We start from the raw sequence: 144179 nt of genomic DNA, 5'->3' as shown, positions 1-144179 counted from the left end.
ACGCAAGTCTACGTCTCACGTGAAGGATGTGTGCACTAAAAGATGGAGTGTCTTCAACATGTCACAGAATCGTGTCTTCCATTTTACGAGTTCGTGCAGTCCGATTCTGATCTGTATCCTGCATACTTCCACAGAAAGTACCAGTTTCATGTAGCAAGCGATACAAACTCCCAATGTTTGGTGTCGAGGAACCCTTTAGTTGGGAAAGCACCGTCAATACTTTGTCACTGCGGCTCGTTCATTTTCATTCGCAGACCTGTATACCAGATGCCTGCCAGTCATTTTAGCATATGTAAACTGCTCCACGTTCAATATTCTTATCGCAAGATGGTAATGATTACAACTGAAGTGGTGTATTTACGAGGTGGTGATGCTTGCGAATGAATCAGTGTGTTTCCAAGCAGATCACAGATCCAACCATCTGTGCACAGAGCAGTTTTGAATGGCAGTACACATTCCCAGTCAGCGACACCAACGCATTATCTTACGTAAACACCACTTAGAAAATGTTCCCTAACATTACAAGCTGACTTTAGAGACCATATGCTCCTTATCGAAAGATATTTGTTTTGATTTTGCCTGCCTCCTTCATTAATTGGAACGAATATGTTCGAAAGACCCTGTATAGGTGGTAATGCATGTATCATTACAAGCTTTATCCCTAATTCAATAATGCGCCAGTTTATGAAAAATTAACACGTGTTCCACACACCACAGAGTGGTCTGTAGAGTATGTATCCACATGACTGTATGTCTAGTCAAAAGATTACTTACTTTTTCTATTTTCATTCACTAATCTGTTATGGCACCATAGTCTGTGGTACTTCACCACTGAGAAAATAGGTACTTGTTTCACAGAAGTGAGTAATTATGATAATATGTTGTGTTCACTGTAGAACCTCCTGAAGACATCTGTTAAAACAGTTACATATAGTGATAAGAACCTTCCAGTACGTTTGCTCCCATCTGAAGTCCGTTGTCAACAGTATATCAAAGTGTGAAAATTTGAGTAAGATTCACCATGTAATAGTGGTAGCAGAAATGCCTTACACTGTCCCGGCCGGAGTGGTCGAGCGGTTCTAGGTGCTACAGTCTGGAACCGCGCGACCGCTACGGTCGCAGGTTCGAATCCTGCCTCGGGCATGGATGTGTGTGATGTCCTTAGGTTAGTTAGGTTTAAGTGGTTCTAAGTTCTAGGAGCCTGATGACCTCAGCAGTTAAGCCCCATAGTAGTGATCGGTTAACTGCGATTTTCCGATATCAGTGATTTCTGTGAATGCTACTTTTCAGTATCTGTTATTCTTAACTGTGATTTGTTGCAGTTAAGAGTCGCAGTTAAGGAACCTAGGTCGTGTATCCCTCCGCCACTGCGATTTCTGCTACTTCTGCGACTTACCACCGTATGAAAAAGTCACATCTGTCCACACAGAAAATTGCATCTCAACAAACCTGTCCTTGGTAAGTATGTTTTACGGTTGTTCTTCCGTTGGCTTTAATTTTGTATTAAAGAAACAACTGTGAAAATATTAATAGTGTAAGTAATATGTAAGTAGCCATACAGTACCGTAATAGTTCGTGTTTAGAAAATGAATTCTAACATATTGTTATGTTCACAGGTACCCGAACTACATTTCAGTCACTCAGTAAAGTGATAACTCAAAATATCATAGTCAACAGATCGGGAGAAATTGCCACTGCGTCTGTAGACCGTTTTCGTCAGACGAGAGGTTAGTTTCTAAGTGTTTCGATGGACTTAATTACTTCAGTGAGATCGTTCTTGCAAATGTGAAATATACCCCATCGAGTGGCTTTCATTACATCAAATATTAGCAATCTACTCTGTCAATTATATTGCTTGTAATTAGTGACAGCAAAAATTGTTTAATAATCCTTGTGATTTTGCAGACAGTTCTGACTCTGATTACTGGTTGCTGTACGTATCTATCCACATCAAGGCTGTTGAGAGAGACTCGTGATGATTCAAGACAGCTCTTAGAGGATTTGCAGTTTAAAAGTGACATAATTGTGAAATAAGTGTGCAGATGAGTGATTAAACTGTGTTTTATTGAAGTTGTTGTACGATTTTAAAGAAATAATAAATGTTAAATACAGTGAGTGAATAATGAAAATCTCATTTTCCACATGTTAAGCCATCCTATACCTGTAATTTTCTGCCACTTATTTATTAGTAAACACTTGGAGAGCGACATGCCCCCCCTCCCCCCGCTTTCTCCACAATTTTGGTGTGACACTGACCTGTAACATATCCCGAAGTCTACAATATGCATTTTGAGGCTGTTTATATGAAAGTGGGAAGTACAGATCTTCCAGTTAAATCAGGAATAGCTTAAGTGCATTACTTGAAAGTAACGTAACACAGGAAAAGCTTACTTATGTATGTGGTAGTAGTGTCGGCAAAAAGGTCGTGTGTGTGAAGTTTCCATGTAGAACACCAGGTGTAAAATTTTTCTCAGAGTCTTGAACTGTGTCGCAACAAAAATGAGGCATTCATATGACTCAATAATACTGTTTTCATTTCACTACACTTATACAGATGTCTGAGTTCTGCTACGTTAACATTGCAAAGTCCTGTAGGCATGTGGAGTATTAACCAAAACTGTCATATTGGAAGCAGAATCAAACACATTTGTTACGTTACTTGATATTTTAAGGAAAAAAAGGCAATGTTGCTTCTTATGAATACAATACATTCAGAGTCACAGCTGTGTTTGACCAACCATAACTGATGCTGAATGTGCATGTCGTCATATAATATGAAGGGCTTATTTCAATAGTGGTACAAGTCCATTACCTCCACTTCTGAAATTAATAATCCAAACAAACATAAATAAAGGTTCATCTCTAGCAAGAATCCATATGCTTGAATATTCCTCGTACCTCAACTGCAGATTTTTCGGCGCTCATTTAACTTTACGACTTTATCTCAAAATGAACAAAAATGGACTTGTACTACTATTGAAATGAGCCCTTCATATGCACACATATGACATAGCACATCGTCTCGTGAGGCACAAGGCTCTCACAACGAAGTACGTACGTCGGTCAACAGATGGCACTAGGAAAAGAATGTTAACTGCCCTTTTTAGTTGCTACTTGCGACTCTTAGTTGCGATTTGTCACAGAAATCGCAGTTTGACTCGGTAGCGAATAGCGTAGTATGAACTTTGATCAACAGATGGCACTGCTAACTGCGCTATTTAGTTGCTACTTGCGACTCTTAGTTGCGACTTGTCACGGAAATCGCAGAAAGCAGTATGGAATTCGGCCAACAGATGGCTCACGGCGTTGAATGTGAAATGCTACTTCCGACTGCTAACTGTGACTGAAATTGCAGTTAGATTTTGTAAAATTGTTATTGTGATGTCCGTGACTTCTCAATCACTGCGATTTCTAACAGATACACGATTTCCTGCCCACCATTACCCCATAGTGCTCAGAGCCATTTTTGACTTGGTGTGGCTCAGAACGGAATGGGGTATTCAATTATAAAACTTTTGGTAACATACCCATTTATGTAAGGAATTAAATAGAGAATTAGATGAACTTCAAAGACAAAATGAAATTATATCTGCTTGACAGCTCGCAACTGTGCAGGTCACCTCGCCAGTCTAGCGGTATTGTGAATTTTTCATTAGTAATTTAAAAAGAAATTCTACCTAAATTTCCACTCTCAGTACTCACATTCCAGCTGTTATAACCTAAGTACCAACTAGAAGCATCACATCAGTAGAGGATGTTTGTCTCCATAAATATACTGACTGCTAAATCTCTACGCACCATGTCTGAGTGACCAAAGGGGAGCTTGGACAGAAAATCACATGTTGACTGTGGGATGTGATAAGACACTCCAGAGGGAGAGAAGAGAAAAGCTGTCACACCGAGCTGAGAGCCAGAGCCAGACGCTCCCTATTGCTCAGTCTTTCAGCTCGGGTCCGCCACTCGTGGTCTCGCGGTAGCGTTCTCGCTTCCCGAGCACGGGGTCCCGGGTTCGATTCCCGGCGGGGTCAGGGATTATCACCTGCCTCGAGATGACTGGGTGTTTGTGTTGTCTTCATCATTTCATCATCATCCAGGAAAGTGGCGACATTGGACTGAGCAAAGATTGGGTAATTGTACGGGCGTTGATAACCACGCAGTTGAGCGCCCCACAAACCAGACATCATCATCATCATCACTTTCAGCTCGGCATGACGTCTGTTCTCTCCTCTCCCTTTTCATTGTTCTGACACTTGGTTCTGTTATCGAACTCCACCTGTCATGACCACCCTGTCTGGCTGATGGCCAGTTCTACAAATGCAGGGCGCGCCAATTTGTACACCATATATCTGAATACCTTTAACTTTACCTCACTTCGTTGTTGTGCACAGGGGACGTGCCTTGGTACAGAAGTCCTTTATGAAACATCGGTAACACAAGAACTTTCTGAGAAAAGTTCTCACTTCACGAATGCGCCAAGGAATTGAAAAATCTGTGATTGCTTTTATTTTCCAAGATTGGGAAGGATTCCGCCGCCATGAGCTAGGTGCCCTAAGATTTTTATTTCATGGTTGAAGAAGAAGCAATTTTTCGGAGTCAAGTGGAGAATTTCACACTGAACACACTTCAAGATAGTCGTCAGATGGCTTAGATGTTCTTCAAATGTATTCGAAAAAACGACACTGTCATCCAGACTGCAAAGGTACATCGTCCATTTAAGGTGTCGAAACACGTTACCCATCATACAATCAAATGTGACTTGAACGTTACACAGTCCAAACGGCATAAATTTGAACTCATAGAAGCTGTAAGGTGTTATGAGGGCAGTCTCTCTCCGATCACCCTCGTGAGCCTCGATTTGCTGGTGGCCTGTCTACATGTCCACGGTTGAGAAATACTTTGCTCGTTTCAAGCAGACTAGCGTGTCACCAATGTGCGCAATGGTTGGCCACCATTCTTTGTGGTTTTGTTCTGTCATCGGTATTCGATGCAGAAATGCCATGTTCCACCCTTCTTCGCAAGGACCGCAGGAGAGGACCAAGGACTCACTGAAGATTCATTGATGTCATCCTGCAGCGTCTTCTCCACTTCCTCGGCTCTATACGGGCGCTGGCTGATTCGTTGATGATCCCCAGTATTGATACAGTGCTTTCCCATGGACCACTTGGTCTGTCTTTTCTCAACTCGGGCACTGAAAGCATCCGAAAATTGTTGCAGAATATCTAACACTCGCTGACATTGTTTATCAGTCATGTCAGATGCTTCTGGCAATTCGATAGTAGCATCCTCCACTGCCTTTTCAGTAATCATAGTGGAGCACAATTCTTTGGGGATGGAACTGAGCTGTACATCCTGGATTGGCTCGGCTGTCCCTATGCACCTTCCTTTATGGATAATTTGCGGCTGCTCGTGATAGTGATCTGATGTTCTCCTTGACTACCTGTAAGGCTTATGATCGTATCTGGTATTTATATTTCTCTTATGAGCCAAAGTAGTGTTTTTCAGTCAACAAAAGCTTCCCAGTACAACTGTACATCTCGATTGACTACGTCTTCAGTGGCAAACAACAGTCCAGAGCAATCTTTGTTATGTGTACTTATTGAAATAGCTTCCTCAATCTGGATCTCTAATCTTCCACAGTTTATGATTGCTTGTGATGCTTGCAAGAAGTCCCATCCTAGAATAACATAGTGATTGCATGCAGTACATGTTTCTGTCGACTGGATGTATATCCCATTTTCGATCTTCATCACAATCGCTTTTGTGTGACAGAACACAGTCTGCTTTAGTTTGCAATGATACGCATCCGATGTTACAGAAAAGGAATCCCCTGAGTCGACTAGTGCCTGACAGGTTGGCCATCTATGATGACATCACTGAAATTTCATACCATGTTGGTGACTGTCGTCCATGGAGGATTCGCATCTTTGGTGGTCTCACTGCAATACTTGGTCGTCTCACTCAAATTTCCTGAAGTTGGCGGCTAGGCGAACGACTGGTACCTCTGTGAGGCGACAGGGAACAGCTACAGCGTGTTGGGGTGACCTCGTTTAGGGTACAGCGATGTTCATCGTACCACAGGTCGACTACAATCGTCCGCAGCTGACTGGCGTGAAGAGAACTGTTGTGAGACTTGATGTTCGGTGGCACAGTAATCGTCGAAAACTCATCTTCTTCTTTTGCAGTAGGGCACAACTTGTCCAGGGCATCCACAGTGGAAACACGGACATGTTGTCTTCCGTCCTCTACATGTCTATTCCTCTGCAGGGCATTCTACTTGACGTGGGAATAGATTGTATCAGCGTTGGACGTGTGTTGGGTTGTCGAGTGATGGCTGCGGCGTAAGTGTGAATTGGCAGAGTCCATTCTTACTGGTGTGTTGTGCTGGAGGTGGAGATTGGTTCTGATGACCGATACATCTCTTCTTAAGCATTCTCTGATACCTTCTCACATAGATGGTCGACGTTCAAAGCTGCCATCTCTTGTCTACTCGATACAAAATTTCTGACTGCCACACTCTGCTGTCTCTTCCTTTACAGTCTGGTGTATGAGAGAGGTGAGATGGTGGTGACCTTTCACAACTGCTATAGGAACCACATTCGGCAGTCAGTCACACCTCTTTCGCCCAACTCTTTTCTGTTGTATTCCTCCAATCTGCTGGCACCACTTGATGAATTCTCCATCATTGTGGAGTCCTTTACCGGAAGAGGTTGGCAATGTTTCTTGCATCTCCTTTTATGGAGTGGGGCATTTTGTTACCTTCTGCCATGCTAGGCTCCATGGTGTGGTGTAGGGCTACAACATTTTGTGTGTACGACTGCATCATTTCTCCACTACGTTCAGCCCTGTACTTCAATTGTTCTTCTGCCAAGGAGATTTGCTGCTAATCGTCAACGAACGTCTTCTTAAGTTCAGTCTGGAATTTATGCTGGCTACTGAGCTTCTCCACCTTGTTCTTCAATCATTATTGGTCTCTGCCATCCATGTCAAAGTACACAATTACTAAACACATCATGACATCCCACCTGTGACGACTCTGCCGATCCTTTCTGTTCTTTTCATGGAGTCCTAACCAATGTCTCCAGAAAATATGGATGTATGCAGCTGACTTACTACTGTTTTGGTATCGATCCATCCCCTGGACGTACGGGTTTTACGAATGATGTACTGCTTGTATTCCAGCTCCTGTCCATGTAGGTAACGGTTTCTATCTTGCCCCATTGGAGGCATAGTGTTGTAAATGTTTTGAAGTACCCGACATCTTCGCCAGGCAATGAAACACCTAAACCACAATCAAGTCCTAATCCGAAGGCAGGGTCCTCAGTGAAGTTCTACATTTAATGCTGACAGCATGTTTATTACTGATATCAACGTACAGCCAGAAGAGAACTGACCCCTTGAACAGATAGTGCAGCTATTTAAACAAATGTCGAATATTCTAGATGCTGTTATTCATACAAACATCGAATATGCCAGAATACACAAACACTGCAAACACAAGTTTCGATGACCTTCCAGAAATGGTAAATACTAAATAACAAATAATTTCTGGTGATCGGGCCTGAACTGGAGAGCCTATAACTGCTGTAACATAATATTTGCGGCAGTTCCCAAAAGATGCTGCTTGACTTCTTTATTGACTTTACTTAGCAGCTATCCCAGAATAATCATATCTTTGCTACCAAAGAATAAACAAAAAAATTTAAAGGTATTACATCATGTTATCAGTAATGAAATATAACTATTAACGGTCTTGACAACTTCATAAAATATAAAAATTCCATTTAGATTTCATCCCTGTTGCCTTTACACTACTCCCCCACCAGTAACATGGTTATGAATTAATACATGGTGATGAAGGAATTTTCTTAAAAAAAAATCAGCACAACATTAACATAAAACAATAAAAAAACATATTGGAATGACAAAAGATATGATACAAAATAATTATAAAAACTTTTTACAATGTCTGGTATGATATTTGATTAATTCTCCACAGAGGCAACTGCTCTAAGAATCGAGGTGGGAAACTTATAATCCATCCTGACTTCAATACTCTGATATTTGGAGATTGTTCCTCTGTGGGATGTTGTGGTTCAGTGTCCTTGGAAAAGTTTGGAAGTTCCTTCTCTGATTCCCATTTTTCTTGCAGGAGATAAGCCAGTTTAAGTCTGTCCACTGGCACATTTATGTGTTTGCACTTCCTTTTAATAGTGAAACATTTTTCATGTCTTGAAATGACAGGAAAGGGACCATCATATGTAGGTTCTAATGGTTTTCTAACCCTGTCACATCACAGGAAGACATGGGAACAGGTTTGCAGATCTTTTGAAACAAATACTGATATTGATTTGCTTTCTGTAGGCCTACGGTTTCAGATGAAGTATTTGCTTTTGCAAATTAGATGCAAATGAAATCAAGGTCAATCTTTGTAGTGGGCTCTTCAAAAAATTCACCAGGAAGTCTTACAGTTTTTCCATATACTATCTGTGCAATGGAATGGTTCGATGTTTCTTGCACTGCAGTGTGCAACCCCAATAGAACAGTAGGCAGAATTTCTGTCCAATTAGAACTGTTATGGGCCTTGATTACAGACTTCAGAATTCTATGTAGTCGCTCAATTTTGCCATTGCATTGAGGATGATATGGCGTTGTGTGCTGAATTTTCATTCCACGTACTATGCCCAAATTACTAAACAACTGCGATCTAAACTGTGTTCCTTGGTCAGTGATTACTTGTGATGGTACACCAAATCTTGCAATCCAGTGCTGGTAGAAGGCTGTTGCCACTTTTTCAGCTGACATATCTTCAAGTGGTATGACTTCCATCCAAGATGTGAAACGGTCAATACAAGTTAAACAATAAGTCATGCCATTAGAAGGAGGAAAAGGTCCAATGAGGTCAATGTGTACAACACTGAAAGTTTCATCAGCTTCTTAAAACTTCTCTAGTGGTGATTTTGTGTGGCGAGTGGCCATGGTTTTCTGACAACTGACACAGGATTTAGTCCACTGTTGCACATCACTTTTGATGTTTGACCAAATGGCTCTGCTACTCAACAGTTTCACTGTTGTCTATGTGCCAGGAGGAGCTAAACCATGAAAATGAAGAAATATTTGATAACGAAAAGGTTGAGGAATATAAGGTCTGATATTTGCAGTGGATGTGTCACACCACAATGTTTTCCCTGATGGAAGTTGATATGACTTGAAGTTTAAGGAGTTGTTCCCTGTTTGGAGTTGTTGTAGTTCTTGATCTTATTGCTGGTTTTTGGCAATTTCATCATAGTCCAGTATTACTACTTCATCAACTCTGGATAATGCATCTGCAACAATATTGTCATGGCCACTGACATGACGAATATCGGTCGAAAATTGTGAAATATACTGCAACTGTCTCATCTCTCCAGGAGATGCCTTATCATTGTTTTGCTTGAAAGCAAATGTGAGTGGCTTATGATCAGTGAAGATTATGAAGTCTCTTCCTTCCAGTAAATGCTTAAACTTTTTTACAGAAAGGTAAATTCCCAATAATTCTCGGTCATATGTACTGTAACCCTTCTGTGATTTACTCAGTTTCTGTGAAAAGAAAGCAACAGGTCTCCAATTTCCATTTTCCAGTTGCTAGAGCACAGAACCAACAGCAATATCTGATGCATCTGTACATAATGCTAGGGGTAACTCCAAGTTAGGAAAAGCCAATAATGCAGCATTTACTATATCTTGTTTAGATTTCTCAAACATTTTTTTTTTGCTTCTTCAGTCCACTGAATTTCTCTGTTATCCTTCTTTCTTGCTACATTAAGGTAGTCATGCAGAACAGCTTGAGTCTGTACCGCATCTTTAAGGTAGCGACGGTAGTAGTTGACAATGCCAAGAAATCTGCGGAGCTCATGCAGTTTGTCAGGTAACTTATACTCTAAAATTGCTTGCCCTTTCTCAGGTAGTGGACAGGATCCCTCTGATGTTACCCAGTACCCCAGGAATTCAATTTCATTTACTCCAAAGGTTGATTTTGATATGTTGATTCGAAGTCCATAATTAGACAATCGCTCCAGGACTAGTTTCAGGTGTGTCTGGAGTTCTTCAATACTGGATGAGGCGATTAAAATGTCATCGAGGTAAGGAAACACAAAATCTACACCAAACATAACTTCATTAATGAATCACTGGAACGTTGAAGGTGCTTTCCGCAGGCCAAAGCTCATGACATTAAATTCATACAGTCCAAATGGTGTGATTACAGCTGTTTTGTGCTTATCTTCGTCAGCAATATGTATTTGATAATAAGCCTTAAAGAGATCGATTTTAGAAAATATGTTTTTGCCTTGAAGAATACAATGGAAATCTTCTATTCTAGGTACAGGATAACAGTCTGGAATCGTTCTTTCATTTAACCGTCTATAATCTCCACACGGACGTATTGAGCGATCCTTCTTAGGTACAATATGGAGAGGACTTGCCCATGCAGATTTAGATGGTCTAATGATGCCATTGCCTAACATGAATTTAAATTCTTGTTTTGCCATCGCCATGGGCTTTGGGTCTAATTGTCTTGCCCTAGAAAACACAGGCAGGCCTTCAGTGGTAATATAGTGTTTGACATCATGTTTAATTTCGCTAGGTACCAAATTAGGTTTAGCTATGTCTGGATACTGTAACAGTAGATCTGTAAATTTTGTGTTTTGGCTCATGGTGCTCAGGACGTTTTCCTCTGAGATTGACGTAACTTCACCGTCAACATTGAGCTTGGTTGCATCAACTATTAATCTTTTATTATGGACATCTAATAATAATTGGAATTTATTCAAAAAATCGGCACCCAATATAGCTTTATTGATCTTCACAACTATAAATGGCCATTGAAATTGACGTCGCAGTCCCAGATCAACAGTACGAAGTTCGATTCCGTATGTAGGAATTTCGGTACCATTTGCAGCATACAATTTATATGGTGACTCACCATTAACATCCGTGCGATCGGGAATTACAGAAACATCCGCCCCACTGTCGACTAAAAATCGCAATCCCGTTTTTTTGTCGGTTACAAATAAGCGGGTTTTGCGGCAACGGACTTCGGCAGCAGAACTTACCGCTAATTCAGCTGCTGGGTCGCGTTTCCCTTTTCAGTCCAGCTACATGGAGGTATGCATTTTTCAGGCTTGCAGTTCTGCCCAAAGCAAAAGTGGTAATAACAGTACTTTCCCTGGGGGTTGTATTTATTTCGAGACTTACTACGACTTCTTTTACATTGACGCTCACAGCTTCTGTTACGAGACCTGCCTCGATAACGAGTTGACAGTGCGGCCATTTGTTGCTCTAGCCCCGAAATTCTTGTCAGCAAGTCACTCATTGTTATCGAAACATACTGTTGGCTACAAGCACCACCTTTTGTGACGAACAATTCGTTATAGGAATTTATTTCTGTTATTCTATCAGCCATTATAACCACCTTTTCGAGTCCCTCGTCACTGACAATTAAAATATTCCTTATAGAATCCGGAAGTTTTTCTAGCCAAAGTGTCCTTAGGACTTTTTCTGGCACATCTACACCTGCCAAGATTGCATTTTGCGTAATAACTGACTAGGTTTTTTGTCTCCCAAATCAATTCCAGTAACTAATCTCTTAATACGCTTATCTTCACTTTCTTTAAAAATATTCAGTAGATGTTCCTTAGTCAACGAATATTTATTCGCATCTGTGGCGGAAATAATGTCCCAAATATTCTCGATGTATTTTGGTTCTAATTGTGACACTAGGTGGTTAAATTTAGTTTCTTCTGTGACAATATCGCAAATGCTGAACTGTGCTTCTACTTGATAGAACCAAATTTCGGGTTTTTCACTCTAAAAAGGCGGAATTTTGATGCTAACCTTGTTTGCATCCAGGCGATCTTCGGAAACGCTCCCGTTTGTCGTCATATCTTCTTATTATCACGTCGGGGTCACCAAATGTAACTGCTGTAACGTAATATTTGTGGCAGTTCCCAAAATATGTTGCTTGACGATATTTAGTCTAATTTTAAATCACCAAGAACACACGCCACTTGGCCTGCTTGAGATTTCTTTATTGACATTACTTAGCAGCTATCCCAGAATCATCACATCTTTGCTACCAAAGAATAAACAAGAAAATTTTTCTTAAAGATACTACATCATGTTATCAGTAATGAACTATAACTATTAACGGTCTTGGCAACTTCGTAAAATATAAAAATTCCATTTAGATTTCATCACTGTTCCCTTTACAAGCCGCAGCCAGTGACACTAACTACTACAGCACAATGCTGACACCACAACTTGCAGCGATATGATGGTTTTTGTCAAAAAATTATATTGATTTGTAATAGTTTTTCGATTGTATCACTACTCAATTCTGCTATATATCATATGTACCAACTTGTTAAGTTTTGCAGGTGTTATGCCTTTGTTTCCACAGGCGGTAAAAACATGTACATGCGTCTCCCTCACCACTGCACCTGTTAGTCAACAGAACTAGGGGAACACCTTACTGGCTGCTTCACAAGGGAGTAAGTTAAAGCTATTTAACTTACTGGTTTCATGCGGTCCTCCTCCCCCCCCCCCCCAATTCCGTCCAAGAGCTTCTGAAGTGCCTCTAGGTGGATTAGCTTTCATTTTGCTTTCGTGCATTCTACAGCACAGGTCTTCAATCGTTTGTTTGTGTATATGAGTAGCTAGTGTCATGGCAAGAAAGAAAGTATTGTCTTCAACAAAGAAAATAAATACCTTTTAAAATGGTAATACTTTCTTAAAGTCTGTGATGGGAATTTCATTCTACCATTCATCAATTGTTTATGACCACTTATTTTTATAAAAAGCAACACAGCATCATTAGCAGTGATGCAGTATATTCCAAAAGCATTGTGACAGCACAGACTAGCCGAATTTCACGTTATTATAGAACAGCAATATTGTAAATGTATATCGTTTCAGTTTAATGATAAGAAATTTTTGTTTCATTCACTGATTGCAGATCTTACACTGAAAGAGAAGCAGAACATTTATTTGTATCTTCACAAGTTTAAAGCTATTTCTAACATAGCAAGTTATTATGACATGACATTCGTTTCAGTAAGGCACGCAGCCGTTTGGTACAGTGGCTGCAGGATGGCAATGTTTTTGACGCTTTGTTCACAGTGCAGCTGACGCTGCCTGTCGTGAGAACTGCATAGCTAACAGTCAATCAATATGAAGATTCATACCCTCTACGAATCTAAATAATCCATATCTGAGTTTGTTCAAATTTGGTAACAGCCTTTTGTTATTAATGGAATGATGCTGTCAAAATTTCAGATTTTTGTTTATTATAGTACCGGAGACAAATAAAATTACCTAAAAGTCCTAAAATGAGTGCTTGTTTTTTAAAAGCATGTTAGAAACAAATACAGATTGACTTGCATTATCATTTCAAGCCATTACAAAGTTACCAGTGCATAAAAATCAAGTAATTAGAATTTTCTTTTTTAACACTTTAGTTACTGTGCATTACATAATATGAAAATGGGCCAAAATTATTCTTTGATTATATTTTGTTGTGTAAGTGCGCGAGAATGATTGAGAGAGTGTATGTGGGACATAAGTTAAAACTTAATATGTCATTTTTCGTAAAGCTTTGTACAACTAGACCGTGGGAAAGTTATGGTGCAACCATAATTCAGATGACATATGTCAGTGTGAGCTTACTTTTGTATAGAAGCAGCCAGAATGAAAGTTAGAGGCGGAATAAGTTTATTTATCAATTTAGAGAATAATTCATACTTCGCTTATTTTGATTAAACAATATACTAGAAATTGAAGTTTTAATGACGTTAATTACTTTCAGATTATTGATTGTATAAGGCAAGTTTTGCTGTGAGAATGATCTGGAAGGAACATTCTAATTGGTCATTTAGATCAACAGCCAATCAGAACTAAACTGTTCCCAAGAGAATATAGTGGAGTGGGCAGTGAGTAGAGTAGTTCGAGATAGTTGCTTGCTAACCGACACATGGATAACACCATGTTAGATAGCACCGTCAAAATCCTCTGGAAAATGAAGAAATAGTGAGTTAATTGCGGTTTGAATACCTTGTGGCTAAAGCGACTGGATTTACGAACATTTTAATGAAAGTTTGGTGTTTCTAAATTAAACAGTTTGAGAGTTATGAGCATGTGAACTTTCTAGTCGCAGTAACTATTCTGCGTTGCTTGTTTCGTGCTCTGTATTGAACACATTTGCGAGCACTTCTTACGAAGAAGACCACTGAAACGACCTAATGTTTAACTCGTGAGTAGTTGTGGGTCGGCACCTGGTAAAACGTGAAAATTAGTCGGGTCGGACTTGCAAAAATTCTGGCTGCTTTTCGAGTGGAACTATATTGTATAGACAGTGAACTTTGAATGATACAGCATTATCATATTTAAAAAGGACTTGATAGCCATTTCACGTGTTTCCACATGAATAAAAATCAGATTCAGTCTAATTTAAATGCTTTCTGCAAGTAGACTGCATCCTCCAAACGCCCGATGTTTTGAATATGAGCTTTGAGGAACTGACTTTCATCTCGAGTTACGCATTCTCTGTGTGGTAGGTATTAGGTAGCGGTTTCATCAACTCTACTTTATGCTGCTTAGCATGTATTTGCTACTACAGGGTGAAGAGGCGAAGGAAAGAAGCATATCGTGGTAGGTGGACTTTCGATAAGTGATAGAGAGAACGGAGACGACCGACCCTGCCCTGCCGCATATTCCTGACTTGATGTAAAATCCTGTGAATATACAGTAGTGTTCTCATAGGCGCAATCACTGAGTGCAATCACTGGCTGCCTAAAGATGCAATGTAAGTCATAAAACTTGCAGACTTCAATCTTTCGTCGTCATTCTCTAGAATTACATCCAGTCATGGAAGGTCATGTATCTCTATTAAAAGTGGCATTGATTGTTGTAACATAAAACCCATTGAACCGTTAGCTGAAGAGAAAGTTTTTGAAGTATCCGCAGTTGAACTCTGCATTAACATTAATAATCATCTGTGTATATAGGAGCCCTGATGGGAACGTATATGATTTCTGTCATCAACTAGAAGCAGCTCTAATAACTACAAAAAACTTCAACAAAACAGTGATCATATGTCGAGATTTTAATATTGATTTTCAAGAAATCTCAAAAGACCAGAAAACCTTAATGGTCCTACTGGAAACATATAACATAAATGTCACCATAGATTCTCCTACAAGTGTTACACCAACAACTAGCTCAACAATTGATCAGATATTAATAAACACAAATGTAAATCACAATTTCTGTGCCGTAAATCTTAATACTGGCTTCAGTGATCACTATGCACAGTTTATTGCTTTGCACGCCCCAAGTGAAACAACTGAGAAAGAGTAACTTGAAAAACAAGCACGAAAATTCAATAACAAAAGAATAAACTTTTTTATACATAGACTAAGTGAAGAAACCTGGTATGAAGTGTATACTTGTGAAAATACTACCAAAAAGTTTGAAAAATTCATGTAAATCTTCATGTCATACTTTGAAGCTGCATTCCCATTAAAAAAACAAAAATGTCAACCTAACTTCAAAAAGAACAAATTGATTATAACAGGTATTAGAATCTCTTGTGCAAAGAAAAGAAGATTACACAATATAGCAAAAACCCAGAACATGCCTCATGAATTTTATTTGTACCTGAAGAATTACAAGAGAATCCTCAAAAATGTTGTAAGGCTAAAACAATTGCAAATGACAAATACATTGAAAATTCAAAAAAAATCTAAAGCTGTATGGGAAGTTATAAAAAATCATACAACAAGTAAAGCTAAACAATATAAAAATATAAACTTATATTATGAAGGACAAAGGATTTCTTTCTCAACAAAAATTGCAGATACCTTGAACAATTATTTTGCAAAAGGAAGTGATTGTGAGAAATGAGTCTGCATCATTGTTCCTTTCACCCACAAATGCTGAAGAAATTTTATTAGTTATAAAAATCTTGAAAACAGGGTACTCATGTGGATTTGATGGAATACCAGATGCAATTATTAAAAAATGTTGTCTTGCCTTTGCTGAACCCTTGACACACTTGTGCAACAGCTCACTGGGATCTGGAACCTTCTCTTCATGCTTAAAAACAGCAAAACTGAAACCACTGTTCAAAAAAAATGTGTTTCAAATTATAGACAAATATCCCTACTGCCTGTATTTTCAAAAATTTTAGAAATTTTTTTTGTAAGAGATTGATTTCCTAAATAAAAATAAAATTCTCTCTCCCTCACAGCATGGTTTCAGGAAAGGCTACTCAACAGAAAGTGCAATATTTGAATTTCTTAATGAAATCTATGCTAAACTGGATGCAAGTGAGTTTGTAACAGGCATATGTCTTGATTTATCTAAAGCTTTTGACGTCATTGACCATAATGCCCTACTGCAGAAGCTTGACCAATTAGGAATTAGATATATATCCAATGAGTGGCTCAGGACATACCTATGTGGTCGCAAACAGGTAGTTGAAGTGCAATATACTGATGATAACAAAATCAGCTACTTCTATTCAGGATATGAAAATGTGAAATATGGCGTCCCTCAAGGATCAGTGTTAGGACCCATCCTGTTTCTCCTCTATGTCAATGATCTTATGTACAACAAGTATTGCCAAACTACCCTCCAATTTGCACATGATACAAGCTTCCTTATTAGTGGTAAAACAAAAGAAAAACTAAAAGACTCCGCTTTCCAAACAACGAACAGTGTAGAACAGTGGTTCAGCATAAAAAGCTAATTATAAACAAAGGAAAGACAGTAGCACTGAACTTCTATAATGTAAAAGGAAGACACCACCCAAACATACAAATAGAACTTAGGGACAGAGTTCTTGAAAGTGTCAACAGCACAAAATATCTGGGACTCTGGCTTCAGAACAACACAAAATGGGAGGTACACATTGAATATTTGCAAAGAAAACTAAGCAAAACCTGTTACATGATAAGGATCTTAAAAACTTGTTGTAGCAAAGCCAGCCTGTTAAATGTATACTACTCCCATGTGCATTCTGGAATTAAATATGGCATAATCTTCTGGGGCAATGCAACAACAAATATTAAACTTTTCAGGATGCAAAAGAGAATATTAAGAATTATTGAAGGGGTAAACAATACGAAATCATGCAGACCCATATTCAAAAAACTGTCACTTCTTCTTCTTCCTTCCATTTTTATCTATGAAACATCAGTTTTCATCAAACAAATCTGACCTTCATATGAAGCAGGTGAGAACATCATTGTGCAAAAAATGCACACTACATTTTGGGATAAAGATTTTCAATAATCTGCCTAACCATATTCAATCAGCAGGTAAACTCTGTAGTTTTAAGGCTGAAGTAAAGGCATATTTAATTGATCATTGCTTTTACAGTCTGACAGAGTACATAGAAGCCAAACAACAAAAATAAAGATGCACTATCAATATTCTACTTTGTATGTTGCCTCTAATGTTCGTTGTATGTATCATTCTTTGCTAAATTACTTCAATATCTAGTCCTTAGGTTTGCAATACAAACTGTATTTTATCTTGTAAATACCTAACCATGTCCAATATCCTTGTATATATTCTATACATGTAGGATTTGAAGGACTAAATAAATAAATAAACATTACTAGTTGTGGATAGTTGAGCATAGCAGCACCAAGTTTGATTAAAAAGTCATGTAAAGGAAAAGTTATATTTGCAACACCAGTGACCTCTTAGAAGCGTAACAATTCTAAAAATAAAAACAAAGCATAAAAATTGAGCCAACATCTCAACAGAAATGTGAAAGGGAAATTATCTGGGTGGACAGTGAAATCTTTGGGGGGGGGGGGGGGGGGGGGGCAGCACTGACACTCATGTACATGTATTAAGTGTTTCTGAATATCATTTGAACATTGATATTAGAATGCTGAACATGGGTGGATGTAATTTAGAATCGAGGTACGGCAGGTCAAGTATGGCCACAGGAGAAGTTGCCACTTAAATTAAGAAGGAATACAGATTGACACTATCTGATCAAAATTATCCAGACAGCCCTATGTAAGTGGAAACGAGCACTAGATGTTACTACAGGCGGGGCAGCCAGTATAAAGGGCGACAGGGAGTATTGTGTTGTCAGTAGAAAAGCAATAACAGCAGAATGTGTCAGTCACGTGAGCCCTGTGTCTTTGAACGTTGACCAGTCACCTCAGTAACAGATCCATCAGGGACATTTCAATCCTTCTAATGTTGCCCTAGTCTATTGTTTGTGACGTGATTTTAAAGTGGAAATGCAAAGCAACAACCACAGCTAAACCAAGACTAGACAGACGTCATGGACTGAGGCACAGGGACCATCGAGCATTACATAGGTTGGTTGTAAAAAATGGCATGTAATCAGCATAAGGAATCATGAGTTCCAAAGTGACACCAGCAGTCCAAACAGTACAATGTCTGTGCATAGGATGTTAAAAAGAATGAGGTACAATTCAAGGAGCTTCTCATAAGCCACAAATATCTGTAGTCAGTGTTAAGCGCTGCTTGAGGTGGTGTAACGAACGACACTACTGGACAGTGAATGACTGGGAATGAGTGATTTGAAACGACGAATCATGCTATACCAAGTGCCAACAGTGAAGTAAGGATGAGGTGGTGGCGTGCAAGTGTTTTCTCTAATTAGGGTGTAGTCACATTATTGCACTTAAGAAAACGCTAAATGGAGAAGGATATGGATACATTTTACAGCATTGTGTACTGTGTACAGAAAAGGAACAGTTTAGATATATGGACCGTTTGTATCAGCATGACAATGCACCCTGTCCTAAAGCAGCATCTGTGAGGCTATGGTTTGTGGCTAATAATATTCTCGAAATGGACTGGACTGCCCAGAGTGCCAATCTGAACCCAATAGAACACCTTTGGGATGAGTTAGAAATTAACTTCTCAACCGATCCCATTATCCAATGTTACTACCAGCACTGGTTTCGGTTCTTGAAGAAGACTGGGCTGTCACTCGTCTATAGACATTCAGAAGCCTCATTGAAAATGTCCTCAGGTGAGTTCAACCTGTCATAAACGCAAAACATGGATGCACCTCATATTATTGTCCGCTTATAGGCCTCCAGATGCTTTTGATCAACTAGATACCCATAGATTTTGAAGGGATCGACTTTCTGAAGCTTAAGCTACAGAAGTAGATTTCTATGTAAAATTTATAATGATAGTCACAATATACTGGGCTTCAACTGATAATTTTTATCTATTTATAAAACACCTTAATGCCGTATTAAAGTTCTTAACTTCCATGCAGAATATGGTAATATTAAGTGGAGATTTTAATTTTAATTGTTAGAACATACCTATCCTAGAGCAATACTTGGGTCCATTTTCATTTCAGGTAATGTCTCTCTCTCTCTCTCTCTCTCTCTCTCTCTCTCTCTCTCTCTCTCTCTCTCTCCCTTTGTTCAATTTGCAAGAAGAGCTATTGGAACAAACACCACTGCTAATAATGACATTTTAATAGAGGGATAGAGACTGCAATGTCCTAGTATAGTTCCCACAGTTAATGGGCTCTCAAACCAAGATAGTCAACTGCTAACATTTAACATAAGATAAATAACAATAATTGAAAAATAAGAGTGCTAAATGAAAATGGTAATTTTTTCAATATATACACTGGAAACATGAGCACAAGATACTTGGTATTATTGAAAAATATAGTATGCTCTGTAGCACAGTCATGGGCTGTTTCAGGAACTGTTCTCCTAAGAAATTAACTGGTAGATGCAGTGCATTACATGCATCTAAACCTTGGGTTACAAATCGAATCAGAATATCATGCAAAACCAGGAGAAGACTACTTGGCATCAAGAGACACAGATGATGACAAGGTGAAATTACATGAAAAATTTTTCTACAAAAGTCTAAACAACATCATCAGAGCATCAGTATGAATATACTTTCAAGGAAAAGAAGACGTTCCTCCTATAACAAGATAAGAACTATTTGGAACAGGGTAAAAAAGAGACTGGAAAGTCACATCAACAAAATGATGACATTTCTTTAAAGATGGAGCATGAAGGATAAAAGATAATTAAACAATTGCAGTAACTTTTGATAACTGTTTCCTGTTAGTTTCAGATAATTTAGGTTTAAATTCTTCCTTAGTAGATAGAAAAGTCTTCCAAAAAAAGTTCGATAACATTCAGTTTCATCCACATCTCCAAAGAAAGTTTTCACTGTAAGTAACTGTTCAAGTTGTTATGATGAAATTAGTAGTAAAATTACAACATGTTGTTCATCTGACCTTAGTAACACATTGATTTACTTACAGAAAGACTCTTTTCACAATGGTGCTTCCCCAGAGAGATTTAAACAATTTGTTGTCAAGCCACTTCACAAAATAGGAGGCAAAATATTACAAATAGTTAATGACCACCTCATTACTGTCAGTATTTTCTAAACATTTCAAGAATCTTATGTACAATAAACTTTAGAAGTGCTTAGTACAGAAAAACATAATTAGTAGCAAACGGTTTAGATTTTAAATATGACTGCCAGCTGAGGAGCCTGAATGTACCTACATAAATGATATACTAGAATAAATAAATCAGAAAGTACTAACATTCAGAATTTTTGTGACTTGGCGAAACTTTTGATTTTGAGAATCATGATATTCAAATGCAAAAATTGAAATATTATGGAATAGTAGACACAGCAGGTTTATAGTCTTTATCTTAGCTGAATGACAGAAAGTATTATTCATTAGTTCCAGGTCAATCACATAACAATAAACACACAGAATTTTATGGTCTATCATTTGCAGTTTCAGAAGATGAAAATTTGATCTTTTTGCAGATGATTCAAGTACAGTAATAGAAAATAGTACCAATCCCCTACCTGAGAAGATAGCTATAGAAATATTCGAAATCATCAACTGATGGTTCAAGGCTGATGGAACATCATTGAATTTTGACAAGACTCGTTGCAAACTGTCCAGTATGTTTCATAGAAGTCTGTAAGACATAATAATAGTCTTTTAAAACAATGAAATACATGAAGTAGACAGACTCAAGTTTCTGAAACTATGGATACATCAAACTCTTAGTTGGAAACCCCTCTGACAATACCAATTAATCTTTGTCTTGATATGTTTGCAGTATGCATAATAACTGCTGTAGATGATAAAAATTTAGAAAATAATTAATTTTACTCATTTTCACTCACTAATAAGTTTGTAATAGTTTTCTGGGAAACCCAACATACAGCATATATAAACATGTTGTAATAATAGCACCTCGTGTTAATTCTAGAATATACTGCAGAGCCCTTAGAAAACTGGGTATTTTGATATCCCCTTCACAATATGTATAAACTTCCTAGCAAAAAAAATGAAGCTCCCAGAGAATATGGTTGGATGTCTATATAGCTTTGTACTTGCTCACACCATCAGTGGGTATGCAAATTATTAGAGTTATGACAGGTAGAATAGCCACCAGTGTGCATTAGTATTGTTTGTGTTTAGTATTAATACCAGCTCTGTTAGGGAATATAAGGGAAGTGAACAGTATCAGATGTTGAGTGATCACTATTCAGGACACAGACATGTGATGTAATTCTGTGAAACAATGCTATTGGCACCTGATAGAGTTTGAAAGAGGCATCATTGTGGGTCTCCATTTGGGCAGCTGATGAAATTTCAGTATCCAGATTTGTGGGTATTCGGATGTGACAATGGACACATGTCAGTTCCAATTAGGTCATCATGCAGTTAGAACGTGTTACACGTCAGCTCCACTATAGCATTTTCAAGCTGTGAAAAGTAACTGTTTAAACTGTGTTCTGTGTTATTGTTTACTCGTTCTCTTTCTGTTGTAGTATAATGAAAAAACGTATATATTTGCATAAACTTTTACTGAATTTTGAAAGTTATTTGTCCATTTACTAATTTTGATTATTACAACAAATATGCTTATACCTGTTGACAAGGAAACAGCCATATTCATAAAGTTCTCCTGCAGATGTATGCCTGTCAAGATTTGAAAAAAAATCCTTCATGCCTGCAATTGGCTAAGGTAACTAGAACTACTTTGCACCTGGACGTCTTTATATTTATTTTATTGGTATTTGCAGGAAAACTTTATACATTTGGTTGTTTAGTTTCTGATAGTTGTAAATATATTTGTTGTAATAATTAAAATTAGTTAACAGCCATCGCTTTGGGAATGCAGTAAAAGTTCATGCAAATACATTAGTTTTTGATTATATTACCTTTCAAATGTGGTATATAATATGACCAGTGTTGGTAAAAATATCAATTTAAAAAATAGAAGAAATAGCTAGAGACTAGATCTAGCTAATCACTTGACTGATAACATCTCATACTCAGAGTGGAAATGCATGGTATATAAACGCCACGCAAAGCTTCCCTTATGATTGTCTAGAAATCATCTAGGTAGTACGCCTTAATACTTGCACATTATGTTGTCATAAAGGACTATGAAGAGTGTGCAACATTTGAAGTAAATCCGTGGTCTCCCATTGTCAGTTTTGAATACGACAAGGCAACAATAAATGTTCAACCAAGTTCATTAGAAACGCACCTTTGGATTGTGGAAGTAATCGGAATCATATCAGATCAAATTCATGCCGCATACTATGACATGAAGTGCTTCTGCTTTTTTTGTGAAGCTTTTAAACCCTGTGTTGCTGGAAAGGATTCTGCTCAAACATCGAGGGAAATCCAAAATCCGTCAATGTGACGTCTCAGTAAGTACTGTCATAATTTCAAATGTTCACATAGAGTACAAAAATGTATGCATATTTAACCTGCTGCCGGCCAGTGTGGTCAAGCTATTCTAGGCGCTTCAGTCTCGAACCGCGCGACCGCTACTGTCGCAGGTTCGAATCCTGCCTCAGGGATGGATGTGTGTGATGTCCTTAGCTTAGGTAGGGTTAAGTAGTTCTAATTTCTAGGGGACTGATGACCTCAGATGTAAAGTCCCGTAGTGCTCAGAGCCATTTAACCTGCCTCCTAAAGTTCAGAACTGTTATTTAAAAAAGGTTTTAGTAAAGTATGGAGAAGTGAAACAAATCCGTAACAAACCTTGGTCTAGCCAACATAAATAATTGCAGTACGGTATTTTAGAGGTGTCGCGCCAGCTGAAAAGCATGTCAGACAGAATAATCCATCTCATTTAACTGTTTGCGGATACAAGGTGCATGTTACTTACAGTGGGAAGATTGTAACATGCTTTATCTGTAACGAAAGTGGCCATCAAGGAACGAATTGCCCGAGACGAGTTTTTGTTTCATAAGATTCGTTAGAACGAGGCACGAAACTGACGTTAGCTTAACTCATGATGGGGAACCATGCGATGAATACGCGGAAGGGTCGAGATCTGGCGTGGTATTACAACAGGAGCCGGAACTACCAGCTGCAGGTTTCCCTCCGTTACCCTCTAAACCGAAAGTAGGAAAGCCACCCCTTATAACTGATCTGGAGCCGCTGAAAAACCAAAAGGCATCGAACATGGGATGGAAGGAGCAATAACGACGACTTACTCGATTTAGAACAAATCGTGCACAAAGAGAGTCCGAAACCGGCACCTGAAACAAAAGTTTCAAAAACTGCAGTAGATGCAGCCGAGACAGCAGCACAAGGCGTCACTTCGACCAATCGGCAGACAACTCTAGAAACACAACAGAGACATTAATTAGACGCCCTACGTGCAGCAGCAAGTCACCAAAACCAAACAAAAAGAACCGCAAGTGCGAACTCTCTATAATCAAAGCAAGGAAAACCAAAATTAAAACCAGTAATGTGCTTTGGATACTCGGAAACTACAATGTAACGTAGTGATGCTGTAATTCATGATGTTCTCTGTATTGTATGTGTAAATTTACATGAAACAAGAACAGGAGATTTTCGTGGATTGTAATATCATAATTTTTTGTCAATAAAGTTATTTTCAGTAAAAAAAAAGTTGTACTACATGGGAAGATAAGGGCACACACACTAATTATCAAGATTCCAGTCGACGACATCTGGTCACCACAAGGGAGGCTGCAATAATTTGCACCAAGCACACTGTAACCATTTCACATCTATGCCTTCCAGCCAAGAACAAGTAATGGACACACTGCAACATTCTGTGTCATCCTGCACCATTGCTCGGAGATTAGCAGGAGCCACACTAAGATATTACCATCCCATGTGTAGGCTATATTTAAGACCACAATACAAACGGCTGCATTTGGAGTCGTGCAGTTACCGGGAAGCATCGACTGCTAATGAAAAGTGTCGCAATGTGTTTAGTAATGAATCGTGGTTCAGCACTACACTGGATGACCATCAATGGCAGGTGTGGTGGCAACCTGGGTAGATATCCATTCATGTTTTGCAGAAGCACGGTGGTGTTACTCCTGGGATCATGGTGTGAAGGGGGGAGGGAGAATCATGGGGTATGACTTCAGATAAGTGCTGGTAGTGATTGAGGGAACTTTGGCGACACAAAAATATGTCACAAGCATCCTGAATGCGACAGTGTTGTGGTCCCATTTTTCAGCAGGATAATGACCGTCCACACATGTAATGTGTGTCTATGAACTGTCTGTGTGATGCTGAGGTACTCCTGTGGCCAGCAAGATCCCCAGAGCTGTCCCTGACAGAAGATATGTGAAACCAGCTCTAACATCAAGTCTGTCCCAAGGCCAGTATACAGGATATCAAGGACCAGTTACAATAATTTAGACCATCTCGCCCCAAGAGAGGATGCAATAAATGTTTGACACCCATCGCAATCGAATCAGTGCGAACCAGAGAGGGTGCAACGTCATACTAATAAGTTGGCTCATACTGCTAACTCTCTTGTAAATTTTATTCGATTATGTAATCCGTGCAATAACATCGCATATGTTCTCAACCTGTGACGTTTAAATGAATTTTCTCATCCCCTTCTGGGGGCTTTACTTTTTTTGTTAGGCAGTGTATCCATTAGTCCACCTCCATAACTGAGTGGTTAACATGGACGGCTGCCATGTGTAGAAGCTGGTGGGAGGACTGACAGGGGAAGCACTCAGCCTCGTGATGTCAATTGAAGAGGTACTCGACTGAATAGTAGCTGCCCCACGGTCTGGAAATTGTGTGAGACGCTGCTGCAAGGGGAGAGGACGACATGGCGGCGGTGAGCATCGCTTGGGCCTTCAAGGTCTTGACGAAACGATCGATTTTAGTGTATTTACTAATGTCCTCTATCGTTACCAGTGGTTTTCTTTTCTCAGTAGGAAAGTGAAAAGCATGACTATATCACTAGGATCAAAAACAACCTTTTAAAAGACTTCAAGCTGCTGACATTAGAATAAGAATGGAGTCAGATACATGGATAAACATGTATTCAACAATGTCAACAATCTACCAGAGAATGTAGATAGTATTCTTCACTTTAAAGCTGAATTAAGGATATTTATGTTGGGCAAAATGTTCCACTTCATTGAAGAATATCTCTATACAAACTCTAAAATTAAATATTTTATGTTATTTTACAATTGGAATTAGCAATCACTGTAATACATCAGAGATACAGAGGAAATATTTCCTTCCCCTGCTCATGCACATTACTGAATATAATATGGCACAATAACGTAAATTAAATTAAAGAATAAATTACTATATATTATGTCTTAAAATGATCTGTTGAATTTTTACAACTAATTGATGTGATTCACATTTAAATCGAACTTATGTTTTGTTTTCTGTTCAGTTTTGAAGAGAGCAGAATTCAAGGGAAATGTGAGGTAGCTATTTCTGCCATTGTTCCAAAAGACAAGAGGACGACTGGCTGAGTGAGCAGTGGGGACATAGCTCACCAGAGTGCTTTGTTCAAAATGGTTCAAATGGCTCTGAGCACTATGGGACTCAACTGCTGAGCTCATTATTCCCCTAGAACTTAGAACTAGTTAAACCTAACTAACATAATGACATCACAAACATCCATGCCCGAGGCAGGATTCGAACCTGCGACCGTTAGCGGTCTTGCGGTTCCAGACTGCAGCGCCTTTAACCGCACAGCCACGTCGGCCGGCTAGAGTGTTTTGTCTTCCACTGGTGTCACGAGTTGCTAGAAACTATGTTGGGGAGCCGATTACTCTGAATTAGTGGCTACCATTGCGTCTCCTTTAATTCTGGTACTGCCCACATATCACTTTGATTATGAGTACGATACTTCAACTTAATTGGAGAACACAGGGCATCAACAATATAATCTGTTTTTGCCCATAAGAGTTTGGTATTTATTTGTTGGCCAACCAGCCTGTTCCCTAGCCTGTCCTTTCGTTCAAAGTGTACGGAACTGCCACTAGAAGGAGGGCAACATCAGAGCTTGTGCATTAAAAATGAAGTAGGTGAGCTTTACAGCCTACAGTGTTGCTGGACTCGCCAAATAGCTGAATCAAATTGATAGGTGCGAGTGGATTGTGTGTGCCTGTGGATTGATTATTCACCACCAGAGAGAGACCTTTTTCAAAGCAACGTTGTGTTTTTACTTTTCACCTAACTGCTAGGAACTGTTGCAAAGTCAGGAAAATGTGATTAATGCTGCAGTAGGAAGCACTGAAGAAAAAGAATTTTCAAAGCATTCTCTGCATAATAGGGAAATTTAAAGAAAGCACTGAGAACTGCGCAGTCAGGTGGTAGATTGGCCCCTTAAGGTAGCACTGAGAGTTTTACAATCCTTCAACACCACATGGAGAAGGCAGATGACAGGGACAGAATGCAGGTAGAAGGCAGTCAGCTGGGACAGAGTGGGGGCTGTCTTTTGTAAGCTATGTGGATGGCCACTGGGGGGGGGGGGGGGCTACACAAAGGGTCACAGGCTAAAAAACTTCACTCCATCACCAGCCACTCATCAAGTCGAATTGCTTCGCATAAGCTTAGTAAAAAGGTGTTTTTGCAATTGTTAGACACTCTTGCGGTTCAATCCCGTCCCCAGCCATCCTGATTAAGGTTTTCCGTGATCTCCCTAAATCGTTTCGTTCCTTTGAAAGGGCACGGACGATTTCCTTCCCCGTCCTTCCCTAACCCGAGCTTGCACTCCATCTCTAATGACCCCATTGTCGATGGGACGTTTAAAACACTAACCACCTACCAACCACTCTTGCAAAGTTCTGGGACCAAAGTGGCTGAGGTTAGGGGACAAGTAATTTCAATGTCACATTGACACACTGAAGATTTTACTCATTATGGTAGAATTAAAGTTGACTTCAGTAACACTGACATTTTCAGTCTTGATGTGTATTCCACACATATCAGGAATGTGAAAAAGCTGCTGAAGAATAGTCAGGTGTGTGATCAGTACATCAATTTAAAACTGTACTGGTTGCACTGAATGTGAGTGATTCATTACCTAATGGTAATGACGACACTTGCATAATGTCTGAATACATATAGGAGAAACTGTATTCGTATGTGAAAACACGTGGGCAAAATGTTTTAATATTTTCTTTATAGAAACACTCAGTTGTTTGAGATCAGAAATCGAAAGTGAGAATGTAAATATAAAAACTGAAATTAATAATGTACAAACATATGTTTCAACAGAAATCTCTAATTTGAAATTGGAAATGAAACAAGACACTGGAAAACACATAATCTGTCAGGAACTTTCATTGGAACACAGTTTGACAATTAGAAAGTACAACTGGATGAACATCCAAATTCCAGATTTAAAGTTAGTATTCCTAATGTCGTTCTGAATTTAATTCAGTGTGCAGGTTTTGTTAAATGTGTGCACAAGAATCCAAGATAAATTCAAGAACAAATGTGGAACCCAATGCAAATGCTTATCACACTTTCACTGAACATACAGAGAGAAAGCATGCAACGCACAAGGAAGCTGTATGTAAAGAGTTATCTAGATTATGTGCTAACATAATAACATGCAAGAGCAGCACACCAATTTGAGTAACCTTGTACTGGAGACAAATCATACACACGATGTTGAGCAGAAAGTGCATCTGTATTTCCAAAGTCTACAGGTAGCATGTAATACAGTTTTGGATGAGAAACTGATTAAGCTAACATGTAATACAGTTTTGGATGAGAAACTGGTCAAAAATGACTTGGAAATTCAACAACAATTGTCACAACAAATGGTACAGCATTCGCCAGTTGCCTCAGCAGAAACTGTATCTATAAGATCTCATAAGTTCAGTTACTTTGATCTGGTAGGGACAAAGCATCCAAATATATTTATACAAGAGTTTACAAGTGTGTTACAGATAGCATGATCAGTGCTGCAGCAGATTTATTTTGTTGTTGGACATCTGAAAGGAGCTGCAGTTTGGGGGGGGGGGGGGGGGGTTAACGAGATTTCGCATGCTTGCACTGATCTTAAACAATTTCATCAAAAATTTCAGCCTGTATATCACTCTGCTGAAGTTCAGTGAAAATTATTCGCTGATTTTTGAAATCGTGAACAATACCAGTCCAAGTGTGACAAAATTTAAAAAAATATTTATACCTGGTGATGGATGCTGCTTAAACAAACTGATTTGGGCATGGACACTGAGGTATTTGCTGCCAGTATTGAAAGAATGTTGTCTTTTTACATATGTCAAGAATTAACTGCATCATCCAAAGATAATTACAACAATTATGTGAGATTCTTGGGATGGATAGAATATTTGCTCACATATTATGATGCAAATAAGAACTTTCAACAAAGGCAAGATGGTAGCCAGCCAGTTAACATAATGTCCATCCAAAGCTGGCTGCCAAACTCAGGTTGAATCCAATGTAATGGCAACATGATGTGACACCTGGGTATGAAGAGAATCATCTCCCCAGGGGCCATCACACTAAACAACGTCTCAGTATGAGATGGACAGGAGACAGTAAATTATGAGATTCCAAGGATTATTTTAAATGTAAAAGATCGGTGGAAATTTTTTAAAGAGAATGAAAGAGAAAGGGCAAAATGATTATGCCATCTTTAACCTTGACATTTGCAGGCAGGTGCAGAGTGATCCCCTGCAGTGCTAACAACAATGACATTTTGATGAAATGAAAGTGGATGATATTTTCCGTATTTCAGCGTTATTTAATGAATGGTAATAAACCACAGGAGGACAAAAATGAGTGGCAGAATGTTTATAATTCAAATATGGGATCTATGCTATCTGAAAAGTAATACAAAACAATATGTTGTCAAGAAAGTGCTAGTGGGGCATAGTTCGGAACTCAAGAAGGCATAACAATTGAAATGCAGAGAAGTGCCTCATAATGAAAGAGAGAGCAAATATAGATTAATATATGAGGGGAAATGCGAATGCAAACTGCCCTTAAGACTTGATGATGATGTGATGATGCTACATTTCCTTTAGATGCATGCAAAGCATGGTGTGAGGCACAGTGCCTGCCTGATCTGTTGCTACACAAAACGCTGCTTAAGCAATTTACCTCTGCTAAGAAGATGATCCTATGCCAACAATAAAAAGTGTCAGTCCTATTATGTGCACTAGTAGATGGTACTGATTCCAAACTCTTAACAGACAGGAATTCAGAGATACCTGTTGTGGTGCAAGTTTATTTTGATGCTTTTAGTAAAAATGAATGGTCAGAATGCTCATGTCTAGTTATAAAATTTTTGGAGCAGCTGGTCAGGTATAAAAAAAATAGCAAAAGGTGCAGGTGCCTTTGAAATCAAATAAAACTGAGATTGACACCAGTCCTCAATTATTCCTTATCTTACTGTTGATATGACTGTGGGTGTTGATTTTCTTAATTATTTTTTCTGTGAATTTTATTTTGATGCCTTCTAGTTCAAGTTAAATGTGGGTAAATTGCATCTTGTAATACCTTTTGTAAGACATAAAGACCAGACTTTGGGAACCTCAGAAGGCCATTACCCTGAAAAACTTGACAAAGAACAAGAGACAAGCATGATTAATTTGCATAGGTTTGGCTGAGAGAACAGCAAATCAAGTAAGTGTAAGTAATCATATGGCTTATCATGGGCTATTTTTAGGGGAAATTTCTCCTCAAAAACCTATTAGTGTACCCAAAGTCAATTAAACATTTTGGATACATTAATTACATGCTATAATGGGCCTCAGTGTTTCAGAAGCTTCACGAAAGGGTGACAGTATCCACCCAACCTGCGTAGAACAATTTTTTGTCTCCTGCTTCTGATGTCTTCCTAGTTCTATATAGTTTGCTGTCTGTCAAGTTATATCTGTACCGTTTGGGTTCACCATAATGTTGTACTTAAGAAGATTTGTTTTGGAGCTGTTTCCGCTAATGTGAGGATTTTCAGTGGTGGATGGTGCTCATTTTCGTTAGTGGGGTCCAGATAAAGAGTCAAGAGACTTTATAACGGAAATAATTTGAATTGTTTCCTATATAATTTTCTTCATTTGTATCATACTGCTTAAAAACACTACAAAAATAGCATATATGGTAGATATAAAGTTATAAATATGTGTCTAATCCACGAAATACTGTAGTTGATAACAGAGTATACACACAAGTGAAATCAACAACTTCTTTTTTATTTTGTATGTGTTATGTATGTAAAACTGTCATTGGTTAATATGCACCTAACTGCTTGATTTATAGCTTCTCTTCCATACTTAATATTTAAAGGGCATTTTTTAGTAAACAGTCTACCTGATTCATTTAAAATCACTAAGAATACTCGAGTTCCAACTACTCATTTCCAGAATATGGGACACTACTAACAGATGGGTTTCACGTTGATGAATGGCAATGCAGGAGGGGGGGGGGATCGGTATGCAGTAAGGCATGTGACAGCAACTACGCATTGATGCGTAAAGTGACACAAGTGAAAATTCGGACTATGGCATATGGACCCAATGTAACTAGCCCCATATATTGTATAGACCAACAGACAGGTGGAAAGGATGCGGGAAAATTGGGGTATGCATGAACTGGTCCATCTGGCAGGCCTGTGCTAGGTGGTTCAAAGCTATACTAAGGCGAGGGACAAGACAGGAAAAAGGAAACAGCCTGGTGACAGAACTATGACTGCAGCCTCCGGATCTGCGAGTGTGGAGAGAGTACAGGCCATCAGATGCTGGCCCTCGGCATTGGATGGGGAAAGGAAAACAGGTTCATCAATGTGGAAGGATACGCTGACTGGTAGAGTGTGAGAGAAGTAACAGCGACACCTGGCCTGGCTACTGACAACTCAGAGTATCATTTCTCTGCAGCAGAACAGTGGAAACTGTACGTGATTATCTCTGGCATCTGTCACTGATACTACACCAAAATCATGTCATGCTCAAACTCTTTGATATAATACTGGAAAAAAAACACAGATAATATTATAACACAAAATTTCTGGTGGGACTGGGCCTTATGGCCTTTAGTAACAAGCTGCCCCTAGGATTTATGAAGAGAAAGGAAATAAAAGTTGGCAGTGTCCTGCAAAATGTGACAAGAAAAGGAAAGGATTTACTGAACTTTTTAAAATAAAATAAATTGGTGCAGAAAAATGAAGGTCTTAAAGATCTGTAATTCACAAAGTCAGAATGGGACATTGTTGTACTAGGTAATAAGAACTTTGCAAATGGGAATAACTTGTACATGAAAGTATGGTAAGTCAGCAATGTATAGGGGTCTGCTATGAATTTGACAAAGAACTATGTGGCTGAAGACACGAATCATGTGTGAAGGTGTGTGATTGTTTCACAATCAACACTTCAGCCAAGCAAGTTTAATAAACTCTTATGCAAATGGCTGAAATTATAGGTAATGTATAGTAACAGAATGAGCAAATAAGTGTTATAGAAAGGACTGCAGAAACCTAACAACAGTGGTATATAGAATACTTAGTCCTTCAAATAAACATTCTCGGTGGAGGACAGCTTTAAGAATCGCACACTGAAGTTACAAGGTGGCCCTAACAAGTGGTCATCAGCCAGTTAAATGTTCTGGAATGCAACTGCAGTGCAGTGGCATTTCTTATGAGGTACAGGTAGAAGTACACTTTGTAATAAAATATTTCTTTAATGTAGTGATGTTATTTTCGTTTAATAACCTTACCAATAGTAAATAGAATAAATTTACATTAAATGAGGGACTCAGCTGCCATGAGTAACGGTGTAGGATAGAAAGAAGCAAATAGCAATAAAGATTAAGGTGATGAGAACAAAGGATTATGGCTTTTGTCAAAGTGAAACTAGAGTACACCTGTTTGAAGGTATGTTTGATTTTTAAAGATCATTGGACATGTATAAAAGAGTTCCTTGGGATATAAATGTATGAAAGAGCTCCCTGAAATTAGAGGTCATTGTTTAGGAATGAGGGGTGTAATTATCTTAAAGTTAAATGTTGTAAACTAGAAGGTGTGATACCCACTGAAACGATGATTGAACCAAAAATTTTAAACGATAACTAAATTAAAATTTATGCATTCTAGAATTCCATAAAATATTGCTAGAATTATGGCAATACTTCCGTGTAAGGAATACCTCTCTTAAAGAGAAAGAAGATTTCACTTAAGAAAGACAAAGTAGAGAGGTGTGTGGACGGGGGCTCAGTAGGCAAAAGGAAAAGAAGCGGCTGGAGGTGGCTAGGTACGAATGGCAGACACTTTCCTTCCACCCATTTTTCTTTCAGTGTGCCTTAAAGCTGAAGGAATGGAAACCTGGTCTTATCAAACTGTCCATACTCCATCGAATATTGACATTGACGATAGAAGAACAGTTAGAGTGCACTTCAAGTGCTGTAGAGTGGGAAAAATACTAGTGTCTGCGAATTGATTTGGGAAGATGGGGAAAATAAAGTAATGGTTTTGAATTTGTCTTGTGTTTCACATTTGTGTAATTGATTTATTTTATGTTAGGTTTCTCTTGCATGACAAATGCTCCTGGATAATTCAGGTTAATTGTAAATAACTTATAGAACAGCTTCTAATGCGATTTGCCTGATATAGTTGAAAAAGCTTCAGTTGGTAAAGGTATAGTGTAAATTGTAAAATTAATGTGAAATATGCTTCTTAGCTTAGGATATCAGAAAAGCAAAATTATAATTCACTAATAGTTTTAATAATTCCTTTGCAGGGAAGGCAGAGTGATATTTCCGAGAACTTACATTTGGGTGGAATGTTGTTCACATCATATTGATTTTCAGAACTATATTACTTTTAAAATCAATGGCGGTGTGGTGAGACATGGCAGTAGTATTTCATTTCATTATCCCTTTTCACAGCGATATTGCGTTCATATTTTTCGCCTAACTAGTAGACACTGTTGCAAACTTAGAAAACAGGTGAATATGATACACAGTAATGTAAAGTTTTTTGTTGCATTGCACTTAAATTAATTTGAATGTACATCTTTGAATTTTTTCTACATCTCAGAGAACACACTCAATTGGATACATGTAATATGACTAACGTAACGTAAATGTAACTTGAGTATTCTTTTCGCTTTCCATTCTGAAGATTGTACACAAAGAGCAGAATTTCAGATACATCTTTAGTACTTGTGCTTTTAGGAATGCAGTTACCACACAACAGTGATAATAAGGAGTATTTACTGTTGTTAGTTGCCCTGGTATTATGTTGCTGTAGCATCCTATTTAAGCCAATTGAAGTGGGAACTGTGCAGATGTGTAGGGTCCAAATTCAGTGACCAATAGCGAAGACAAACTTGTTCCGCCTTGGAAGACGGATGCATCGCACATCAATGATGCACTTGCCTGAACCATCGAGAGAAGTCTGCAATGGCCGACCATTGTCTCAGTACAGGGCAAAATGCTGAAGCAAGTAATTCAGAAACCGAAGCAGCTTTATTATGAGAAAAAGGTAATTATACCAGGCAACAAATAAACTGTATGGGATACAGTGATGACAGAGTCAGGTAGGGCCAAAAAGGAAGAGGGACAGATAGTTTTAAAAATGAATGAGACTCTGGTAACGAGGGTATCTAGTGTTGCAAACCTCTTAAACAAGTACTTCATTACTGTTGCTGACAGCTTCGTTGAACAGCACAATGGTGTATCTGAAACCAGTCTTTAAAAATAACTTCAGTAAAATGGAAATGAGACTCATGCCCCATAAAGAAGTAATATCCATCATAAAATCCTTAAAATATACTGGGTATGATAACATATCAACAAAGTTAATCAAAGAGTGCTCATGCAAATTGAGTTGTATGTTAAGTTATTTGTGTAATCAATCTCTTAGCAGTGGAACATTTCCAGACTGGCGAAAATATGCTGAAGTTAAGCCTCTGTACAAGAAGGGGGATAAAGAGATACCATCAAACTATCGACCAATTTCACTTTTGTTGGCTTTCTCAACAATTTTTGAAAAGATTGTGTTAAAACGTCTTTGACTGCAAATGATGTATTTTCCAATTCACAATTTGGGTTTCTTAAGGGTTCTAATACAGAGAAAGCTATTTACACTTACATTGAGAAAGTACTTAATCCATTAGATTATAAATTAGAGGCTACTGGCATTTTCTGTGACCTGTCAAAAGCGTTTGACTGTATGAATCGCAGAATTCTCTTAAGTAAATTAGAATATTATGGTGTCACTGGCAGTGCTGCAAAATGGCCTGAGTCTTATCTATCTAACAGGGAACAAAGGGTGTTGTTGCGAAGTACCTGTGCAGTAAGCAATCAGTGTTCAGCCGATTGGGAATTAATTACATCTGGTGTTTCTCAAGATTCCATCTTCGGTACATTGCTTTTCCTTGTGTACATTAATGACCTCTCGTATGTTACATGGCCAGATGCTAAATCTGCTTTGTTTGCAAATGGTACAAACATTGCAATAAGTAGCAAGTCATGTACAGATTTAGAAATAGCTGCTAACCAATTTCCACTGGCATTAATAAATAGTTTAAAGCCAATTCGCTGCCATTAAACTTTGAAAAGACCCACTATATGCAGTTCAGAACCTGTAAGAGATTTCCTTCCAGCATGTGTATAACATATGAAGACATGCAGATCAAAGAGGTTGACAGTGTCAAATTTCTGGGATTACAACTCGGTAATAAATTCTGTTTGGAAGAGCATACAATACAATTGCTGAAGTGCCTAAACAAATCTATATTTGCATTGAGAATGATATCAGATGTAGGAGATATAAATATAAAAAACTTGCGTATTTTGCTTACTTTCATTCTATTATGTCATGCAGGATCATCTGAGGTAACTCATCAAGCTGAGTAAAGGTTTTTAGCATGCAAACGCGTGTAATAAAAATCATTTGTGGCATAAATTGAAGAACATCATGTAGAAACCTGTTGAAGGAACTTTGTATTCTAGCCACCGCTTCTCAGTATATTTATTCCTTAATCAAATTTGTTGCAAATAATATATCCCTATTTCCACACCATAGCTCAATGCATAGTATCAATACTAGGAATAAGAACAATCTACCTGAAGATGTAATATCACTTACCTTGGTCCAAAAAGGATTCCAATATTCAGGAACACACATTTTCAATAAATTACCAGCAATAATTAACAACTTGGTTTCAGATAAAGCACAGTTTAAACAGAGTCTGAAAGACTTTTTGAAGGGCAACTCCTTATACTCTATAGATGAATATCTTGACAGGGGCTGTTAGACTAGCTTAACCAAGAATTAATTTTTTTTAAATTAAATTTCAGATCCACCACCCACATGAGTTAATAATCACATTATGAACGTTAATTTACGATGGTAGCCTCAAATTCATAATTTTTTAATGTATGATATATCGTACAATGGGCAGTAAGGGGTAAAGTTATTGCTGTATGATACATCATACGATGGGCAGTAAGGGGTAGAATTCCTCACACAATTTTATCACAAGTGATATGTTGAACTTTTTGTGATTATCATTTATTACACGAATAAATGAAGAAAAGGTACGATAATAATTTACAGGTATTGTAATGTTCATTTTATTTATATTTGAAGGATACATTATTTATTTATACATTAAGTATGCATGGCAAATTCATTTACTATAATCAACAAAATAACTGTACTGCATTTCATGAATAACGTAAAACATTGTAATAATAAAGGACAAATGACAAAAATAATAGTTTATTAGACAACTTAGTCTTATTACCACCAGTGATACAAAATGAAACATCCCTTTGGATGGAGTCTCACATTGCATTTTATACTGGGAAATTTAGTGCATATACCACACTGTCCACGTCTTCTTTGCATGCTCTGCTCATCAGTCATGTGCCAAGCATTATCGAATCTTATGTCTTCTTGCTGCTGCGACAGAAATCTTGGCCTCACAACTCTTGGCTTTTCAGTGTTGGGTGAAGTCAGAACTGAAAGTATAATACGTCTGGTAAATTCCAGTAAGCTTACATTGTTATTTAGCTGCTGGTATAGGATCCACATATTCACAACAGCACCATTTAGGCAGAACCTGATCAGTGACCAGTACCATTTCTTTGATCTTATCCGAATGATTGTTGAAAAGATCTACCCCTCCCATGTGGCCATTATATTCCCATACAAGGGAAGGTTATGGTATAGAAACCTTCTTTCTTGATTCTCTATTCCACTTCAAGAATTTACTTTCACCTAATACACCTTCATCCAATACATTTCTCCCCAGAGTCACTTGACTATTGTTGTTCCATCTCACAAGTGTGATAGAATTCTCTGTACCACATAATGCATAAGTAGTACCTCGTGGTGCCTTCTTTACATCTGGGGCATGGGTGTCTTCTCCAAGTGGTCATTTCTCAGGGTTCCTATGCATTTGCTTCCATTTGAAGTAAGAGATTAAAGAAGGGGAAAAGATTTAAAGTAATTATCAATGTACAGTGTGATGTTCTAAGGGATGTAGTCCACACAGAGCTTCTCAACTACAGAATGTACCAGTGTCTTATGGGGATCTCTTTGACTTGCTCCAACATATGGCTGAAATTTGATGAGATATCCATTGGATGTAGCTAAACACCACCATCTGAAACCATTGTGAATTGGCTTGCCTCTTATAAGCCCTTTCACAAAGTGGCGGCCATCATAAGGCTCCATGGCCTCATCCAAGGAGACGTTTGACCCTAGAGGGGGTATAATGTCTTGAAATTTCTTATTTAGATGTGAAATTAATCGCCGAACCTTATAAGCTTTATCTTATTTTCCAATGCTGTCATTATCATTGACATGGAAGAATCTATGAATTTTGTCAAAAGTATTTCTGGAGAAGGAATTCGAAGAAATGTCATTGTTTGTGTCAGGTCTGGTCTCCTAGTACATATGTCTGTGCATGACCTTATAATATTCAGATAACAGCAAAATAGCGATGTATTTGTAGATATCATCATGACTTGTTTGTATGTTGTGTCCCTTTTGAGCAGCATATTTTACTGTCTTCCTTGTCACAACCTCAACTAAATCAGCATCAAAAATTTTACGAAAAATATCTATTGGGGGTCGAGTTTGATGTGTGGAGATGTTCTATTATATCAGGTGTAGGATCACAAGATACCTCAAATGTTTGTGAAGAGTGTAGTCTTTCCTCTATCCAGTATCTTTTTCTCCTAACTCAGGACCCCGACCATGATTTGGAACAGCAGGGATTTTCCTTTTAAGTGGGTAAAGATGTAACATTTTCAACAAGGCCGTCAGTGCTTACTGATGTTATCCCTGCAGTTTGTCCCAGAGCCTTCTCCTCTAAACCAACAACAGTGGCGGAACAGCCTGCATCATATTTATGGGTGTCCTCACCATCATTTGGTGGAACAAGTACAAATTCAAGATTCTACATGTATGAAATACGTCATACAAAGTTTCATGATCTTTTTCTGTCGAGAAAATGATATTTAGAACCTCTTCCAAGTCCCTCTCCTTTTCCAAATTATATCTGAAATAAATCGGATCAACTGCGAGAAAATGACCCCTTACTGCACACCGTATGATATTTCATACATAAAGATATAAGCCAGTACGACGACAAAGCAAATAAAGTACTATTTTCCGATTTGTGCTTATATATTGCATTTAAGTATTCAGATTAGTCATCTATAATAATATAAATTATGAACCTGCACATCATAATTTTATCGTTACTTACCGCCTGTCCACAACGAGAAGCAGCAGAGTCAATAGCACTAGAACAAATGCTTTCCACCAGGATATAAACGATCCTGATCTCCATTCCTACAGATAGTTTCAACAATGGAATTTCAAACTAACAATGAAACATAAAAGAAATATTTCAGCTGTTGACAAAGAACTTCTGAAAACAAATATGCCTGAGAAGAGCAAGCATATGATAAATCATACGATTGGATATAATAGGCTAGTAAAAATCTCTTTTAGATTTCAATTTTGACAGCACTTGGTCACAACAGTCAGGATTAGGTATTTTGTGTATGATAAATTTGTTAAAAGTGCACATCAATGTTTCATTCTGACAGCATCTTAATTCTATAAATATTAGCAGTTCCATTTACTGTAATGTATTCACATATTTTGACAATCTCTTGACAAATGACCAGGGTAGTAAGTATTATAATCAATTTTTTTAATGTTTTTTTGTGTTATACTTTCTGACATGTTCCACATCCACGAAAATATTGTCATTATTTGCTTCTATGGAAGGAAAAGTTAATCTAATCTAATCTATGGATTACAAAAGTACTAAAATTCTCCCATCGACTTTCCGTACTTAGACAGCGTATTTAAATAATCGGTCGAAATTCGCGTCTCAACAAATCTTGTAAATATAGATAAGGTTCACCAATTTACTACAGCATGGGATCCAGCGCTGACACTACTAGATTCACAACGACCACAAAGTGAAACTACTGGTCACCGAAGAGATGACGCTTTGATGGTCAGTTATTTGGGTAACAGCGACAACGCCAGTGTGGACCCGTATTTCGGCACGCAGCATCCGAAAGACGTCGTTGGGCCTTTTGGCGGCAGTGCGAAGAAGGAACGACAGCCTTTGTGCGTACATGAGTCGAGGTCCTTGACTCGTCGTTCGACAGGTGAGGTAGCTGTCCTACACGCTACCGATCAGGAATTCCTCGCAAGCGGCCACCGAATTTGGTGTCTTAACGGCTGCGAGTTTCACACTTTAATGTTGTAAACGGGAGGCTGCAGACATAGCTCAATAATGTGTTTGTCATACTCGAATATGTCGGTCAGATGCGACGATGAAATATCGTGGGGTTTCAAATTAACATCAGACGTTTCGCCAAAGAACTAGTTTTATATCTCGGTGTTACTCGTAACTTAACGCTAGCTGCCATGTCGTCTCACATATGTGTATATGACTTCTAGAGCAAATAAATGTAGCAAAAAAAGGAATTCAGAAGTAGTTTTACTCAGTCATTTACTTTTCAAACGACACCTGTCCTTTGTCGACAGCACTTATTTAAGCGGTTTTGTCACCCCCAACTGATTTCTGCTAGAAATCTGTTTTCTTACCCAATTTTTGTGGAACAGCCTTTTTTCACCAATATTTCTGTATGTTCTCGAGCTAAAATCTGCATGATTACGCCCGCACAGGTGATGTCCTCTTCAATACCGTACCAGTAGACGATCAAGTACCACATATGGAATCACTTACTAGCCTTCCAACGTAGGGGACTTTACGGGCTATGCCTTCGAATGGGTGGATGGAAAAATTAGTTGCGCGGCGCAACACAATGTAAGGTCTTCGGAACTGGACGCTTAGAAGAACTTTGATGTAAGTGCGGACTACTGTGTATTTGAACACAAATAATAAGATACTAGTTGTTATTGTCAACTTTTGTATTCCATTGGTGTTGTGTTTGTCTCATCACGTGAAGGTAGATGCTTTAAAAGAAAGGAGTACGCAGCGGATGATGTCTTCTAAGGCTCTGAGATACACTATAAAAACAACATTGCGCCCTTCACCGCAGATTTACGAAAACTTGTTTGTGCTCGATTTTGAAGCTACGTGTGATTATCCAGAGCAGATTTCACCGCAGGTAAGAAGTTCGGTAATTTTATTAGTTGATCGTGGAGGGACAGACCGACGGATATTGAAATTGTGCGATTTTTCTACCCGCTATTTTACCGGCTCGAACATATACCGGCAAACAGTTACGTATTACTTAACGTATAGTTTGTCGTTTCAGGACGGAGATAGGAGTAATGTATAATATTCCTGATTAAAAAATTGTATTGTGTTTCACCCTGAGATCCAATAATTTCGAATGTCATTGATTTCAGCTACAAGAGGAAATGAGACTTCTATAGGATTAAGTTGTTATGGAACACCCACATGTAGGATAAACAAACCCATAAAATGGTGTCGGTAATGATTGCGTGAAAGTTAGTCAACAATATCGATGTGTCACTGATAATCAGTATCCTATGGTTCTGAAAACAGACTAATTCTTGATTTCATAATAGTTGTGTAATATTTAATGCACCGAGCATCACTTAAGAACATACTGTAAATACCAATACTAGTCTTGATGAAGGTTAATATTCATCTAACTGATGTACTGTAACTCCAACCCACCACCATAGCCCATACAGGAATGCATCCTATTTTAGTGGGATGCCATTTGATCTGAAAGAACTAATAGTAAGCAGTTACCAAATTTGCCAGTCTTGTTGGTGCTTTCTGAGAGCTGCCAGTCTCCAGTTTCTCCATTTTATTTCTTTAACAATACTGCATAATCAGTAACCAGTCACTGCCTTGATATGTCTACTTCATGTGTTGTTGAGGGAAGAAGAGATGTTCCACTTTGCAATTTTAACATCTCATTACAACATTTAGCCTTGGACCATCTTCTAGAAAATGACAGAAACTACAGAAGTACACTTATTAGAAGATGGATGAAAATGATACCCTCATTAAGTGGCAATAAAGATACAGTACATTACATTACAAATTGTTTTCAGATATTTGCATTTTTAAAAGTATATTACAGTAACACTTACATGAAGTTGTAAAATATTTTAATACTAAGTAGTATAAATTATATTATATCCAAAAACATTAATCTTAAGAATCCCTATCAAGATACTTGAAGCCAAAGTCATTAAATAAGCTCTCGCAATTTATGAATATGAAAAAGACACTGTTTTTCATCCTACTAAATCACATATGGTGACAATCGTGTTGATTACAAGTGCAGCAGAATTTTTTAATCACATACAGTTTTGTCACACTGTGATTTGTTACGAACTAGAAAATTAACAGAACAAGTGTAATTGGAGTGAAGAATAATTTAATTCTTCAACTTGAGCAAAGGTTTATTTAAATATAAGCTTCAAACGCCAACTTATTACGTAGGAATTGTGTGTCCATAGGCTAATATTTCCTTTAGCTCTCTTCTGCATAATGCATCTAATATAACTGTATATTCCTAGGAATATCCTTTTCTACATCTCAGAAAAATGAGAAACGGTAGTCTCTCATTGTACTGGCATTCAGTCATCCCTGATCCCATCTTTACTGTGCTCCGAAGTCTTCTTGTAGCACATACATTGTTTCTGACTAACACATGTCAAGTTTTCAGGAAAAAATGAAGGTAACTGTTCAAAAAGTGAGTCTTGAATTTCCTCAAACAGTCCCTCTTTTAATAGTCTTGACTGCTATGTGCTCCAAATGTTCAAATGTGTGTGAAATCTTATGGGACTTAACTGCTAAGGTCATCAGTCCCTAAGTTTACACACTACTTAACCTAAATCATACTAAGGAGAAACACACACACTCCTGCCCGAGGGAGGACTCGAACCTCCGCCGGGGTCAGCCGCTATGTGCTCCACAGCTTGTAAATGTTTGTTATAGGATGTCTCCTAAACACCATGAACTGGGCTTAAAATGTTTAACAGACAAACTGGTGTTTGGGTGTCTAACTCATTGTCAGTGATATTTGATACAGAAAACAATAAACAGTTGTATGCATAACAGCAGGAATGTAAGTCTACTTACGTAATGTATCTCTATATCAGTGATATGTGTATCAATTATTAATTCTTTGTAATGTTCAAGTTGACGTTCAGCTTCAAAACAAACAACTATGTGGATACCTAGAACCAAATTACATCCATGTCTATGTTAATATGTTAAGGATATAAAATCTATCCACCCTCACAGTACACTGTATGTTACTGCTGTCAGTCTTTTTGAACTTCCCAGCATTTTTGAGTTGAACAGTAATACAATGTTAGTTCTTTTTATGCCTGAGAACTTAGTAATAAACTCCTTAAGTGATATCCCAGCCTCCGTATCAGTCTCAGCTGCACCCACCCTCCCGTCCAAAGTTGGTATCAAACATCACAATTCAAATGCTACATCCAACAATTTCAATTTTGCTTCTACTAGATGAGGAAATGTCTCTTGGATAGACTTGAAACACTCTCAATCTTTGGTTTACATTATCACAAACTATTTCATTAGGCTCAACAATTAAAAATTATTGAGGCTCAACTATATATATATATATATATATATATATATATATATATAGTGTGTGTGTTAATAGAAATCTTTTCTGATCTAAAGATTCTACCACAGAAAGAGCAGACACCAACTATCTTGTCATAATAGTAATGATGTATCGTACACTATGTGATCAAAAGTATCCGCACACCCCCAAAAACATACGTTTTTCATACTAGGTGAATTGTGCTGCCAGCTACTCCATATCTCCATATCAGCGACCTCACTAGTCATCAGACATCTTGAAAGAGCAGAATGGGGTGCACGGAACTCATGGACTTCAAACATGCTCTGGTCATTGGGCGTCACTTGTCTTATACGTCTGTATGTGAGATTTCCACACTCCTAAACATCCCTAGATCCACTGTTTCTGATGTGATAGTGAAGTGGAAACGTGAAGGGACACGTACAGCACAAAAGTGTACAGACTGACCGCATCTGTTGACTGACAAGAGACCACCGACAGTTGAAGAGGGTTGTAATGTGTAATAGGCAGACATCTATCCAGACCATCATGCAGGAATTCCAAACTGCACCATGATACACTGCAAGTACTATGACAGTTAGGCGGGAGGTGAGAAAACGGATTTCGTGGTCGAGCGGTTGCTCATAAGCCACACATCATGCCAGTGAATGCCAAAAGATGCCTTGCTTGGTGTAAGGAGCATAAACATTGGACGATTGAACAGTGGAAAAAGAGTTGTATGGAGTGACAAATCCCAGTACACAATGAGGCAATCCGATGGCAGGGTGCAGGTATGGCGAATGCCCAGTGAACGTCATCTCCCAGCATGTGTAGTGCCAACAGTAAAATTCAGAGGCAGTGGTGTTATGGTGTGGTCGTGTTTTCACGGAGGGGGCTTGCACCCCTTGTTGTTTTGAGTGGCACTATCACAGCACAGGCCTCCATTGATGTTTTATGCACCTTCTTGCTTCACACTGTTGAAGAGCAATTTGGGATGGTGATTGCATCTTTCAACACAATAAAGCACCTGTTCATAATGCATGTCCCGTGGTGAAGTAGTTACTCAACAATAACATCCCTGTAATGGACTGGCCTGCAGTGTCCTAACCTGAATCCTATAGAACAACTTTGAGTTTTTTTGGAATGCCGACTTCATGCCAGACTTCACCGACTGACATCAATACCTCTCCTCAGTGCAGCACTCCATGAAGAATGGGCTGCCATTCCCCAAGAAACCTTCCAGCACTTGATTGAACGTATGCCTGCGAGAGTGGAAGCTGTCATGAAGGCTAAGGGTGAATTCCAGCATTACCGTAGGAGGGCGCCATGAACTTGTAAGTAATTTTCAGCCAGGTGCCTGGATACTTTTGATCACATAGTATAAATAGTTCAGCAACTGCCACCAGAATTTCAACTTCATTGTATTATTAACTGAAATATTCCATTTTGAACTGCTTGCAAGAGAAATCCACTTTCATTAAAATGAGATTTTTTTATCTGTAGTCCGTGACATAATTACAGCTTCTGTGTGATTCTGGGCAAAATTCAGTGAAATTCCATTTTCCTTGAACCAAATATTTTACCAGCTGTCCTTCCAGTACTGATATTATATTCCTATGCTCTTGTCATCTGCAAAATGGGTATAATTTGCTTCTTCTTTAATGGCTTATGAAATTTCGTATGTCTGATTATTTCAAACTCAGAGTGACTATTGCTATGTGATTGGGAATTAATACATTTCTTTACATTTTTATGAGGATTATAATGAGTGTCTCAATCAAAAAGCTTGTGTAGGTCATATAATGTTTCTAGTGATAGTAATTTCTGCTTTAGTTATTGTAACAGAGGCTATTTTGCAATGTTATTGACAAACTTTGGATGAAGATAGTTAACCTATGCAAGCACTTTTTGTTAAGAACGCTCATCGTTTTTACCCATTATGTAGTAGTCATGTGCATTGATCATTTTATACATCACAACATAGTCTATTCAAGAAATACTTGTTCTGCCACTGAGCTCTGAATGTGCTTTACCAGTTGTTTACATGTGAAGTTCATGATACAGCATGGACTAAAAATTAATTGAGCTCACTGACATGAGCGCTGCCACACACCTTTGAGTAACAGAATGGGGTCTCTTTTTTTCGTAGTATGTTGATAGGTGTAGGCATGGTGTGTGAACTCAAGTATGTGACTGCTGCTACATACACAGATCACATAACTCTTTGGGGGACAATTTAGAAATACAGTCTACGCATGTACTACCTCCAGAAGGTGCAGTCACTAGGATCACCTGATTCCTACCCTAATACTGTACTTATTTAGTGGTTCATTGACACTAGACATACATGTTAGTTTCATGTTACACGGAACATTTGCACGATAAACAGTAATGATGTGGAACAACTCATTTTACATTCACACTGCATACTGATTTGTAAATAAAGCTATATACTGAACATTTATAATTTTTTTAAAATCTACAGATATGAGTTAGTGATTCCTATCCACCACCTTTTACACATGGCAATAATAGAAATCCTTCTACGGAATATAAGGAGTTGTCAAGGAGAAACCATTCCAGATTATTGTTAAATTTTACTTTGCTATCTGTCAGACATTTTATGTCACTGGATAATTTATTTATTTTTGTGCGCCCCTTTTTGTGCAAAAGACAATCTTAATGTGACATAATGAATGTCATTTTTCCTTCTGGTATTGTAATTATATACTTCATTGTTCCTTTTGAAGTGCAGTGGATTATTTACAACAAAGTTAATGAGGAAATAAATCTACTGAGAAGCAGCAGTCAGTGTGTCCAACTCCTTAAACAGATGTCTAAAAGTTGAACGTAGGTGAGCAGCACATCTTATTCTTACAGCTTGTTTTTGAGCAATGAATATTTTCTTTCTTAACAATGAGTTACCCAAGTACATTAGTCCATATGACATTACTGAACGAAAATATGTGAACTTATTGATTTGTCTGTCCCCAAGATTTGCAATTATTCTAAGTGCAAATATTGAACTAAGTTGTTTTAGGAGTTCCAATATGTGCTTTGTCCTGTTTAAATTCTCATCAGTGTAGACACAAAAGAATTTTGAAGCTTCCATGCTACTTATTATTTCCTCACCACGTGTTATAGTTATCTTTTATGTAGCAGCCCTAGATGTGCAAAACTGAATATATTTTCTCTTTTTAAAATTGAGGGTGAGACCATCATAGGAAATGACTTGGCGATACTTTCAAGAACATTGTTTACCATTTCTTATTTCACGATACATTTTTAAGGGCATTTGAAAATTGTTTTCCCAAGAAAATAGCTAAACATAATTCCAAGAAAACATATAAAAAACCTTGGCTAACTAAAGGAATAAGAATATCTTGCAACCGTAAAAGAGAACTGTATCTAACAGCAAGAGGGTGTACTGACCCCGAAATTGTTCAATATTATAAAAACTATTGTGCGGTACTAAGAAAAGTTATTAAAAAGTCCAGAAGCATGTGTATCATGTCTGAGATCAGTAACTCTGATAATAAAATTAAAGCAATTTGGAATATTATTGAAAGGGAAACAGGGCAACCAAGAGCACAGGAAGACTTTAGTGCCATAAAACTGAATGACAAGTGTACTAACAAACAATCAGAAATTGAAAATATTTTCAGTAATCATTTTTTAAATGTTGTGGAGAAAATAGGATCTAGACCTTCACTAGAAGAGGCAAGGTTACTAATAGAAGAGACCATACCTGTGCAGTTAAACAACTGTATTTCCACCAACCTCTCCCTCTGAAATCAGTAAAATAATAAACTCACTGAAAAGTAAAAGCTCTTACGGAATTGATGGCATTTCCAGCAAGGTACTTAAAGCTTGTTCCCCACAGATAAGTAGGATTCTCAGCCACGTATGTAATAGCTCTTTAGAGCAGGGTGTTTTCCTCGATAGACTGAAATATGCCATTGTAAAACCATTGCATAAAAAGGGGGATACGTCGGATGTCAACAACTATCGCCCAATCTCTCTTCTGACATCTCTATCAAAAATTTTTGAGAAAGTAATGTATTCCAGAGTAGCCTCCCATATTTGTAAATATAAAGTACTAACAAAATGTCAGTTTGGTTTTCAGAAAGGCTTTTCAACAGAAAATGCTATATACACTTTCACTGATCAAATATTAAATTCTCTGAATAACCGGACATCACCCATTGGTATTTTTTGTGATCTCTCAAAGGCCTTTGTGTAAATCATGGAATTCTTTTAGATAAGCTAAATCATTATGGTTTGAGGGGCGCAGTGCACAAATGGTTTAATTCATACGTAACTGGAAGAATGCAGAAAGTTGAAACAAGTGGTTCATGTAATGTTAAAACAACAGCTGATTCCTCAAACTGGGGGGGGGGGGGGGGGGCATCAAGTATGGGGTCCCACAGGGTTCGGTCTTATGTCCTTTACTGTTCTTGATATACATTAATGACTTACCATTCCACATTGATGAAGATGCAAAGTTAGTTCTTTTTGCTGATGATACAAGTATAGTAATAACATCCAAAAACCAAGAACTAAGTGATGTAATTGTAAATGATGTTTTTCACAAAATTATTAAGTGGTTCTCAGCACACGGACTCTCTTTAAATTTTGATAAAACACAGTATACACAGTTCCGTACAGTAAATGGCACAACTCCAGTAATAAATCTAGACTTTGAACAGAAGTCTGTAGCTAAGGTAGAATTTTCAAAATTTTTAGGTGTGTCCATTGATGAGAGGTTAAACTGGAAGCAACACATTGATGGTCTGTTGAAACGCCTGAGTTCAGCTACGTATGCTATTAGGGTTATTGCAAATTTTGGTGATAAGAATCTCAGTAAATTAGCTTACTATGCCTACTTTCATTAACTGCTTTCGTATGGCATCATATTCTGGGGTAATTCATCGTTGAGTAGAAAAGTATTCATTGCTCAAAAACGTGTAATCAGAATAATTGCTGGAGCCCACCCACGGTCGTCCTGCAGACATCTATTTAAGGATCTAGGGATCCTCACAGTAACCTCACAATATATATATTCACTTATGAAATTTGTTGTTAATAATCCAACTCAGTTCAAAAGTAATAGCAGTGTGTATAGCTATAACACCTGGAGAAAGGATGATCTTCACTATGCAGGGTTAAATCTGATTTTGGCACAGAAAGGGGTTAATTATGCTGCCACAAAAGTCTTTGGTCACCTACCAAACAGCATCAAAAGCCTGACAGTTAGCCACCCAACATTTAAAAATAAATTAAAAGAATTTCTAGACGACAACTACTCCTACTCAGTGGCTGAATTTTTAGATATAAATTAAGGGAGGGGGAAAAAAACCAACTTAAACATTAGTGTCATGCAATATTTTGTGTACTGTAATATATTGTACAGACATCTTTTATTAACCTGACACGTTCCACATCATTACGAAGTGTCATATTCATGATCTATGGAACAAGTATTAATCTAATCTAATGTTTGGTTGCTGTACGTATGCCGAGATTGATTACAATACTAGCATCATCTGCAAAAATAAGTTAATTTTGCTTACTTCATATGTGATGAACAATAGCAGACCTACAATTGAATTGAGCCATGTATGGTTTCTCCCCAGCCATAACAATGTCCCCAGACAACATTTGTTGAATTACCAGGTACAGCTTCCTACATTCTTTTGGTTAGATATGACATTATCCATTGGTTGGCTATACCATCAGCCCTAAAAAACCTCAGTTTATCTCGAAGGATATTGTGATTCTCACAGTCAGGTGCCATGGATAGGTCGCAAAAAATAACAACCAGTGTTGTTTTGTTATTTAATGCTTTGGTGAGTGAACATGTTAATTGCATTCTCAGTAGATCAGCTCTCCTGAAATCCAAACTCTGAATTGCTGAGGATATTGTTGTTGCTCAGGTGAGACACTATTCTAGACTACATCATTTTTTCAAAAATTTTGGAAAATGTTGTTAGTAGTGGAACAGGCCAGTAGGTATTGCCACCTCTCCTATCACCTTTTTTAAAAGAAGGGAGGAGGGGTTAACAACAATCTATTTCATTCTGTCTGAAAAGAAATGCCTTGAGTTAGTGATACATTACGTATTTCAGATAAGACAGGGCATATTATATGGGAACAAATCTTTAGTACCCTATTGGAAACACTGTAAAATCCAGATGAGCTTTAATTTTTGAGAGAATATATAGTTTCCTTAATTTCAATAGAAGTTGGGGAGACATTCATATGGCTGAATTTTATGAGAGCTGCTTTTCAACATACTGCTGTGACTTTTCTCTTGAACTTCTTGTCCATATACTTTCCAATATATTCAAGAACTTATTATTAAATATATTTGTAACTTGTGACTCATCATTTATAGCCCTTACATTCAGTTCAGTAGCAATGATTATGCTCTTCTATGGCTGGTTGTGCTGTCTCTCATTGCACTACATTCCATATAACTTTAAGTCTGTTTAGATAATTACTGATTCCTGACATCATGTGCTTGTTCCTTGATTTTTAGTAACTTCCCTTAGTAATTCCGAGTAGTTTTTGTAGTGTGCTACAACTGCAGGCGTTCTGCTTGTTCTTGCCAACAGATGTATTTCCCTTTTCCTTTCTCAAGATACTTTAATCCCTCTAATGATCCATGGTTTTTTTATGGTTGTTTAATGCCCTTTCTGGTTAACTTATGTGGTAAGCTATTTTTCAAATGATAATATGAATTTGTCATGGAACAGGTTAAATTTTACGTTAGCATTTGGTTCGTTATAAATTTCATCCCAGGCCTTCTCTTGTACACTATTTGTACAAAAATTTGTGGTGGAGTCATTAATTATTCTAAATGATTTTTACTAAGGAGTATCAATACTTAAACACAGTATCTTATTTATCCAAACTGTGTAATATGATCAGAGGGAGCATTTGTGACTGGGTAAACAATTGGTTTCTTGCTTTGACCTTCTCCAAAGAAAACATTATCAGTTAAGATCCTATTGTCTTTACCCACCTGTGTTGGAAAGTTAATTATTGAGATCAAACTGTAGGATCCAAATAAGGTTTCCACATCATTTTTCCTATCAGCATCCTTTACAAAATCTACATTGAAGTCACCACAGGCTGTTAACTGCTTGTATCTGTCTCACAGATAACATAGTAAGGAATCCAGATTCCTCATAAACGTGATAATATGTAGTTATGTTCTTTTAAACAGTTCAAAATAGCCCAGTGATGATCTATCTAATCTAACTGCCTCATTGTTTTTGAAACTGTCTTCTGTCTGAACAGATATAACTACTACTTTTCCCTTATTAGTTCTGCGTAAGTAAGATACTAGAGTGTAATAGCTTACATGTAGCTTATCCATCTTATTACAGATAGTTATCCATGATCCTTATTTACACAGGATTTTAATAATAGTGTATTCTACATACATGTCATTCACAAGTGGGCCATCATTTATGTATTTGGGTTATTCCAACAATTATAGTTAGTCACATCCCCTCATGAATCATGGCTCTTGCCGAGATAGGGTGGCTTCCATGCTTCAACAATACAGATAGCCGTAACATAGATGTGATCACAATAGAGAACTATCTTTGCAGCAGCCAGACAAACTTGTGGTTTGTGAAGAGGGGCAGAAGTATTTACAGTAGTTGCAGGGGCAACCAGTCTGGGAGTATTGACTGATTCAGCTATTTAACCTTAGTCAATGTGGCCATGCTATGTTGGCTGTAGTTTCCCCTTGCATTCAGCCATTCACAATACCATTACATTTCCCCGAGGACATGCAGCTCTACTGTACGTCTCAATGATGTGGCCCCCATTTGGATCTCTTTACAAAGATTTCTCAGGAGGACGTTGTCAGCAGGAAAAACAAAAGTGATGCTCTATGGGTCAGAGCATGGTAGGTTAGATCCTGTTACCAAGTAGTTAGGTTAGATAATTTTAAAAAGGAAATGGATAGGTATAAAATAGGTAGAATGGGAATTTGTGAAGTGTGATGGCAAGAAGAACAGACTTTCTTTCTGATCAGGTGGGGGGGGGGGGGGGGGGGGGAGGGGACTGTTTTGATCATATAACCAGGGAACAAGAAACATCTGGTGATCCCAAAGGACTTGATGTCACAGTTATAGCTGTGGAACGTGTATGGCTTTCGATGTTGGAAGAACTTTGTGAGAAGATTTTCAGATCTAGTGTTGTTGAATGCTTGTAATATCAACCTACACTTGAGAGACAATACAGTCAAGCTGCAGTCTCTAGTACATAATCAGTTCTCTTAACCAAGGTGTACCAATGTACTGAAATATACCTTAAACAAATGAGGATATTCAGAGGATCACCTGCAACAATTTGATATCTTGCTCAATTGTGTTTTATATTGTCTTCTCTCTCTCGAGTATGTTATGTGAAGATATTTCATTCATTTTATGTGCATGGTGTAAAAAATGTTGTGTCTTAAGCATTCCTTTACAGATTATTATTATTGTAATTATTTTCTATCAAAATAATAAATTACTATTTTTGCCAATGGCCTTGCCACAGCTCCCATCCGATCATCGAAGTTAAGTGCTGTTGGGTTTGGCTAGCATCCAGATCTGCAGGGCACTGTTGGCAAGTGAGGAGCACTCAGCCCTTGTGAGGTCAACTGAGGAGCCATTTGCTTGAGAAGTAGAAGCTCCAGTCGCAAAAACATAATCGCCAGGCAAGCAGTGTGCTGACCACATGCCCCTCCATATCAGGCATCACGTGACGCCTGTAGGCTGAGGATGACATGGCGGTCAGTTGGTGCTGTTTGGACATGTGAGGCCTGTTCGGTTGGAGAACTGATTATTTTCAGTTAAAAAAATAACGTGTGAAACATTAGACTAAGGAACAAAAAAACCATGAACATAAAATAGCAATTTAAAATGCAAGCAAATATAAGTAAAATAAATAATTAGAATAGATATTTTAATTAGGTATGCTGAACATACTCTGACAGCACTTTGTGTATATCTTGTTTCCCGAAAATGGTATTTCAGGCTCCAGTTTTATTAGACAGGGATGCATATGCATTGAAATCTTCTTTAATTTATGCTGTAAAAAGGTTTTTGCTTTTCAAAATTAATGGTGGTGAGATATTTTGCAAAATTTCAAGTTATTACAAAAGTTGATTTCACTGTTTTCAAGAACATTAATTACATCAACTTTTATATGAAAACATTTTTTGTATATAATGGTTTTGAAGGTATTGCCTCTAAACCTAAACTGCCAGATTACATTTCAGGGAGTATTTTACCCCTTAAAAGTGAACTTCGGCACCAATAAAAAAAACATCTCTCGCACTATTTTTGTCCCCTCTGCACAGCCGCCAAATTTCATCAGGTTCATTTATTGATACTTGGGAATGTTCTCCTGTTAGTTGTTCAGATGTTTAATCATGGAAATTTTCGTCTCATGATCTTCATTCGATTCTTGCGACCGCATAGTCCTCAGTCTTTTAGCCTTTCAGGTGTATTCAGAAAGACATGACTGTTTTCTAGACATTTTTATTTGTAAACATAACAAAATAAAAATGTAACAAATGTGAACCCAAATCACAAAGCAAACTTAATACATTCGCTTTTTCTAGTAAAAAATATAAATAAAATGTATCGAAAGGAACAAAGCAGTCTCGTTAAGTTTTTAATACACAAAGCGAAATCAGTAAATCTGTATATCGTAGTCAAGTAACTTGCATAGTACACCAAAGAGAACCAATACATGGTGCTGTTAGTTTCTTAGTACACCAAAGACCCAATAGATGGCTAGCTTTTATTTTTATTTATTTATATTTTTTTAAAAAGGAAAAAAACTTGATAACCAAGTGAGGTGGTGCAGTGGTTAGCACACTGGACTTGCATTCAGGATAACGATTGTTCAAATCTGCGTCTGACGACCCTGATTTAGGTTTCCCGTGATTCCGTAAATTGCTTTAGGCGAATGCCAGGATGGTCCCTTTGAAAGGACGTGGATGACTTCCTTCCCTAATCCAATGAGACCAATGACCTCGGTGGTTGGTCCCCTCCCCCAGGTCAGCCAACCAGCCTTAAACTTGGTGACAGATATGTTTCCAGAAGTTTGCTTCAGTGACAGAATTAAAAGACCTCAATCTTATTTATACAATTACAAACTAACAGTGAGACTTTCTGTGGCTGAAGAAGATCGACCTTTAACTCACTCTTTGGAAAGTCCTTCTGAACATTAGGCGTGGCGTAACCTATCGAGAGCATCATGAATTATCTTGCTCCTCAGAACCCTTCTCTCACAGAGGCTTAAAGTTACTTCTCTCCAATGTAACATCATAGAAGCAAAAATTTTGATGGGAAGTGGCACAGGCTAGTGAGTTTTTATGCCCTGAATCCCACTTTTTCCTAACAGTTTATTATTTCGCTGTAAACATGTACCATTTCTGGTGGACCTTAGTGTCAGTTCCTTTTACATGGTCATCCGTACATGGCTGTCTCCCAAGTTAGTGAAGCAAACAAGCTCTGTGTTCATGTCTCCAATCATACTACTTCAAAGATTGTAAATAAAGAAGCTTTGTAAGTCAAAAATAAATCCCACACAGCCACTTTTTGACACAGCTATAAATAAATATGTGGGCAATGCCAAGTTTCTCAACTAGTAATGAATAAGAAGATAATAGTAATGTGAGTAAGATATCAACAGCATAGTGAATGCATTATCATAGCCAAGACAGGCATGAAGCCAATACCTACCACTGCAGCACAAGTTTATACAGCTTATAGCTCTGCAGGTAATGAAGAGATCAAAGTGGTGTATGATGAGAGAAAGGAAATTATTCAAAAACTTCAGGGAGAAGAAAATTTGATTATGATGGGGGACTGGAATTCGATAACAAGAAGAGGAAAAGAAGTAGTAGGATAACATGGAATGCCAGCCGTGGTGGTCGAGCGGTTCTAGGCTTCAGTCCGGAACCGCGCTACTGCTACTGTCGCAGGTTCAAATCCCGCCTCAGGCATGGATGTGTGTGATGTCCTTAGGTTAGTTAGGTTTAAGTAGTTCTAAGTTCTAGGGGACTGATGACCATAGAGCTGTTGAGTCCCATAGTGCTCAGAGCCATTTGAACCATTTTTAACATGGAATGGGGCAAAGGAATGAAAGGGGCAACTGCCTGGTAGAATGTTGCGCAGAGCATAATTTGATCATTACTTACAGATTATCCCCTGCGGGTCTGGGGGTAAGAATAGGCCCAAGGTATTCCTGCTTGTCGTAAGAGGCGACTAAAAGGAATTCCTCACATTTCAGCCTTTACATGATGGTCCCCCTGTAGGGTATGACCTCATTTTTCAAAATTTTCCCGAAGAGTGAGCCAATTGGGGAAAGGCGCCTTACATGGTGCATCGCATCCATCGTGCATTGAGATCTTTAGCCTACTTTCTCGTTGTCGTATTTCAGTCCCGTTCATTCTCCTTCTCTTGGGCGAGGAGACCTTCGTGGTTGCGTTTTCCACCATGCACTATGCGGTGTCACTTTCTGCGTCGACGATGACCATGGACTTCTTTGCACCTAACATCTAGCACAGTAGCCAGTCCGTTGTGGTAGGGCTGCCATGTACTCTGTTGGTTGTAGCCCCCTGGCCACAGAGGGATCGCCCTGCTGATGCCTGTGGCATTAACTCCCCACACATGCCTTGGCAGATGGTAGATGTCCATCCCCATGGGGCATCGGGACTCCCGGCAATGGCCATCCTGCCAGGTGGCCTTTGCTGCAGCTGGGTGGCTCCCGTGGGGAGGACCCCTGGTCGAAGTGGGTGGAATCAGGGCAGATGGCACGCGATTAAGTGTAATCTATCATCTCTTGCTGGTGCTCAAACACCAGCAGTCTCTAAGCGTTCACGAGCTCAATTCTACGCACAGAAGTACAACCTAAAATCATTCCCCTACCTGGCCACACCATGGGAGGAACTTCAGGCTAAGGGTGTCAATGAATCATATTCGCCCCAGTATCTTGTATGTTCGAGAGCTGATGGGGAATCTTTCATGATGATGAAGTCTCAGTTTTTTGTTGAGCATTTAGAGGACAAGTTTGGGAGATGGAGCGATTGTCCAAAATGAGATCTGGGTCAGTCTTGATCGAAACAGCATCCTCTGCCCAGTCACGGATGTTACTCGCTTGTGACAAGCTGAGGGATGTATCTTTAACCATCACGCCCCATAAGACCTTAAATATGGTCCAAGGTATCATATTTCACAGGGACCTTCTTTTGCAATCTAACGATGAGCTGCGTGCCAGTTTAGAGTGGCAAGATGTACATTTCGTACGGCGTGTCCACTGGGGTCCGAGGGATAATCAGGTTGCCACCGTTGCCTTCATCTTGGCTGTCAAGGGTGATACATTGCCCAAAAAGCTCAAGGTGATGCTCTACTGCTGTGATGTAAAGCCTGGATGCGGTGCTTTAAGTGCTGGAAGTTTGGCCAAATGTCTTCCCGCTGTACTTCCATCATCACATGTCAAGATTGCGGACACCTATCACATCCCAATACTCCATGTACCCCGCCTCCCATCTGTGTCAACTGTGGAGAGCACCATTCGCCTTGCTCACCAGACTGCAGGATTCTCCAGAAAGAAAGGAACAGCATGGAGTACAAGACCCTGGACCGACTGACCTACACTGAGGCTAAGACAAAATTTGAACACCTGCATCCTTTATGTATGACATTGTCTTACGCCACCTCTACAACAGTTCTGGCACCATCAGCTCCTCCAACCTCAGTCACCTCTCTGAGCCGGAAGACTACACCTGCTCCCTTGATGGTGGGGGCATTTCCCTCCCATCCCCACTTCTCAGCCGGAGAAGCGTAAGTCATCTTCGGCTTCTGTCGCTAGTAAGGGGTCCCTTGGGTCACTCCCTTCCCAGGTTTCTGCTAATGGGAACGATGACACCCGCCAGTGGCTGAATTGCTCAAAAGCAGCTGGTCTTAGGGCTTCGCACTCATCCTCAGTGCCGGAGACTGAGCCAGTGAAGTCCTCCCAGCCAGGGAAACCCAAGGAGCAGTGAGAGAAATCCAACAGGAAGACTCCTAAGATTAAGGAAATTGTGGTGGCACCCACACCACTGCTACCTACAAGCTGTGTGTCTGAGGATGGGGTGGCAATTCTGGCATCTGCTGAGGACCTGGATCTCACCAGACCCTCAGACACTTGGATATAGATAGACTGCTCAGGCAAAAAGTCAGTGGCAGCAGGTGACCCTGAGGCGTAAACTGCTTCATTGAATGTTCCATGGCTTCCCAGTCTCATGATGATGTCATCCTCCAGTGGAATTGCGACAGATTCTTCCACCCCCTGGCTGAGCTACACCAACTGTTAAGCTTTACACCTGCTTTCTGCATTGCCCTCCAGGAAACCTGGTTCCCGACAATGGGGTTCTCTGCCCTCCGTGGCTATTAGGGATATTACAGGAACCGTAGTGACTATAATCAAGTATCAGGTGGAGTTTGTGTGTATGTCCTGAACTCAGTCTGTAGTGACACTGTGCCCCTTCAAACCCCTCTTGAAGCTGTGGCTGTCAGAATAAGGACGATGCAGGAAATAACTGTCTGCAATGTGTATCTTCCTCCAGATGGTGCAGTACCCCTGAATCTATTAGCTGCACTGATTGATCAACTCCCTAAACCATTCCTATTTTTGGGAGTTTTTAACACACATAACCCCATGGGGGGTAGCACCATGCTTACTGGCCGAGGCAGGGATGTCGAAACTTTACTGCCTCAGTTTGACCTCTGCCTCTTAAATACTGGGGCCACCACACATTTCAGTGTGGCTCATGGTAGTTACTTGGCAATTTATTTATCAGTTTGCAGCCCAGGACTTCTCCCATCTGTCCAATGGAGTGCACGCAACTACCTGTGTGGTAGTAATTTGTAATTTATTTGCATGAAACATGTAATTACATGCATAGCAATTGGTAGTACAGTACAACAGTATACAATCTAATTTTACTTTATAATAGGAACTTAAGAATGTAGTCCAAATTATTTGACATAATAATACTTTAGATTCTAGTTTCTACAGTAGGCTATAGAAGCACTCCTCAATGAGTCACGATTTTAAATGTTTTTTGAATGTGTCTCCAGTTATTACCTTCAGTTCATTTGGCAGTGCATTGAAGTATTTTACTCCATTAATATATGGACTGTGTGCAGGTTTTTTCAGTCTTCTGTGTATCATATGGTAATTTTGTACTTGTCTAGTATTGTGATCATGAATTTCTGCATTACAACAGGTATATTTCTTATCTTCTACAGTTAATACTGTTGTACATTGAATAGATAGTCAACATTTCAGATTCTATAAAGAATTCCTTACATGATGTTCTAGATCTTTTTTTCCTGATATTCTCAAGGCTCTTTTCTGGAGTTTAAATACTCGGTCTACATGAGTTTTGGAAGCCCCGCCCCTGCAAGACCATATGCTAGAAATGGATGTATTAAACCAAAATACATCATCCTCATTGTTTGGATATTGACATATGGAGCTATTCTTCTTAAAACATACAGGATAGATGATATCCTTGCACATACATTGTCAATTTGTTGTGTCCATAGTAGTTTGCTATCTATGCATATACTTAGGAATTTACACTCACTGCAGATTTTCCCTAGAGTAATACTATCTTGAGAATCAATACAAGTTTGCAAATCACCAACATTGAAGGGGATTATATTTGTTTTTTGTAAGTTGACTTTTAGTTTGTCATTTTCAGAATTTTCCTTTGCAATATCTATAAATTTTTTTACCTCTATGCAGAGGTTAAGAATATCATTTCCCCAACAAAGGCCTGAAGTGTCATCTGCATAAATTGTAATGGAGGTATCATTTTTTACTATCTTTGGGAAGTCAGTGACATAACATATAAAAAGGAAGGGACCAATTATCAATCCCTGAGGTACACCAAATTTAATACTCCTGACCCTTGATGTATGACTTTTTAATGTTTCTCCACTATTGTGTGAGATTGAGGTACAATGTCTTCTGTTTTTTAAATATGATGTGATGAGGTGCAATAATTTTCCACTTATGCCATCTCTGGCCAGTTTTGACAGAAGTACCTTATGATCAACCTCATCAAAAGCCTTTGATAGGTCTAGGAAAACTCCAGCTACTTGCATGCCTTCATCAATTTTGTCAAGAGCTTTCAGCATAAATTGAAGTGTTGCAGTCATGGTGCTATGACCACTTTTGAAACCATGCTGAAAATCTCCCAGGATGTTGTGCTTATTTTAAAGCTCTAACGTATATTTCAGAATTATTTTTTCAATTAACTTGCTAAAAACGGAAGTTAAGGCAAGTGGTCTGTAATTTTCTACTAGTTGTCTATCACATTTTTTGTAGAGAGGTTTAACAATGGCTAATTTTAGTATGTCAGGGAACACTCCTTCTTTTAAGACATTATTTATTAGATGCACCAAAGGATACACTAGATTGTTTTCGCACTGTTTAAGTAAAAATGGAGAAATTTCATCCCAGCCAGCGGATTTTTTTGTTTTTACATTCTCTGATGAGCTTCAAAATATCCTTGATTTCAAGTTCATGGAGTTGATTAGCTTCAGAATTGTCCTCAGCAAGACTTCCAACAGGTACGTTATCTATGGTACAAAAGTCATTAAAATGTTACTGATCTCTTGAGGATTGGAGACATCAGTATTGTTATTAGATATCTGTATGTTGATATTACCTTTCAGTTTTGTTTTACTGTGTCTTATTTCATTTACTATTGACCAGCAGGTCTTGGAGATACAATCTGAATTTTTTATTTTCGAGTTAATCTTTTCAGCCTTCAATCTTTTGACTTGCTTGCGAAACTGGTACTTGTATTGTTTGTATTTATCCCGGTGCTCATTGTTTTTGGTCTCTGTTTGTATCGAATACATTTCTTCCATTTTTTCTTTCAGTTCTTTGGTAGAATTATCAAATTCCACGGGCCTTGACTGTCTTGCCTTATTCTTATTAATATTTATCTTTCTGATGGGAATAGTATTATTTAGATGATAAGATAATGTATCTAGAAAGGCATCCCATTTATTATTCACTCCTTTGGCTTGAAATACTAGATGCCAAGATTCATGACCAAGGCTCTCTCTCAGTTTGGCAATGTTGGTAACAGAGAGATTCCTTTTGTATTCATAAATTTTCTTTGGTTTTATACAAGGATCTCCCTTTAGCACTAATAGTTAGCCTAGATGGTCAGAGATGTGACCATTTACAACAGCAGCTGTGGCAATATTTTCACAATTAGTAATATGGTCTATAGAGCTTATACTAGTTGGGGTGATTCTAGTGGGTATGTCTCCCAACAGATCTTTTGCGTCATAAGAATAGATACAGTCTTTGAAGCATTTGCTTTCTTGGGAATCTTGTAATGTGTTGACAAGTGACCTCTTCCCCATCTTCCTGTCACTGCCCCGGCATCAAGCTCACAGACGCATGCCTAGATGGCCTTTAAACGAGGCGGACTGGGAAACTTTCACCTCTGCTGTCACTGTTGAATCTCCCCCAAACGTTAACATCGATGTGATGGTTGAGCAGGTGATTACAACAATTGTTTCTGTGGCAGAAAACACATTCCCTCGCTCTTTAGGGTGCCCCCAGTGTAAGGCAGTCCCTTGGTGGTCGCCGGAAGTCGCTGAAACAATTAAGGAGCGTCAACAAGCTCTACAGCGGTATAAGCGGCACCCTTCCCTGGAGCACCTCATAGCCTTTAAACGGCTCCGTGCCCACGTTCGCCAACTTATCAGACGACGGAAGCATGAATGTTGGGAGAGAGATGTCTCAACCATTGGGTGCCATACGTCACCTTCCAAAGTCTGGGCAAAGATCAAACATCTTTTTGGGTACCAGACCCCAACAGATGTTCCCAGTGTCACCATAAATGGTGTGTTATCTACTGATACAAAAGCAATTGCCGAACACTTTGCTGAGAACTTTGCCCGAGCCTCTGTGTCGGAGAATTACCCCCCAGCCTGTCGCACTCTCAAATGGTGGCTGGAAGGGAAGGTCCTCTCATTCACTACATGCCGCAGTGAATCCTGTAATGCCCCATTTACAGAGTGAGAGCTCCTCAGTGCCCTTGCACATTGCCACGACACAGCTCCTGGACCTGATCAGATCTACAGCCAGATGATTTAACATCTCTCATCTGACTAAAAATGACAAATCCTCGTCATCTTCAACGAGATCTGGTGTGATGGCATCTTTCCATCGCAATGACGGGAGAGCACCATCATTCCAGTGCTCAAACCCAGTAAAAACCCGCTTGATGTGGATAGCTATCGGCCCCTCAGCCTCACCAACGTTCTTTGTAAGCTGCTGGAACGTATGGTGTGTCAGTGGTTGGGTTGGGTCCTGGAGTCACGTGGCCTACTGGCTCCATGTCAGGGCGGCTTCTGTCAGGGTCGCTCTACCACTGATAATCTTGTGTCCCTCGAGTCTGCCATCTGAACAGCCTTTTCTCGATGCCAACATCTAGTTGCCATCTTTTTTGACTTATGTAAAGCATATGACACGACCTGGCAACATCATATCCATGCCACATTGTATGAGTGGGGTCTCTGGGGCCTGCTCCTGATTTTTATCCAAAACTTGCTGTTGCTCCGTACTTTCCGTGTCCAAGTTGGTGCCTCCCATAGTTCCATCCATATCCAGGAAAATGCAGTCCCGCAGGGCTCTGTATTGAGTGTCTCTCTATTTTTAGTGGCCATTAACGGTCTAGCAGCAGCTGTCGGGCCCTCCGTCTCTTCTTCTCTGTATGCAGACGACTTCTGCATTTCTTACTGCTTCTCCAGTACTGGTGTTGCTGAGCATTGCCTACAGGGAGTCATCCCCAAGGAGCAGTCATGGGCTCTAGCCCATGGCTTCCAGTTTTCTGCCATGAAGACTTGTCTCATGCATTTCTGTCAGCGTCATAGTGTACATTCTGAACCAGCACTTTACCTTAATGACAATCCACTCACTGTAGTGGAGACCTATCGATTCTTAGGTCTGGTTTTTGACACTCGTTTGACTTGGCTTCCTCATCTTTGTCAGTTTAAACGGAAGTGTTGGCAGCACCTCAATGCCCTTCGCTGCCTGAGCAACACCAGCTGGGGTGCAGATTGTTCCATGCTTCTGCAGCTCTACAGAGCCCTTGTTCAATCCCGCCTTGACTATGGGAGTGTGATTTATGGTTCGGTGGTGCCCTCAGCATTGCGTTTGCTTGACCCATTGCACCATTGCGGAGTTCGACTAGCAACAGGAGCTTTAAGGACGAGTCCGGTGACAAGCCTACTTGGTGTAGGCTGGAGTCCCTCCATTGAAGATCTGATGTGCACAATTGCTTGCCAGTTACGTTGCACACATTCATAGCTCTCCTGAACATTCTAATTACCACCTTCTTTTCCCAACCACGATAGTTCACCTCCTGCATAGGCAGCCCAGGTCATGGCTAACGATTGCGGTTCGCGTGCGATTGCTTCTGTCTGAACTGGAGTCCTTCCCTTCACCACCTCTTCTCGAGGTTCATTCACGTACACCACCGTGGTGTAGCTGTAGGCCGAAGCTTCGTCTGGACCTTTCGCATGGCCCTGAGGACTCTGTTAACTCTCCGCTGTCACTTCCTCTCAACTTACAAAAAACTTCAAGTTTTCTGGGGCTCTGAAGTGGTTTACACCGATGGCTCGATGGTTGGTGGTAATGTTGGCTTCACCTTTGTCCACAGAGGCCATATTGAACAGCATTCCTTGCCCTGTGGGTGCAGTGTATTCACTGCAGAGCTGGTGGCCATATCTCGTGCACTTCAATATATCCGTTCGTGCCCTGATGAATTGTTTCTTCTGTGTACTGACTCCTTGAGCAGCCTACAAGCTATCGACCAGTGCTACCCTAGCTGGCATCCCAGGCAACGAACTTGCTGACAGGCTGGCCAAACAGGCTATGCAGAAACTGCTTCTGCAGATGGGCATCTCTGAACCTGATCTACATTCTGACTTACGCCGCAGGGTTCGGATTTGGGAGACAAAATGGCATAATAGCCCATGCGGGCCTCTCACAGGGAATCAGTTGTCCTGTGCCGGCTCCGCATTGGCCACGCTTCGGCGACCCACGGCTACCTCTTGCACCATGAAGACCCACCTCAGTGTAGGTGCAGCGCCCGGTTAACAGTGGCCCATATTCTGGTGCACTGTCCCACTTTGACTGCCCAGCGATGAAACCTTGGGTTACCGGACTCGTTACTGCTCATTTTATCTGACAACGCCTCATTGGCTGATTTAGTTTTATGTTTTATTCGTGAGGGTGAGTTTTATCATTTGACCTAAGTTTTAACATATGTTCTTTGTCCCTCTGTGTCCTCCACCCTAGTTCTTTTAAGGTGGAAGTTTTAATGTGTTGCTGGCTTTTCCTTTTTATTCTCTTGGTCAGCCAGCTACTGTAATCTGCTTTGTTGCTTTACTCTCTTCTGTTTCTAGCGTCTCTCTCTTTTCTTGTCTTCTTTTGTTCCTTTTAGTGTTCGTTGCCTGTCCTTCGTTCTTGTGGTTTTTCCTTTCTTTCCATTTTGTGTTATATGTCTCATCTGTTTTAGTCTAACACTTGTGGCATTGTTTTATTAGGAACAAGGGACCGGTGACCTTGTAGTTTGTTCCCCCCCCCCCCCCCCCTCTCCCTTTTAAACCAACCAACAAACTTACAGATTGTTCAAGAATTACAGAATAAGTTTGTATGCGTGGAAGAGACCTGAAGGGATAGATACATTGTATAATGTTAAGATGAAATTTCAAAACCATATTGTAAACTGCCAAATATTTCCGGGGGCATATGTGTGGTCATTGACCATAAATCATTGGTTCTGAAATGCAGGTTAAACCTGACGGAACTGTAGAAAGGTATGAAATTAAGGTGGTGGGACACAGGTAGATTGAGAGAATCATAGAATGTTTAGAGTTTTTGAGCAAATGCGAATAGTGTAAATAGGGTATTAATACTAAAAACACTGTTATTAAAAATGTGTAATATTGGGCATAGGGATTCGTGCTGACCACTATTTACAGATAAAAAATTTCAACCTGTTACACGATAAACAAAACAAAGATAGATTAAAACTCTGTACACCCAGACTCCTCAGTACATGGCTATGAAAAGTTGTGACATGTTAAGAGTGAAAAAGTTTCACAGGTAGAATCCTGGGTCTGTTGAAAAGAAAATTACATGTTACCCCTGTGCAAAAATTTTATTATTCAAGCACTGAATTTTTAAATGATGATAAATAATTTAGGATAAAGAAGACAACTCGCCAAATAACAGAAGCATTGAGTCATTCACAGGCGCACACAAAAGAGAATGAAAACTTGCTACCTTTCAAAAGAAATCCTGTGGTGAATTAGAGAACACACACACACACACACACACTGGAGCCGGTGAGACGTGGCACAGGATGAAGATGGCATGATGGTGGGGGTTGGGAGGGTATTGGACAGCAGAATAAGGAACCGTTAGGTAGAGGGTGTCGAGACTGTGGGTCAGTGGAGAGTGGAGATAGAGGCTGGTAGGATTATAGGAGTGAAGGAGGTGTTACAAAGGTAACTCCCATCTATACAATTGAAAAAAGATAGGTGTTGGAGGGAAGGATCCAGATGGCACAGATTGTGAAGCAGTCATTGAACTTGAGCATGTTGAGCACTATACTTTCTGAACTACGTAGCTGGGAGTTATCCTTGCAACACATCCATCACTTTTGTAATACTCCTGGCCTCAGTCTCTGCTAACGCACTGTCTCCATACACTTATCCTTTGTCCTGTCACTCCCTCCTAATCCATGTTTTGTGCGTGTGCGTGTGTGTGTGTGTGTGTGTGTGTGTGTGTGTGTGTGTGTTTTTCAGAATGTCATATTTTTCAAAATATTTGAAAAGATGTAATACACAATATTAGTGGCACTCTAAAGTAGAAATTTATGTAGCAAATCACAGTTTGGATTCCCAAAGCTTTGCTGAACCGAGTATGCCATTTATACATACAGATATTACAAACCTTAAATAACAAAACATCACCAGTTTGTATTTTTTGTAATCTGGCCGAGTTATTTGAGTGTGTATATCATGACACTATTTTGGAAAAGCTTAAGTGCTGTGGAAATATTGGTGTTATGAACAACTGGTTTTGAATCATATTTAACAAAAGTATTACAAAATGTAATGTTAAATGTTTCTAGATTGGAGAAAAATTTTAGGACCAAAGGAAATCCTCACATGTGATCAAGGTAAAAGTAATCGGACTGTTTTTGTAGTGCAGTACAGTAGACCATCCTGTTTGTCCAATTGTGATTGGGACAATGTGGCTTGTGTACTCTGTTTAGTCTGCAAGAAGCTTTGAAGGATCATTTCAACCTGTAACTGTACACTTATTGTCACTTTATAATGAGGAACATAGCTACCAAGGAAAATTGCCTTCCAAATTGACATGGATCTCAGTGACCCCATTCAAACATTTGACCACAATTTTGAGGCTCAAACATTGAAAATTTGTCTTAGTGGTTGCCCGTGGTCAACACTACTTGAGAACAACGAAGTAAAGCTATCTGCTGCCTTTTCCTGGGAAATTGGGAACACTGTGTCACCCCAGACAGTATGCAACTACTCCATTACTTTAGCCTCTAGGCATCTATTACTAACAACAGTGTTGTGCGAAGAAGGTATGCAAGGGAACACTTAAAGTGGAACTTTGATCAGTGGCATCAAATTCTCTTCATCTATGAATACATCATGTGTTTGATTCCAAATGCTCATTGTAGAAGAGTGTGGATGTGGCCAGGAACCTGTACACATCTCAGGCATGCAGTCTCATTTGTTCAGCAGGGAGACAGGTCAGTCATGTACTGGCCAGTATTATGTATTTATGTCAGAAACATCTCGTCACTGTCAAGAGTAGTTGGAGGGTTGTGTGGCATCAGGACAGGATCCTCCAACATATTCTCCTTCCATCCAGTTAAAATTTGGGCTATGGGTTCATCTTACAAGATGATAATATATGAACACCTTCCTCCAGGAGACTGTCTACTGATAGGACTATCCTCGCAGCTCATTGTCACAGAAACCCTCCTCGTACACTGTATGATCTCAGTAAAGCTGATATTGAAGAGTGGGACAGACTTGAGCAGCAACGTCTCAACCACCTTGTGATCATCATGCCAAGGACAAACAGTGTATTGACTGTTGCCGCATAACGTTTGAGGGCATTTCGAAAAGTAAAGATGCAATGGCTCGCAGTCCTTAAATAGAACATTTATTTAGAAAACGGTCAGTTACATCTTATTAACTGGATTACTTGTTATTTTTCGACATTCACCCCCGCTATCCAAACATTTGTTAAGCCAGTGCACAAGCTTTTGTATCCCACAGTCATAGAAGGTTGCCGCCTGTTGTCGGAACCACATTTCAACTTCATCTTTGATCTCTTCGTCGTCGTGGAATGATTTTCCACCAAGATGTGACTTCAGTTAATGGAAGTCGATGGGCGCAAGGTCCGAGCTGTATGGCGGATGGTCCAATACGTCCCATGTGAATTGTTTGAGTAGTGCTTTGGTTACGAGCGCTGTATGAGGCCGAGCGTTGTCATGAAGCAAGCGGACTCCACTTGTCAGCATTGCTCTGAGTTTGCTTTGAATTGCACTTCGAAGACATTTCAAAGTCTGGCAATATGCAGCAGCATTAATTGTCATTCCAGGAGGCATAAATTCCAACAGAAGAATGCCTTGTCTGTCCCAAAAAACAGAAGCCATGATTTTCTTCACTGACATCGATGTTTTTCATTTCTTGGCTTTTAGTGAATTCGAATGGCGCCATTGCATTGATTGTTGCTTGGATTCAGGTGTATAATGATAAACCCATGTCACATCACCTGTCACAATGTGATCAAGGAACTCATCACCTGCTTCAGCATAGTGTGTGAGGAAGTCGAGTGCAAACGCCATCCTTTTCTTTTTGTGTTCTTCCTTTAACAGTTTTGGAACCCAGTGCACACACAATTTCCTGTACCCTAACTTGACAGTCACAACGTCATAAAGAGTTGTCTTTCAATGTGAGACGTCTATTCGCACGAATTGCTTCCTCTGTTCTTCGAAGAAGGGCATCAGAGATCACAGATGGTCGACCTGTTCTTTGTTCATCATGAACATCGGTCCTACCTTCAGAGAAATGACGACACCATTTCGTTACATTTTGTCGATTCATAATGTTCCCATAAACAGAAACAATTTCTTTGTGAATATCCGTTGGTCGCTGACCTTTTGCATGAAGAAAACGTATGACGGAGCATACTTCGCATCTCGCGGGATTCTGAATCGGCGCAGCCATTTTAACCATGACATACTCCAACCAGAAGCAACGTACAACTGCCGAACAACTGCGAGGAGAAAGCTAACAGTTCAAGGTTAACACCAGTGTTGCCAACTTGCTTGCCAAAAATCTTCTGTTCCTCTGGCGTACAGTGTATCTTTACTTTCCGAAATACGATCGTTTATGATTTCACAAATGTGCACTTTCAAACTGATTGCCTTTATTTTACAATAAAACTATTTGTTTCATAAGGTGTATTCTATCATCACCCTTGAATTTAAGTCCACACTTGTTCACAGATATTTAGTTCTATGAAAGTAATAGAATGAAACAAACATTTAATGTAGCACATAAACAAGAGTCAGTGAAAAGGGTAGAATGAGTGTACATGGTGGTGGATATTTGAACGGTAAGAGCCATGGTATTAAACTGAAATAACTAAGTTCAGCAGCTGTTGCTCTCTACGTAACTATTAGTTTCAGAAACAAGAAAAATCAACAAATTAAAATATTTTGCCTATTTCCACTCATTATTTCGCATAATTTTTTTAGGCAACTCATCACTTACAAGAAAGTATTGAGACTAATGTGTAGTTAGACTAATATATGGTGTTTGACAACAGTCATTTTTAGGCTTCTATCTAAAGAGTTATACATAATAATTGCATCTTCAGAAAATATATATATGTTTTTAATTCATCATAAGTAATCCAGTGGTCTGTGAGAAAAACAATAATGTCTGCAGTTACAGCATTAGAAGAAAAAACTGCACTTTGTAATTCATTATTAAAACTGCCTGTGGCTTAGGCCGGTATTACACTATCTGATTTCTTTGTCAAATATCTTTATCCAATATCTTTGTCAAAGATACTTGATGGTGTAATAGGGAACTTTGTCAAATGTCATCCAATATTTGATCAAATCTAGGGCCTCGCTGTAGATTTGATCAAAGAAGTCGCTTGTCTTCTGTTTACCGCAATGTGACATGTTACCACATGGAGCGCTAGCATCGCTGCATTCTGTCGTCTGTAGTGTTTTTCTAAACATTGCCGGTAAACACAATTGGTGTTTGCCGACAACTACAAAATTAATAGAGATGTATGAAGCTGATGAGGCGCTTTACAATGTGAGGCACGCTGAATACAAAAATAGATTACGAAGATTGGAAACCTGACCTAACCTAACCTAACCTAACCGTCTCCTGTAGCAAGGAATCGGAGTGTTACAGCGAGCCTGCTTTCTGCAGATGTAGCTGTTCTTAAGTGAATATTGTGCTTTCTGATATGAGGATACACTTCATTGACCACATACAGAAATGTATTCTCATCCATTCTTAAGTAATTGATGTACAACTTGACATCCTCCACTATAAGCTTACGTAACAAGTTTTGTTGAATGCTTTTATTGTGTCGTCGTAAAACCCACGGCTTCACCTAGGTATGTTTCCTTCCTCCCCCCCCCCCCCCCCGCCGTGCTTCTCTTCCGCATGTGCACACAGTGCAATTGTGGTACATGCAACTGCTGCAGTAATAACAAGTTGCTGTTGTCAGCCATCTTGAACTTTGATGAAAAATATGATGACAGTGTAATACCCCTTCTAGCGCTACGTCAAAGATCTTTGTCAAATATATTTGACGGAATATTTGATCAAATCTTTGACAAAGAAATTTGATAGTGTAATACCGGCCTTAGGAAGAAGTTTAATATGCAGCAACAAAAATATTTCTGACAGGTAATGAAACTAATTTTAAATCTAATCTGAAATGATTCTTCTGGACAACTCATCCTATGCCATAGACAAATATTTGATACTGGTAACATGTGTAGTATGGTAGAAAAATATTAACTTTGTTATAAAATCGATGTAATGGCATAGAATGAAAGTTACTTCCTTTTTTTCTGTCATTGCTTGTTATTAATTCCCTTTGGTAGCTGTTGAATATTTTTATGACCATATAACCAGACTGCAGGTATGAGAGTCAAAGAAAATAAAAGGGAGACAGTAGTTAAACAGGGAGTGATACAGGATTGTAAATATCCCCCCCCCCCCACCCCCTCCCACCCCTAACATCTTCATAAAGGAAAAAAAGTTCAGTCTATACACAGTGAGACAGCTAGGTCAAGCTACACCAAATACATCCAGAATAAGTAAGTATGGTATGAAGGAACAGTTTTAGCTAAGTTGTAAGGGACACTGTGGCAAATTTTCTAATGTATACACATAGTTTTTAATGTTTGTAGCTACCTAATGAGGACACCATGTTCTTTTTTTATGGGCTGATACTTTTTTTCTGCGTCATTGAAAAGATCCTTCAAAGAGAACTTCAATAATGTAACATGGTGTGGAACTCCCAGAGTGGTCAGTCAACTTGCTTCAGACTTTCATCACATGTACAACAATGAAATAGTTGATATGGTTTTCAGTTATGGTAAATGTCAACAAACTGTTGGAACAGTGGTGCAGTTGTATGCTGAAAGATATGATAGTGCCAAGTCCTTACATCTGTCTTTGCAAACATTATAAAAACTTTTCAAGAAACTAGAAATATGAAAAATAAAATACATGAACTAAAGAGAACAGTAACTGATGAGAGTGATACAGTTAGTATTCAACAGCGGTAAGATAGAATCCACATGTGGTGTGAGGCAAAGAGTGTTCTGAAAATATTACACACATTACTCTATCAAAAGCTACCCCACCTGGATAGCTACACATGTTAGCATGCTGCAGGATATGGGGAGGCTTGCTGGTCCCATATCGAATTTGCCTGGTTGTGTTACCAATGAGGGGTGCTGGGCCAGCCAGCCTGAACGAGGTTTTTAGGCAATTTCCCACATCTGACTAGATGAATACGAGGCTGGTACCCACATACTGACTCAGTTACATGATTCACACACATTTTGGAAAACATTCTCACACGTTCACATATGGGTGTCCACAAATTCCTTCATAGTGGGGGGGCGGGGGGCAAAAAGACATCCAGCCAAGCTCTACCACTAACATTGCCAAATCCACAGTAACAAGGCAACACTATGAAGACATGGGATAAGGCCAGGAAAAGACTCCATCAAAAGCTTCATGACATCGATTTTCAAAATTAGTTCCAGTTCTACTAATGGTTCTGCAAAAAAGTAAAGTTACATGCCATTTTTTTTTGCAAGATTTATCGCGTGGATGGTCCATCATTTGCAAAACATTGTCAAATCAATCTTTGCAAATGCACTACTGGTCAGTTGAAACTCCTTGCTGGCTGATAGAAATGGATAAACAGTCCTTCTTTTCCCAATGTATGATCCAGGCTTATCAAGAATTGCATCATTGTTCCTGTTTTACTAATGCAGCTCTCATAGCTACAAGTATCTAGTGTTCTTAGCATATACTGCTGCACTTATGGGAAGACATCCTATTGGACCTAACACAATCCATATGTTACCTACATGATGAATGTCTCACCCATTCCATACATATAATTACAGACTGTGTGAATAGAACATTTGGAGATCGTTGGATGAGTATATTTATTTCCTCGGGAAGTTTGTTGTAAGTAGTCCACTACAGTTCAAAAGGAACAATGAGGTACATAATTACGATAACGGAAGGAAAAATGACATTCATTACTCCAAATTAAAGTTGTCTTTAGCACAAAAAGAGGTGCACAATGCTGCAGCAAAAATTTTTGATCACTTACCCAGTGATATAAAATGTCTGACAGACAGCAAAGTAAAATTTGAAAGCAAACTGAGAAAGTTTTTCCTTGACAACTCATTCTATTTGCGATGTGGATGTAAAAAGACTCGTTCCACATCATTATGATCTGTCATGCAAAATGATCCATGGAGCATGTAAGTAACTAACCAACCAGATGTAACACTTCTGTACTTTTATATCTGGGGAAAATTAAAACAAGAAGTATACAAGAAAACACTGATGATCCTTTAAGACATGAAATAACATGTATCACGAGCCTGAGGTGTGGTAAGTTCCAGTGAAAGTCAGCTTGCAGTATTGTGTGTCCAAAATCACTTTATAGCAGATAGCAGTGCTCAAGGTTGGTATTTTGAGCACTTAATATGACAGTCATAATAATACACACATGAACTGTGCCTGAGTTAAACCTTTGCTTACATGTGGTACAGTAGAGCAGACATTTGTGGGACCCATTCTCCTGATGGTGGGACAGTGTTTTGGGGCACTGTTATCATGTTACTATTTGAGTAAGTTCCATCGCTATTCTGTTGATGAAGTCCTTGTCAAAGACTCATACCAATGGCACAGAAAATAATAGAACATTGATTGCCTGAAGCAATTTTGGACAAGAGATGTTGAAGTAATTGATTTTTTTGGTAACCAATCATTTATGGAGTGAGTCAAAAAAGACTTCACAATTTTGGAATGATACAAAAATTTATTGAGATAACTTACAGAATTGGTAGATGTGTCATTTTGCAGCAAACAGCTTGAAGTTTCACATAAACATGTCAAGTGTCATTTGGTTTCAGTGTGGCTACCATTTGTGATGTGGCAAGCACCCGCTTTGGTGCCTCTTCAGGTACAGCGATGGATTCTTGTTAAAGAAAGAGCTTATTCCAAGCCTTGTGCAGTGTCTAGATCTTGGATTTCTGCCATTTTCATAATTTTTCTGTACAAGCACACATCTTCATTGTGAAGCACACTCACAAATTTTGTAATAGTATCACTGTTATTTCTGAGCAGTGCTGGATTTACTATAACCATTAATCTATTGGTGAATTATTTTAGGTTGATGGGAAACACCAAGAACAATACATTTACATTTAGTCACTATTGTGAACGCCAATACGACATCACAATCAGTCACAAGTGAAGGTTTAGACATCTACACAGAACAGCAACAATGACATTTGGCTAGGAGGAGGAAACTGTTGAAATCGCCAGCCCGACATCAGCAGAACTACTACATGGCATTTGCAAATTTTTGAATTTGGGAACTGCAACACTTTTGGCTAATATTTTAATGATTTATTGGCATTAGGGTAATTGATGATCTACTGTAGTTCCATTAAAAATCAATGTAATAATCCATTATAAATGTTGAAAAAAAAAACATCCATCTGAAAATTGGCCACATTATTGGCTATAATGTAGCAAAAACTATACCTCACTGTATTTATTCTCGATGTGTGTGGGGTGCTCTGTCGTAGCTGTGTCACCCTGTAAACAGACCAAGGAGTATAGGAAACTAGGAGAAATTTAGGAAAGGAATTGAAGCTCAAATAGAAATTTAAGTGTTAGGAAGTCTTATACGTAAATATTTGTCTGAAGTGTAACAGTCTATGGGAGAAGAAAGTGGAAGAGAATTGAATCTCTTGAATTGTGGGATTATTGAAGAATGATGAAGGTTAGGTGGGTAGATCAAGTAATTAATGAAGAAGTATTCCTTCAAATAGAGAAGAAAAGATCTTAATGGTAGAACTTGAACAGAAGAAGAAATAGGTTGTTAGGACACATTGTGAGTCAGCATAGAAAAGTTAACTTAATAATTGGGGGAACTGTATTGGTTAAAAACTAGAGCAAGACCAAAGCTTGAATGCAGTAAGTAGGTTCAAATGGATGTACAGAGATGAAGAAACTTTCACTCGATAAACCAGCAGGGCAAGCTATGATCAAACCAGTCTTTATATTGAAGTCCTCAACAACAATGACACATAATTTACTACATTCTTTGTTACAGTAAGGTTTAGTTATTGCTACTGCCAGTCACTTTTCTTTATAATGTAACACAACTGTTTCTATATGATTGTAGACAACTTCCACATTACAGAGGCCTGTAGTCTACCTGAGGTTAGAGCTTATATGGTCCAGCTCTCTGAGGAAATGTCACCTCTAGTCAACATACTGTTTGGCACAGTCTTTCACTAACTTTCAGATCCAGTTTTTGACAAGGCACAGCAAGCATATTAATCTTCCTTTCTATTTACTTTATTCAGCTAACAATTTCTATGTTTCTTTTGCTCAGCAATATTTAGTGATAAAGTGATGTTATCACAAAATATCTATTAAATACCATTTATTTGCTGCCTAATGGATGCCTGAACTCAGACGCTTGACTTCCACAATGAGCCATGCTCTTTGAGTCTAAAATATGGCCAGATAGCTAAGTCTGTAAGAGCATTGTACTGGTTTCTACATTAAAGTTCCACTCTGAAATGCAATTTACCCATCACCATGCACTGTACTGTGGGTTGCGGAATATATAAGTTGATGTATACTTCATGCTTTCATAAGCTGTATATTGTCTTATTGCAGGGTAGAGCATTCACTTTTTCACAATTCTTGGTCATTTTCATCATAATTCTTCTCATATACTTGCCAACATTCGAATGTGTTGGTCTGACTATGCCTAGCAATTCGTGCAACACCAGAAAGAAATGACCAAAATAGATGTTCAATAAACCTAAATGGACAATTGCAGCCAACTGGCTTCATTTAAACACTGTGACAGCATCCAAGAATGGGTTAATTAAAAAGTTACTCACCTCCCTGCTGATCCATTCCAGTCCTCAGGTGAGCTATGAAAACCTGTTCCCTGATGGAATAAAGAGAATCACCAATGGAGCACAAGAGGCAGCTTAAATTTCTGTCACCTCGAAAAATTAAGATGTGACCAGGAAACTTGGTAATGGTATTAATCCTTATACGTATTCACCATTCAATGTAACACATTTTTCCCAACTATAGGTGACTTGCCAGTGACGTTTATTGTCGAATTCTGCATTTTGACCATTCAGGAAACATTCCGTTATGATAACGTCTCTTTTTCACTCTGCAACTGCTTGCCACAAGTGCACTCCTCATTTAAGTAAAGAGGAAGATATCAAAGGGTGCCATGTCAAAAGAATAAGGGAGTGAGGCAAAATTTGATAGCCCAAAGAAGCAGTGTATGTGATTGTGTTGTGTGCATAATGACCTGGGGCATTGTTGTGGAGCAAAAACTCCCCGTCAAGCAATTTCCCGTGACACTTTGTCTTGATAACCTCATGTAACATCATCTAAAGATTGTGGTGGTATGCTCCTGAAGAACATAATCTGTTAGCACCTCACTGTGGAAATCCTACAAAACCATCAGCATCACATTGTCCGATATGTTTTGGTATTCACATTTTTTTTGGAGTGGTGAAGTCCCACCACAAAGCGGTAGATCACCTCTCTGAGAAGAACTAGTATCACTAGCGAAGTGGATGCCCAAGTGCTCAAAGACCACATATCACAGTAGAGGCAATAGTGGAAAAAGTGAAAAATCAGTCATGGATCAGGTTTCAACATCTTGCAGGACATTTTGAACATGACAGAAATTGCCACACACAAGTTGAACTCACCACAGCTATAAAGGGTGAAAACCCAACAGTTATAGGGCAAGGTGACACTGATAGTTTTTTAGGAGCACCATAGTGAGGTTCTAACAGATTAGACTCTTACAGAGCATACTACCACCATTTTCTGACTGGGTTATGGGAGTAGTTTTTTACAGGGTGTTGCTTTGCTCCTTTGTAGCTAAAGAAATAATCTTGATTGGCAACTTTTCTGCTGCTGCCTCTGTTTATGGATCCTTTAGAGTTCAGAGTGTGTGAGGCAATTTCAGAACCTGATGTGTGAAAACATCTGTCATGTTCAAAGTATCCTGCAAGGTGTTGAAAACTGATCCATGACCAATTTTTACCTTTTCCACAATTACCATGATTCTAATACACTGGTCATCGAGCACTAGGACCTCCGTTTCTCTTGTGATTCCTAGATCTTCAAAAATAGACAGTCAACCACTTTGTCACCCAGACTTGTCTGACCGCAACGTCTGCACCACTTTACCATTGTGTCATATGATGACACGTTGTTGTACACTTCCACCGTCTCAGAGTAGATTGTTGCAGTGTTATCTTCTTCAGATGCAGATAACTATCACATGACAATTCACTTGGGCTACACCATTTTGTTTTGACTCCTCCAGTACCATGCTATGGTAATGTAATACAGAGATATCACTGGGTACTACTGCAGACAAATACCTACAAGGGACTTTTTTTAAAAGTAATAATTAAAACTTCACCACTACCCCTTGTAGGCTTGCAGTTTATTATGAAAATGTTTATCAACCACAGAGAACCTCTCAGCATTTTAGGATTGTGTAGTTAAAGCCCCAGTGAACTCGTGTGTTTTGGAATCATTTCATTAGCTCAACCCAAGTATGGGAAACCACATATATCTTTCTGGAAGAGATAGTTGTGATACTAGTGCAGAGGTGTTCCCAAATAATACCTTGAAAAATCGTCCATGCAGAGTTTAACCATTTGCCAAGCTTCAATCTGGAGTTCGATTGCCACCATGAGATCTGGGAGAGGAACAGGTTGGAGTTCAGGTTGAACAGTACTAAATACAAAAAAGCAGTAAGTGTATATTTCATTTTATCCCATAACAGTGCTAATTGTGTGTGTAGTGGACCAGTTTTGGAAATGAATTGTGCTACTTTAAGTTTTGTTACTGTTGATGTACGTAGTCCAGTGTCAGTAGGAAGATGGGCTGCAGGGTATGATACACAGTAAACTGCAGCTGGTAAAGGCAGTTATTTGGCCATGATGCTTTTTACAGCTTCTCAAGCAGGAAAAAATGTAACGTGACTACAAATAGGATGCAGTCCATTGATGCGTAGCTTCTTGCTCCAGTGAGAACACCCAAATACACAAAGCATCTATATGAGTTAGTACATCACATTTTAATTGAGGGTACTTTGTATTCAGACAAATTTATGTATGCTAGTTCATCTGATGATATCTCTAGTATTTCACCACATGACGAGACTAATGTGGTATAATTTATAATATTTTGTTTTTGTCCTATACACATTCTAAATTATTGGGAAGTTGGTTTGAATGTATTTTCATGGTGACTAACTCTTATTTTATGTAAGTTGAAACACAGTGATGTTCCCTGTTTTACAACAAGACGAAAATATCAGTTTGTGAAAATTTCAATACTGATTTATTATTCAGAGTAAAACCACAACAAAAAAATGAGTGTAAAGCTGTCCTGTACTACTTTGGGCAAGGTTTCATCAGTGCTCATTGCCTGTGCTACGATATTTGCCATTACCAAAAATTGTTTAGAGATGTGCTTTTCAAACTTTTCGGGCTCACGACTTCCTTGACTTGAACATAAACATCTGCGGCTCCATTCGCACATAACATTCAACTCAAAGTGTGGGATAAATAAACTTAAACTTTGAAAATAAATGAATAAGATGGGTTGTTTCTTTATTAGCTGCTGGCAGTAACACATGTTAGCCAAATTTTAATATTGGTACATCTTATTCTTGCGACTGAATCAATGGAAAGGATGAGCTTGCTTCTTTGTCATTTGTTCAAATTTTGGTGCTAGATTGGAAATTCCGACTTGTTTCTCTTTCTCCACATTCATTTCTGACCAGTTTCTTTCCTTCCCCCCCTTGGTGACTGCCAGTGCCAAAAAACCGACTTCAGATTAGTACGATGTTGTAAAAGGTATCAAAACTCTTAAGGCCTTGTTACCTACTTGTGGATACTCCCACATAACCAAGCTCCAAAATTCAAGCAGTAGTCAGAAAACAAACTTCAATTTCAATTTGGAATCTGAGGAAAGATCAATAAACTGCTTTTTTTCCTTGTGTAGTGTGTGTTCATGGAAGTTGTGTATTGAAAGGGTATTTGATCCAGGTGTTGGTCAAAGTGCTTCATTTGGAAAATGCTTCATGAAGTGGTGACTGAGTTTAGTTTAATGATCCACAAACATACTTCAGTTCTCCACTCAACTGAAAGACAATGTCTTTTAAAACTGGGTGAAGAGCAGGGAAAACATAATGTATATTTTTGTCATCCACCGAACAAGGTGGAGCAGTGGTTAGCACACTGGACACGCATTTGGGAGGATGACAGTTCAAACCCGCATCCGGCCATCCTTATTTATGTTTTCTGTGATTTCCCTAAATCACTTCAGGAAAATGCTGGGATGGTTCCTTTGAAAAGGCACGGCCGACTTCCTTCTCCATCCTTTCCTAATTCGATGGGACTGATAACCTAGCTGTTTGGTCCCCTTCCCGAATCAGCCAACTTACCTTTGTCATCCAACTTTCTCTTCTATTTCTGAAGGATGAAATTTCATCTGACATTTGCAGAATGTTGGTCAGATTATCTTGAAGGGCTGCATTCAATGAACTGAGTTTTTCAAAGATGTCACAAAGATACACCAGCATCAAAACAAAGTCACTGTCTACAAACTTCTCGGAATTCGTTTGTTTCTCTTGAACAGGTGAAGAGTAAAGTTCATTCCTGAGTTCATACACCCTTTTCAGGACATTCACACAGAAAATCCAGTGAGAGTTACTGTAATAAATTAGGGAAATGTGCTCAGTCTCCATACCAAAGCACATTCGTTGAAAACATCTTGACTTAAGTGGCCACTTTTTAATTAAGTTTACCATTTTGATTACTGACGGAGCAACCTCATGAAAGACAGGGCTCATGCTCTTTGTTTTATTCACTGAGAAGTGCCAACATCAGTGTATCCAAACAGCATGAGAAGTATCTTCATGGATCAGAGTCCAGCATAACAGCCAGCCTTATTGCAACCTGCATATGTAAATATGCCTACACAATTTACCCAGTTAATGTTTTCTTCTGTAAAAGAATGTAGTATTCCAAAGAGGTCTTTTGCTTTTGTTCCAAGTTATTTTTGTGCAGAAAAGAGATCTTCATGAAATTTTGTTGCCACATATAAACAACACACAACAAATTAGATGTGCATCATTGTGATTGTCAGTAGATTCATCCAACTCAATAGTGAAATCACTATTACTTTTGAGTTTTTCAACCAACTGATATTAACATCATCAGACACATTCAGTCACCTAGCAAAATTAAACTGTGACCACAAAACATGGTAATGGTGTCAATCCTGTCTATTCGCCCTTCAGTGTAACATATTTTTCCTAACACTGGATGACTTGGCAATGACCATGGTTGGTGAAGTCCAGTCTGAATTTTGACTATCTAGAAATAATTACACTTTGAGAACACCTCATTGACATTCTACAGATGCCTGCTATGTAATGCTTTCCTCATCTAAGGGAAGAGGAAAAAGTCATAGGGTGCCACATCAGGAGAATGTGTAAGTGAGGCAAAATTTGATAGCCCAAAGAAGCTGCTTAATAGTGGTGCCCTATGGATAGTGATTTTTGGCATTGTTGTGGACCAGAAACACCTCTCTATACAACTCCCTTCAACATTGCCTGTTGACAGCCTCCAGCAACCTTTTCAGGAGACTGTGGTAGTATGCTCCTCGAGAGCATAATCTATTAGTACCTGACTTGTGGCACTTATAGAAAACCATCACCATCAGCATCACCGTGCCCAATAATTTTTGGGTATGACCGTTAAAAATTTTTCTGGTGCCTTTGTCCCATATTGGCACAAGGTTAGCATGCTTAGGAACAGATTTAGTATGGTTAATTTAAGGGGTGGCCAGATGCCCTGCCTGTCACCACTCCATTACCCCAGGGACAAAATGTATGTACCCCAGCTGCCTGCATGTACTGTTAATTCTTGATATTTGCGAATTGCATAACTGAAGCAGGAGTTAGATACGAGTCTGATATTAAGCTAGTGGGATGCGAGAAACTGCCTAAACACCATATCCAGGCTAGCAAGCACACCAACAATTATTATTAATCCACAGGACGGATTCGACTTGGCGTCAGCGCACCTCCCCATCCCAGAAGTGGCACTTAAACATGCATGACTATCCAGGGAGGCATCATATTTTGTACTTACATTTAAAAATTTGTCCATCCTGACAGAGAAACACATATCACAGAAGATAAACAACAATTAAAAATGATCTGCATTCAATAAAACTAACTTTAGAGCTGACTGTTACTGAATGAAAGCAATTGGAGTCGTGTAATACAATTTGACTGCCATGTACCATTCTGCAGTAGTAACAACACTTACTTGTTGACCCACTAGATATCACTGCTATCACATGTGCTGTTGCTTTATTCAGAAAGCATATAAATCAATTTTATTTTTATATATATATATATATATATATATTTTTTTTTTTTTTTTTTTTTTTTTTTTTTTTTTTTTTTTTTTTTTTTTTTGAAATGACTGCAGCATCCGTACTGTAAGGCCACAATGTTCTCAGGAGCTGCAACCCACAGTTTGAAAACCACTGTTTTATAGTTTCCTGCAACTTATCTCTAGATGTAGACAAACTATTTCATCTTTATCAAATGCCAGATCATGCCCCCAAGTTGTGATAAATTTATCAGTATCTGCATGCTTACCCATAGGCTCTTATAGATTCATTATTATAGAAGCTGCTCTCTCTCTCTCTCTCTCTCTCTCTCTCTCTCTCTCTCTCTCTCTCTCTCTCTCTCTCTCTCTCCATGAAATATTAGCTTTTGGGTTGAAAAAATGCTTGAAGCCATTTATGGTCAGTGATTAAATGGAATCTTGTTTCATATAAATACCTGTGTGGTCTATCCTGCTGTGGCTAGTGATGTGCTGCTTTTGGGTGGGATACCACCTGCAGCTGTATGTCTTTAGTGAGATATTGATATCATTACACCAAACCATAACTTATAATTTAACATTAGTTTTAAACTATTTCAACACAATTTTGGAAAAATGTGAAATTTTATTAGCTAGCACCTTATGACACATACGGCTTAGTGGACCCAGATGAATACAAATTATTGGCTAGTGTTCTTGCATTTGAAGACAGCATGAAAGTAGTCAGTATTCAACCAGTCATAAGTGATTCTCTAGCCATTACTACAACATAAACATGACAACTCAGTGAAATGTTGATATTAGAAAAAGTCTGTTTTTCCCTCATTCAGACCCTATGGTGCACTTGTTCACTGCAGTGGACAACTGTTAATGTCACTTATTTGGCATTTTCAGTCGGTCCTGAGGCTGCATATTCACGCAGCCCACTCCAGTAGACACTCCTTACTGGTGTTGTTCCCTGTGTGTATTTGCCATCTCAGGACTGATTGAAAACACCAAAGAGCAACTGTTAACAGTTGTCCACTACCGTGAAAATGTGCACCATAGGGTTAAGGAAAATATAAAGATCATTCTTTTGAAATAGCCATGGCTCATTTCCTTCTTCACCCTTGTCAGATGAAGGCTTGTGCTCTGTCTCTAGTGACCTTATTGTTAAGGGAATATTAATTCCTAATACATCTTTCTTTAGACCCACTAGGACAGCTGTGCATTTGCTGGCTCTGGATCAAATCAGCCTGGCGCATTAACAACCAGGGTTGGTGTGCTGGCCAGCCTGTGTCTTGTTTTTAGCAGTTTCCTACAGTAATGGGCTGGCACACATGTTCTACCGCAGTTACCAGATTCGTGAACAATTTCACATAGGATAACACTGGATAGAGACAGTTGGGGTACACAAATTCTGTCCCAGGGGAGAAGGTGTAGTGACAGGAAGGGCACGTGGCCATGCTCTACCATAAACATTTGCCAAATCCAGTAATTAACATGCCAGTCTCTTGAAGATACAGGATAAAGGCCAGAAAAAAAAGTTTATGAGTCCTTTCTTCTTTGCTAATAATAGCCAATTAGACCTACTGTAACGGAGTTCTTATTCTGCCTTGAATATGAAATACATCAAGATTTAAAACTTATTACAGTGCAGCACATTGATGATGTACTGTGTTGTCAGTTATTCAGTAATGTTTTGTTATTATTAATAATAAGTACAATTTTCTGTGGAGCAATGATACATCGTTCATTTCATGTGTATTCTTGCAATTTCAGTTCACCTTTTAAAGTTTCTACAATAACTGGTGAGGATTATATATGCTTATTACTGATAAATATTATTTTACCTTGCAGGAAATAATAGAGTTTCCATGCTTGAAAGTTAGTGGCAAAACATTTGAAGTTCTGTCACAATTCCACCATTACATTAGGCCAATATGCAATCCTCTGCTGTCAGATTTTTGTGTGGCCAGGACTGGAATAATTCAGGTAATTCATGAAAAAGAATTCTAGTACTACAATTTTGTGTACCATTATAACTGTCAAAATGTTTATATTATTGTGGTCTTTCCGATGGAAATACCTGGAAAGGGATTACATGTGGTAATGTAACTAGATTCATTAATGAAAGCCATAATATACATCTAGTAATATACTCCCAAGTCTCTGTATGGTGCATGGTGGAGGGTACTTTGTACAACTTATAGCCATTTCCATCCCTGTTCCACTTGCCAATAAAGCGAGGGAAAATCAGCTGTCTATATGCCTCGATACGAGCCCCAATTTCTCTTATCTTATCTTCATGGCCCTTATGTGAAATATACATCGGCTGCAATAGAATCATTCTGCAGTCAACTTCAAATAATACACCTCCTAAAACAGTGGGAGAATAGTATCTCCACAAGTTGTTGTGATAGTGTTGATATCACAAACTGCATAGGAAATACCCTTGAGCATATGGTTAACTGCTGTCCAGTGTGAGTATTACAAAGGAAAAAACTGATTAGTTGCTTCCAGTATGGCTTCAAGTAGTATTGTTCAGACCTAGCTAACCTGATCCTGCTGTAGGTGGGTTAGGAGGACAACACCTTGTAAGGAAGGATATTCTTTGATATTGGAAAAGCACATGGCACTGCATGGAGGTACGATGTACTTAGTCAGCTTCACAACTGGGGTGTGCATGGAAGTCATTAAAATATTTTCTTGCAGAGCAGTCATTCCATTAATGAACAGCAGTCATGTTATCCATTAATGTTATATAAGAGAATGGTTGCAGTAGATGAACAGTTAATTACAGATGTGTTCTTGTGCTGTACTTGAAGGTGAAATTAGTTGAGCTTGCCCTCAGGATCAAGGAAAACAAACAGAAATGTTTGAAGCTGTGTATGGAACTCTGCAGATGTGTGTAGACTCAGATGGGCGCTACTTCAAAAGTGGTCACCACTAATTGAACATCTGATTAGTGCACAAATTTCCAGCATCAGTTTCTTTCCTTTTATGCCATGCTCACTCAACACATTTTCCAGCAGAACACAAAAATCATTTATAGCAACCTGCTCATTCACTGCTGTTGATTTTTTTTATTGTTATTATTTTTATGAAACTTGCCCCAGCACAAGACCATATTTGAAGGTCAAAAACAGTTGTGCATTAATATACCAAGAGGGGTAATTTCTTATTATGTTCTTTGTACTGGTGATTGAACTCTTTGGCTGTGGGTTTTCACACATATTCAGTTGGCACAATACACTTGCCTCCATCATTAGTAAGTTTATGTCAACTACATTTTGAACACTGCAGCTGTCCTGTGCAATGCGACAATTTCTTTAGCTACCACATTTCCTGAGTTATAAATTAATGTCTAATTTAAAGTTAAGACCACTTATTTTTATCTTGGAAGTCCTTGCTTCACATGTACATGCTTTACATACACACACTTTTAGATTCACTGGTATTCTGATATAGCAGAGCATTTGCCATGTGACTCTCCTTTATGTTTGTTAGCAATGGAAAATACACCTAAAATCAAGTTACAATTTTTGTGTATGTTTGGAAACTACTTCTGAAATCAGTCATGTTTGTAGACTTAATAATAATACTGATCTTCAAATCTGATAGAAGTTTCTGTATGAGGAAAATAATGAATGATCTCATGTTCCTTGCTTAACATGCCATGTGTGTATTGTAATGACAACTGCTAGATTGTTTTACAAGTGGATATTTTTCTTTTTTTTTATTTAGGTCAGTGAAGCACAAATAAACATCAGCATACTGGATTAATGATGTAAGATGTCTGTATTAGCAATTTCAGTATTTAAAAATAGACTTTAAATGATTATCTAACAAAGAAGCACTGACCGACTGGCTGGCAGTAACAGAATAAGTAATTTAACAAGAATGAAACAGTAGTAATATGACTACTAAATTGGTGGATGTTGGGAAGGAGAACAGAACATTATTGTGCTTTTGGTCATTCGTTATTATTGTTATGTTTTTGGTAGGACTGTACTTGATTAGTATATTGTGGAAGTAATTTACGAAAATTGCAAAGAATAGTTTGATCATTAAAAGTGTCATTGAGAATGTGCACAAATGGATATTATTTTCATATTGATCATTTTATTGTCTCTGCTGGCCAGATTCAGTGTTCGTAGCTTCTGTGTTATTTTTGTCACACGATCTCCATCTTCAGCAGAGTATTAGGTCAAGGTAAAATACTTTATTGGTGTCAAGTTTGATCAGCTGGTTCCATTGGCATTTAATGCATTCTGTAGAGCACTGCTTTTTAGTAAACAATTTTGTACTTACCTGTGTGACCTGACGTTTTATTGATAGAGACATCAGAAATTTAAACCTTTCTCTGTTCATTGGTTAAGATGATATTCTGATGCATTTCGTTCATTTAATGTGCATGGTCTCCAATTTATAATGTTGTACTATCGAATAAGATCAGTATGTCATCAACACGTCTTTTATAACATATTACTTTAATAACTAGCTGATGGTTCATTCTAAATAATTTATATTCTAAGTCAGTAATAAAAATATAAACATGTAAACTGACAAGGCAGCTGCCCATAGCTAAACCATCTCTCAAGGTACTTTTTATTATTTAAAAAAAAAAAAAAAAGGGGGGGGGGCTAGCCTAGAGTTAACAAATCAGTGAACTCGTATGTTTCTTATAAAATTAGATTTTTGTGCCCATACAAGTTATTTTTAATTATTTCTTTTGTTTCCTTGAAGGGTATGTTTGTGTAGAGATTAAAGATATAAAATTATGCAAATATTGTAGTAGAAGTAGTTGTATACATAACTGCAGGTCTAGTTTGACAATGATGGGACAGCCATTTGGCCTTGGCCATATAGTTGGAACCATTTCACATCTGCTTGAAATCTGGGTGCCCCTTATGCAATGAATTGGTTTATAACTACGCTCTACTAAGTATGTATCTTCAAATTTTTGCATGTTATTGAGAATCTCATTTAGTTTCTTGCTGATTGTGAATTTACAAAAGGTTTTTCTACAATTTAGAAGTGGAATCTGACAGAATTTCCATTATATTGTTGCTATTGAAAAATTATATGGTTGTACTGAAACATTGACTATTGTACATTACAACTGCAGACTTACCTTTGTGTGTCCTGACTATTAAAAACAGTTTGTCGATGTTGTCATTATAGAATGTCTGACTTTGTTGACGCTGCAACAACCTCATCTCTGCTTGCTCTGCTTCATCACTATTAAAATGAAGTCTTTGAAGATGTTCTTTAACAATCTTAATGTTGGAGACAGATGAAAATCAGATGGAGCCAAGTCAGGACTATATGGATGATGACTGATGACAGCAAACCCAAGCCGTCAGACTGTTGCAAATGTTGCAGCGCTCATGTGTGGTCTGGCATTATCATGCTGAAGGATTGGGTGCTCCACATATGGACTAACTCTTAGAATTCATGCATTCAGTTTCTGAGGGTCTCGCAGAGCACTGACATAGTTAAGTTACACATTGCCATGTTGCACACTACAATTCTGAACCCTCTACCAAACAAGGTGGTACAGTGTTTAACACACTGGACTCGCACTTGGGAGGACGATGGTTCAAACCTACGCCCAGCCATCCAGATGTAGGTTTTCCATGATTTCCCTAAATCGCTCCAGAAAAACGCCTTGATGTTTCCTTTGACAGGGCACGGCTGATTTCCTTCCCCATTCTTGGCACAATCTGAGCTTATTCTCCATTTGTAATGATCTCGATGTTGATGGGTCGTTAAACCCACTATTCCTTCCTTTGGATCCTCTAGTGGTAGAGGGTTGCAACTTCCCTCAGTGAAGTGGCAAAGTTGAATGAGTAATATGCATTATATGTAATACCTCAACCGCTATTGAGAACAGAATAAAAAATTTTGAAGCATTGCTTTTCAGCACACCTTCTTAGTATGTTAAGTGAGGAATAGGACACCATTCATTTCCTCCTTTGTACATAAGCTTACATCAGGTTTGGAGGTTGGCAATATTGTGCAAATGCAACTGACATTTAAAAAAAAAAAAAATTATAGTAATTCCAAATATACCCCAAAACTATAACTTTGCTTCAGATGTATTTTTAAATGTAAATGAACACATTAGTTGGGCACATAGCAAATGCTGTGCTTTATCAGTGTACGAGTGAATCTAAAAGTAAGTTTGTGTGTGTGAATTACTGTGCACAGGCAGCTGCAGCATTCAAAATGCAGTCAACATAAAATCAATAATGATGAAGACATAAGATGAGATAACCAACAGAAGATGAGCGAAAACCCCAAAGCACTTCTTGGCATAAATTAAGTTATATCAAAGTGGCCAATTTCTTATTTTTTGTGTAATTAAATAGTTTCTTAGTCACGCAAGCAAACATATTTCTTTGATGTTGATGTACAATGCTGCCCGTAAAAACTGCAATACCATACAACAAAAATTGACTTATTATGCATATACAATGAGGTGAGAAAAGTCATGTAATACCTCCTAAGGTCGTATCAGACCTTTTGTCTAGCGTAATGCAGCAACTCGACCTGGCATGGACTCAAAAAATTGTTGAAGTCACCTGTACAAATATTGAGCGATGCTGCCTGTAAAGGCATCCATAATTGCAGAAGTGTTGCCAGTGCAGGATTTTGTGCACAAACTGACCTCTTGATTATGTCCCATAAATGTTCGAAGGGATATCTGCTGGGCAATCTGAGTGGCCAAATCACTGACTCGAACTGTCCGTAATGTTCTTCAAACCAATTGCAAACAATTGTGGGCCAATGACATGACATTTTGACATCCATAAAAATTCAACCGTTGTTTGGGAACATGAAGTCCATTAATGACTGTAAATAATGTCCAGATATCCGAATATAGCCATTTCCAGTCAGTGACCACTTCAGTTGGACTAGATGACCCAGTCCATTCCATGTAAACACAGCCCACACCATTATAGACACACCACCAGCTTGCACAGTGCCTTGTTGACAACTTGGGTCCATAGCTTAAAGGGGTCTCTGTCACCCTCAAACTCTACCATCAGCTCATACCAAACGGAATCGGGACTCATCTGACCATGCCACAGTTTCCCAGTCATCTAGGGTTGAACTGATACAGTACATAAAGCTATCACCTCTTGCAGCAACAATAATTGTAACTCAGCTGGACATGAAATTGATCTGAGTGTGGATGACATAGAGGTACAGCATTTCAGGCTGCTTAAACTCTGGGTAGAAATCGTCAGTCATAATGGCTGGAGAGTGATGGTGTGCATGTCTTAGAAACCCATGACCACATGTTTTCAGTGGGTGAGTAATCTCTAGAGAACACTCTGGCCAGGTAACAGTTTAAACACCCACCCGCCCCGCCATATCAGCATACCCGGACAGCATCAGGAACATGAACTGCAGTCTCACAGAGACCTTGAAAATAGGTCACAGCCACTTGTTTTAACACTTCAGAAAGGTGACACCTACTGTGCAAATTACTGGCCATGCAAACCAGAATGTACACTGCTGGTCATTAAAATTGCAACACTGTTGCATTTGGCAATGTCCTTTCTCCTAGGAATGTTCACATGTGGATACCTCCATTTCGAAGCTATGTGCAGAACCGTGTTCTCACTGGCCGAACCCTAGCGTTGCTGCCTCTGAATTACGGGGTCCTGGGAATGATTCCCGGCCAGTTTGGGGATTTTCCCTGAGCGGGGACTGGGTGTCTGTGTTGTCCTCGTCATTTCATCATCATCCTCATCATTCGTGACAGTGGCTAGCTTGTACTGTGAAAAAAATGGGACTTTGTACGGGCACTGATGACCGTGCTGTTGAGCACCTCACAAACTGAACATTTTTTAAAAAACAAAGATGATGTGACTTACCATACGAAAGCGCTGGCAGGTCGATAGAAACACAGACAGACACATACATACACACAAAATTCAAGCTTTCGCAACAAACTGTTGCCTCATCAGGAAAGAGGAAAGGAGAGGGAAAGACGAAAGGAAGTGGGTTTTAAGGGAGAGGGTAAGGAGTCATTCCAATCCTGGGAGCGGAAAGACTTACCTTAGGGGGAAAAAAGGATGGATATACACTCGCACATACACACATATCCATCCACACATATACAGACACAAGCAGACATATTTAAGAAATGACTCCTTACCCTCTCCCTTAAAACCCACTTCCTTTCGTCTTTCCCTCTCCTTCCCTCTTTCCTGATGAGGCAACAGTTTGTTGCGAAAGCTTGAATTTTGTGTGTATGTATGTGTCTGTTTATTGTGTTTCTATCGACCTGCCAGCGCTTTCGTATGGTAAGTCACATCATCTTTGTTTTTATATATATAGACACACACACACACACACACACACACACACAGAATGTAGATATAGTTGCCCCAACTAATTTATTTGGCCCATCTGTAACAATCTGTGGTGTTGGGTTTTCTTCAAATCGATGTACTTGTGGTACACCCTATTCATAGTAATCCTACATGAACTCAGAGGTAGTGTGTCTCACATGTCAGACACCCACAATTTGGTTGCAATCAAATGTGCTGAAATTGTACATCTCCCCATACTGGACTTGAGTGTCAAGCCAATAACCAGCACAAAGTCTGGAAACATCTCAGTTGTGTGACTTGCTGAAATATTACATTCACAGTGGCGATGCCAACTGGAATTAATTCTAATCGCCATGAGAATATATTTCTGCATCACCATCCCAGTCAAGGCTGATATCATGAAAGACAAAATACAGTAGGACCTCGATAATCTGGTGTGCTTGGGGTCTGTAAATGCCAGATTATCAAATATACTGCATTAGCAAGGTGATTTTTAAAAATCTGGTGTAAAACAAATGATAAAAGCAAAACCTATAGTTTTAAGGTACATCAAGTATCCATTATTTATTAACAGTAGAAACTGCACTATAAAAATTTTAAAGTATGTGTTACTGTCCTGTAAAGACAGGAATGAATTGAAAGTCAAATACTGCGTTTCTGTATTAAACCAGTTTAAGGATCAAAGTTTTTCAAAAGTTCAGTATGCATAAATAATCCTCTTTATCTAAGTAGTCCTTTTTAAGCTGGTTACACAATAAAATAAGAGAGAACCAATCAACATATAAGTCATATTGTCCAGTTAAGACACACACACATTTACCATGCAAATAGACTTCATCTTAAAGACAGAAAGGAAAACTGTCATATGGCATGGCAACTCCGTCAAGGATGATTTATTAACGTATGTTACCAAAAAGATCTCTGTTGTCATAAACATGTTGTGTCTTTAGAATATGTGAATAACATGAAGAGATGCAAAAGTTATCACTTCCCAAACTGCTTCTGGGAGTCTACGAAGTGAACGGGCACAGCGATTGTGATACTAGACTCTTGCTTGAGAAGAGTGGGCCACTTGGCTTTAGGATTTTCTTAAATCATTTCATGTGAATGCCAAGCTGGTTTCTTTTGTTAGGAGATGACCAGCTTGCTTCCCCATATTCATCCACCTGATCTTGTGTTCTAACAACCAGTCAGGCAGCAACCTCTGTGCAATCAGTAACAGATGGTTAGATCATTTGTGTGTTCATTTTGCGAGCTTCTAAATAGAAGCAAGTTACTCATCTAGATTTGTTTGTGTGCTTTTGTAGTTAAATCAAAAATTTCTTGTATGCTTCTGTGTTTACAAGGCATAGTCTCATATTTCAGTAACTGTGTGCTGTATATTTAAATCCTCTGTCTTAATTCTGTCATTTGTTTTGATTTGAACAGCCATTGCCTGTTGTAGAGCTCAGCCAGGTGCTGATGTCTGCACTAGCAGCAGCAGATCAGTACATTGTTTGTGTGTTTATTTTGAGCTTCTAAGTAGGAGCAACTTACTCATTAAGATTTGCCTGTGTGCTTTTGTACTTTAATTGTAAATTTCTTGTGTTCTATGTAGTGTGGTTTTGCACCATACAAGACGGTGCTGGCTTGGTTACGCAGCTTGAGGCTGTTGCAATGGGATTCACTTGTGGGGGGCTGGATGTGGGGATCCAAGGAATGTTTTGCATGTCCCTCATGCCACCCCAGCCCACTACTGTGGCTGGCCTGGTTACCACTCACATTGAGGTTGACATCTCATACGTGGTCGAGTGAGGTGTAATTTCTAGGTGTGGCAGGCAGTGAAAGACTTTCCAGGGGACTGATCGTAAGGCTTCCCTGGCCTTGTCTGATAAAAAGGCTTCAGGTGCTGTCTGTGGCTGATAGAGACTTTGAGCCAGATGCAGTCACTTGTCCTGTTTCAGATGAAGCATCTTGACCTGTAAGATGTGGACATTCACCAGAGGGTGGGATTACTGGTAGTTGGGAGCTCCAGTGTTATGGGCATAGTGGGGCCCAAGGAGGGGAACAAGTCCAGTGTGCTCTCTGGGTGCATACCGGGGAGGAGGGAGTCATCCCAGATGTTAAAGGGATCTTACTGGAAGGTATGAAGAGCACAGGAGGCAGCCAATTGCTGCAGGTAGTGACTCATGTCGGTACTAAAGATGTGTTGAATGAGTGAATCATTTTTTCTTTGCTTTAGCTGTTATTTATTTATTTTCGCTACCATTTTCATCCTATGAAACCATTGTCTAGTGAATGTCTATACAGAAAAGCATATTTTTGTCACCAATAAGAAATAAGAACACAATGGTGTGCAGGTAAATTAGCAGAAAAATTATTATCTTCAAATTTGCCAAATGTTAAAATTGGCACAATCTTCACAATATGTTTCTCACTTTGTATTGGTTTACAAACTGGTGTAGGTATTTTGAGTTTTGATATTTATTTTGTGCATCTAAGGTGGGAACTGTGCACATATATAATGTTGCCCAAAGAATAAAAGGGCAGATGTCTGATAAAGAGAGTTTAGTATCTGCCCAGGTGTGGCAATGCTGGTCAACAACACTGTCAGCACAAGGTACTGAATGGCCTGACAGTGGCTTCACATCAACTGGGAAAGTGAACACTGTAAGAGGAAATTAAACTTGCTGTGCAAGTCAGTCTACGGGGAAGCAGAAAATCTGAAACTGTGTAGAGATGAGTGTGGAGATACACACAGCACATGGCTGTCGCAGCTGGCTGATGACTAAACACTTGGAAACTATGCATGGTGTAAAGAACAAGCTGAGTCCATGGTGACTGAACTCAGCAATAGAACTGCCCGCCTGGCTTATTGCCACCACCAGGTAAGCACTTCCATCAGCGGGTCTAGCCATACCATGCATAATTTGTGCCCCTCCCCCCATGGCAGTTGTTCACACTATTCTGCTTCGATAAACATGCCAGCTTACTTGGCTCCGTTGCGATATCTGCAAGAGGAGATACTGAAAAGAGAAACAAATAAAATAATATAAAATATTTAAAAGGTGTTATGAATTGGGGAGTTAAAAAATTTAAATTTCGCTTGGTGTATAGTTAACATGATTGATTTTATCTGTCAGTGTGGAAATTGTGTGTGACTAATATTGTCTGTTGGCATGGGAATTACCAATGGATTTATTTATTGATTTATTAGCCTTTAGCAGAATGCTGACAAAATTGTAGAGATATTTTCTGTTTTTTGTTTCAGTTTGTTCATCAATAAGTTTATCTGACTGATTTTTGAAATGACTGAAAATGGAATTTGATTATTTTCATTTCATTTCATGTGTTCTTTTAATCTAATCCAAATTTCCTACCTATTTGGCCAGTGTGCATTATGTCACATCTAATTGTATAGGTTCCTGATGTAAGAGATATTTAATGGTTCTGTTTTGTGGATGGCGTGTCTTATATTTTAAATTTGATTCTCGGGTGGGATATCAGATGTTGTAAAATTTCCACAGTACTTCGTCAGGGAACACACTGCTGAGGCTGTGACCGAAGCCTCCTATTTGTGACAGTCTCAGAAGAAAGTGTGCAGGTGTGAATGCGCCAAATTCGGTGACCAATAGTAGAGATATGCTGATTGATAGTGAGAGAGACAGCTATGCCACCTCTTGGATGATGAATACACACAGAGGCTGTCAGTCATACTGTACATTGCCATTAGCCCCCCCCCCCCCCCCACCTGTCCCCTCCCCACCAGTTCTCTCTGTTGGGAGCTGCGTGCCAAAATATATGCCCATGCTAGCATGTGCCCATCCTCCCCACTGTCAGCTGAATATCTGTGTCACCACCACATCATCATCCCATGTATGACTAACAGTTCTTTGTGGTTACTGCAATTTTAACATGGCCAGCATGGCCTGCTTCTTTAATAACGGTGCCAAGTACGAAGATGTCAATGGGAGACTTTTGGTGTTTTTATATTCCATACTGTGTCCTGTACTGAGACAATGCTCAGCCACTACAGATTTCTCTGGCTAGTCCAGGTGTATGATGTCAATGGTAGACACATCTGTCCTCCACAATGCGGCAAGTTTCTCTAGTGTATGACATCCCACAGCTGTAGGCAATCTTATAGTCACCAAGCCTCCTTAAACCATGATCGTCTTTCACTGAGCCTAAAAGAGGTCTGAGTTTTGTTGGTGGATGAAAAACGCATTTAACGTCATGCTCTCATTTTTCCACTGAAGGGCTCAGTTGTGCTGCTACATCTTTAGCTAGGTTGTATGTTGGTGACCCATTATTGCTAACTATTGGGCAAAGAGGCACAGTATACTTACGATTCTTATTCAATCTGTATAGTCTGGGAGGAACCAGTGCATGTATACGAAGTTTCTTGGCCACAACATCAGAGATTGTGCTGGTCTTGTGGAGCTCTGAAGTTTTCCATTGCAATTTGGTCTCATGGGATCCTTCTTTAGAAAGTGGTATGCACAGTTGTCCAATGACTGGTTCATCTTGCTGAAGTACATCTGCTTGGAGGGCATAACAGATGTGTTGCCTTGTCTGCTGGTACGATTACATTATTAGGATCCTCGTGTAGATCGAAGCACTGACCTCTCTGCAACCAAGATATTCTTGTGCACTTGCACACATGTCAGAGCACAGCAAGTCTCCCATCTGATTCCCTTGGCAGCATCCCTGAACAGTTTCGGGATTGCCTGTTCAACAGAGTTAATAATATCCAGAATGTATGGTGCCCTGGGTGGGCGTAAGAAGGAAAGTTAGATGGCTAACATTGTAGAGGGACCATGTACAACCTTACCGACAGATATCTTTCTGACATGGCAGTTTTGGTCTCAGAGAAGGAGCTGAACTTTGCCACAACCTGAAGACATCTCCCTTTCTGGATATTATTAGCTCTGTTGAACAAGGATTCCAGATTTGCCACACACTGACATGGGCACCAGCACCCAAGAATAATATCTCTGCTGCTGAGAGGTCAGTGCTACAATCTCTGTGTGAGGACCTAATATTGTGATCTTACCAGTGTATAAAGGCAACACAAATGTTATCCTCTCCAAAAAGATGTACTTAAATAAGATGAAGCCATTATTGAATGACTCTGCGTATCGCCTTCTAAATGAGGACCACCATGATCAATTTATGACAGAGAACTTTAGAGCTTCTCAAGAACAGCACAATCTTTGATGCTGTGACCAAGAAACTTCATACACAGGCACCAGTTCCTTCTAGACTATATGGATTGCCTAAGATTCATAAGGATACTGTGCTCCTTCGGCAAATAGTTAGCAGTGTTAGAGTGTAGGGTACCAACGTAGCACAATTGAGCCCTTTAGTGAGAAAATGGGAGCACAACATCGCAACTCAGAATATTTTGTCCATCAGCTCAAGAACTTGTGACTTGTACCATCAGATATTCTCATTAGTTTCATTGTGATCTTGCTTTTCACTTGAGTGCCACTGTAGGAATTACTGTTGCTCATTGGTGAGAAGCTGGAAGGGGAGCTTGTTGATTTGTTTGAGCACGTGCTCACTTAGACTTACTTTTCATTCAGTGACCAATACTTTAAACACACTGACGGTGTCGCATTGGGTAAGCCCTTTCCACCCACTGTGGCCAATCTTTTTACTGAAGATTTCATGGAGATTGTCATCTGGCCCCACGGCACTGCATTGCTGAATTCATTTTTGCAACACCTAAATTGTCTTCATTCTAACATCAGGGTTACTATGGAGATGGAGAGAAATGGCGAACTATCACTCCTGGACATGTTGGTGTGGAGAAAATAGGATGGCACCTTGGGTCACACTGTGTACTGTAAACTTACGCATGTGGACTTATATTTACTGGCCTCCAGCTGTCACCAACCAGCACAATGAAATGGCACACATAGGATATTGCTCCACAGAGCACAAGCCATATTGGATTCAGAAAGCTTATCTGATGAGCTACTCTACCTCCGTACCTTCCTTCCCTGTAGAGAGTGGATATTCTGAATGGGAGATTTGCCACGCCTTACACACAACATGTGCTAGACAAAGTAAGGAGCTGGAAGAAAGTGAAAAACAAAGAGGAATGCTTGTTTTTACACATGTCGGTGGTATTTCTTCACAAACAAGAAGATTATTGGAGAAACATAAAGTTAAATGCATCTTTCGTCTGCTTTCAAGTTCAGTGAAAGATGATCTTGGTTTAAGAAGGCCTGGTGTCTACAAGATTCCCTGTAGCTGTGGGTCATCATACCTTTAACAAACTTGTCACACTGTGGAGGACAGATGTGTTGCAAATCAAGGAAACATACATGCACCATCCAGAGAAATCTGCAGTGGCTTAGCATTGTCTCAGTACAGGACAAAATATGGAATACAAAAACGTCAAAATTCTCTTCTCGAAGTCTTCGTATTCGGACAGCGTTATTAAAGAAGCAGTGAAAATTCACAGCTTGACTAATCTGCTTAACAGGGACATACCAAAAGTCTTGAGAAGTATGTGCCTGACTTACTTCTGATTTTTACATGACACTCTAATAAACCTTTGGAGGGACATAGTCTACTTATTTTTTGTGGTGCATAAATATACAGGGTGATTCAAAAAGAATACCACAACTTTAAAAATGTGTATTTAATGAAAGAAACATAATATAACCTTCTGTTATACATCATTACAAAGAGTATTTAAAAAGGTTTTTTTTCACTCAAAAACAAGTTCAGAGATGTTCAATATGGCCCCCTCCAGACACTCGAGCAATATCAACCCGATACTCCAACTCGTTCCACACTCTCTGTAGCATATCAGGCGTAACAGTTTGGATAGCTGCTGTTATTTCTCGTTTCAAATCATCAATGGTGGCTGGTAAGGTGGCCGAAATACCATATCCTTAACATACCCCCATAAGAAAAAATCGCAAGGGGTAAAATCAGGGCTTCTTGGAGGCCAGTGATGAAGTGCTCTGTCACGGGCTGCCTGGCGGCCGATCCATCGCCTCGGGTAGTTGACGTTCAGGTTCTTGTTCGAGCTGAGGGAACAGCCAATTCTCTAACATCTCCAGATACTGTAGTCCAGTTACAGTAGCACCTTCTAAGAAAAAGGGACCAAAAACTTTATTGGCTGAAATGGCACAGAAAACGTTCACCTTAGGCGAGTCACGTTCATACTGAGTTGTTTCCCGCGGATTCTCACTGCCCCATATACAGACATTGTGACGGTTGACTTTCCCGTTTGTGTGGAAAGTTGCTTCATCACTAAACACAATCTTTGAAACGAAAGATTCATCTGTTTCCATTTGAGCAAGGATAAAATCACAGAAATCGATTCTTTTAATCTTATCAGCTGCAGGCAGTGCTTGAACCAATTTCAGACGATAAGGTTTCATAACTAACCTTTTTCGTAGGACTCTCCATACAGTTGATTGTGGAATTTGCAGCTCTCTGCTAGCTCTGCGAGTCGATTTTCCTGGGCTGCGAACAAATGCTTGCTGGATGCGTGCTACATTTTCATCACTTGTTCTCGGCCGTCCAGAACTTTTCCCTTTGCACAAACACCCATTCTCTGTAAACTGTTTATACCAACGTTTAATACACCACCTATCAGGAGGTTTAACACCATACTTCGTTCGAAATGCATGCTGAACAACTGTCGTCGATTCACTTCTGCCGTACTCAATAACACAAAAAGCTTTCTGTTGAGCGGTCGCCATCTTAGCATCAACTGACGCTGACGCCTAGTCAACAGCGCCTCAAGCGAACAAATGTACAACTAAATGAAACTTTATAGCTCCCTTAATTCGCCGACAGATAGTGCTTAGCTCTGCCTTTTGTCGTTGCAGAGTTTTAAATTCCTAAAGTTGGGGTATTCTTTTTGAATCACCCTGTATATTTAAAATCTATACTACTTTATAAAGACACATCAATGTTTAATGTTGTTAGGAAAACTCTCAAAAAGTTCTTGAATGATTTACTTCAAATTTTTAAACATTATTCTAATAAACATTTGGACAGACATAGGATACATATTTTAATATATATGGTTTAGAAATGTATATATATCCATACATATTATAAATATGGAAGTATGTTTATTGTATGTTCCACATCTCCTAAACTACTGAACCGATACCAAACAAAGTTGGTACACATGGGGGGATAAGAACCTTGTACCACATCTCCTAAAATACTGAACCGATACCAAACAAAGTTAGTACACATGTCACTACTGTCTGTAAAAAATCATTGGGAGGATAAGAACCTCCTACCTCTCAAAGAGTATGGGGTGGGGGTGAAATGTAGTGTAGCCCATAACACGCGATTATCCAACTTAGTTCATCCAGTATTTGAGAATGAGAGCACATAGTGGCTTGCAACAAACATTGAACATAATTTCAAATCTTTACAAAATGTTTTCCCACTGACAGTCCCCACAAAAGGAAAAAGTTTATTGCATACTACATTGTCACTGTTCGTGCAGTAAAACTGCCATGTGAAGCATGAATTTTAATTAATTACTTCTTTACTACTAACTGTTTGTAACACTTTTCACAGACAGTATCCACAGATTCCACTGAATGCATCAATGTTCGACATGTAATTCAGGAGATCGACATCATAAACACTGAGATTCATGAAAAATTGCCACATTATGCATGAAGTCTTCCGAAGAAGTCTTCCGAAGTGAGAGTGATTTCAGGTGTGCCGCAGGGGAGTGTCATAGGACCGTTGCTATTCACAATATACATAAATGACCTTGTGGATGACATTGGAAGTTCACTGAGGCTTTTTGCAGATGATGCTGTGGTGTATCGAGAGGCTGTAACAATGGAAAATTGTACTGAAATGCAGCAGGATCTGCAGCGAATTGACGCATGGTGCAGGGAATGGCAATTGAATCTCAATGTAGACGAGTGTAATGTGCTGCGAATACATAGAAAGATAGATCCCTTATCATTTAGCTACAAAATAGCAGGTCAGCAACTGGAAGCAGTTAATTCAATAAATTATCTGGGAGTACGCATTAGGAGTGATTTAAAATGGAATGATCGTATAAAGTTGATCGTCGGTAAAGCAGATGCCAGACTGAGATTCATTGGAAGAATTCTAAGGAAATGCAATCCGAAAACAAAGGAAGTAGGTTACAGTACGCGTGTTCGCCCACTGCTTGAATACTGCTCAGCAGTGTGGGATCCGTACCAGATAGGGTTGATAAAAGAGATAGAGAAGATCCAACGGAGAGCAGCGTGCTTCGTTACAGGATCATTTAGTAATCGCGAAAGCGTTACGGAGATGATAAATAAACTCCAGTGGAAGACTCTGCAGGAGAGACGCTCAGTAGCTCGGTACGGGCTTTTGTTAAAGTTTCGAGAACATACCTTCACCGAAGAGTCAAGCAGTGTATTGCTCCCTCCTACGTATATCTCGCGAAGAGACTATGAGGATAAAATCAGAGAGATTAGAGCCCACACAGAAGCATACCGACAATCCTTCTTTCCACGAACAATACGAGACTGGAATAGAAGGGAGAACCGATAGAGATACTCAGGGTACCCTCCGCCACACACTGTCAGGTGGCTTGCGGAGTATGGATGTAGATGTAGATGTAGACTTTTAATTTATTACTTGTTTACTGCTTACTTTATTCACAACACATATCACAGGCAGTAGACCCACATACCGCTAGATACACCTGCAAAAATTATATCACTGTGCATACACAGTTCAAGAGATATTATGTCATAAGCATTCAGATGCATAAAAATGAAACTGCAGGGTGAAATTCGCTAGAGATACAGGTGAAATATGTGTACAAATACATGAAAAATGTCTTAAATATATTCGACACGTGTGTATGCAGGCAAAGGCGCAAGGAAACAGCTCATCCTAAACCAGTGGAACAATATCGGTCACATTTGGTACACATATTAGCTATGATCCGAAAAGATATACTGTGATGGTAAGAACCACCAGCCTCCTGTTGGGCTTGTGGTAATAACGGGGAAAGAGAATTGGGAGAAGGAGATGGACAAACAGAGAGTGTGGAGGAGGAGATGGGCAAAGATATGGGGGGAGGAGGAGGTGGACCGAGAGAGGGGACAGAAGGAGATGCACAGAGGTAGGGGGAGAAAGAGATTGGAAGAGAGTGGGGGAGGAGGAGATAAAAAGAGAGGGGGAGGAAATTGGCAGAAAAGAGAGGAGAGAGGAGTAGGTGGACAGACAGAGGAGGGAGAAGGAGGTGAACAGCAAGAGGGGTGAGGAGGAGGAGGTGGTAGGAGGAGATGGACAAAGAAAGAGGAAGGTGAAGATGGGATTAGAGAGGTAGAGGAGGAGGAGCAGATGGACAAAGAAATGGGGTACGAGCTGATGATGAAGAGTGGGGTAGCTAGCAGTAGGAGTAGGTGGACAGAGAGAGTGGTGGGAGGTGATGGTCAGAGAGTGGAGGAAGTGGACAGTGGACAGAGGGAGAGGCTGGTGAAAATGGATATGGTGGAGAGGGGGGGGGGGGGGGGAGCCGGAGATGGAAAAAGAGATGCAAAGAGGAAATGTACTAATGGAAGATTGGAATAAATACATACCCAATCAACACCAGATACTTGGCTAGTATTTGTATAAAGGTTATTACTATCAGAAGAAACCAATTTACTCTTAAAAGTTTTTCCAACTGTGTTGGTTGCATGGTTGTAATTATTACTTATTTACCAATTTAGGTAGGCTGTCATGAGATAGCTTTATTTTACCCTACTGTTGACTGTGTCATTACGATAGCACTCCTGCTCAGTAGGAGAGGAACCGCAGGTTTGGACATTTGGTTCAGGCACTTTGGCCAACCAGCCAGTGGTGTGAAGTCACTATCCATGGGATTAAGCCTTAATGCCTCGAAGGCCGAATTGTTTGTGGCCACTGCGGCAATAATATCACTGAGTCCCAAGGGCTGAAAGGCTCAAAAATACACGATTTTACTAGGTGTGATCGATCTGTGTGGCGCTGCGCTGTATGGGCCCAACTTGTTTACTGGATGGGACACTCAGAGGGCGCTGTCTAGAATCTGATCTCGCAGCCACCTCGGCTCTACCAGTCCACCATGCGTGTCTGTGTTTCAGTGTCAGGACTCAGAACCATCTGTTAATGACTTAGATAGGTATAAATAATAATTCCAATCACAGAAGCAAGACTGTTTGTTTCTTTGTCAATTTACTCTTCTTTTGAATCCAGTAAAATGTCCCTAACCTCTTCCCTACAGAACATGGAGCACGGTCAGAATGCAAAATAGGTTGAATTATCAGAGGAACTTGTATATTGACCCGTAACTTCACAATACAGTACAGCTTTAATTTTCAACTGGAAATACTGTCTGAAATATTGTTCTGTGTTGAAACAGTTACAAAGCACACTAAAACACTTTCATGTAAGTGTAACATACAGTAGTGTCTGTACTGTAAAATATGTCTGTATTTTATGGCAAGATATTGCTACTGTGAGTGAAAGTTTGACGACTCTATATACCTTATTACAGTACTGCATGGTAACTATTTTTTCTGCGAATTTACCTTAACACCATTGTGTTCTTATTTCATGCCAGTAACATAAATATTCTATTCTGTACAGATATGCACTAGACAATAACTTCATAAGCCAAAACCAGTGTTGAAAATAAATAAATAAAAGCCTAAGTGAAGAAAAAAATGCCACATTCTTCCAATAAATATTTGGCTGTAGTACCCTCCATGAAAAAGACTAATGATGTGTGTCACTTTTTATCAGAAGAGATTCTCTCTGGTTTCCAGTGTCTGTCTGAAGTGGTCAAGACAGCCAGTCTAACTTGCAACATAAAGACAGAGCTCACCACATGTACCATCATTGACAGGATCAACTGTGGGCCTTTGGTAGAGAGCTGAGTGGAGATTCTGAATAAGAGGCTCAGGGAGTCCTGTATCCATGTAGGTTGCAGATTTCCTTGACTCGCACCATAAGGTAGGGGGTATCAGGTTCTGCTTAATAGATCATGTATCCATTACACACAGGAGGCAACTACATGGGCGGCAGTTGCTATGTGGAGTGGACTGTGAGCAGCTTTTTAGGTTAGACGGTTGCAGAATTGTAAAAATTGTTTCAGTCTCAAAGGGTACAGGTCAAACACAGGATGGAGGTAGATCTAGGAAACATTGGTATTGTAATGTTAAATTGTTGTAGCTGTGTTGAGAAAGAAACAGAGCTCCAAGCTCATATAGAAAGCACTGAAGCAGAAATCATTATAGGCACTGAAAGCTGGCTAAAGCCACAGATAATTTCAGCCAAAGTTTTTACCAAGCCTGATGATGTTCGGAAAGGATAGATGCACTTCTGTTGGTGGTGGCTGTTGGTTGCTGTTAGAAGTGGTGTATCTTGTAGTGGAATCTAAGTAGACAGTTGGTGTGAGCTAATATGGGTAGAGGTTATACTTAACAACTGGAATAAGTTAGTAATTGGTACCTTCTACTGACCCCTGACTCAGATGACAGTTGCTGAAGGGTTCAAGGAAAATTTGAGTCTTATCTCAAGTAGGTACCTGACTCATACAATTTGTTGTTGGTGGTAGGGATAAAACATTGTCCAGAGTTGTACTAAATGCAGTCTCCAAAAATTATTTCGTGCAGTTAGTTCAGAAGCCCAATTGAAGTGTTACAATAATGTACTTGGCCTCTTAACAACAAGTAATCATTAGCGAATCATCATGACAGGTACAGGGATTAGTGACCACAAGGTCATTGTAGCAAGACTAAATATGGCAACATCCATATTCGCCAAAAATAAACAAAAACTATATATATTTTCAAAAAGCAGAAAAAAATTCGCTTGTCACGTTCTTAAGGGCAATCTGCACTCTTTCCAAACTAACTGTAGAAGCACACACAAGAAGTAGTGTTGCTAACAGTCTGAAGAAATTCTAGTCAAATGTAGAACATACCAGTGGCAAGACACAATAAATACCTTCAATGCATGATAGCAACAGTAATGTTACCAGAGACAATGCCACTAAAACAGAGTTACAAAATGTAGAAGAAATTCAAATCTAGAACGCTGCTAACACAAGGAACTTAGAAGTTCAGGGTGCTTATAATTAAACTTTAGCTACCTGAGCCAATGTATACTGAAAACTGTTTTATCATTTGGGTATCCAAGTTTATAGGAATGATATTTAGACTGTGCCTACAGAGTTCGCATTTGTAGTGTTAGTGTCATTACTTGCCATTATGCACTGTTGTTGGTATGGCAACGTGGGGTTGAAACATAAGCGTCATTGTGCATTACAGTTGCAGACAGTCAACATGGATATGGACAAGGTGAGTAGGGCTTTACTCATAAAGCTGTCGTATCAAAACAACTGCAATAGCACTGCTGCTCTTTGCGAGTGTCAATGCATTATAGGAATGTGGAGAGGCCTTGTTTCCCCACTGGGGTTGAAGAACATGATTCAGTAGTTCAAATTACCTGGCAATTTGGGAATTGCGCCACAAATTGTCTCCTAATCATATTTCTTGCCTATTGAGTATTGTCTTAATTGTTTGAGAGGATTTCTGATTTCCTGTCAGAAAGGTCACAATTGTCGAGTAAAACAGAAGTGATATTTGGCATTCCCTAAGGAAGTGTTGTAGGCCCTTTGCTGTTCCTAATCTATTTAAATGGTTTAGGAGACACTCTGAGCAGCCCTCTTAGGGTGTTTGCAGATGGTGCTGTTGTTTACTGTCTACTAAAGTTATCAGAAGATTAAAACCAATTGCGAAATGATTTAGACACAATATTTGTACGATGTGAAAAGTGGCAATTGACTCAAAATAAGGGAAAGTGTGGAGGTATTCCACATCAGTGCTAAAAGGAATCTGTTAAATTTCACTTACATGATAAATCAAACATTCTAAAGGTTGTCAGTGCAACTAAATACCTAAGGATTACAGTACGGACAATTTGATCTGGAATGGTCACATTGATATTGTGGGAAAGGTGAACCAAAGACTGTTTTATTGCCAGAATACCTAGAAGGTGCAAACTGTCTATAAAGAGACTGCGTACACTATGCTTGCCTGTCCTCTTCTGGAGTTGTGCTGCATGGTATGGGATCTTTACCAAATAGGTATGATAAAGGTTGCCAAAAAAATTCAAAACAGGGCAGCTTGTTTTGTATTACTGCAAAGTAGGGGTGATACTGACATGGATATGAAATGTCAATTGGGATGGCATCATTAAAACAAAGGCATTTTTCATTATGCAAGATCTTTTCATGAAATTTCTATCTTCAACTTTCCCCTCCAGAAGTGAAAATGTTTTGTTGATGGCCACTGGCATATGGAGAAATGATCATTGTGATAAAAAAGAGAAATTGCTATTCAAGAATGGCATGGTAAAAGAAAGGGTCTGAAGGTAGTTCGATGAACCATCTGCCAAGCACTTAAGTGTGAATTTGCAGATTAGTCATGTATATGTAGGTGTCAACAGGACCTTAATATAAATTTCCATCCTTTTTTGTATCTTCTCAAAATTGATTTATAGGGAATTTATACTATTGAATAAAGTAGTTGATAAAATTATGTATGTACCAAGATCACAGGTGGCACTAGTATAACCATCACTTAAAAAGAGACTTGACTGTAAAACATTGGGTTTAAAGGTTCCCTTTTCCTAAGGCTATGTGAGACAAGGACTGAAGCAAGATGTTGAAGGCTTTCAAAGTAGGCCAGATGGATAAGTCACTTAGAAACCGTGATTGGGTAAGATACAATAGCAAGGAGAATATATATACACTCAGCCTCACACCAGTTATCCTAGTTTAAGTAACAGGTAAGTAGCCACTTTTTCTGTCTGCTATTGTAATTACTAGCTCTCATCTATTACTTTCTTGTACTTACACAGCTATTTTACAGTTTTTGCCTTGTTATTTGTGTGCAGTGTTTTTCACTCCTCTCTCTTGTCATATTTCATTCCAGGAGATAATTGATAACTCCGAGACATTTGAGAGCATTTTTCAGCAGTTCAGAATATGGCTTCACAATAATGACTTCAATAACAGATGTGTGTTTGTAACATATGGTAACCAGGATTTTGAAAGGCTGCTGCCAACTCAGTGCCAGATTTCAAATATTGCTGTTCCAAGCTGCATGAGAAAATGGCTTGATTTGAAGAAGGTAAATGAATATATTTATATTTTCAGTTGCACATAGATGCAGAAATGACAGATATCTCTGTAAGTGAACATGGAATTGAGAAACAACTGTTTTGCTAAAGGGAAGGTCACTTGACTGATGGGGGTATCATTGAAAGTCAGTGTCTGTGCAGATAAGAGATATCTTTTTAACCTTATGTTCTACCACAGTTATTTTTGGCTGCTGAATTCTTTACAGTTGGCTCTCTTAGTACTATAAAAATGAGTTATATTATTTTTGTGCCTCATCCTAATGTTTTGACAAATTCAGAGTCTCGTGTTTGTGTCTGATGTGAGAATACTTTTTTACATGTAACCACAAACAACTGTGTCTTTGAATTTCTCCTTTTCATCAAAAACAAAATTAAACTTTTGCACAGTCATTGATTTTGATTTAATTTCTCATATTGTTGGCATTTTTAAAGGTGAGTTACACACAAGCTAGTGGGAATTTACCCTGGTTTATTTACAACAAGAGTTATATATAGGATGCTCCTTGGAAACAGTGCTATCTAACTTTAGTCTGTATTCCAAAGCAAAGTCCAGTTCATGCTGTATCAGAGTTCCGCTTAGGACAAACAGAGTCCACGATAATAGTACCTAAGCCAAACCAGTAGCACACTCATTGCACCCTCCACAGATTGCATCCCATTTGATTCAGACCCGTCCTGGGCCAGTTTATATGCTAGATTCTGGTGTGGCCTTATCAGAGAGCAGTCTTGATGGCAAGCACCAAGTTAGACCAGTTCTTAAGTATTGATTATTGGTCTAGGAGCCCTACCAACTCAGAATAAAAGAAAAAAGAAGATTCAGAGATGAGGTGCATGATTTGTCATGGTTTTGTTTTGTTGTCAAGAGAGTGTTATAAAAATACTTAACAAGCTGCAATAAGAGACAACAAATGTAGTGTGTGTCATAAAGAGTCTTATGCTAAACATGCTGAACCCACATTCCAATTAGAACGAAATAATATATTGCTTTTTCCAGCACACCTCACATAATGACCACAGTGTTAAAATGAGAGAAATTGTGCTTGTTCAGATGGGTACTGACAATTTTTCTGCATATGTAACATCTGTGAGTAGAACAAGATTAAGGTGAAGTGAGTTTGGTATGTTATGTGCCCTCTGCTAAGGACAGTATTGTTTGTGCAACATAAATGTAGACAAAACTTCCGTGTAGGTGCAAAAATACCATTTATTGGAGAACAATTCACAAATAAACTGGGAATTGTGTACAGTAGAGAACAAATCACCGCCTGTGCAGTATATGACAGAGGCAGAATGGACAATCTCCTTGGAAAAAATGCAAAATGTATCCTTATTTGCTAAAGCCTTGACTGAAACACATTCTCATCGAGCCTCTACAAAGTTAGAAGGTATCCCTCTCACTATTATTACAGACAAAAGCAGTGATGTGACCAACGGACCAATTCCTTTGACATAGCCAAATTACCGGCCACATACTAAGTCAAAATTTCAGCTTCAAACAATTTTCAGCCACATCGAATCTATATTTATTGCAATATTCTACATTTTAACACCTGACACATGTAGATCGATAACATCCCTATCACAGAATGGAAATTCAGCATTGCAGTAGCACAATGTGAAGCTGCTCTTTAGGCCTGGATTCCTTACACAATCAAATGCTTCACTAACTTGGTGACTCAAATGATCAAAGTATCTTGATGATGGTTAACAAGATCAAGCAGGAGGAATTTTTCCCCACCAGTTGGATGGGAAGTATGATTTTATCAGTATTGAAACCTAGCAAAGAAAACCACAGTATAGGCAGCTACAGACCAATCAGTTTAACAGCAACCCTGTTGTGGATTTCAAAGGTTATGCAAGTTGTGACATGGTCGCAAACTGAACAGTGACCCGAATATAGAATAACCAGTTCTCTCCAATGTGACGTTCTGGAGTTGGTGCTAACAGAGGGCGCTGATTATGAGTGGTTGTCTGTTTTCATTCATTAGGCTTCTTTAGCTATTTATTTTGTAATTTTCTGTATTATTCTGTGCACTCTGAAAGCTGTATACTATTTACTTCGTTATCTGTAATACCGCCATTTGTGCATATGTCAGTTACTGTCTCTTAACATTTTCCTTTTTAGCAATCTAACTTTTATCATGTTTTATTTCATTGCTTTTTATCACCGTAATGCCTCTTACACCTTATAAGCACATTGCAGACTTTACTGATTGTATCCCCCGTTATTTTTCATCATACAATTAATCATCGAAGAATGAGTGTACGTCTACAGTAGCGACATCTGGCGAACTTGCAACACAAACATTTTGTGGCTATTGTACGCAGTTTGTTTTGAACAGTAGTGCTGTTGACAAGATGACTCTTGTGTATACTATTATTTATATATAATCTGACAAGGCTGGTGCTGATTTTGTTTTTACCATTTGACGATGCCACTATGGCTCCTGTATATTAGGACATGTTTTTATAAAACAAGTATGCCTCTTCAATTGTAAAGTGCAAAAATGCACATGTATGTCAGTAATACTTTTCATTATGGTCTATTTTATTGTTTTAAGATGAAAACAATCTGCTAGTGTATTTGTATTTTTCCCATATTTTGCTGCAGATCAGAAGAGTGTCATTATAGACACAAACCGGTAGTCTGAAGACAAAAAATTTGTGACTATAATTGTGTAGTAAAGGAAATTTATTCAAAGGTTATGGTTGCAGACTGCTGTCAGGGAAGCGTCAGCATTTAGTCAACACCTATTAGTTCTCCTTGACATACAAAAGACCTATGATGCAACATAGGGACACACAGCTACTTTACTCAGATGAGGGATTCCAAGGTAATCTACCAGCTTTTATCTCAAGTGTGTTGCCCCATTGGCATTACATCTAAGAATGATATGGGTCTTTGAGCACTACCTTCTTTGCATTTGCCGTAAACAGAACTGTTACCATTGTGGGTCCCCCTGCAGGTTCGGGGGTTAGAATAGGCCCGCGGTATTCTTGCCTGTCATAAGAGGCGACTAAAAGGAGTCTCACACGTTTCGGCCTTTATGTGATGGTCCCCTCTCGGGTTTGACCTCCATATTTCAAAATTCTTCCGAAGAGCGAGCCAATTGGAGAAGGGCGCCTTACAAGGTGCATTGTGTCCATCGTTCATTGAGATCTTTAGCCTGCTTTCTCATCGTCGCATTGCATTCCCACTCGTTCTCCATCTCTTGGGCGAGGATACATTCCTGGGTGCGATTTCTGCCATGCACTGTGCAGTGTCGCTTTCTGCGGAGACGACGACCATGGACTTCCTTGCACCTAATATCCAGCGTGGTAGCCAGTCCGTTGTGGTGGGGCCGCCGTGTACCCTGTTGGTTGTAGTGCCCTGACAAGACCCGGATCGCTCTGCTGATGCCTGCACCGTTAACTCCCCACATATGCCAAGGAGTAGATGCCTATCTCCCTGGGGCATCGGTACTCCCGGCAATGGCTTTCCTGCCAGGTGTCCCTTGCTAAGGCAGGGTGGCACCCGTGGGGAGGGCCCTTAGTCGGAGTGGGTGGCATCAGGGCGGATGACCTGCAGTGAAGCGTGGTACATAATCTCTTGCTGGTGTCCAGCCGCCAGCAGAATCTACGTGTTCTAGGGCTCAATTCAACACTCAGAAATACGATCCAAAATCGTTCCCCTCCCTGGTTACACCATGGGAGGAGCGAAAGGCTAAGGATGGCAGCAAGACTTATTCGCCCCAGTTCCTAGTTTGTACAAGAGCTGATGGGGAGTCTTTCATGGCAATGAAGCCTCAGTTCTTTGTAGAGCATTTAGAGGAAAAGTTTGGGGAGGTGAAGGGATTATCCAAAATGCACTCTGGGTCGATTTTGATAAAAACAGCATCCTCTGCCCAGTCACGAAGGTTATTCACTTGTGACAAGTTGGGGGATGTTTCAGTTACCATCATGCCCCATAAGAGTTTAAATATGGTCCAGGGTATTATATTCCATAGGAACCTTCTTTTGCAGTCTGACGACGAGCTGTGTGCCAATTTAGAGCGGCGAAGTGTTCATTTTGTCCAGCGCATTCATCGGGGTCTGAGGGATAATCGGGTTGCTACCGGTGCCTTCATCTCGGCCTTCGAGGGTGATACATTACCGGAGAAGGTCAAGGTGATGGTCTACTGCTTGGGTCACTCCCTTCCCAGGTTCCTCCTACCAGTGGCAAAGCAGACACCCGCCAGTGGCTGAAGAAGCCCCAGGTAGCTGGTCGTAGGGCTTCGCGGTCCTCTTCAGTCCCAGAGACTAAATCAAAGAAACCCTCCCTGCTTGAGCAACCCAAGGAACAGTGCGAGAAATCACCAAAGACCCCTAAGACGAAGGAAACTGCGGTGGCACCACCGCCACCATAGTTACCTGCCAGCTCTGCATCTGAGGATGAGGTGGAGACTCTGGTGTCTGCTGAGGTCCTAGATCTCGCCGGTCCCTGAGACGCGATGGATGACACGCCCATAGGTTCCCAGTTGGAGGCAGCAGGTGACCTAGCAGCGTAATCTGCCTCCTCGGTCCCTTCACGCCATTTTCAGCCATTTACAATGTCTTTCTCCCGCGAAATTGCAGCAGTTTTTTCCACCACCTTGCTGAACTCTGCCAGCTTGTCAGCTTTCACCCTTTCTCCTGCATTGCTCTCCAGGAAACTTGGTTTCCGGTGATGTGGAACCCCACCCTCCGTGGCTATCAGTGTTATTATAAGAACCGGGCAGCATATGAGAGGGTATCTGTTGGTGTCTGCATCTTCATCCTTAACTCTTTTTACAGCGAGTGTGTCCCTCTTCAAACACCTTTAGAGGCTGTCACTGTTCGTGTGTGGACGCCTCAGGCTGTTACTGTCTGCAGTCTCTATCTTCCACCGGATGGTGACATCCCGCAGCATGTCCTGGCTGCACTGATAACCCAATTGCCGCCACCTTTTCTGTTACTGGGCAACTTCAACGCCCATAACCCTCTGTGGGCTGGATCAGTGGCAACAGGCCGAGGCAGTGTCATCAAGCAAGTGTTGGCACAGCTTGACCTTTCTCTTTTAAATGATAGTGCCTTCACACATTTCACACTGAAGCTGAAGCTGTGCCAACACTTGCTTAACGACTTCAGTGTGAAATGTGTGAAGGCACCTTTAGATCTGCAGTCCTAGCCTATTACCATCTGTCCAGTGGAGTGTGCATGACGACTTGTGCAGTAGTGACCACTCTCCGATCTTTCTGTCTTCTGTCACTGCCACAGCGCCACTCTTCTGGGTGTCCCTGTAAATAAGGCTGACTGGGACTGGTTCACCTCCATTGCCACTATTGAGATTCTTTCCAATGACGCAATTGATGTGGTGGTTCACTCGATCACCACCGGCATCATTACAGCCGCAGAATTTGCAATTCGCTGTTTGTCTGGGTCCCCTGGGCGGAGGACTGTGTGTTGGTGGTCACCCGAGATCACTGAGGCAATTAGAGATGGCAGGCAGGCCCTCCAGCATCATAAGCGGCATCCATCATTGGAACACCTCATTGCCTTTAACTGTGCGCAAGCCTGCCACCTCATTCGCAGACGCAAGCAGGAGTGCTGAGAAAGGTATGTCTACACCATTGGCCTCCGTACCTCTCCATCCCAGGTTTGGGCCAAGATTAGGTGACTCTATAGTTATCAGACCCCTGTCAGCGTCCCTGCACTTTCACTGAATGGAGCAGTCTGTACTGACTCCGACACGATTGCAAACCGCTTAGCGGAGCATTTTGCTCAGAGTTCCACTTCTGCGAATTACCCGCTGGCCTTCTGCTCTCTGAAAGAGCAGTTGGAAAGTCGGAGCCTTTCATTCCACACTCACCACCCTGAATCATACAATGCTCTGGTCAGTGAGTGGGAATTCCAAAATGCCCTAGCTGCTTGCCCTGATACGGCTCACGGGCCAAATTCCATCCACTGTCAGATGCTCAAACACCTTTTGGTGGACTGCTGGCGACGCCTCCTAGACCTTTTCAACCGTATCTGGGTTGAGGGTGAGTTCCCGTCGCAATGGCGGGAAAGCATCGTAATCCCTGTATTGAAACCTGGAAAGAGCAGCTGGAAGTAGACAGCTACCACCCCATTAGCCTCACCAATGTTCTTTGCAAGTTGCTCGAATGCATGGTGAGCCGGAGGTTGAGTTGGCTACTTGAGTCTCGGGACCTTCTGGGTCCGTCTCAGGGTGGGTTCCGTAAGGACCGCTCTGCCGCCGATAATCTGGTCTGTCTGGAGTCTGCCATCCGTACAGCCTTTGTCCACCACCAGCATCTGGTTGCTGTCTTTCTTGACATGCGAAAGGCATATGATACAACATTGCGACAACACATCCTCTCCATACTACATGAGTGGGGTCTTCGGGGGCCGGTCCCGATTTTCATACAAAATTTTCTGTCGCTTCGTTCCTTCCGCGTACAAGTTGCGGCCTCCCATAGTTCCTCATGAGTTCAGGAGAATGGGGTCTCGCAAGGGACTGTCTTGAGTGTCTGCCTCTTTTTAGTTGCAATTAATGGGCCTGCTGCAGCGGTGGGAACGTCTGTCTCAGCTTCCTTGTATGCTGATGACTTCTGCTTATACTATAGCTCCACTGGCATTGCAGCTGCTGAATGGCAGCTACAGGGTGCTATCCACAAGGCGCAGTCTAGAGCTGTAGTACATGGCTTCCAGTTTTTGGCTGCCAAGACCTGCATTATGCATTTCTGCCAACATTGCACAGTTCACCCTGAGCCACGGCTTTATCTTGATGGCGAACGTCTTGCTGTGGTGGAGACGCACCGGTTTTTGGGATTGGTTTTTGATACCTGGTTGACTTGGCTCCCTGATATTCGGCAGCTTAAACAAACGTGCTGGCGGCATCTGAAGGAGAGACCCGGACCCCTATCTCACCCATGTTAATTCACCAATGTTAATGACCCATTATCTCAGAAACTGTTGTAGATAAGGATTTAAAATTTATGCTGTATATTAACCACTGACTCTTTATTCTACTGATCTACGATGGTAAGTTTTGCTTCAAAACAAAAGGTTTTACTAATTTTTTACCCAATGCCTAAATTTTGTTAACATAAATACACATTAAAATAGCTGAGCGGAACGTATATTCTTGGTTGTAGATCTATGTCTGACTGGATAGTTGTACAGGACCCCGTAAAAGTTTCACTGCAATAGGATGAATAGTTTCTGATGAAAAGGGGCTTTTGTAGTGAAAAATGTATAAACTGAGAAAAGGACTTTTAAAGTTTTCATATAAAATTTCTTACCTTTATTGTTACATGATGTTATTAAAAACACCCTGCTCCATATTTTAGGTCATCTTCACCACCAGTTCTATCAAATAACAGCTGCCTTCTCCTTTTCCTTGCCTCTTTGTTCACACGTTTTGCTGAAATTTCAGCTTCTTTCACTCTTCTGATGTCCACTTTGTGTAGGCACTGCACTTTTCTTGTCACTGCTGTCACTTGTAGTTCCTTGTGATATACTCAAACAAGCTTCATCAGCTACACATTTTCGGTAAAACCTGTTAGCTTTGTTTCTTCACTTCTTGAATATTCCACATGGTTTTGTCATTTTTCTTCTGCAAAATGCTGTCAATGTCTGCTTGCTGCGTGAACTAAAACCCACTAAACGGAAAGCTGTTCACAAAACACTTCATGCCATTCAAACAAAGAGCTATGGAAACAATACACTGTGTAGAGCAGACTGTCAACTACAAAACAACAAAACCACAGCCTTCTACAGCAAATAGTTTTGGAAACATGACCGTTCAAATGAGTCAAAGCAAGTCACGAGGATGAAAACTGACAGTGCAGATGTACAGTAAAGGACAATAATACCAACAAGATAATATTTCCACCAAATAAATATCAGAATGTTCAGGAGATTCCGTAGATTTTAATGAAACAAAAAAAAAATAATCAATTTTTTTTCCATTTTTTGCCTCAGGTCTCCCCTGAGTCACACCAGCTGGGGTGCCGATCGGTCTACCCTTCTATGACTGTATCAGGCGCTAATTCAGTCCCGTCTAGATTATGGGAGCCTTGCTTACGGTTCGGCATAACCTTCTGCGTTGCGGTTGCTTGACTCCATCCTTCACAGTGGGATCTGACTCGCCACTGGAGCTTTCTGCACAAGCCCTGTGAACAGCATACTTGTGGAGGCTGGTGTCCCTCCATTGCGGATCCAGCGCCAACGATTACTGGCCACTTATGCTGCACATGTTTGTAGCTTGCCCGGGCATCCCAACTACCGTGTGCTGTTCCCCAACTCGGTCGTCCATCTTCCAGAACGGCAGCCCCGGTCAGTGTGTATGATCTCGGTTCATGTCCGGGCTCTTCTCTCGGGGCTTGAGTTTTTCCCTCTCCCACCTGTTTTCCGAGCCCATGTACATCTACCCCCGTCGTGTGTGTCACACCTTCGGCTCGATTCGGCACGGGGCCCGAAGGACTTGGTCCCTCCTGAGGCCCTCCGCCACCACTTTCTTTCACTCCTTGCCATGTTTCAAGGCTCTGACATGGTCTATACTGACGGTTTGATGGTTGCTGGTTGTGTTGGGTATGCTCTTACTCTAGGGGATCATTCTGAACAATGCTCATTGCCGGCTGGCTCCAGTGTTTTCACTGCCAAGCTGGTAACCGCCTCTCGCACCCTAGAGTATATCCGTCCCTGCTCAGGTGAGTCCTTCGTTATCTGTAGTGACTCCCTGAGTGGTTTACGAGCTATCAACCAGTGTTTTCCTCGCTCTCGTCTGGTGATGGCTATCCAGGAGTCCCTCCATACTCTTGCCTGTTGCGGCCACTCCTTGGTCTTTGTGTGGACCTCGAGTCATGTCGGCATCCCGGGAAATGAACGAGTAGACACACTGGCCAAACAGGCTGTTAGTGCCCCGGCCTTGGAGATTGGCCTTTCGAAGTGTGATCTCAGGTCAGTTTTGCAGCAGAAGGTGCTTGGTGCCTGGGGTGATGAATGGCGCACCCTGCCTTCACCCAACAAACTTCGAGTTGTCAAAGACATTACAGGTGTGTGGCGCTCCTCCTTGCGAGCCTCTGGCAAGGACTCAGTTGTTCTTTGCCGGCTACACATTGGCCACACCTGGCTAATGCATGGTCATCTCTTGCGCCGTGAGGACCTACCTCTCTGTCGCTGTGGATCAGTGTTGACAGTGGTCCACATCTTGTTGGCCTGTCCATTTTTAACTGTGCTCAGGCAGACATTTGCACTTTTATCGGATGACGCTGCAATGGCAGACCTAGTTTTTAGTTTTATCCATGCAGTGGGCTTTTTTATCACTCGATCTAAGGACCAAATGTATCATCTGACTTGAATGTTAGTGACATCTCTCAATACCAAAGATCTATGTCATTATGCAGGACAATCACCAGAATGTCATCTGGTCCTCAGATGGTGGACGCAGATGTGAAAGAGCTACTATGTACATGGTGCTCAATATGGCGATACTCATTTGTGGTGGTCAGACAGGGTCAATCAGAACCTTGATGAAGAGTATGCCTGACCTCACATTCCAATGCAGCCCAACATCAGGCCACTGCCATATCCAAATTGCCCACAAATCTTGATATTGCATAATTTGACCAGCCAGCCAAATGGAGACCTTTAATGAGGCCACTTTCAAGCTCTATCAGGATAACTCCTGTCTCTCATGAGTACATGACATCTTGAGTTCCTTCTCAGCATATGATAGTGTTCACTTCCCTTATATACCGTATTTACTCAAATCTAAGCCGCACTCGATTCTAAGCCGCAGCTGAAAAATGAGACTCGAAATCGAGGAAAAAAAATTTTCCCGAATCTAAGCCGTATCTGAAATTTGAGACTCGAAATTCAAGGGGAGATAAAAGTTTTAGGCCGCACCTCCAAATCAAAACAAAGTTGGTCCATTGTAATATGAGACACAATTTAGGTCGAATGAATGACGATACAGCTACAGTAGTTTGGTTCAAGTCATAAGCTTAGCAGTTAAGCTTTACCAGGTAGCCATTGCTATGCGTCAGGCGCTCCGTCAGTATTTATACGGGTACCCTTCCTTTTTCACGTGCTTCGTCTGGTTTGAATCGATTGCTTATTTTGCTTTGATGTGATAAGTGTGTTTTCTTTGTTATAGGTATTTACGCCACTGTAAGCTGAAAATGCATTACTGTACTGTGTCATGCATTGTTTGTCACATTCTGATAATGAGTGTTTACGGCCTGTCGCCACTCTCGGCACGGCTTGCTTTTGTGCGTGCTACCGCCGCTTAAAAAAAAAGGGGGGGGGGGGGGATTATCATCTCATTAGCGAAACAATGGCAAGAGACTGCTATTTGTTGTTACTTACACTGCTGCTTTCTTTGATAACGATCAACAAGAACCAAATAATAGACTGCGTATGATTGAAGATGTTCTGAACGAGAGTTTAGCGAAAATTTTTCTCCGTTTGAAAATCTTTGCAGACGCCTCTTCAGTACATTACATTCTGCACAGAAATTAGAGTCACCTTAGATTTAAAAATCTAGTCAATTGCCGTGCTTCATTTCTGACTGTATCACTATTCAGCATAAGAATAATACGAATATAAACATGACATGATATGTATATTCTTCCACGTTTGCTGTTGTCTCACTCTAGTTTCGTAGTTTATTAGGCAGACAGAATTGAAATGAGATAGCAGCAAACACGAAAGAATACATGGCAAAATGTTTATATTTCTATTATTCTTATGGTGAAGAGAATACTGCATGTGATTCACAATTCATAAAAGTTCCTATTAGCAACCATCTCATCTCACAGGTAGGAAAAAATTCAGAATGTAGAGTTGGCCATATTGACAAACATCCCTAACAGTCTTGCCAGTCGGATTTTCGTAGTACACTGAAATGCTGCAACATTCGAAGATGAACAATATGGAATTTGTATTTACTTCGATGGATAATGTATGAAAATGCAGTGGTCGAAACTCGCGGCGGAGGAAAAAAAAGCTTGTCTTCCACCTCCTTCTCTTTTTTTTTTTTTTTTTTTTTGCTGACGCAGAGGTTTTGGCACCAGTATTTATCTTTGTGCCTGCAAAGCATGCCTGTGTAGTGCTACATATATTCGATGACAAAAGTTAGTTGTGGCGGCACCTACCAACATTTTTCAGAACTTCCGCTTACTTTGCACTCTATTCTAAGCCGCAGGCGGTTTTTTGGATTACAAAAACTGGAAAAAAAGTGTGGCTTAGATTCGAGTAAATGCAGTAACCTATCAGGCTTGGTAACAACATTAAACACGAATAATACTAATGCACTTTGGTGGCTGTTTTACACATCACAGAGAATTGAAATTCATTTATATACCCACTGATGGTGTGTACGTGTATGAAGTCATAGTGACATCAGACCATATCTTCTGGATGACACAGTTTTTTGGTCAGGCAGTGTATATATTTTATTGTTTATGGCAGTTACTATACAGTGTTTTAGTAAGATATAGAGGCTGATCATAATTAAAGTTCCAGTTTATAAACAATAACAAAATAATGCTGCACAGAACAATATCAAATTTGAACAGAATATTATCAAAGAAGGAGGAAATTTTATGGAAACAGAATAAATGAAAATTTTCCCACTGGATTGTACTGTAAACGTCATAACATAAATGGGTTTGGCTACAAATGACAGATGAATCACAGTATGATGGGTATGGTGCAAGTAGCACATTAAACCAACAGTGCATTATGCATGACTGCATAAGTTTATCTTTCAACAGTTGTGGCATTGTTAGTGAAATAAGTCCATCCACCATGGCAAGGCTGTACCACATAGGGTAGGAAAACTTGGTTTTTAATTGTCCTGAGGCCAAGAACTGCTTAAAAATCAGTGAAATCAGTGTTTGGTATGAGACTGGCACATGACATGTTCAGTATGCTGTCCACTGTTTTCTGCCACTAGTTGAAATTGAGAAATAGCACATTCCACGACAGAGTGGAGTGTCTCAGGGGTCACATTCGGAATGTGATGCACAATGTGTGCCTTCAGTTCAGCTACATTGTAATCGGAGCACTGAATACATTATCTTTCAGATAACCCCACAGTCAGAAGTCACTCTCGCATTCGGGAGGACGACGGTTCAATCCCGCATCCGGCCATCCTGATTTAGGTTTTCCGTGATTTCCCTAAATCGCTCCAGGCAAATGCCAGGATGGTTCCTTTGAAAGGGCATGGCCGACTTCCTTCCCCATCCTTCCCTAATCCGATGAGACCGATGACCTCGCTGTCTTGTCTCCTTCCCCCCCCCCCCCCCCCCCCCAAAAAAAAAAAAAAAAAAACATCAGAAGTCACTCAGATTAATATCAGGTGATCTGAATGCCCAGGCTGTGGGGAAATGATGGCTGATTATTCTCACATTTCCAAAATGCCTTTGCAACAACTGCTTCACTGGCTGTGTCAGTGTGCGGAGGAGTGCTATCTTGCATAAAAATGACCCTACCCGTGCAAGCTCTTGAACGGTTGGAATAGTGTTTGTGCACAGAAGTCTCTCATAGCATTTGAGAGTGACAGTACAGATAACAGGACCCATCACCTCGAAAAAATATGTCCCTATGATGAACTACACCATGAACGTGCACCACACAGTTACCTTTGCAGAATGAAGTGATACCTGTGGATGTGACAGTGGATTTTTTGTTTCCCATATTCTACAGTTTTGTGTATTGGCATGTCCATGGAGATAAATATGGGCTTTGTATGTCCTCAGAATTCCATGGCCATTCATTGTCCACTTCCATATGAGCAAGAAATTCTAGAGCAACATTTGTCTTATGGGCAGGTCAGCATGAAGCAACTCCTGATCGTGGGTAATTTTGTATGGCTAGCAATGCAGGATGTTTCGTAAATTGTTATGCACTAGGCATGTCCAAAGTTAGGGCAATTTTCCACACACTACATGTCTGCACACCATAGCCCGACCCCTCCTGTAATGCTGTGGCCACGCTTCTACTGTTGATTCAGTTGTTTTCCTCCCTCTGCCACATTGCACTTAAAAATAGCCTGTCTTTTGAATTTCATTATCATTTTCTCCAGTTCCTTGGCAGACAATGGACCAATGCCTTTTTTTTTCATAACATTGACTGTCAGAAACTTCTGCAGAGCTCATGTGGTCACCGTTCTTGTGAAAAGCTTTGCCGGCAGTGTGCTAATCATCATTGAGACAGTCATGCTTTGGTTTGCAGACACAAACAGAGGAACAGCTGTGCACCCCACTTCTTTTATTTGGCATATTCTGCTGCTTACAGTACCATGTACTGGTAAAATTTTCATTATTTTTTTTTCTTTCCATGAAGTTTCCTACTTCTTCCATAATATTTCATTCAAACTTGGTGTCGTTCTTAGCAGCATTTTGGAACTGTAACTTTAATTGTAATCATCTTGTATTTTAAATAACAGGTTTTATTTGTTCATATAAATCGTTAATAGTGCATAAATTGAAAATAAAACTTCCAGGGAGATTAAAACTGTGCACCGGACTGAAACTCGAACTCAGGACCTTTAACTTTCACAGTCAAGTTCTCTACTGACTTGAGCTACCCAAGGATGACTCACAACCTGTCCTCACAGCCTTACTGCTGCCAGTACCTCACCTTCTTCCTTCCAAACTTCACAGAAGCTCTCCTGCGAAACGTGCAAGACTAGCACATGTGGAAGAAAGGATATTGCAGAGACATAGCTTAGCCGCAGCTGGGGGATGTTTCCAAAATGAAGTTTTCACTCTGCAGTGGAGTGTGCACTGATATGAAACATCCTGGCATATTAAAAGTGTGTGCTGGGCCGGGACTTGAACTCTGGTCCTTTGCCTTTCACGGGCAAGTAGAGCACTTTACTGCGAAAGGCAAAGGTCCTGAATTTGAGTCTTGGCCAGACACCCAGTTTTAACCCACCAGGAAGTGTCATATCAGCGCACAAGCCTCTGCGGAGTGAGAATGTACATAAATTACTGATTAGAAATAAAAGAAAAAAGGGCTATAATTAAGAGTTGGGAAACTGCCCCTTTCCAAAATGTGCTTATTACTTAATTTTACTTCATATTTCCTTGTTTTGAGCAAAGAAAATTCTTTGTTTGTGCCATTTAAGTCAAATTTAGCATATGTGTCCTATTCTGTCAACAAGATGGCTAAATTTGACAGTCTGCTTGCACCAATATTTGACCTTAAATACTTTTTTGGCATCCTTAATTTTCTGAAACTCCATTCTCAAGATGCTACAGTGACTTCCATTGTCATAATTGTTATCAAAGCTATTTTGATGTTAGCATAAGCATTTCTGAACAAATACTTCAGAAAATCTTAAAATTTACAAATGGGAAGTTGTGTGAATGTTCGTGTTCAGACATTTCACTTGGAACTTGAAAGCAGCTATTTTGGTAACTAGCTCTACAGTATTAATATCTCTGCTGCATTTGGCATCAAAATCAGCTGCACATTTTTCAAGATAATATACAGAGCTTTTTTCATTTAAAGTGTTTTCTTGATAGGAAATTAACATCAGACAAATGGTGTGATACGTGTGCGACCCGTTTTTCATTTCACTTATTATTCTATCAGTTACACTGAAGCACTCTGACTCAGTCTTCCACCTGTCCTCAGTCAGCAAAAATCAGAAGCCTTTGGCCAGATAACATATTTGTTTTAGCACTTGCTCACTGACCTTAAACATGCTACAACATCGTAGCAAACGCCATTGCTGAACATGAGCGAGTTTTTAGGCAGCAACAGTCGAAACCTACGACATGATTGCTACATACACCATGTTAACAGTAGACATCTGTTGGTAGTAGTGTTTACTATATAATGCTACTTGGATGAAATGACACTGTTGCAACAGCATGCACTTACAGTCATAAGGAAAGGCCTCTCGTAGATATAAAATAACAACATGATACTTAGGAGAATTCTCTTTTAATTCTCAAACCTTTTTTTCCATCCCTTGGTGCCTGTGCACTTGGCGGGTTGACAAGTTCTAGTAAAATATTATCAGTCATTGACGTTAACTCAATCAGACTATGGAATGGACACTTGCAGGCCAACAGCACCTTCAGTTTTAGGCCTGCTAGACTCCGCGCATTTCCATGGAGGTCACCTTGCTACTGGAGTTTTCTGCACGAACCCTGTCAGTAGTCTCCTTGTGGAAGCAGGTATCCCACCTTTGAGTGTTCATCTCCAACAACACTCAATTATGTAGTTTAAGATTTTTACTGTGGGTCAGAACATCCCTCTTATGTGACTTTTCCAGAACCCTAACATCAGTTGTTTTTATGAACCATTTGAAAACGTGGAGAACAACAACAGTTACACTTGAAGGCGTGGTTTGGGAGCTCATTTTCTCCATAATAATTTGGTCACACAACCCACAAATGGAGCTTTCTCACTGATGTATTCCTCGATTTGTGCAAATGGATGTCCCTTGTGGTATAAAGGATCACATAGACCCTAATGTTCATCACCATAGGTTCTGTTCAGCCCTTCATGTCTATGCCACCTTTAGTACAACCCTGCCGTCTCCAAGAACAATGAAGAAGTTGGATACAGATATATCAACAAAAGAATTTATGAACAGCCCAAAGTATGCAGTATCTACAAGGCAGAATTAAAGCAAAGGCACAGAGCTCTCAACCTGACAGAAATATTCTCTTGCACAGACTTTCTGAGAAGTTCGAAGGTGATTGACAATTACTCATGGACTCAGCCATTGATCTCCACCATCATGATCTCCACAAAACCAGAATCTCCATGTCATTCCTCTGGATGCTGACCTAAATAGGCATCTCAGTCAGTGATCGTGCTGTTACATTAGTTAATGGAATCCCCAAAATAAATGTGCTGGCAGTGCAAATTTCAGAATCTGACTTACAGTTGCTGTATCTTACAGTAGTGGGAAGCCAACAAACTCCGAAGGATAAAAGTCTCCATCAAGAAGGGGGGCGGGGGGGGGGGGGGGGGGGGGCATGCCACTTCGCCTCTCTCGAAGAGAAACTGCGCCTTTGTAGCATCCGTACTGATCATACGTGCCACACATACATCTACGTACTACAACAAGAGAACCCTCCCCCGTACACCTTCAGAGCGACCCTGACAGTCTGCATGTCCTAGTGGCATGTCCAGACCCACTCGACCTACGCCATAATTTACATTTCAGCTAGTGATTACCATGTATTCGTGCTGATGATGTAACGAAAGCATCTTGTTTATTAACCTCCATGTGGGAAAACGTATATTACTACTTAAGTTAAAGCACTCATTTTAGTAGTCAACTTATGGGGTAAAGTTGGGGAGGAACACCTCACACCACTTTTATTGTCCCAGGGATATTCTCCCCTGGCTGCACCCCTACCCAGACATAAAATCCGAATCTTAACTCCCTACACTTAAAAAATATTTGTATGTTATTTGTCCTTATCACCTATAATATGTTGAATGACTTATTCATTTTTAGTGTATCCTCTACTGGAATAGGTGTCATGTAGGCAGAAATGGAGGGGGAGTTGTGAGGTTATAACTTCTGCCTTGTTTCAATGGAAACTTGATCCACACACTTCCAACTGCAGGTCTACCTGTAGTTTTCAGATATGCTTCTATTGGTAAAAGACATGGTATTTGCAAATTTTTGTCTGATAAATTTATTTTCATCTATCATTCATCACCTCCCAGTTTAGTAAGTAAATTATTAAGTAAGTATCCATATTGGCTTGTAAAGTGACAGCCTTGAAAACTGAGCCCAAGTGGAGTGAGCTGCTAAGTCTCTTTATTATCATCAGGAGTGCCCGAGGAAAGTCTGATAGGACCACTGTTATTCTCTATACACATAAATGATCTGGTGGATGAGAAACAGCAATCTGCAGCTGCTTACTGATGATGCTGTGGTGTATGGGAAGATGGTGTTGAGTGACTGTAGGTGGATACAAGATGACTTAGACAAAATTTCTAGTCGGTGTGATGAATGGCAGCTAGCTCTAAATGCAGAAAAATATAAGCTAGTGCAGATGAGTAGGAAAAACAATCCCGTAATGTTCGAATAAAGCATTAGTAGTGTGTTGTTGACACAGTCACATCGATTAAATATTGAGTCATAACATTGCAAAGCGATATGAAATGGGATGAGCATGTAAGGATTGTAGTAGGGAAGGCAAATGATTGACTTTGGTTAACTGGGAAAATCTTAGGAAAGTGTGGCTCATTTGTAAAGGGGACTGCATATAGAAGACTAGTGCAACCCAGTCTCGAGTACTGCTACAGTGTTTGGGATCACCACCAAGCTGAATTAAAGAAAGACACTGAAGCAATTCAAAGCCGGGTTTGTAGATTTGTTACTGGTAGGTTCGATCAACACACAAGTATTATGGAGATGTTTTGGGAATCCATAGAGGAAAGCTAGTGTGTGTGTGTGTGTGTGTGTGTGTGTGTGTGTGTGTGTGTTTCGAAGAACAAGCTTGAGAAAGTTTAGAAAACAGGTATTTGAAGCTGTCTGTAGAACAATTCTACTGCCAGCAATGTACATTTCGCATAAGGACTACAAATATAAGAGAAATTTGGGCTCATATGGAGGCATATAGACAGTTGTCTTTCCCTTGCTCTGTTTGCCAGTGGAAGAGGAGAGGAAATGACTAGTAATGGTTCAACGTACCCTCCGCCACACATCATATGGTGGCTTGCAGAGTATGCATGTAGATGTAGACTATGACTATCGGTGATGCACAAACACTGTACTTTTGAATACTTCAAGTGATCTAGTTTCTGATTTGCATCGGCAAAACTGGGAGAAGCTGATGGTTTCAGAGTGATGTGAGCCTCATAATTGATAGTTACTTGAGACCAGATGAGACAAAAACAAATCCTTAAATTGATGACATATGTCTTTCATGGCTTAGATTGATACATATATAGGTAAGAAAGCGATTCAATTGTAAACAGGAAATGTTTGAAGGCCATATAAATTCTCGACTTTGGGAACTGTGAGGCATTTTGGTAAATAACTTTGATGCTGAATGTGCCTTTAATTGGTAACTGATGATCACCTTTTGCACGTAATCATATTTTTGAGCAAGCAAGAGAGCAGATTCAAAGAGAACATATGTTCGCCACTTGTCCAATGAAATGGAAGCACCTGGTCTATTATTGGCTTAACTTTCTTATTATTTATTAGTGAATCAATCAGTAATTCATGTGGAGATCTGATACCAGGAATCAGCTGAGGGGTGATAGTGTGTACATAATATGAATCAGGAGAAGAGTGCCCTCGCAAGAAATGGCAGACCCAACCGAGGTGGCTTAAGTGATGATTTATTAGTCGCGGGTTATAGTGGAGTGGCACAACAATGCAGAGTGGAGCTGTGTGTCTGGCCGTTGCCACAGTGCTGCTTTGTGCCTGGGTATAGTGGGGTAGGGAACAGTGCAATCACCGGGCAGGCTCACTTGATTGCATGAACTGCAAACATGCGTGCCAGCCGATTTGTAGTCTTTCTCAAATGATTTTAAAGAAACTATTCAGTGAAAAAATTTGATTCTCATACATCTCATAGCTTTACTCGCCAGCTTAACGATGAACTGCCTATCATTTTGTTAATGGTCATAGTTATTGTGATATTTCACAATTAAGTAACCTACTGCAAGAATTTCAAAAAGTTTGCATTGAAAAATAGCACTTGCTATGAATTTGCATTTGGTGCATTTTAGGTCATACGTTCCTGCATATGAAATGTGGCTGACATACTGAATTATACTTTAAGCTTAGAATAATATCACTGTCTGTCACCAGTCTTGAGAAAATAGATTGTATGTTAAGCACTTCATCCTGAACTCAAGTGTGAGCAAAAAAACCAGAATGAAATATTTGTAACATTCCTCATATCTCACAAACAGTTTGAGATATCAAAACAAGATTTTAGGAAATGATAGTACTCAAAGAGGAGAATATTTTGTCATATGATTAATAGGCCAAACTTTCGTATCTAACTGGTATTCAAGCTACTACAGATTTTTCCAGTGAAATAACATTATTTTTAAGGCTCATCATTTTTAAGGGTTGTCAATAGCTGATGAAATGAGAATTGTTACAGGTTCCTAGAAACCAGTAGTAGTTTTTGAGACGTCGCTCTGACATTCACAATAGGAAATACAACCATTGTAAGTATTGTGTAGTCAACTACCAGACTCTTGTGGGGTTGCCTCCAGCCACTCTACATGTGAGTGCCTTTTTCTAAATACTGTAAATGATTTATGTAACATGAACAACTTTCCATCTGCAGTCGGTGATGTTCACAGAAAACAAATTGGTCTAAAATGCCCAGAAAATGCCGGTACATTGTTTTACGGCTACAAAAATTTTCATTTAATCATACTACTAGCAGTTGCAGATCATCAGGGGAAATTCGTTAGAGTCAATGTTGAGGGTTTGGGAAGGAAAGGGAAGGCGGTAGATTTTATTCTTCTAGCATTTTTCGCTTGATGCAAGAAGGGAAGCTTAATATACTGCCAGACACTCCACTACTAAATACATCAGTTGAATTGCCTTTTGTATTCATTGGAGAGGAGACATATGCATTGGGGCATGTTAGCAAATATTACAGTCAATGTGTTTTAGATCCATGGAATGAATATTTTAACGAACAGTTTTCTGGACCATGATTATTAATAGAATGTGCTTTTGGAATAATGAGCACAAAGTGGTGCATATTTTGGAAGCCAATAGAAACTATAGCAGAATTTGTTGATGATGATGTGAAATGTACATGTTCTCCACAACACTGTCATTGACCTACAACGATCTCTAAATAACGATGAGCAACATACAGTAGACATTGAGCATCCTGTGCAAGACATACATCAGACAGGACGAAACTTTAACAGACCTTCAAATGAAGCTGTGCAAATGAGACGGTTTTGAAAACATTTTCTCACTTAGTAAAACATGATTTTTATGTGTTTCCCAGCTGTGCTACTTCAACTTTATTATCGCCTCTCATTTTAAGACAATGGTGAGAATAAGAAATTAATGAAATGTGTTCTGTACTTACAGTCTGTAATAGTGCTGCCACCTCATCACAAAACTTGTCTAGAATGAATCAGTTGAGATGATAGTTGTTTTCGTGGTCCCATAAAGGACGCCAGATAAAAACAGTTTCGCTCATAGCTTCAGCTAATACCATTTTCTCTATGCAAGGGGGCTTGGGTTCAATTCGCTGCAGTGGACTGGGTGTTGTGTATCCTTCATCACCATTTTCTTCATCATTGACATGCAAGTCACTGAAGTGGTGTCAACTAAAAAGACTTGCAATATGGCAACCAAAACCCGAAGGGGGTATCCCATTCAATAAATGCCATATGATCATTTAATTTTATTTCAACACTACAACAAAAGAAACACAACTGCCAGCAACAGTACAGACTCTGCTACTCGCAGCAGAGTCACTCGAAATGCTCTGGTCGCTGTCTGTTTAAAACAAACATGTTTGATTCTCTCAGCACCACTCTGTGCCATTCTGCTCCGCGCCCCATCACTTGCAGCATCACACACACTGAACAGCACTGGTTTGTTTCACCATTGCTGCTCTGGTCGTGCTGCACCGCTCCAATATAACTGCAGCATTACTTGTAGGTGGAGCCGGCCGCTGTGGCCGAGTGGTTCTAGGCACTTCAGCCCAGAACCACACTGCTGCTATGGTCGTAGGTTCAAATCCTGCCTCGGGCATGGATGTGTGTGATGTCCTTAGGTTAGGTTAGGTTTAAGTAGTTCTAAGTCTAGGAGACTGATGACCTCAGATGTTAAGTCCCATAGTGCTTCGATCCATCTGAACCATTTGAACTTGTAGGTGGCAGTTGGATATGTTGTTGATGTGGATACTACTTGAAGCACTCAAGACATAAAGGTTATTATTTGCTTCTCATGAAATAATTTTGATTTTTGACTACAACTAGAAAAAGGGGTGAAGGATTAACTGGAGGTTCACCTATTCTGTTTATCAGACAAGCTGGTTTTCATTCATTGGAGAACTGCATCTCTATACTAGAAGAGAGGGCAGGTGTGATGCAACACAACAACTGAGTGCAGTTGATTGATCTGTAAGTTTAACCTATCATTGACATATCTTAGTAAATTTGGAGTCATTGTCCTGCTCTCAGTAATTTTCACACCACCTTCTAATATTGGGTTTGCTAAAAGTAATAGTTCCAAGTGAATGACTTCCTCTGGGGCAAAACATGTGGCCAAATCATGAATAAGAGAATCTAAATATGTCTGCTTGAAATCGTGTTTCAACAGATAAAAGTTACACTTTGTACTTAAGCCTTTTATGTGTGGTATCCGTCCATGATAGGTTTGGTTGGGCAGTGTTCGACACTGTTACATGTGAAGCCTGCTTCACAGGCTGATACCACCGGAGGTAAGTTGCACTGCAGTTTGTAGTCCTCTTACAGGTTCTGATCTGCATATAGTGCGTCTTCTCAAAGTTTAATGACAGTGAATTAGCTTTAAACCACTTATTAATGTCAGTGAAAATTTGATTAGCAGCTATTTCTAAATCTATACTTGACTTGCTACTTATTACAATATTTGTATCATCTGCAAACATAAGAAACTTAGCATCTGGTAATGTAACAGATGAGAGGCCATTAATGTACTGCAAGAAACAGCAGTTGACTCAAGATGGAATCTTTAGCAACACCACATGTAATTAATTCTCAATCAGATGATGACCGACTGCTTACTGCACAGGTATTTCGCAGTGACACACATTGTTTCGTGTTAGAGAGAGAAGACTCAAACCATTTCGCAGCTTTGCCGGTGACACCAAATATTCTAATTTACTTAAGCTTTTGACAGGTCACAGAAAATGCCAGAAGCCTCTCATTTATTATCTAATGAATTAAGTACGTTCTCACTGTAAGTGTAGATAACTTTCCCTATATCAGAATCCTTAAGAAATTCAAACTGGGACTTGGGCAATATATTATTTGGAGTCAGATGCTTAAGGAACCACTTGAACACAACCTTTTCAAATATTTTTGAGAAAGCTGGCAAAAGTGAAATTGGTCAATAGTTTGAAGGTATCTCTTTATCCCCTTCTTGTAAAGAGGCTTAACTTCAGCATATTTTTGCCAGTCTGGAAATGTTCTGCTGATAATGGATTGATTACATGAATAACTTAAGATAGAACTCAACTCACATGAGCACTCTTTAACTTCGTTGATATGTTATCAACTAGAATACTTAGATTTTAAGGATTTTATGATGGATGCTACTTCTTTGGGAGGTGTGAGTGTTATTTCCATTTTACTGACTTTATGTGTGTGTGTGTTTGAGGTTTACGGGCACTGAACAGCGTGGTCATCAGCGCCCAAACGCATAAAAACAGGAACACATGCAGTGAAGGGACTAAGACGAACAGCGAACAAGGAGAATGGCTAAAAGACACAGACCTGACGCAGTTACAAACCTCACAGACAGAGGCAAAACAAGAGGAGAAGGAACACACTAAAAAGGAAGGGAGACAAGAAAAAGAGAACAGAAACCGAAGGGAAACAAGGAGGTAATCGTGACTGGCTGACCTCTTACCTAAAACCTGGGTGAGCCAGTCACCCAGCAGCACATTAAAACCCTCTCCCTAAAATCCGAGGCAACAAATTGGACAGGACACAAAACCGTAAGACCTTAACTACTGTCGTTGCGTCATCTTGTAAAATAGAGGGCAAATCCGGTGGCAAAGAAACCACCGCCCTCTGGTCAGAGAATAAATGACAGTCAAGTAAAATGTGGCGGACAGTAATCTGGACGCCACAAGCACTGCAGATTGGGGGGTCCTCCCGCCGGAGTAAAAAACCATGCGTTAAGGGACTGTGCCCAATGCGGAGGCGAGTGAGGAGAACCTCATCCCGCCTGCATGACTGGTAGGACGTACGCCACGGCCGCCTGGTGGCCTTGACCAGACGCAGCTTATTTTCACCGACTGCCAGCCATCCCTCTTCCCACTGACGCAGAACGCGAAAACGCAAAAGGGAGGTAACAGCATGGAGGGGGACGGCACATGCAACAACGCGAGGGAGGGAACATGCATCTTTGGCAGCCACATCCGCCAGTTCGTTTCCCCTAATACCCACGTGCCCCGGCACCCAGCAGAAGGAAACCTCCTTCCCCTGCCGTTGCAGGTGGAGTAGGGCATCATGGATGTTCTGGACGACCGTATCCGCTGGGTACAAGTGTTGCATGGTCTGAAGGGCACTCAGGGAGTCAGAACAGATGAGGAACTTAAGACTGGGAACACATCTCATCTGCTCCAATGCCCGCAAGATCGCAAACAATTCGGCATCAAAGATGGTAAACGCCGCAGGAAGCCGTAACTTGACGACACGATCAGGGAAAACAACAGCACAACCAACAGAGTCCCCCTGTTTAGAGCCATCCGTAAATAGTGGTACATGGTCTACTGACTTTATTTTTAAAGATTTGTCTGAGATACTCCATTGCACTGTTCACCGAACCTGATAACCCCAAGCTGTCAGCAACAGAAATGAAGTACTTGTTTAAGAGGTTTACAACTCTACATGCACTTGTTACCAAAGTCTAATTTATTTTTAGAGCTATCTGTCCCTCTTCCTTTTTGGCCCCACCTGTCTCTGTCTTCACTATATCCCATACAGTTTTTATTTTGTTGCCTGATGTAATTATCTTTTCCTCATAATAAAGCTGCTTCGATTTCTGGATTACTTGCTTCAATATTTTGCTGTATTCTCTGTAATGCATTACAATTCTAACATGAGAGTTGTTCCTAGATAGTAATACAGTCTCCCTTTTGTCCCACATGATATCTTTATTCCTTGTGTAATACACAGTTTATTTTTTGACTTCTGTGTGATGTAAGCTACCTTTAGGGGAAATCAGTTTTCAAAAGTGAGGTAACTTTATTAACGACTGCTTTGTATTTTCCATTTCAGTCAGAAGTATTGTAACCATCTATCCAGTTCATGTCTTTGAGCAATTTCCCGAATTTCTCAATTTTTTACTTATTTATTACCCTCCTGTACGCAGATTTAATAGATTTTTTTATCCTGACAAGTTTCAACATTTAACAGAAGATGCTGCATATCATGATCAGATATCCCATTTACTATTGGTTGTGTGATACAACTTTTTTCCCTAGATCTAGTAGCAGTCTCAGAGCATTCACCTATCCTAGAAGCAAAGTTCACAGTAGGAACTAACATACTATTATAAAAGACTTATTATGAAATACTACTTCAACTGCACAAGCTTCTAAATGCTTCTCTGAGCTAAATTTATTAATATCAATATTCTTGAAATGAAAACATTTTCTTACAAATGTGGCATCTCCTCCTTTCTCCATATTTTCTCTACAGAATTAAGAAGCTAACTTGAATCCTGTAACATTTAACATATCTATACAAGTGGTCACATGTTCAGAGAGGCAGATTATATCAACTGGTTTGCTCAACTCTAATTCTTCAACACAAATAAGTAACTCATTAAGCATATCTCTTGGTCCTTGGATATTCTGATGCAATAACAATAATTGATTTTGTACACTGGCTGAATTATAACTGGATGAACCTAATTTTCCTGCCAGTTTTTGAGTATCTCTAGTTTCAATCAGAGGTTGCCTGCATGGATTCTGTACATTAAAATTTGTTTTCTGGCTGCTTGTTTTATCAATGTGAATGTCATTTTCAGCCGGTCTCTGAACATGTTTTGTTTCTGTCCTCCCTACCCTAAAAAACTGCTGATCTGTCACTTATAACTTGTGGCAGTGCCCCCCCCCCCCCTCCCCAAGATATTTGCTATTAGCCTAGACAGTTTTTCCTTCCCTTTCCTGTTGAGGTGGAGGCTATGCCTAGTATAATCCCACCTGCTGATAGAGTCAACAGGAACCACACTGATATGAGACCCCATATCTGATCCAAGCAGCCATTCCATCTCTAAATTAACTCTCCTAATAGAAGAGTTTAAATGAGGTGGGTCATGGCGGCCTCAGAACAGACACAAGCCCAACACCAGTATGTCTCGTTGCTGAAGCTATCTTTACCAGGTCACTCTCAGTTGAATAATTAGGGTTCTTATCTATGTTCTGGCCCACCCCACCCACTATTATCACGGTGTCTTCCTTTATGAAGTCTTTGCAAAGTGAACCTACATCCTCTATCGCCTGACCCAGACTTGCACTAGGTTTAAAAAAACTTGTAACCTGACCCTAGTTCATCCTGCAACAGTTGTGAACTACCTAACAACAAAACTGTCTTCTTCTTCACAGCATTTCCTGGCTTCTTACTTTTCAAACACTTTTTGAAAGTTTGTTTTGTCCTATCCTACTTCTACATCTATTTGTGGCTCATAGTTTCCAATTGTGACAACAGATCAAACCTTTTTTCCACATTCACAATCACACTGTCTGAGAACATCCTATTCCTCTTTCTTCTATAACCTGTTGTCACTTCCCACCTCTCTTTTGCCTTCTCCACCCTTAACCTTTCCAGCTCTTGTTTTGCTTTATCTAGTTCCATCTGAAGGGCAGCAATCTTCCCCTCCTGTTCCACTCTCTTCCTGTGTCTACAGCAAAACCTACACAACCAAGATTGGCAATTGAAAGAGGCAATCACCATCCCCAAATTGCTCTTCAACAGTGGGAAGCAAGAAGATGCTTAAACCATCAGAAACATCAATGTAGGCACTGGCACTGGCACTGGCACTGGCACTACACACGCTGGCAGATGACGTTCACTGGGCATTCGCAGTACCCACACCCTGCCATCGGATCACCTCATCGTGTACCATGATTAGTCACTGCACACAACGTTTTTCCACTGTTCAATCGTCCAATGTTTATGCTCCTTACACTGAGCGAGGCATCGTTTGGCATTTACCGGTGTGATGTGTGAGTAATGAGCAGCCACTCAACCATGAAATCCAAGTTGTCTCACCTCCCGCCTCACTGTCATAGTACTTGCAGTGGATCCTGATGCAGTTTGGAATTCCTGTGTGATGGTCTGGATAGATGTCTGCCTATTACACATTCCGACCCTCTTCAACTGTCAGCGGTCTCTGTCAGTCAACAGACGAGGTCAGGCTGTACGCTTTTGTGCTGTACGTGTCCCTTCACGTTTCCACTTGACTATCACATCAGAAACTGTGGACCTAGGTATGTTTAGGAGTGTGGAAATCTTGTGTACAAAGGTATGACACAAGTGACACCCAATCACCTGACCACATTTGAAGTCCATGAGTTCTGCAGAGCGCCCAGTTCTGCTCTCTCACAATGTCTGATGACTACTGAGGTTGCTGATGTGGCGTACATGGCAGAAAGGTGGCAGCACAATGCACGTAGTATGAAAAATGTATGTATTTGGGGGTGTTGGGATACTTTTGATCACATAGTGTACTTCAGGTAAGTGCTGAGCACGTATTTTGCTTAAAGTCTCTGCCAGTCTTTCTTCCTCTTTGTCCCTAGTTAATATTTATAGTGAACAAACATGTTATGTCTAAGTTGTTAGATTGCTGAGCAGCATGATCTGTAATGTAACATCTACCACAACAGTCACAAGTAAATATGAAGGAACCTGCTAAAGATTTAGCAACTCTCTTGATCTGAGAGAAATTGTTTCAAGAGTTTATTTATAAGCTAGTGTCATACACAGATAATTGACTCCATTTCCTAACATCTGTTGTGGAGCTTTAAAATATGCATACTTGATTGATCTCACAGCTGATCTACAGCAAAAAAAAAAATGCTATTCACTGTGAAACAGATCTTTTTGTGTTGGTGCTGTTACTGTTGGGCTTTGTGCTCTGGTAGATTCACAAAGTGCATACAAAAATAATTTTATATGTTTATTTCATTCATCAGTGCATCGCCAGGGCAACTGGCCATTACCCATCCAGCTTAAAAAGTGCTGTGGAAAGATTTGGAATAAAATTTTCTGGCCGCCAGCATTCTGGTATAGGTATGATACTTAATAATATGTTTTATTTAATAATTTGGTTGTTTTGAAAGTAAAATAGTACTTACAGGTTAGTTCTTAGTGTTGTAAATCCAGAAGTGGGAACTATTAATAATGCTAGTTATTAAGAATGGGTTTTACTTTATTGTGTGACTTAAGCTGTGTTTTCGCACAGTCCCACCATGATAACTTTCGACAAAATAACAGTATTACTTAGTTTTTTCTTTATGTTGCTCACTTAAGATCCAAATTTTTGTGTTATCTGATTTATCTTGTCTCTGGTTAGCCTTAAAATTATTCTTTTTGAAGTCCTTATTACACCTCTGTTTTCAGTTATTACGCAATGCTTTCATTTTATAATGTGTAGTGTGACCTTTTTCTTTGTTACTATTCTTGTTAAGAAGCTATAATTTGTAAAAGTGTCATTTATTTTACAGATGACTGCTACAACATGGTTTCAATTATGAAACTCCTGGCAGAGAAAGGATATGTTTTCAATTAGCTCCAGTACATAAACTGTGATGTGGCAGGAACAGAAGTGTTTTCTTTTGCCATGAGTATGGTGCCAAATAATGAACTGAGGATTATACACACGGAATTGGCAAAATAATTAAGTTGAAGAGGTACAGTTTATTTTGTTTTTAATACAGATTATATAGTGTTATAATGTATGTAGTTAAGCAGCTTACAACATGAAACTTGCACCATTATGAACATAAATATCTCAGAACGAGCTTATTTATGTGTCTGGATGATGACATGGAGTTTGAGTAACCAGAGATGAAATGCTCAAAATCACACTAATGTTTTATGGGTCATTGGGAATCCTCATGCTGCAGATGTGCCTTCAACATAGATAATTAGTGAACTTATGGACAGACTGACCCAGTAATTGGTTATGAAACTTTAACTACTTCTCCTCCATTTAAGTGCATCTCTGAGGGACATAATCCTCCTGTCATTAGAAGGTGTCTGCTATGATCTTTGTGCATAAACTGGAGCACCAGCACGTTAAAACTACATTCATTTCACACATCTTGTCATGAACAGGATGAGAGTGAAAAGGGGAAAATATGAGGGGACAAGATCAGGTAAATAAGGTGGGTGTGGAATGACTTCCCAACCAAATTCCTATATATCTTTTTTTTTTTTTGTCAGTTTAAGAGAATGTGGGTGGACATTATCATGGAGTAGCATCACTTCACACAGTCTTCCTGGTTGTTGTTCTTGGACTGCATTTGCAAGAGGTCTCAGTTGTTGATAATAAGTGCCAGCGGTGATAGTTACATGTCAGGGAAGAAATTAGTAGTGCACCTCACTGACGCTGTTCCACCAGCTGTGTTACATTATCTTTCGTGGATCCATGCAGATCTTTGTACAGGGAGTTCCTGCTGTGTTTGGGTTCAACCATTTCTTTCTTTTCCTTGATGTTAGCATAGAGAGATAATTTTTTGTCACCAATAAAAATACAGCAAAGGAATGGTCAGTGAGCCATTTGATGATGAGCAAGCAGAGCCACCCCAGTGATTTTTGAGATTTTGGCTTGGAGCACATGGTACACAGGTACCAGATTTTTTAACCTTCCCCACTGCATGTAAATGTTGCATTATTGTGGAATGATCACGGTTCATTGCATTTGCCAGTTCTTGTGTACACCTTTGTGGATGATTGTGGATTAAAGTATTTAAATAATCTCCATCAAACCCCGAAGGTCTTCCTGAACATGGAGAGTCACTAATGTGTAAACGATCCTCCTTAAAATGTGAAAACCATTTTCGTGCCATGCTCTGTCCAGAGGCGCTATCTTTGTGGTGTCACCGCCAGACACCACTCTTGCTAGGTGGTAGATTAAATCGGCCACGGTCCATTTAGTACATGTCGGACCCGCGTGTCGCCACTGTGTGATCGCAGACCTAGCGCCACCACAAGGCAGGTCTCGTGATACGAACAAGCACTCGCCCCAGTTGTACGGACGACCTAGCTAGCGACTAGATGTACGAAGCCTTTCTCTCTCATTAGCCGAGAGACAGAATAGCCTTCAGCTAAGTTAATGGCTACGAACTAGCAAGGCGCCATTAGCCTTACAGTGATTGTAATTATAGTCTCCTGTGTATAGTCAAGAGCGATGTACCACAATGATTGATTAAAGATAAGTATTAATCCAGCTACGTACTTTTCTTCATAGCATTAATTACGTAGCCTGTTCCAGTACTTCACGCCCGTCTGCGTTAGTCTAGCGTGCCTTTTTCAGCCATCTCGTTCTACAAGGTGTTGGCCCAGCTGCCGACACATCAATCTTTATACACAGCGCAAATGTTTTTGGTTGCCTCTGCTGCTGTCACTCCTCTACTGAACTCAAACAGAAGAATATATCAGAAATGTTCAGATTTCTCCCCTCCGTAGTCCATGTCTTAGCTTCCACAGCTCCACTCACTATCTCCCAATGACAAACTGACAATGTGTAAACTCAAATAGCAACAGTGAACTACAAATAAAAAGTGACAATTGATAAATTATCCCATAGCAACCAAGGTACCAATATACAAAACAAAAACACTATGAAATTACACACAAGCGTAATAAATACATACATATTTATCTATCTAAATTGGTGTATGAAAGTTTGAAACACTTATTTGACTATGAAACTTCCTAGCAGATTAAAACTGTGTGCCCGACCGAGACTCGAACTCGGGACCTTTTCCTTTCGTGGGCAAGTGCTCTACCATCTGAGCTACCGAAGCACGACTCACTCCCGGTACTCACAGCTTTACTTTTGCCAGTATCTCGTCTCCCACCTTCCAAACTTTACAGAAGCTCTCCTGCGAACCTTGCAGAACTAGCACTCCTGAAAGAAAGGATACTGCGGAGACATGGCTTAGCCACAGCCTGGGGGATGTTTCCAGAATGAGATTTTCACTCTGCAGGGGAGTGTGCGCTGATATTAAACTTCCTGGCAGATTAAAACTATGTGCCCGACCAAGACTTGAACTCGGGACCTTTGCCTTTCGCGGGCAAGTGCTTTACCATCTGAGCTACCGAAGCACGACTCACGCCTGGTACTCACAGCTTTAGTTCTGCACTTGCCCGCGAAAGGCAAAGGTCCCGAGGACTGAGAACACAGTTTTAATCTGCCAGGAAGTTTCATATCAGCGCACACTCCGCTGCAGAGTGAAAATCTCATTCTGGGACTTATTTGACTAGTTTTCTGAATCAGCCATTTCCACTGAAGCAGTTTTTGTTAGGAAGTAATTTTTTTTATGTCATTAATGAGATAGTGAATTTTTTTATTTGATAATGGTTCTGAACCAAAGTTTTTTCAAAGTTGAAGTACATTATCTCCCAAAGGTACGATGGCCTGAATTAATAAGGTATCTTAAGTTGCAGGATATCAAAATGTGTCTGTTGGGTTTCAAAATGAGTTATAAATTGTGGTGTCCCACATTGGTAGGAGTTTAGAATGTTTCCATTTTGGATCTCTGGGGGAATCTAAATTTGGTATAATGCACGTAAATTGATACCACACTAAAGCTGCATGCAAATATTAACAATTGTGAGAGAAAAATAGTAATTTGGATGGTCAACAGCTGATTATTTGGAACTAAAAATTAATAAATGGAAAGGAAGAGACAGGAATACAGGGGGCGGGGAGGTGTAAAAACACTCATGTCAGTTCAATAAACACAAAATGTTAAAGGCAATAACAAAAATTAAGAACTGCAACATTGATTTTGTTGTTCTGTGACCTTGATATTTCTCTTGACCTCAAGTTGTAGATAACGTACTCGCCCTGTTGCTACATTTCTTTCCTTTTTTTCTTTAGTTGCCTCTTGGAGAAAGACGCTCAGTGTCAGTTTTTTGTGTTGTTGTTCAATCAAAACCCATACATTGACTTGTGACCTTGATATTTCTCTTGACCTCAAGTTGTAGATAACGTACTCGCCCTGTTGCTGCATTTCTTTCCTTTTTTTCTTTAGTTGCCTCTTGGAGAAAGACGCTCAGTGTCAGTTTTTTGTGTTGTTGTTCAATCAAAACCCATACATTGACTCAGTGAGCTATTTCTATGTCGCTGATATGAAAAAATGTCTGACTAATTTAAATGTCCTCATGGCCAGTTCAGCTTGTATTTCCATATGTATCTAAACATCTTATATCATAAATATACTGTAAAAAGTTTTTGCAATCTAAAATATCTGTCAGGCCTACAGCATTTATTTGGAGACTGTAGTAATACTGCAATATATTTATTTCATGACTTGAGGGGCTCATAAGTTTTGTAAAATATATCTGTGACATTTTGGTGCCCATTCCCCCTCATGTTCAGTGAAGTATTATACTGTTTGGCTTAGTATGTTTTATATCATGGAGAATTGTTCCATCTGAAGGAAAAGTTTTGAAGTTAACAATCAAGACAATCAACACGTACCACATTAGTAATTTAATATCATATTGCAAGCCACTTGAACTTGGGTATTTAGCAGAAAGTATATTACTCCGAGTGTAATGGTTTCATGATCAAATGGTTTTTGAGTATGAAATTTGGGGAACGAAATCTTCTTTTCCATGCTTATATACACTGCTTCGAAAAGTAGTGAAGCACCCTGAAGACATGGTCAGAAGTCATTGTAACTTTGTAGATGTACACACTATTTGTGGCTATGTAAATGATTAAGAGTTGCAATTCTCTGTAATAGGTGGAGCAGTTATCAGAGTCCATTAGCGTTGTTAATGTTTAGTGTTGTTACAGGGCCTAGTATGATATATAAGGGGAGTGATGAACTGCATCAGATGTTGAGTGATCACTGTGAAGGAAATGGAGATGCCATGTACATATATGAGACAGCATTATCAGCGCCTGACAGTGTTGGAAAGGGGCCTCATTAGGATTAATTGTGAAATATTAATGTTTTGGGGCATTCAAATGGGACCTGGCCCAGCATGAGAAAATGGTCAGGCATACTCGTCATCAAGATTCTGGTAAACCACTTCTGATCATCAGAAGGGAGGATCACCATGTTGTGCACCAAGCTAGAGTTGTGCTTTACAAAAACTAAGGGTCAGTCGTAAATGGTAGTATTGGTAGGGCAAGAAACATAAATGAATGTATGAGAGAGAAGTTGGGAGCCGATGACTTCTCTTTTTTTTTTTTTTGTTTGTTTGTTTTACACGTAATTAGAACTGAACATCATTCAGTGTTAGCTCATTGTGTATTTTATATCCTTAATAATATAAATTGATTTTATAAGTCATAAAAATTAGTTGATTACGTAACTTCTGCACTTTTATATAATCAAAGCAATTACTTTTGATTCAAGTACACACAAACATAAAAAAGTCTGTATAATAATTATTGTTATTTTGTACTCAGTGGAACCTTCTTCATCATGATCAAAGGCAATCTGCATTGCATTTTTTTTACTTTTGCTATATCGTCTACATCTACATCTACATTGATACTCCGCAAGCCACCCAACGGTGTGTGGCGGAGGGCACTTTACGTGCCACTGTCATTACCTCCCTTTCCTGTTCCAGTCGCGTATGGTTCGCGGGAAGAACGACTGTCTGAAAGCCTCCGTGCGCGCTCTAATCTCTCTAATTTTACATTCGTGATCTCCTCGGGAAGTATAAGTAGGGGGAAGCAATATATTCGATACCTCATCCAGAAACGCCCCCTCTCGAAACCTGGCGAGCAAGCTACACCGTGATGCAGAGCGCCTCTCTTGCAGAGTCTGCCACTTGAGTTTATTAAACATCTCCGTAACGCTATCACGGTTACCAAATAACCCAGTGACGAAACGCGCCGCTCTTCTTTGGATCTTCTCTATCTCCTCCGTCAACCCGACCTGGTACGGATCCCACACTGATGAGCAATACTCAAGTATAGGTCGAACGAGTGTTTTGTAAGCCACCTCCTTTGTTGATGGACTACATTTTCTAAGCACTCTCCCAATGAATCTCAACCTGGTACCCGCCTTACCAACAATTAGTTTTATATGATCATTCCATTTCAAATCGTTCCGTACGCATACTCCCAGATATTTTACAGAAGTAACTGCTACCAGTGTTTGTTCCGCTATCATATAATCATACAATAAAGGATCCTTCTTTCTATGTATTCGCAATACATTACATTTGTCTATGTTAAGGGTCAGTTGCCACTCCCTGCACCAAGTGCCTATCCGCTGCAGGTCTTCCTGTATTTCGCTACAATTTTCTAATGCAGCAACTTCTCTGTATACTACAGCATCATCCGCGAAAAGCCGCATGGAACTTCCGACACTATCTACTAAGTCATTTATATATATTGTGAAAAGCAATGGTCCCATAACACTCCCCTGTGGCACGCCAGAGGTTACTTTAACGTCTGTAGACGTCTCTCCATTGATAACAACATGCTGTGTTCTGTTTGCTAAAAACTCTTCAATCCAGCCACACAGCTGGTCTGATATTCCGTAGGCTCTTACTTTGTTTATCAGGCGACAGTGCGGAACTGTATCGAACGCCTTCCGGAAGTCAAGAAAAATAGCATCTACCTGGGAGCCTGTATCTAATATTTTCTGGGTCTCATGAACAAATAAGGCGAGTTGGGTCTCACACGATCGCTGTTTGCATTACAAATCAACAATTTTCTAATATACTCTAAATTAAACATTGACAATTTAATTTTTGCTGTGAAGACTGTTTAATTTTAAATGACAGACAGGAGGACTACAATGTAGAACAAAAACGTTCTGTAGGTTATGTGGCCCATTATATATCGCCACTCAGTTTCTAGACGGTTCACCTCTTCTGGTTTCTAGGAGAATCTAGTAAGACACTAATCACATATGAAGACATGCGGGGAAAAAGATGAAGGTCACTTTTTACCATTATAGAGAAAAACAATTTTTTAAGCTTTGAAAAAATTTTTATGAACATTTACTTATTAATTCAAATTCAGTTGTGATTAACATGAAGTATGCATAATAGGCATGGTATTGACTAGTCTGTTTCTAGCACTGTGTAATAATAACAATGAACACTTTTTCAAAATTGATGATCATTTAGAAGCAGAAAAAATGATGGGTGTTCATTTTTGTTGACATATTTCATATTCATTGTGCTAATTATTTTATGTTAATGAGGTTTCTACCTTAAGGAAGTAATAGACTACTCAAATTTAAGTTTCTAAGAATGTAAAACAATGAAACCTGTTTACACTTTTAACACTTTTTTTTTTTCATTGAGGTAGATTCTTATAATAGTTTTTTGATGTCTCACTGAAGACAAGTCTTGAAATTTCCTGAAAAAAAAGTGTATAAAATATCTTTAGAATAGAAGAATTAAGTTTATAGAAATATGCCAGTACATATTTGAGAATAGTTCAATAGATACTTGAAGATCTTTCCATTTCAACAGTGGAACTGGTATGAAGTCTGAGTAGGCTGGGCCAGGTAACATGAATTCTCCATCAGCTAGTTTATCTTCTGTTGTCTTCTTCTTCATGGTCATTACTGTAATTTCCCATGGTCCATTGTAGCTTCCTGACCTCGGAGAAAGAAGACGCGGCAGCTGCACTTCAGTTTTAACTTCTTTCAATGGTCTAGAAGGTGTAGATAATTTTGGCTTGTACAAATTTCGAAGAGAAAAGCATTTTGTCCACTCTTTGAAAAGATTTTGGTCACATTCAATTACTTTGAATGGGTTAGGCTTCACTCTGCAATCTCTGATAATGGCATACCAATTTTGAGGAACTTCAGTAATTTGTTTCTGTGGAATGAGCGCCATATTTTTGTCACACTCCAAATAAGAGTGCCCCCATTCAGAGAATGTTATTGTGATTTTATGTGAATGGTAACGTGTTGTTACAGCGTAATGAATGTAGCAGAAAACTGTAATTTTTATTCTGTCCACCGCAAGAGTAACAGAAAATGTGTAGCTGTTTCACTTTAGGTGGAAGAATATTGAAGATATAGTGGTGAAGCATGGATACTACTTCATCCAATCCTTTCTTTGCAATGGTTTGATCATAACAGCAATACACAGAATCACCAGATGTCAGAACATGGATATTAAACAGATGTATTGCCATCTGTCATTTGTAGTACACAATATTGCTTGATATATTCACTACTAGTGTCTGACCTAGGATAACCTAATGGAATTTTATACTCATTGTTAAAAATGCATAACTAGCTATCATATGAAATGGGCATGTTTGGATTAATTTCCATATTTATTTTGTGTAGTCTCCTTGCACTGAGTTCCTCTGGCAAATATATTTTGGATGTTTTTCTCAAGAAGTAATGAATACGGTGACCTTTGAAGGACTGAATATATTCATTGACCTTTAACCATGTTTCATTACTTACAGAGTGGGGTCTGTTATTGTTTTTACCTCTCCCATCAGGACGTACCATACCATACATGGTCAGCTGTTGTTGAATAGTTTGCAGACGTTGTGGGATTATACCATGAAGTGCTATGAAGGCATTGTAGAATACATGTTCTTCATGTAATAATTCACCTCTTTTTACCCAAAAATTGTATGTGTACGAATGATTATGAAGATCAGACTCGGCTTGATTTTTATGACTCCATCTTTGTTTGATGATATGGGCTTTTATTAGGCCAGATAAATGTAAATTCTGAGCATTCCTATCAGATAATCCATTAAAATGCTTTATAATAATCTACCTTTCACTTTCAGTAATTCCCTCAAAACATTCACAGTTTTTTCCAGTTTCATGCGTGTTGTTTCTTATTTTCTTAGTAGCATCCGATACTCGACCATACTTCTGCCTTTTTTTTGTATTAAGTTTCCACATTGGAGCAGCATTTTTATTTGGATCCATTGTAGAAATCGAAATAATAACACCTTTGCACTAACAAAATAGCACATCATGTCACTATGAGTCTTTCAAGACTTTCAAGAATACTAAACTTAATCGGTGTGGCTCTTGAACCTATTGTCATTTTAAACAGTGAAAGTAATAATTCATCTAAACAACAATGGAAATACTTTAAACTGATATCCAGCACTACTAACATTGAAATACAAACATGAACCTGGTTTTAATATTATTCAAACAGATGCAAAACATTCATGTCTACTTTGTAAAACTCCATGACAATCATAATTTTTCCCTCGTCTTATGATTCTAAATTTGTTTATAACTGCTAATACTCATTACTTTTCGAGAAAACAAATATACCAGCAGACAATATGGACTTCAAGGTGTCTAACAGAAGCATAAACAAAATTTTGATGTAAAGTAAGATTCATCGTTTCTTCCCCCATGTCTTCATATGCAAACAAAGCGATAGATATGAGGTAACACCTGATAAGTATGCAAAACGCCTAATGTAAAGGTAACATGGTTATGATCTTAATTGATCAGGGCTACTGCAAAAACTAGCGTAGTCTATACTAACTTCTGATAGTCTTCGGTAGCCCACAGTAGTTTTAAAACTCTACATCAAGTACATTACAATACCTTCACATCTGCGTTACCATCCGAGAACAAGCACCGTATTTACTCGAATCTAAGCCGCACTTTTTTTCCTGTTTTTGTAATCCAAAAAACTGCCTGCGGCTTAGTCGAGTGCAAAGCAAGCAGAAGTCCTGAAAAATGTTAGTAGGTGCCGCCACAACTAACTTCTGCCGTCGAATATATGTAACATGCTTTGTAGACACAAAGATAAATACTGGTGCCAAAACCTCTGCGTCAATAAATAAATTTTAAAAAAAGGTGGAAGACGAGCTTTTTTTTCTCCGTCTCGAGTTTCGACCATTTTCATACATTATCCAATGAAGTAAATACAAATTCCGTATTGTTCATCTTCGAATGTAGCAGAATTTCAATGTACTACGAAAATACGACTGGCAAGACTGTTTGGGATGTTTGTCAATATGGCCAACTCTACATTCTGAATTTTTTCCTACCTATGAGAAAAGATGGTTGCTAATAGGAACCTGATGAAATGTGAATCACATGCACTATTCTCTTGACCATAAGAATAATACGAATATAAACATTTTGCCATGTATTCTTTCGTGTTTGCTGCTATCTCATTTCAATTCTGTCTGCCTAATAAACTACGAAACTAGAGTGAGACAACAGCAAACGTGGAAGAATATACATATCATGTCATGTTTATATTCGTATTATTCTTATGCTGAATAGTGATACAGTCAGAAATGAAGCACGGCAATTGACTAGATTTTTAAATCTAAGGTGACTCTAATTTCTGTGCAGAATGTAATGTACTAAAGAGGCGTCTGCAAAGATTTTCAAACAGAGAAGAATTTTCACTAAACTCTCGTTCAGAACATCTTCAATCATACGCAGTCTATTATTTGGTTCTTGTTGATCGTTATCAAAGAAAGCAGCAGTGTAAGTAACAACAAATAGCAGTCTCTTGCCATTGTTTCGCTAATGAGAGAAGTAAGCGGCGGTAGCGCGCACAAAAGCAAGCCATGCCGCGAGCGGCGACAGGCCGTAAACACTCATTATCAGAATGCGACAAACAGTGCATGACACAGTACAGTAATGCATTTTTAGCTTACAGTGGCGTAAATACCTATAACAAAGAAAACGCACTTATCAGATCAAAGCAAAATAAGCAATCGATTCAAACCAGACGAAGCACGTGAAAAAGGAAGGGTACCCGTATAAATACTGATGGAGCGCCTGACGCATAGCAATGGCTACCTGGTAAAGCTTAACTGCTAAGCTTACGACTCAAACCAAACTACTGTAGCTGTATCGTCATTTATTCGACCTAAATTGTGTCTCATATTATAATGGACCAACTAAAACTTTTCTCTCCCCTTGAATTTCGAGTCTCAAATTTCAGGTGCGGCTTAGATTCGGGAAATTTTTTTTTCCTTGATTTCGAGTCTCATTTTTCAGGTGCGGCTTAGATTCGAGTGCGGCTTAGATTCGAGTAAATACGGTAATGGAGTAATATGCGATCCGAGGCTTTCCCAGCATATACGATGCTTCCAAGGTTCTCAGGTGTACTGCCGAACACAATCGTCAAAGGTCCACCATATTTCGGCGAACAACCGTTCCGCCATCATCAGATGGTATTATGGAATGAAGGGTCTGTAGTGCGCTCCCAGTATGTATACCTGTGGGTCCAGAGTTCTGGCTTCGCAGGATTCGTGCCGTGCTCGGTGGTGGGGGAGAGTCTCAGTTGCCTGTCAGGCACTGCCCACATCTCATCTCGCGTGTGGATGTTATGATTTCCTTTGTTTGCACTAGGTACTGGCTCCCATGCCTTACTTAGTTTTCCAACAGGTATATATACTGGGAGCACACTGCAGGTGTCTTCACGTGTTCCCTCTCATGCAACAGTATTGTTGTGCCATTTTTCAGCAGGACAGTGCTCTCAAACATGGCAAATTCAGGGTGATTATAACTAAAGTTAAACTTTCAAAACATTGTAGAAATAACATCACTGGTTAGAATGACATCAAATTGCAACGGAATATTATCGGAGAAGGGGAAAAACGTATGGCAGATGAAAAAAATAGTACGAAAATTAATCAATAGATGGCGCTGTATGTGTCAGAATACGTAAATGAAAACACTTGGCATGCGCATGACCCATTGAAGTTGGTATAAACACGCCGGGTACACGGCTTTTCCTCCTTTCACGTCTGCGACGTTCGCCATGACTGTCTCAATGCAGGATGATGCTCTGCTTGTAAAGCTGTATTACAAGAACGATGACTGTGCACACATCACTCTGCAGAAGTTCTGGACACTGAAGGGTTTGAAAATGGTGTTGGTCCGATGAGTGCCGTGGGTCTGGAGAAAAGATGGGTTCTTTTGGTGTGCAACCTGGTAGAGGGAGGAAATGAATTGATTTTATGTCAGTATAAGCAGTGGTCACAGCAATGCAGGAGGAGATGAGTGGTGGTGTGCAAACGTGTCATGCACGGAGAATTGCCCGAACATTGGACGTACCCATGAGCACAGTGCATAAAATCCTACAAAACCTCCTGCTTTGGTGTACATTCATAATTACCCATGTGCATGAGTTGCTTCCTGTTGACCTGCCAACGAGAGAGACCTTTGCTTTAGACTTTCTTGCTTGCATGGAAGTGGACAGTGATTGGCCACAGAAGATTTTGTGGACAGACGAAGCCCACTTCCATCTGACAGGATATGTCAGTACACAGAATTGTCGAATATTTACAATGGAAAATCCACACGCAAATCAACCAGTACCACTTCATCCTGAAAAGGTCACTGTGTGGTGCGGGTTTAAGGCAATGTTTATCGTAGGACCACATTTTTTCGAAGAGACAGGTGCTTCCGGTCCTGTTACCTGTACTGTCACTGGTAAGCCCTACGAGTGTCTTTTGCGCAACCACACCATTCCAGCTCTCCAAATGTGTGGATGGGATCATTTTTATGCAAGATGGTGCACCTCCACACATTGCAAACCCGGTTAAGCAGTTGCCGAAGCGCCATTCCGGAAATCCTAGAATTATCAGCTGCCATTTCCCTACAGCCTGGCCATCCCGATCACCTGATCTTAATCCATGTTACTCCTGGCTGTAGGGCTATCAGAAAGATGTTGTATTCAGTGTTCCGATTGCAAACTTAGCGGCTTTGAAGGCATGCATTGCACAACACATTCTGAACATGAGCCCTGAAACACTTCGATTAGTTGTGGAACATTTCTCAATTTCAACTTGTTGCAGAAAACGGTGGACAGCATGTTGAACGTGTTTTGCGCCAGTTGCAAGGAAATTAACAATCCGGTTTGATTTTGATTGATGCTTTTTATGCGGCTTTTGGCCTCAGGACAATTAAAAAACTGATTTTTCCCATCACACTGAGTTGTACAGGTTGTTTAATGTCGAATGTACACCTTAGGCATTGTTGTATGATTCATTTGTCATTTTTGGTTGACCACTATTAAAGTATAATGTTTACAGCGCCATCTATTGCCACATTTTATAACTATTTATTTTTCTTCTGCCACACGTTTTCCCCCTTCTCTAATAATATCCCTTCTCAACTTAATGAGTGCATGCATCCAGGCCAGAGCAAGAGCAAAGTAGTTTGGACAAATGGGTTTACACTGCCAAGTTTTTTGCAAGTTTGACTACTGTAATAACATCTGATATCTTCCCTACCTGAGAAGTTTCATTTCATTTCCTCCTCTCATTCTGGTTGCTTCACTTTTTTTGTCATGCAGTGTAATTTTGAGCATATTAAGCATTGCATTGTAATGTATGCACATACATGTTGCTGCAAATAGTCTAACAAGGTTCCTCTTTACAGGTTTATTACTACCAAAAATTATGAAGAAATGTGTATATACCTTCACGACAAAGGATAGTGTGTTTTATGTTGATGTATACCAGTATTGTGTAGGTTTTAAGAGAAAAATTAACTGCCACACCACATCTGTGTAAGGATTGACTAATTTTGGACATCATGTGATGCATGTTTGTGTTGAGATGGTCAGAAATATCTGCAGTCAGATCTGATTTCTGAAATGTTTTCCTATTATATTTTTTCTCTATTTTTGATACAGCCAAAGTTTCATATAGTATGTTGAATGTATTAATTGACTTTATGTATATGTTTTCTGATTTTGCTAGTTTATGTCATATTTTTTTATGACTGAAGTCACTGAAAAGTTACAGTGAAGTGTGGAATATGAAGGAGATAAGTTGGTTATTTTATTATGTATGTGAACTTGAGTGTATTACTTTATATGACTTTTTTATCTGGGTGGCCTAATTCACCTGCTGTGCTATTATTTTGGTGCTGTAGATATTGAAATCATATAGGAAATGAGTATGACAGCATTAATGTTCACCAGTATTATATTATGCAGAGGTTGATGTCATATAGAGATTGAATATAAAACTGAAAAATACATGTGAATTGATTTGTATCTGTACTGCCGATATGAATTTATTTTAACTATTCTTGTAACAGTCCAAAAAGAATAATCATTTTGTGTCATACGTGTAATTATAATGGTAGAGTGTTTTCCGTATTTATCTGTTGGACTTATCCTTTTATTGCAGGGAATATTTTTGTTGTGCGTACTGAAAGTGATATTTGTTTGTACATGTTACTTAAATACATTAAGAATTGGTTAGTCAGTATATGCATTATAGCACATCCAGAAGACTGTGTTTCTTAGAAGTTCCGATTGACATTTATTGAAGGAGAGCACATTTCCACACCACATGAAGTTCTGATGTTGTACTTTTTATGGCAATGCAATTTATACTATCTGTAAACTTTTTGTGTTGGTTTGACTGTTCCATCGGTTCTTGGTAGAATATTTCACATACACCAGTGTCGTGTGTGTGTTTTCATCCATAATGCAAACTTTTTATTGAGCACCAACAGAGGGCGGACAAGCAAGCTCCACCTTCTTGGCACACTGCTGCCACAATGTGCACTTATTTTGCAAAACTGAAAGAATCTTTTTACCATATTTAGTAATTGTACTTATTGTTATAAATTACATATCAGTACTAAAGAGCACTGCATTCACTAAGGAGTTTTTCTCACTGAGGCGACACAACATATGATATGACTTGTTGTAATAAAGGTCATGTGACATGTCAGTTATCCCTGCAACACTTGCGTTGCCACATTAGCAATATGTCAAGCAACAAGACATGGCAGGTGGCAATAGTTTCATGTGTGATGTGTTGCTGCAAGTCTCATTGTGGACAGCTTCCAAATATGTCACATATTTACTCATAACTGGAAAGAGGTATGACTCTCCGAGTGTTAAAAACAATTTTGATACATTACACAATGTAAAATCCAAGGTGGGATAACAACAATATTATGAGAAGTATAGATTGCTACTCACCATAAAGTGGAGACACTGAGACACAAACAGGCACAAGAAAAAGACTCTGTGTGTGTGTGTGTGTGTGTGTGTGTGTGTGTGTGTGTTTGTTTGTTTGTTTGTTTTGTCTACTTCAAAAGAAGGCCTTTTGGCCAAAAGCTTACTTGTTTAGCAGTCTTTTTGTTGTGCCTGTCTGCAACTCAACATCTCCACTGTATGGTGAGTATCCTTCTGATAATATTGTCATTTTTCCCAGTGCAATCCAGTTTAGTCATTTCCGCTACATTTTTTATGCACTCCACCAATGTGGGTTGCTTCTGCATTGTATCACGAGTCACATTGCACATCATATTGCCTCAGTGAGTACCGTCCCTAATAGCTACTGCACACAGGTTTGTTTGGTCACTGACAATGACAGTAGGGGTATAAAATACAAGCTGCATGACGTCTTGAGAGTTGGATTAATTCAGAACTATGGAACTGAACACTCAAAAGTTTCCAGGTAGGATTGTCCCCCTCCCCCTACCCAACCTGGAAAAATCTGTGATCTTGAATTTTTAGTGACTTTTTTGTTTTGTTCGTTTTTGCAGAAATGTGATGTAGTTTGTATTGTCAGCAACTGAATTTTGTTGCATGTAATAAAAAATATACACTCAGAACAGTTTTATGTGTTTTCATATTTTCTTTATGTACTGCACACTGGAGACAGTTTCTAGAGCACTAATATTTATTCAACAGAAAGCATGATGTGTTTGGTAAACGTGTTATTTGTTTTTTCCCTGTAATGTTAACACTTTGGGGCCAGAACCCATAAAAATATGAGCTATGTTAGCCTACCTGAAAGTATCCCCTCCCCATAATTCTAAAGGTAACTTCCTTGATATTCTCTTTCATTTCTTTATATGTTCTTGCGGTTCCTGCTTTTGAGTGATGCTCAATGGGGACTGTAAATATAGCATTGATCATTAAATGATGTGAACAACTTGGAAAAGTGTGTATATTTCTTCCATTTTGTTGGTCG

The 144179-nt window shown here is 39.5% G+C and overlaps 1 protein-coding gene across 1 annotated transcript; it reads left to right on the top strand.

Moving 5' to 3' along the window:
- Positions 1-39494: 39494 nt before the first annotated feature.
- On the top strand, positions 39495-143817 carry LOC124722927 (ERI1 exoribonuclease 3-like). The gene is made up of 7 exons (XM_047248088.1): positions 39495-39705; positions 39809-39970; positions 79689-79823; positions 101140-101337; positions 128236-128332; positions 128767-128952; positions 141616-143817. Exons 2-6 carry the CDS (start codon positions 39842-39844, stop codon positions 128829-128831), a joined length of 624 nt encoding a protein of 207 aa, XP_047104044.1. The 5' UTR covers positions 39495-39705; positions 39809-39841; the 3' UTR covers positions 128832-128952; positions 141616-143817.
- Positions 143818-144179: the final 362 nt, after the last annotated feature.

This window comes from Schistocerca piceifrons, chromosome X (genome assembly GCF_021461385.2).
Source record: "Schistocerca piceifrons isolate TAMUIC-IGC-003096 chromosome X, iqSchPice1.1, whole genome shotgun sequence".
Lineage (NCBI taxonomy): Eukaryota > Metazoa > Arthropoda > Insecta > Orthoptera > Acrididae > Schistocerca > Schistocerca piceifrons.
Note: the sequence above shows the minus strand (reverse complement) of the source record. Positions and strands in the feature narration are given on the sequence as shown.

Coding starts and splice junctions, on each gene's coding strand:
- LOC124722927 (XM_047248088.1), top strand. CDS start 39,842: ATGATGTCTTCTAAGGCTCTGAGATACACTATAAAAACAACATTGCGC. Junction 101,338..128,235: donor AATGGCTTGATTTGAAGAAG/GTAAATGAATAT, acceptor TTCATTCATCAG/TGCATCGCCAGGGCAACTGG. Junction 128,333..128,766: donor CCGCCAGCATTCTGGTATAG/GTATGATACTTA, acceptor TTTATTTTACAG/ATGACTGCTACAACATGGTT.